Source organism: Arvicanthis niloticus, chromosome 5, assembly GCF_011762505.2.
Source record: "Arvicanthis niloticus isolate mArvNil1 chromosome 5, mArvNil1.pat.X, whole genome shotgun sequence".
Taxonomy (NCBI): Eukaryota; Metazoa; Chordata; class Mammalia; order Rodentia; family Muridae; genus Arvicanthis; species Arvicanthis niloticus.
In genome coordinates this window covers 13996644-14107781 of record NC_047662.1, presented here as the reverse complement: position 1 = coordinate 14107781, position 111138 = coordinate 13996644, and the positions used below count along the sequence as shown (strand labels likewise).

At 52.3% G+C, this 111138-nt stretch overlaps 3 protein-coding genes and 1 long non-coding RNA gene across 6 annotated transcripts; 1 reads left to right on the top strand and 3 right to left on the bottom strand.

Moving 5' to 3' along the window:
- Positions 1 to 2661: 2661 nt before the first annotated feature.
- Padi4 (peptidyl arginine deiminase 4) lies at positions 2662 to 31330 on the bottom strand. Of its 3 annotated transcripts, XM_034502977.2 has the most exons (16): positions 31227 to 31330; positions 26402 to 26582; positions 22800 to 22866; positions 20220 to 20287; positions 18615 to 18732; positions 16925 to 17050; positions 15173 to 15351; positions 14976 to 15079; positions 14658 to 14769; positions 13586 to 13693; positions 9103 to 9257; positions 7402 to 7546; positions 7177 to 7279; positions 5234 to 5301; positions 4871 to 5011; positions 2662 to 3205 (listed from the first exon to the last, which is right to left on the bottom strand). In XM_034502977.2, exons 1-16 carry the CDS (start codon positions 31316 to 31318, stop codon positions 2972 to 2974), a joined length of 2001 nt encoding a protein of 666 aa, XP_034358868.1. In that variant the 5' UTR covers positions 31319 to 31330; the 3' UTR covers positions 2662 to 2971. The 3 variants fall into 3 exon arrangements, with proteins under 3 accessions (XP_034358868.1, XP_076789969.1, XP_076789970.1); XM_076933854.1 differs by lacking the exons at positions 26402 to 26582; positions 31227 to 31330 and adding an exon at positions 25098 to 25779; XM_076933855.1 differs by lacking the exon at positions 2662 to 3205 and having other exon boundaries at positions 4872 to 5011; positions 7350 to 7546.
- A 13207-nt stretch (positions 31331 to 44537) lies between these two features.
- On the bottom strand, positions 44538 to 71614 carry Padi3 (peptidyl arginine deiminase 3). The gene is made up of 16 exons (XM_034504103.2): positions 71523 to 71614; positions 64193 to 64373; positions 62640 to 62712; positions 61164 to 61225; positions 60059 to 60176; positions 59210 to 59335; positions 57326 to 57504; positions 56776 to 56879; positions 56566 to 56677; positions 54943 to 55050; positions 53979 to 54130; positions 52202 to 52346; positions 51988 to 52090; positions 49212 to 49291; positions 48355 to 48480; positions 44538 to 46204 (listed from the first exon to the last, which is right to left on the bottom strand). The coding sequence occupies exons 1-16, from the start codon at positions 71612 to 71614 to the stop codon at positions 45971 to 45973; spliced, it is 1995 nt and encodes a 664-aa protein (XP_034359994.1). The 3' UTR covers positions 44538 to 45970.
- A 2419-nt stretch (positions 71615 to 74033) lies between these two features.
- Padi1 (peptidyl arginine deiminase 1) lies at positions 74034 to 107906 on the bottom strand. Its single transcript, XM_034504102.2, has 16 exons — positions 107675 to 107906; positions 93896 to 94076; positions 92996 to 93068; positions 92305 to 92366; positions 91020 to 91134; positions 90805 to 90930; positions 89729 to 89901; positions 89541 to 89644; positions 88551 to 88674; positions 88134 to 88241; positions 86406 to 86557; positions 81395 to 81539; positions 80500 to 80593; positions 79741 to 79820; positions 78089 to 78214; positions 74034 to 75893 (listed from the first exon to the last, which is right to left on the bottom strand). Exons 1-16 carry the CDS (start codon positions 107764 to 107766, stop codon positions 75660 to 75662), a joined length of 1989 nt encoding a protein of 662 aa, XP_034359993.1. The 5' UTR covers positions 107767 to 107906; the 3' UTR covers positions 74034 to 75659.
- Positions 96268 to 101402, top strand: LOC143442307 (uncharacterized). Its single transcript, XR_013110355.1, has 2 exons — positions 96268 to 96456; positions 97206 to 101402. It is a non-coding gene; the product is annotated as an uncharacterized LOC143442307 (long non-coding RNA).
- Positions 107907 to 111138: the final 3232 nt, after the last annotated feature.

Sequence of the window (111138 nt, the reverse complement as noted above, 5' to 3'; positions counted from 1 at the left end):
TCACTAAGAGCTGAACATGGTGGCTCGTATCTGCAATCCCAGAACTTGGTAGAGAGAAGCAGAAGACCAAGAGTAGGGAGCCAGCCTAGGTTAATTAAGGAGATTTTATATGGAAACTCCGTATTTCCCAGAAGACCTTGGCGTTGAGCACAGCTTAGAGAGAGCCATCTCCATCACTCTCTTTCTCCATTCTACCCGACTCTCAGAGAAGCGACCAGCTCCCAGCCGGTTTCGGAGGTGCACACCTGTCATCCACACACCCAGGAGGCTGAAGCAGGAAGATGCTTGCAAGTCTGAGGACATCCTTGGCTAAAAAGGAGTGGCAAGTAGGCTAGCTAGGACTACCAGGATGACCCTGTCTCCTAAAATATATAGATAAATAAATAGTAAGTAAATAAAGCAGGCAAGCAAACAAATGTGACACCAAAGGCAGACACCGGCAGCCAGCTGTCAGAAGGAGCTGGAAGAGGCAGAGTGGAATTGTCCTGGGGCACCTGGAAGGGGAAGGGGAAGGGGACAGCCACCCAGCCCAGTAAAATTGCTTTGGTACCAGTATAAGGGACTGGATCCCTTCCTGGGGTTTCGAAACACCTGGTCCGTGGTGTTTACCACATCTGTCTCAGAGTACTCTTAGGCAGTCTCTGAGGGAGGGCATGAAGGGAATTTTTGGCTTGATGGGGTTAAAGGAAAGCCAGGACTGGCCAGGTAGCTCAGTGGGTAACCAAGCCTGATGTGCAGAACACCCACGGTGGAAGGAGAAAAGTGAGCCTTGAAGTTGTCCTGTGACTTTCACATGTGCACACTGGCGTGAGAACATGCGCGCACACACACACACACACACACACACACACACACACACGCGCGCGCACGCGCAAAACAGTGGGACATGGTGGCTACACTTCTAATTCCAGTACTTGGAGTGTAAAGGCAAGTAGACCTCTGTGAGTTCAAGGCCAGCCTGGTCTACATAGTGATTTCCAGGTGAGCCAGAGCTACACAGTGAGATAGACCCTCTGTCAAAGAAAAGAGAGAGAGAGAGAGAGAGAGAGAGAGAGAGAGACCAGTGACATATCGAAGTTCATCTGAAGAAATCACTCGTCAATGATAGTAAGCAAACTGAGAGGTTTAATGACATCACATGAACAAGGTGCTAAAGAAATATTTATTGGAAAAACACAGTGAAAGACAATCAGGTAAAAGAGGGTCGTTATTCATTTGGTTTGGATGACAAAACTGCCTGTCCATGGCACATTGTGGGAAAGCCCTGGGTCACACAGTTTAGGGTGACAGCTTGGGACTGGCTGGGATCCGATGGATCTTGGTTTTATCTGCTCAAGAATCCCACAGGCCTGGTGCTCTGGTTGGAGTAAGTGTCCCCATGCCACGGTGCTCTGGAGAGGTGATGAAATCTCTTTTTTAAAAAAACCCATTTTTTTTTAAAGGTTTTCTTTCACTTGTATGCACCTGAGTGTAGCTAAATGTACCACACCTGTGCAGGAGCCCACGGAGGTCAGAAGGGGGCATCAGATGCCCTGGGTGGGTCTGCTGGCGTTACAGGTAGCTGTGAGCTATCATGTGCTCCAACCACTGAGCCAGCCAGCTCTCCATTTCCTACCGTTCCTCTTTTAAAATCACCTCAGATATCTTTCTTTGAGACCGGGTTTCATGTAGCCTAGGCTAGCCTCTGCCTCGCTATGCATGTGAACATGGGTCTATCACACTGAAGCATCCCCCACCCCCGCCCCCGGTGTCCTGGAGGAATGGGTGCACAAAGCATGTGTGAGTACTGAGACACCAATGCCTCTCAGTGCCTGCCTGTGGCAGTTGCGGGGCAGCTTTGTGGGGTCAGTTTTCTCTTCCTACTTTCTCTGGTCCACTCTGGGGACCAGACTTGGCTTGTCAAGGTTCCATGGCAACTGCCTTTACCCACTGAGCCATCTCATGTTCCCCAGGGACATGTTTCTATTTACTCATTTTTAATTAATTCATTAATTGACTCTGGATCTCGCTCTGTAGTCCCTGCTAGCCTTAACTCAATATATAGACCAGCCTGGTCTTGAATTCAGAGAGATCTACCTGCCTCTGCCTCCAGAGAGTTGGAATTAAAGGTGGCATCACCCTAGGCTCCAAGGAATGTTTTTTTGCTTGTTTGGTTTTTTTGTTTTTTTGAGACAGAACTTCTCTGTGTAGACCAGGCTGGCCTCGAACTCAGAGATCTGCCTGCCTCTGCCTCCCTAGTGCTGGGATGAAAGGCGTGTGCCACCACTGCCTGATGGATGCAAGGAGTTTATTTTTAAGGGCTGAGGATGTAGCTTGTCCAGTACCCATGAGGCCCTAGGCCCCGTCTCGAGCACTGCTTTAAAAAAAGAAGAGAGTGCCAGGCAGTGGTGGCACACACCTTTAATCCCAGCACTTGGGAGGCAGAGGCAGGCGGATTTCTGAGTTCGAGGACAGCCTGGTCTACAGAGTGAGTTCCAGGACAGCCAAGGCTAACAGAGAAACCCTGTCTCGAAAAACAAAACAAAATAAAACAAAACAAAAAAAAAAAAAAAAAAAAAGAAAGAAAGAAAGAGAGAGAGAGAGAGCTAGAGAGCAATCAGAGTAAATAAGTCAAAAGCTCTCAGCCGTAGTCGAAGCTCCTCACCCCACTGGCGCTTTGAAATAGATTCCAATGTGCTTTATTTACAGAGGATGGGACTGGGGGGCAGTAAAACAAAGATACAAACCCACATCTTCATTGCGGCATCTCTAAGCAGAACTGAGCTTGCTATGCAAGGACCATTTTAGGACACACAGAGATGGGGCAAGGAGCCAGATGTGGGTGAAGCAAGCACGTCACAGCAGGGAGGGGTGGCTGCCTCTCGGGGGTGGGGAGCCCAAACGTCCCCAGATCTCTTGCTGCACCTCACTGCAGGGAGCCAGCCACCTCTGGCCAGGACAGTCCTCGAGGGAGGCTGCCAGGGGCAGTGACTCAGGGTACCATGTGCCACCACTTGAAGGCGAAAGGCTTCCTGCGCACGTTGGTGCCACAGTGAACCTCCCCGTGGTACAGGTGGTAGGTGTAGAAGTCGTTGATGAAGGTGCAGTGCAGACCCAGCGGCTCCAGCAGGGAGCGCACCTTCTCCTCCAGGCAGCAGCGGCCGTCGATGATGGGCCCGAAGGGCTTGGGGATGCCCAGGTGCTTGCCGAGGACCAGCATGTTCACCTGCGGGAAGGTGGGGGCCCGGATCAGAGGAAACGGGCCGCTAGTGTAGGACCCACAGGTCTGATAGATTAAAGCTGTTTCTTTATTCCCTTTTCACCTCCTTCCCTCCCTCCTCCTCTCTCTCCTTCCCTCCCCCCTCTCCTTCCCTCCCCTTCCCCCTTCCTCGATCTCTTCCCCCCACTCTTTCTTCCCCTCTCCCTCGCCCCGCCCCTCCCTCCTCCCAGTGTTTGTGCCTGTCTTGTAGGGTGGGTGCATCCAGAGCCAAGGAAGGCCTCTTGTGTCCTCTGCTGCTCTCCCGTGTGTTCCTTTAAAGCCCCATCTCTCTTCCTGAGCTTGCTTTTTCTCAACTAGGCTAGAAGCCTGCAAGCCCCGGATGTTTTTTCTGTCTCCGCGTCCCGCAGAGCAGGGATTTACAGGCATGTGGGTGACACCCAGCTCGTTATGGGGGTGCTGGGATCCGAACTCTGGCCCTCAGGGTTACACAGCACAAGTGCTCTTAGCCACTGGGACACCTGGCCATACCCCACCCTTGAGTTTTATGTTGACTCTTGTCTGTGTCTGTCGGGTGCTTGCGGGTGTCTAAAGGAATCCAGGAGACGTCAATAGCTTCTCTAGACTGAGGTTGCGGGTGGTTGGAGGGCATTCAGTGTAGTGTTAGGAATCGGACTGGGGTCCTTGAGAAGAGCAGCCTGGGCTCTGACTGCTTAGCCATCCCTCCAGCCCACACATCTCGCTTTGGTGACTGGGTCTCCTGTAGCTCATACGGACTTCAAATCTACTATGTAGCCAAGGCTGACTCTAAACTCCAGACTCTCCTGCCTCCTCCTCTCACGTGTGAGCATACGCTTACAGTGTTTCTGCCCCTAACAAGCCTTCTATGGGAAGAGGGCCATGTGCTGTTTAAGCTCACTGAGAAGCCACAGCAAGTGAACTGTGATCCCTGGGCCTCGGGGGGCAATGCTTGTTCAGGAAGAGACGGAGACAGGTTTTCCTACTCAATGGAGTCTTCAAAACATAGAAGAGACACCTCGATGGGCAGATTGGAGCTGCTGCCTGGGAACCCCAGAGCTTTGGGGAGCCCAGTTTGGGAGTGACTGCGCTGAGAAACATGGCCGGCTCCTTACATCTAGGTAATTCTCCACCCAGCATTCGGGTGTTCTCTGGAGGAGGCTGGTTAAAAAAGGCAGTGGGGGGTGGGAAGACACACATGGCGGCTGTCACAGGTAAGTAACAAAAGTCAAATCTGGCCCCGCCCTGGGTCCTGTTCCACATGGGCTCCCTTCCTGGCAGTGAATGCCACCACAAAACACTTTGTCTATGGCCGGTGTCTGTCGGTCCCTGAACCCTGTATGGGAGTCAAGAAGCAGCAGGTTTTGAAACCAGACCCTGGCTTTACCATCTCTTGCCTGCTGTGTGTTTTTGTGCTAGAGACCTGACATCTCTGAGCCTGCCTCTGGAAAGCAAGGCTATGAGAAAGAACACTCCTGACGTCATGTGAGGTTCAGAAGAGGCTCTGGGTGCCGAGTGGGCTCAAAGGGTACACGAGCCTCAAAGGGTACACGGAAGAGCCACCTGGACCTTCCTTAGGCCTGGCCTGGCTGTGTGCTGTGGGTTAGGAAGTCATTTGAGTCAGAGGAAGTTGGGTGGTGGCTGTCACCTCCTTACCATGTTTGGGAAGAAGGCTTCGGCCTTCGGTTTCCCTCTGGAGTTCCCCACAAGCCTGAAGAGCTGCGGGATGTCAATGATGTCACCCTCCGCCAGGCCCAGCTCCCGCTTCAGCACCTCACGGTTCCAGTCAATACAGCTCTGGTAGGGAGCCCAAGGGGGTGCATTAGGGGAGGAGACAGTGTGGCATAGCAGCAGGGATCGGTGGTAAGAACTGGGGTTCAGGCTCCCAGGGACCTCACATGCTCCCCTCCTGTGCTCTGCCCATACCTGGGCTTTTGACCTTGGGCTGGTAGCACTGTGAGCAGGCCCGAGAGCCCCACCCCTCCACCATGCAGCTAATCAGGGACCCAGGCTGAGTACCTCCACATAGGCATTCTGGTCTCTTAGTTTCTGGCTGGATAGAATGTCATTGACTGTCTGCTTTTTCCCTGTGTGGAGAAAGAGAGAAAAAGATGGCCCCAACTCGGGAGGCAGGCTATCCTCCAGTGCCCCTGTTCCTTTAATGGATATATTCTGTTTCAAGATTCACTTGCTCTCCAAAAGGCCCCCATCTCCCAAGGGATCCCGTTGGTTTTGGAGAAGGGGTTTGAGAAATGTTGTCTTTAATGAGAATACTTAGCATCCACCAACTCCGGGACTGGCACAGAGTCAAACAGTAGGGGCGGCTGGGTGACCCCACTGAACCTCATGTGACCGGGGATGAGGAAGGCGACCACCGAACGGAGGAGGCGGCAGCTTCAAACAGGACAAAGCCCAAAGCGGCAGAGAAGACAAGCTGCTGACCGAGACAGGATCCTGGCAGAGTTAACCAACTAGGCCAACAACCCCCATTCCAATGCCAGCCCTTGATCCAGCCACACCAGCTGTGGTGGCCTCGGCACCAATCAACAAGACTGCTATGTCAATGTCCTGGGAGGTGACAATGGCCACCTGGAAAGGGGAGCTGTTTGAGGAAGGCTGGTCAGGTGGAGGAGCCTCAGGTCTGCTCGGGAGTGATGTAGCCTGATTCAACTCCTGGCTCAGGAGTGGCTTAGAACTCAGGAGCTCCCTGGTGGTCTGTGTTTTTGTTTTTTGTTTTTTCCCAATCCCAAAGCTTTAACTCTTGGTCTCAGAGCCTATTTATTAATTATTACTTTTATTTTTTTAGATTTACTTTTATTTTATGTGCATTGGTGTTTGGCTTGCATGTATAACAGTGATGGTGCCACATCCCCAGGAACTGGAGTTATAGACAGTTGTGAGCTGCCATGTGGGTGCTGGGACTCGAACCTGGGTCCTCTGGAAGAACACTGAGTGCTTTTAACTACTGAGCCATCTCTCCCGCCCCTTTTATTTTAATTTTTAATGTGTATATAAAACATTGTGTGCCACACATGTGCCTGGTGCCTGAGGAAGGTGTCAGATCCCCTGGAACTGGAGTTACAGGTGACTGAGAGCCACCATGTGAGTGTTGGGACCCGAACTCAGGCCCTCTGCAAGAAGGACAAGAGCTCTTAACGGCTGAGCCATCTCTGCAGTTCCTATATTTACTTTTAAAACAGGTTCTCATGTAACCCAGGCTAGCCTCAAATTTGTTATGTAGCCAAGGATGACCTTGAACTCCTGGTCCCCAACCTCCTGAGTGCTGGGATTAAAGGTGTGTATCACCATATCCAGTTTATGGGTGCTGAGGATAGAACCCAGGGACAATCCTGGCAAGCACGCTACCCTTTGCACTACATCCCCGAGCCCCAGATCCAGATCCTGATAGGAGAGGAGGAGGCTGGGGGGAGGGGTGACCTCAGTGACAAAGCAATTCTCTGGCATGCATGAGACCCCAAACTCAGCAATACAGAGGAAAGAAAAGAAAGCAAGCAGAGTAGGGGGTGGGAAATGGGCGCTGGTTTGCTTAAACATATTTAGAGAGACTCTTGAGCCTCTGACCCCGGCCCTTGCCTACTGAATTTACTGAAAACATCCCATCCTATGGACTTCACTCATTCAGATTGGTCACAGCTGCCTCTGGGCTTTCTTAGTTGCCTGTCTGCAATATTTTCCTTATCTGTCACCTCACCAACCCCAATCCCCTCCCCCCCAACTCCTCCAACCCCCCCCCCCCCCCCGCCGCCGCCTTTGACTCAGGTATCCTAAAGATACCTTCAGTTGTCTTGGTAGCTCTTAGGGAGCTTGGGACCCAGTGCTGAGCATGATGCCCCGCACATAGTAGGTACACAACCCCCTGTTCCCTACAATATCTCAGGGAGCAGTGGAGCCAGCAGACAGCAGAAGCTGCCCACACAGGACGCCAGCCATGGTCAACTTACTCTTGAGTCCTTCTAACAGTAGGGCCTCCCCGCGGCCCTGGCTCTGTAGCTCCTGGAACAGCTGGAAGCAAGCTCTGGGGCTGGACAGCAGCAGCCGAAAGCCCTGCTGGGAAACACTGGAGTCAGGGAACTGCTTAGCCACCCACCCGGGGTCCCTTCAATCACCTTCCTACCTCCACAGAGAGGGAGGGTTGGTTTCTGGACCCTGGCAGAAGGGTCACACACCTGCCTGTCCGGTGCTGGGACGAAGCTCAAGAACTCGTCCACGTGACCCACAAAGAGCCAATCGGAGAAGAGCCTCACGGGGGCCTGCACCTGCTGGGCACCCAGGAAATCCTGCAGGGCCTGGTGCATGTCCCGGCTCTCGCTGCTGCTCTCACAGGGATACGAAGTTATGACAGCCGTCAACATCACCGAAAGACACAATGACAGCTCCCAAGTGGCCCTGAGATCCGTTGACCTCCCGTCATAGAAGGAGGGACTGGGGAGGGTCGCTGGACCTTCTGTGGGATTCTAGCTCCTGCCTGCACCCCTTCCAGCTGTAAGTGATTCTGCCATAATGGTGTATTGTTACATGCAAATATCCCAAGAACTCGGTGCTAGAGCAGTGGTTCTCAACCTGTGGGTCGCGACCCCCTTGGAGCTGACTGACTGTCGCAGGGGTCACCTAAGACCATCAGAACACACAGGTATTTACATTTACCACTATGACCCATAAGTATAGCAAAATTATAAAGAAGCAACAAGAATAACTTTATAGTGGGGGGAGGGCTCACCACAACGTGAGGTCGTAGTATCAGGAAGATTGAGAACCACTGTGCTAGAGTGAAGCTGTGTGGGAGAAGGTTGACTGAAGGGGGGGGTCATCTATGTTGGGGTGAGACTTCATGATGCTTCACGGTCACCCACCCACCTGTCAGTAACCCTCACCCATGCACAGTGTAAGCCCCACCCACCCCTGAGCGGGACATTGAAAGAATGGTTATTTTGGTCAGTTCTCAAGATCTTATCTGGGAGAACAGAAACTTATTTCCATAGCCCCAGGAAAAGTTGCCGTAATAGGCGTGGCCGTGGGAGGTGTCTGGGGTTGGTGGCCTGGCAGAGGACTCTAGGCTCCTCCCACCTAGGGGAGGGACCATGGAGCCTGGGCTATCCATGGTACTGACATCTGAACAATTTAGGCTTTGTCACTGCAGCTTCCTTGGGTGGGGGGAAACTGAGGCACGGCCACTGAGGTACATAGGATCAGTGTCGAACTACAGAAAGTGTTGCCCGCTGACTCGGCCTAGATGCCTGTGTGATGGAGAAGCATGGGCTTCAGAGCTGGTCAGGTCTGTTATGTGGCCTCAGGAGTGTCCCTTCGCTTCCCTGAGCCTCGTCTTCTCTGTGAGGCCTTCTTACACGAGTTGGCTTTTCGTCTTCCTCTCGCTCTTCCTCCTCCTCCTCTTCTTCTCCCTCCTCCTCTTCTTCCTTTCCCCCTCCTCCTCTTTCCCCTCTTTCCTCTCTCCTTTTCCCCCTCCTCTTCCTCCTCTACTTCCTCCTCCTCCTTCCTTGATTGTCCCAGCCACCCTGGCCTCCATTCCTGCCTCAGGACATTTGTCCATGCGCTTCCCTATGCCAGGACACCTCTTCTGTGTTCTCTTTTATCTTATTCGATTGCTTTCTCTTGTCTGTCACACTCACTGCTCCATCCCCAGCTTCTGGCACATAGGGCACATAGTAGGTGCTCAGTAAATAGTCATCGACTGAAGGCATATAAGTGGGCAGAGGTAGGTTCTGGAGATCCCTTATGCTCTGTGTGGATGCCTCTCAATGTTTGCTGACCTCCTAGGTTTGGCAGACATAGCGGAGGCCTTACTGTGACCTTTGTCACTGTCCCCTACCCAAGCACATGGGTCCTGGCCACCCCCATGTTCTTCTCCTTACCTGGAGTAACCACTGCTCCCGATGAGAATCCTGCCCAGTGGGTATTCCTTCCCTCTGACAGTGACTGGGGGACTCACCTCCAGGTTCCCAAAGGCATCCAGCCCAGTGACCTCTGTTGAATAGGGCCTCCGGGTCACATACCCAAAATTTGGACCCTAAGATGGGAGGATACAATGAGAAAAATGATTGTCCCTGGGTGGAAATGGTGGCTGCACCCCTGGTGGTCACAGGAGGGAGTTCTGTGGGTACCAGAGAGGAACCTGAAGACTCTGCGGTGTGGAAGGGATGTTGGATTGAGCCAGTGGCTCTTAGACGTGATGGGGGCTTGTTGGGTCCCTAGCAGGAGCTGCCTGCTTAGAAAACTCCTGCACAGAGCAACAGACTCGTAAAGCATTCTTTCTGTTCTCTGTAGAGGTTGGGAACAGGGGATGACTAGAGACAAGGCTCCTTCAGCCAGTCTGAGGAGGGACAGGAGTCCAAGTGACCACTGTGGCCAGCACTGTGGTTCACACCATGCCCCCCTCCTGACCCTGGCCTAGAATGAGTTTTATGGCTTTACAGATGCTTTATGTCTCTCTAGTCCTCACTAGAGGATACACCAGTCACCCCCAGTGTGAGCTTTGTGGGTGCTGCTTCAAATCACTACCAGGCAGTGGCTTAACATAGCAATGGCTTGTCCTCCTGCCATTCCAGAGGCCCCCAAGTCACTTATCACAGAATGTCACTTGCCAGAGTGTGGCCTTAGGTCCATCACTGAGGCCCCAGAGGAAGTGTCTCAAGAGAATAACACCTCGTGCTGGATGGCACTGCCTGCAGTGCCTTGTGCAGCTTTCCCACTGTGGTCCTTTCCCACCTGTGCCTCCTTCATTTCCCGGTGTCAGCAGGTGGCTGGGTGGCCTTGCTATTCCATGGAATTTCACCACCCATGCCACAACTCCACCACCTCTGCTTCCCCAGACACTGGACATCAGATATCAGACAGATGTTGGTGCCCACCTGCCTTCCCACTTGTCTTGCTCCGAGAGCTATGGAGTCTTTCTCTCCTCAACCTGCAGCCTTCCCGTGGGCCTTTCTTCCCAGGGGACCAGGGGACAGCCTTAAGGCCACCTTCCCCTCATCTCCTTCATGATGGCCAGAAAATCCTGCTGGCCTGGTCTTGTAGAGCCACCCAGAGCCTGACGACAGGCGGCTACTGCTCTCTCATCTGTCCGGTTCTCTTCCCACTCTGGCTCGCCCCTGGATCTAATCTCTTTATAACGATAGATAGGACACACCCTCGATGACTTAAGACTTACTAAATCGACCATTTCTCAGATTCTAAACTGATGGTCCCACCGAGGCCAGCGTCTCAATGACTTTGCTGTCTGAAGCATTGGGATGGCTTTAATGGAAGTATTTTGTTTTAACTCTTATTTCTTTTAGAATTTTTTTATTTATGGGGTTGGAGAGATGGCTCAGCGGTTAAGAGCACTGACTGCTCTTCCAGAGGTCCTGAGTTCAATTCCCAGCAACCACACGGTGGCTCACAACCATCTGTAATGGGATCTGGTGCCCTCTTCTGGTGGGTCTGAGACAGCTACAGTGTACTCATATAAATGAAATAAATCTTTAAAAATGTTATTTATGTATCTATTATTTTACGTGTGTGCTCACATGAGTTTATATGCACCATATGTTTGTTGGAGTCCACAGGGCCCCAAAGAGGGATTCATCTCTCCTCGAGCTAGAATCACAGGGGGTTATGGGTCATTATGTGGTGCTGCGAACTGAATCTCGGTCCTCTATATGAGCAGCAAATGCTCTCTCAAGATGGAGAGAAGCCTGGGTGTGGTGGCGCACACCTTTAGTCCCAGCACTCAGAAGACAGAGACAGGTGGATTTCTATGAGTTCCAGGCCGGCCAGGGCTATACAGCAAGACACAGTCTATAAAGAAAAAGAAAGAAAGAAAAAGAAAAACAACTAAGAGAAGCTGGGGAGTTACTTCTCCTGTTTCTCTCTCTCTCTCTCTCTCTCTCTCTCTCTCTCTCTCTCTCTCTCTCTCTGTGTGTGTGTGTGTGTGTGTGTGTGTGTGTGTGTGTTTGTGTTTGTTTTTTGAGAGAGGGTTTCTCTGTGTACTCCTGGCTGTCCTGGAGCTCACTCTGTAGACCAGGCTGGCCTCGAACTCAGAAATCTGCCTGCCTCTGCCTCCCAAGTGCTGGGATTAAAGGCATGCGCCACTACTGCCAGGCTTTTCATTTTTTTCAACCTTTTCAAGGTTTTCTACACAACCCTGAATAGCCTCAGATTCTGCCTCCCTAGCTCTGGGCTTTCTGATGCACCATGCCTGTTGATGTGAAATTTCTTAACCTCTCACTGAATGAACAGTACCACGCAGGTCACAGGCTGGCTGCTCACATCCAGCAATAGCAGGACAGCGCCACATCCTGGCCACGAAGAGAAGTGAGCAAATGCGCTGGAGATAATGTAACAAAATACTCTCTGCCTTAAATGAGCAGGGACCGTCCAGCACACAAGGCTGGTTAGTTTTTGTCAGCTTGATACAAGATCATCTCAAGAGAAAGAAACCACAACTGAGAAAATACCTCCATCAGATTGGCCTGCGGGCAAGGGACCCTGGGGCATTTTCTTTTTCTTTCTTTCTTTCTTTCTTTCTTTCTTTCTTTCTTTCTTTCTTTCTTTCTTTTTTTCTTTCTTTCTTTCTTCCTTCCTTCCTTCCTTCCTTCCTTCCTTCCTTTCTTTCTTTCTTTCTTTCTTTTTTTCCGAGACCCCTGGCTATCCTGGAACTCACTCTGTAGACCAGGCTGGCCTCAAACTCAGAAATTCACCTGCCTTTGCCTCCCAAGTGCTGGGATTAAAGGCGTGCGCCACCACTGCCAGGCTCATGGGACATTTTCTTGATTAATGATTGCCACTGCAGTGCCAGCCGTGGACTGGTGGTGGTCCTGGGTCCTATTGAAGGCAGGCGGAGCAAGCCAGGGAGAGCAAGCCGGTGAGCAGCGTTTCTCCATGGCCTCTGCGTCAGCTCCTGCCTCGACTTCCCTCACTGACAGACTGTGGCGTAGAAGTATAAACCAAATAAACCCTGTCTTCCCCAACTTGCTTTTGAGCAGAATGTTTTATCAGCAACAGAGAAGCAAACTGTGACACTGACGTGAGTCTCTGACAGCATCAGGAGAAGCCAGGCTGGGTAGGATATTGGTGCTGAGACCTGAAGGCTGAAAGTCAGCTAGTGCCACTTAGGGAGGTGCATTCCTGGTAGAGGGGATGGCATATGGCACATACCAAGGTCCTAGGGTCAGGGAGTCATGGTGTTACTCTGGGGACAGTTTCCCTGTTACTCTGGTACTCTCCACAAGGAAGAGTTGAGTGAGGCATGTATCCAGCCAAGGACCTGCTGCGGCCTCCTTCCATCCAAGGTGGGATGAGGCAGAGGGGGGACTCCTGTGCTGAGGACCTGTGTTACAGAACAGAATGCTGGGAGGCTGCTTCACAGCAGGGAAGTTGGCCTTTGGAATATCTAAGTGGTAAGATGTAGCTACTGCAGGCAGGGTGGGGGAGTAGGGGCACAAAGACTTGGCAACGGTCTTGGGTGATGCCCCTACCTCCGATAGGGATAAACTTTTTCCACCATTGGCCAGCACATGGACAAAGGCACAGGGTTTGACCAGGAAGAAGTAAAAGGAGTTGTTGAGGAGACAAACATTTCTGTCCAAGCCTCTGGCATGGGGTGGACTATTGTCTCTCTCCTTGTAGTGCAAACTATGCATGGCTGTATGGCTTGTTCCTCCTTTGACTGAGGGTTCCAGGCCCCAGTGCAGGCTAGGGTCTTCCCTGTATAGCAGAGAGGCAGCATGGGAGGACTGATGATGTCCCTCTTGAGCCTCAGTTTCTCCTTCTGTGAAATGGATCCACTGAAATCATCTCTATCAAAGGTTGTTACACAGAATGAGTCAGAGCCCGTGGAAGAATCAGCCCATGGCTGAAGGCATGTGGGTTCAGTAAGTATACTATTATTTTGATTTATGATGATGACCTGGGCTGAGCTGGCATCCATCTGCCAGTCCAGTCCAGTGTGACTCACCAATATGTCACTTCAAAGTCCCTATGGAATGACTGTGACTGACAAAGTCTGGCTGATCCTGAACCCCCCACCGAAGTCCCAGTGCAGCCCCCCCCAAAGGACAAACCATGCCCAAGAGATGGAACGCCTGCCTTGTGGCAAAAGAACTCTTAGGTAGCCCAGGATGCCCTTCACAAGGTTATCTCAAAGACCAACTGAGCTCATGTGGGGCGAGGCTCTGAGAAACCAGATCTTGTCAGAGTAATAGCTGAGGTAGCCAGCACCGCCCCTTGAGTCCCGCTGGAGCAGAATCTCAGTTTTAAGGACCAGGCTGCTCAAGGGTAATGGGTGGCCTGAGGGGAGATGGCTTGAGAAAGGGGAACTAGATGGCTGGGTGTTGGCCAGGCCTACAGGGTTCCTACCATGACTCGTTTGACAGGGAAATCCTTCAGGCCTCTGTCCCTCGGGGAGTCAAAGACCACAGGCAGCGTCTTGTGTGGGGCCTGGATGTAGCCAATCTCCATTTCATCCTGGGGAATACAGAGAGGCTGCGACTGTGTCACAGTCTTGGCACCCAATGTGGGATGTGCCGTGGACCCACCCCATCAAATTCTCCTTAACACCAGCGAATGGCCCTGAGGATGCAGGCAGACCTGTGTCCTGCACGGCCTGCTGGGAAAATGAATAGGACAGAGGTCCTGACTCTGTGGGGAACCCAGAGCTGTGGCTGGGATGCACTGTTTGAGCCTTCTCCTGGAGGACAGTGAGCATCCAGTGTTGGGCTGACTAGAGGTGCTGAGGCGGGGACCCAGAGTGCTCCCAATATTATACCCGGATAGGCAGAGGCTTCCCTGGGAAGGCCGTTTACTGAGCCCAGTCGGGAGGAGCCTCCTGGATCTCACAGGAGCAGACAGCCCACCCAGCCCTGTAGGTGGGTGCACGGGTTTCAGAAATGAATCTAGTGAGGACCCTAACCCTCTGGCAGTTATGTGGGGTGGAGGTGGGGACAGACACAGTCACTATGACAAGTTGCGGGATGGAACCCCTGGGCATTTCCTGGTGAAAGATGGAAGCCTGTGTGAAGCTTCCCAGGGACCAGCCTACATCAGAGGTGGGACAACAAGGGCGGGACTTAGTGGACAGGGAGAGGGACGCGGTCCCACCAGAGGGATGGCATACATGGAGGAGCTGCCTTGATGCTGGTCGTTGATGGGCAGGACTGGTTTCTGGGTGAGGAGATGGATGACAGCTGAGGGGACATGGGTAGAGGCTCAAGATGGCAGCCAGGGATAGGCATGGAGCCGGGAGCTCACCATCTCCATCAGACGAACTCTCCGCTTGACCCTCCCCTTCCCCCTCCCTGGTGTTAGGACCTCCTGAGGCTCCTTCTTCTCAGTCCATCCCAGGAAGGATTGCCTCAAAGCTGGAGCTGTGCCCCAAGAGCCCAAGGCCTGTGTGTGTGTCCTTTGGCCTCCGGCAGATGGGACCACATACCTGCATCCACTGGTCTTCCATATTCTCCTCCTCTGGGCACACAGTCAGCTTGCACTTGGCTTTCTTGGTCAGAGTAGCCAGTGACTTTAGGAAGTCTTCATTGTCAGAAAACCTTACGAAGATTACACCTCATCATCACGGGGGTTAAAAAAAAAAACAACCCGATAACAAACAGTCTGTCCCTCAGGCGCCCTGAGCCAATCCTGGCTTCCAGGGGCTGAGGGCAGGACCTATGTTTCTCTGTTTCCAGAAAATGCAATGCCCCAGAATTCAGGGCTTTCCTTAATGTACGCAGACACCCCTCCTCCAGAGCTTCACCTGCACACGTACACCTCCTGGGGGGGTTGCGTGTTGGGGGTCATGATCCAGGGGGCCACACGAAACGTCACACTGTCTTGGAACACCAGGGCCTCGGGAAGCTCCTGGAGGGGAGAGACGGGAAAGGGTTGTCACGTCAGGCAGGGTGCAATGCCTGCCTCCCCTCCCCCACCCCCTCTCCCTAAGCCAAGGCCTACCGGGTTAGATTTGTCCAGCAGGGAGATGGTGAGTGAAATGAGCCCCTTGAAGTCGGCGTCAGCGAAAGCAAGGCCTTCCACATAGAAGTCTGTGCTGTGCTGGCCGCCCGGCAGCTCCAGGCGGTGGGTGAACTGCTGCGGTCCCAGGACTACCTTGTACTTGGACGGCAGTTTGCCCCCTAGACAGAGGCCAAGTGTGCTTAGGCCTAGTGTGCCAACGTGGCTCTGATCTCCTCTCCTCAGTACTGAGGTGCCTTCCCAGAGTCCCTGCGTGTCACCCAGGCACCCCTGGAGGTGTCTAGGGGGAGAACTTTCAAGCTCCAGTTGGGACCTTGTTTCCCTGACGAGAGGGGTCCAGGCAATGAACAGCAGGTGCCAGCACCATTCCGAACTTTGCACAGTTCTTTTATTCATTCATTGACTGGTGCATTCATTTGTCCCCGAGCACACTACACTGTCTCCTAGGCAACTAGGGAGGAGCAAAGACCATTATCTGTAAGAGACACCAGTTAAAGTAGTGACAGAGGAAAACGGGAGGGTTTCGTGTGGGTAATGAGGCCTAGACGGGGGAACAGAGTGATGACATCAGTTTATCGTGTAAATAAGTATGACACATATACTATATCATATGTGTTATTCATTATATGTGCATTATGTAATATAGATAGATATTACATATACATGTAATACATCACAAATATAAAGTATCATATGGTTACTTTAGTCTAAGGCTGCAAGGAAGGGGAAGGAGATTGAGCCTCAGAAAGCCCTCTGCGGTCCTCTGCCCCTGGGAGAGCAAAGGCATCAGTGCAGGGTGCGCGGCCCTCCCCGTGGGCATCCACGCCCCACTTGCATGCCTCACAGTGGCTTCTCTGGCCCCTCAAGCACACAGGCGCATTCCCACCCCAGGGCCTTTGCACCTTCCTCAGAGTGCAGTCTCCTCTGACCGACCTTCCCCTCTCTGCCCCCAGCTCCACACCCCACACTGCTGTCCCTAATTATTAACCTGTCACCCCTCCTATCCCACCAGGATGAAAGTGAATGGGAAAGAGACGCTGTCCACGGCCCTGTGCTCAGGACTGAGGCTGGCACTGCCTGGATAGAAGGAGCTGCATAGCTACCAGAGTCGGGATGGCAGACTTCCCAGCAAGTGGGGGCATGGCACATAGTGGGGGAGGGGAGAAAGGGAGAGAGAAGAGGGAGAGAGGGAGAGTGTGAGAAGAAAAAGAGAGGAAGGGACAGAGGGGGTGAGGGGAGAGAGAAAGGAAGGAATCAAGGGAGAGGAGATAGAGAAAAGGAGAGAGTGGGACTGGAGAGATGGCTCAGTGGTTAAGAGCACTGATTGCTCTTCCAGAGGTCCTGAGTTCAATTCCCAGCAACCACATGGTGGCTCACAACCATCTGTAATGGGATCTGAGGTGCTCTTCTGGTGTGTCTGAAGACAGCTACAGTGTACTTTAAAAAGAAAAGAAAAAGAGAGGGAGAAGGGAGTTGGGGTGGATGATGGTGGGAAGAAGTCATTCCCTTCTTCCCAACTGAGACAAGCTCAAGTCACCTCCTCTGGAGGTCAGAGGACTGAGGCACGTGCCCACCTCACAGCCCTGTGCCTGGTGCTCAGAACCAAGCACACATAGCTTTTGGGAACTCCTTGCCAAAGGGGAGCAGGACAGGGCAGTGCCCCATCTGGTGAGGGCAAGAAAGGAACATGGTGTCACAGGGCCAGAGATGCCAGGGAAGGCCAAGCGGACTCACGTGTGGCCTGGAAGACTCTCACTTTGTTCATCTTGGTCTTGGGCACCTGCAGAACCAGCTGATATTTGTCGAAGAAGTCTTTGGGAGTCTTTGTGCTTAGGGTCATTGGAGACATGTCCTGCAGGTCTGAGACAGGAAGCATGTGCCATGATGATTCCCAGGGCCCTTCTCCCTCCAGGAGCCTCTTGGTGGAGCCCAGACTCCCCCATTCCCCATCACATGGGAGCCTGGCTTTCTTTTCTCTTTTTAAAATGGCCGCTTATGGCTTATTTTTTCAAATGTTTATTACATCTACCTATTCTTGTTTGTTTTGCAGCACTGGACATTGGGTCTGGAGTCTTAGTTGCACAACTAAGGGTCTGGTGTCTTAGTTGTGCAAGGTGAGAGCGCAGACGCCCAGCCCCGCCCCGCCCCAGCCCCGCCCCAGCCCCGCCCAGCCCCACCCAGGCGCTCAAACCCCGCCCCAGCCCCGCCCCAGCCCACACTGTGTTGAACACAACGTGGTACATGTGTGGAGGTTAGAGGACAATTTGTAGCAGCCAGTAGCAGCCAGTTCTTGTCTGCTACCATGCTGGACCCAGGGATCGAACTCAGGTCGTCAGGCTTGGTAGCAAATGCCCCTATCCACTGAGCCATCTCGCCAGCCCCTGGCTCTGTTCTCTTCAGCATATCTATAACGTTTAACAAAAGGGTGAATTAAGGATCGAAACTCAGAACAACACGGCCTGTGTCTATTTGGTTTCTTGCTGTGACCCCGAAACTCAAATCCCGGAGCACAGAGAGCGCGCAGAACAGTGGTACACGGCAGTGCTCACTGCTGCTGGCTGGACCCCAGTGAAGGACACAAGGGTGTGGTCTCAACCTGGATCTGGGTGAGCACTTCCTTCAGTTCCTACTGCCTCAGTTTCTCTGTCAGTAAGCAGGGGCAGAGAGCGCCAAAGGGGAGAGATGAAATGACATATCTGCAGGTATTGTCTGGAGCCTCGGGTGTGCCCACAGGGCGTGGTCAATGAGTGTCCTTTAGGGATGTCCCTGGGGCTGGCCCCGGCCAGCTGCACACATTAGACACAGTCCTATGATTCCCGGGCAAGCTCCAGCCCTGGCCCCTCAGCTATAGTTCCTTAGCACCCCCCCCCCCAAGGGAAGGTCACCTCCTCCATCCCTAGGCTACCCCAGCAGCATCCTGGATGAGTATCCATGAGACCCACCCCCCGCCACCATCCTCGAAACTCTCAAACCCACGGAGGTGTCAGGCTCCCTGGGCCTCACCCTGCACCTGGGTAGCTGTGTAAGTCACAAGCTGTGTGCTTAACTTCTCTATGACTCAGTTTCCCCATCCTTTAGGTGCTTGGGTCTTGCATGATTATTTGGGGACCAGCACCCCTTTTTATTTGATTTGGGCCCCATATCTGAGCCAAGCACAGATGTGTGGGCTGATCAGGGGCCAGCATGGAAAGCAGAGCCTCCTGGGGCTCCAGGGGCCACACTGGTCTCTTCTGACCGAGGTGTGACTTTGGTAGGTTCTCTTGGGACACTTTTCTACTCCTTCTTCTGTAACATGGACATGTTAACACAAACATGCTTTTGTCAAACCAAATTCAGGGGCTAAGACAAGACCACACGGGCAAACGGGCCTTGTTGAAGAACTAAGCCCTTCTCCCCGGAGCTGGCCAAGGTCTTCCGTCTTTACCTTTGTTGTCTAAGACTTTGTCATCCTCAAAGTCCATTTCGGAGGCTTCAGGGTTCTCTTTGTCACAGTTCACCAACAGGATGGCACCATGGCCACCTGGGCCCCAGGTCCAGGTGCTCTGGGAACATCAAGAGGGTAAAAGGCGCTGTTGGGAACGCTCTCAGAACCCATCAGCCCTTGGGAGGCAAGCAACTGGTTTTCTCTCACACCCCACTTTGGCTTTCTCTCATCCAGCAATTCATGGCCCAAAGAGTGGATTTTTGATGGCTCCAAACATAACCAAATCTGCCCCAGATGCAGAATGTGTATATTTGTTAAAGACAGCATCTACTCTACCCAAGGCTAGTTCAACTTCTAATTCTCCTGCCCCCACCTCTGAGAGCTGAGACACAGGCCTGTCCCACCACATCCAGTCTGTGTGGTGCGGGTCACTGAACCCAGGACGTCGAACATGCTAGGCACCAGCTCCACCAACTAAGCTACATCCCAGCCTCCATCCGAGTTTTTTTGTTTGTTTGTTTGTTTTTGTTTGTTTTTTGTTTTTTTTTTAAATAAAGGAGCCCGATAGTAAGATACACTTTAAAAGCCCTTTTAAAATGTTGGCTTGGCAAAGAAAGAGACAAATATGTAAGAACGCCAAGATTCCAATCCACATGGACTCCTTCCCGATGTGAATGTGAGTCTTAGTGCCAGGCACCGCCTGTCCTATGATGGAATACGCTGGCCCACCCTTAGAGCTCTAGTATGGTAGATTATAGGATACCAGAGGAATTCAACACGAGGCCGACTCTAAGCCACACTTTCCCCTCTTCCTGCTTTTTTTTGTTGTTTTTGTTTTAGAGACAGGGTTTCTCTGTATAGCCCTACCTGTCCTGGAACTTGCTCCATAGACCAGGCTGGCCTTGAACTCAGAGATCCACTTGCCCTCCAGATGCTGGGATTAAAGCCATGTGCCACTATGTCCAGCCTGTTCTCCTACAGCTGATGTACCCCGTAAAGGAGCCAATCATTTGAATCCTGCAAACGTGTATACTAGCCTCAAACAGAAAATCATGTGGCCGGTTCTGAAGTTGCAGGGACATTCTGGAGTTCACCCACAGACCCTAGGTTGACAGTGTGATCGCTGATAGGGCCCTTTTTGCACCCTGACCAACCATGCTCCCCGCCACGCCTCTCCCTCCACCCCATCTCTCGTCCTTTCTCCATCATCCCCCACCCCTGTCCATAGCTCCATGGGGACGCATCTACCAGTCACTAAGGTCTGGGGAATATTTCTGAGCCATAGCTGAGACCCATCTATGTAATTTTTCTCTCTATTGCCTGAATGGCTCTAGAGATTCCAGCGCGAAGGCTAGCACCATTTCTGAACCTACAGTTGACTATGAATATGCTCTCATAAAAGAGATGGAGCATACACAAGCCAATAGGTCAAGCTCCCACGCCTGGGGGAGACCTGTCCATCAGGGCCAGACTGGGAAGGGTTACTTCTTACAAGTTCACATGAAACTCTGGCGAGGTGACACTGTTCAGCTCATCACCACAAGGGGGCGCCACAGGAAAGCACAGTGGTCACGAAGCGACTATTGACAGACGTTTGAGCCTCACCTGATCCTGCCTGGCCTGGGCCGGCTTTACTTTGCCAGTGCGGGTGACATCTGCACTCAGGGACAATTCTGAAATCCGAGAGAGGAGATCTAGTAAGGGTGAGGCCTGAGGCTCCCAGAGTGGCCCTGACAGGTCTCCCCTGAGAGGTCCCCATTTGTCTCCGAGAAGTCGCACCTCAATTCAGAGGGCAGAGCTAGGATTTCCAAACACTGTGCTCTTTGGGGGCCATGGCTGTGACGCCAAAGAAGTTCCAGCCACCCCAGTGGAGTCTCCACATGCCCTGCCAGCTCACTCAGTTTCGTAATCTGTGAAATGGGATCGTGGGGCCAAGCTCACTGGGTTATTGTGAGGATTAAATGTGACATCTCCATCCAGTGTGTGGCACTGGAGTGAGCTTCATTTAATTTAAAAGTATACTCATGAATGCAATCCATCAATGAAATGAAACCTGGAGGTTTCACACACTAGATACATATTTAATACACACTTAATTAAAAAGGCTGTGCTGTTCAGGTTCAGACCTCATTAACTTAAGTTTTAAAAACTTAGATAAAAGGTCTCTCTCTGTTGTCCAGGCTAGCCTCAGGCTCATAAACTCTGTGATCCTAAGAATAAATTTTTAAGTGATTTTTTTTTTTTTAAAAAGTGCATTGGTGTTTTACCTGCATGTATGTCTGTGGGAGGGTGTCAAATCCCCTGGGACCAGGTTATAGACAGTTATGAATTGTCATGTGGGTGCTAGGAATTGAACCCAGATCTTCTGGAAGAGCAACCAGTGCTCTTAACCACTGAGCAATCCATCTCTCCAGCCCCTAAGAATGGATTTTTTTTAAACAAATTTTTTTCAAGAATGGATTTTTTAAAAAATATAATTTTTGTTTTGAATTTTGTGTGTGTGGTGAGGAGTAACAGTGTGGTTGCTCGTGGAGACCAGAAGAGGCTGTCAGATCATCTGTAGCTGGGGTTAGAGGTGGCTGTGAGCCACCCGATCAATGTGGGTGCTGCCAGCCAGACCCTGTTGGAGCAGCACACGCTCTGGACCTCTGAGCCAACTCTCCAGCAACACTAATAGATTCTTTTTAAAGATGAGTAGTAAAGAAATACAAGCATAGGTGCATGTGCAGGTTATTAATGTGACAAGAGAGAATATAAATATAGGACTTGGGGAACACAGAACTATCTGCTACAAAAAGCAGCACGTGTGTTTATGTGTATGTGCATGTCTGTGTATGTGTGTGTATGTGTTTGTATATGTGTGTATGTGTGTGTGTTTGTGTGTATGTGTGTGTTTGTATGTGTGTATATGTGTGTGTGTTTGTATATGTGTGTATGTGTATATGTGTGTGTGTTTGTGTGTATGTATTTGTATGTGTCTATATGTAATTTTGTGTGTGTATGTGTGTGTATATGTGCATATGTGTATGTGTGCATATGTGTGTGCTTGTATGTATGTGTGTATGTGTGTGTATATGTGTGTATGCATATGTGTATATGAGTGTATGTGTTTGCATGTGTATATGTGTGTTTGTATGTGTGTATGTGTGTTTGTATGTGTGTATGTGTGTTTGTATGTGTGTATGTGTGTTTGTATGTATGTATGTGTGTATATGTGTGTATGTGTTTGTATGTGTATGTATGTGTATATGTGCATGTGCGTGTATGTATGTGTATATATGTGTGTATGTTTGTGTGTATGTGTGTATATGAATGTATGTGTGTTTGTATGTATATGTGTGTATGTATGTATATATGTGTATGTGTGTGTATATGTGTGTGTATGTGTGTTTGCATGTGTTTGTGTAAAACATTTATAAGTTATAGAGACCTGTGCGTAGAACCCAGGTACCCACTTCCCAACAACTGAAGAGCAGTTGTTACGCTGTGATGTGAGTCTTCACACACACTTACATTAACTGAGTGACTGTCAGAGCTCCCTGTAGCTGGGAAGTCACTGTCACTGAGGGTGACCTTGAGCCTCTGCCTTTCAAGGGCTGGGAGTACAGATGTGGGTCACCACACCTGGCTTATGCAGGACTGAGAATGAAACCCTGGGCTTCATGCCACCTAGGGAAGTTCTCTGCCCTCACCCTCGGCCTGTCATCTGTGTTTCTTTATGTAACTCTCTGGCCAGGGGTATTTATCCACGGATAGCTAGAAATGATTATTTTTTCTTTGCTTACTTGAAAGCAAGATTTAGTCACACTGTGTCACGGGGAGAAGCGTTGTTGAGGAGGGGATGGGGGTCTGTTGTGTGGAGGGAGGAGGCAGCTCTAGGTCCTCCCTCTCTTTTTTTTCTCCCCCCCACCCCCCAGTTTTTTGAGACAGAGTTTTCTCTGTGTAGACCTGGCTGTCCTGGAACTCACTCTGTAGACCACGCTGGCCCTGAACTCAGAAATGCCTCTGCCTCCCAAGTGCTGGGATCAAAGGCATGCGCCACCACTGCCCAGCTTTTTCTTCCTTTTTGAGACAGGATCTTACTATTTTGCCCCGGCTGGGGAGACCTGCCTGTCTATGCCTCCAGGTGCTGGGATTAAAGGTGTGCACCATTGGCAGCTCTTCGATCCCCTGGTCATCACTTACCCACCCCAGTGAGGTAGAGCAGGGCTTGGATTGGTGAGATCTTGGGTCCATAATATGAAATTCGTACCTATAAGACAATCGCAGACCATTTATGACTTCTTTTAGTCATTCAACAAACAAGTTTGAGCTCTGCTGTGTGCCCGCTCAATCCAGCTCAACTCAGCTAACTACAGAATTATAGAAAAGGGTCCCAAGGGAGCTCAGAAATGGAGGGACCCACCCAGGCTGAGAAAAGGGGTGAGGGAAGACTCCATGAGGGGTGTTTATTGGCTAATTTTATGTCACCTTGACACAAACCAGAGTTATCTGAAAGGCGGGAACTTCAGTTGAGGAAATGCCTCCTTAATATCCAACTTGGGCGTTTTCATAATTAGTGATTGATGAGGGATAGCCCAGACCACTGTGGGCGGAGCCATCCCTGAGCAGGTGGTCCTGGGTTCTATAAGACAGCAGGCTGAGCAAGACACATGGAGCAAGCCAGTAAGTAGCACCCTCCATGGCCTCTGCGTCAGCCCCTGCCTCGCCCTGCGTGAGTTCCCGTCCTGACTTCCCTCTATGATGAACAGCAACGTGGAAGTGTGAGCCAGATAGACCTTTCCCTCCACAACTTGCTTTTTGGTCATGGTGTTCATCACAGCAACAGTGACCCTAACAAGGTGTGTCTTGAGAAATTCTTGGAAGGGGAGTAGGGGCCCAGCGGCTGGAAATGGGGTGCAAGAGGCATTAGAGGGAAAGAAAGAACAGGTGGTGGCCATGGAGCTGGACTTCAGGTTGTCTCTCAGGCACCCGGGAGCAGGCCCTCAGCTGTAGAGCATGAGCTCGCTGTGCAGCCTCTAGACCAGGAGGCTGGGGAAGGGAGTGAGGGGTAGTGGGGTGCACCTCAGGGGTGCTCTGGGTTCATCTCAGTCCCTCAACCCAGCAAAAATTGAAATAAACAAATAACTAAAAACCCAGAGAGGGGTGTCTGATTGACTCAGCTGCTGGGGAGTGGGGCATTGGGAGTGAGAAGCTTGAACGACATGAGTGGGGATACCAAAAGCAACCAAAGAGAAAAGGAACCTGTGGTGACATGCTGAGGGGACACACTGACGAGTATCTGAGGAACGAACTGAGGATAGTCTGAGGGGACCCACTGAGGAGAGTCTGTCTGAGGGGACACACTGAGGGGACCCACTGAGGAGTGTCTTTCTAAGGGGACACACTTAGGAGAGTCTGAAGAGACACATACTGAAGAGAGTTTGAGGGACACACACTGAGAAGTGTCTTTCTGAGGAGACACACTGAGGAGAGTCTGAGGGGATACACTGAGGAGTGTCTGAGGGGACATGCTGAGGAGAGTCTGTCTGAGGGGACACACTGAAGAGTGTCCGAGGAACACACTGAGGAGAGTCTGTTTGAGGGGACATACTGAGGGGAAACACTGAGGAGTATCTGAGGGGACACACTGAGGGGACCCACTGAGGAGTGTCTTTCTGAGGGGACACACTGAGGAGAATGAAGGGACACACACTGAGACGTGTCTGTCTGAGGGGAAACACTGAGGAGTGTCTGAGGAACATACTGAAGATAGTCTGAGGGGACACACTGAGGAGAGTCTGAGGGTACTCGCTGAGGAACAAAGTACTGGGGGTTCACACTGAGAAGCTCCTGAGGGGATAGAGTGAAGGAACATACTCAGGGGTCATACTGAGAAATGCTTGAGGGAGCATGCTGAAGAGATTCACTGAGGGGACATGCTAAAGGGCCACACTAAGGCTCCACACTGAAGGACCACATGGAGGAGCCCCCGAGGGACAGACACACAGAGGAAACACTGAGGTGCTGGGTCCTGTCCTACAGACAGTAGTTATCCTGGGGGTAGGAATGGAGCAAATGACGGTATCATGGACTCTCTGGACCCTGGCCTCCACTTCTGTCTGGGCTCCCTGCCTTCATTCTGCTCCCTGGGAGCAGGCTACCTGCTTTGCACCAGCCAGTAACATCTTTGCACAGAATTTTTCTCTGGCTTCCTGTCCCCTCCAGAAAACGAGGCTTCTAGCCTTGAATGATGGCATAAGACTTATCCTAACACTAGAGAAGCCGAGGCAGGAGGATTGAGAGTTTGAGCCGAGGCTGAACTAATTAGCAAGATCCTGTCTTGAAACACAGGGAAAGTGGAGGATAAAGGAGAAGAGAAAGGAAGAGAGGGGTGGAGGGAAGACAAGGTGAGCCCCATACGCAAGCCTCTGAGCCGGCTCCCTCCTCCCTCCTCCCTCCTCCCTCTTCTCTGTCATACAGGATTCTTTCAGTGCTCTCAACCTGTGTCTTGTCACCATCATCCAGGGTGAGCCCAGGAGCCACGTGGGTCTTGCTCTCTCCCAGGCTGGCCTTTGGTTCCATCCTTCAACGTGCTTCTTCTTTCTGGAAGTATTTCCTGACTGCACCTGCCAGACACCCTAGCTACCTCTGTGTTCTCAGGGTGGGTGACAGCATTTGTCCCCCAGGAAAGAGCAAACTGGGTTTCTTCTGGCTCTTCAGGGAGCACGGTGTCTGTGGAAACCACAGAGGATCTTGTGGAGACTACCTATGAGGGTCCCAGCCTCAGTCCTGGAACTTGTCTCTTAAGGTTAAGTGAAGGGTGACCCTGGAATTCAGTCCAGTGGCGTGTGTCCATACAAGAGCAGCACACAGTGGGGGAGGAGGCCAAGTGATCAGAGTGACACCACTACAGGTCAGGGAATACTGACTGCCACACGACAGGAGTTTGGAGAGATGGAGAGTGACCTTCGAGGGTCACCAATGAGGGAGCCCACCTGCTCACACCTCTCTCTTCTAAATCTGTAAGCAGGTGTGGCAGATTTGCTGCAGTGGCCACTGGAAGCTCACACTGGGACACAGAAGGCGCTCCTGGTGGATCCCTGCCTGTGGCCTTCAGAGACTCCAGGTCCTCAGCTGCCCGTTTGTCTACCTGATGCCCCGGAGGAGTGTAGCCTCCCACCCCAGTGCCTTCCCCTGTCTGCATGAGATGGTATTTACCAAGCAGCTCTACAATGATGAAGCTGATGAAGACCCGGGCCTTCATAAGCCCTGCAAGTTTCATTGTGAAATCACCAGGGAGACCCGCCTCTGGGTGTACCTAGGAGGATGTTTTTAGAGAGGTTTCATCCCACTGTGGATGTGGGTGGCGCTCTCTGGGGGGCTAGACCAGCAGCCTTGAGTTCCTGCTGCCATGCCTTCCCACTGTGATGGACTGCTCCCTAGACCGTGAGCCAGAATAAGCCCCGCCTTCCTTAAACTGGTTTTTATTGGGTAATTAATCCCGGTGATGAGGAAAAGAATAACGGGGACAAATGTGCCATCTGAGCCGGCACAGAGGAGGAAGGAGTCACTATGAACTTGTCCAAGGAGGGGAAGGAGGCTCTCCCAGGGCAGGCCCTGCGCATGGAAACACATGGAAGCAAGTAGACTGTGCAGTGGCTGACACCTCTCACCCTCAGGCTCCAACCCTACCTCAGCTATTAGATCCCCACCCCTACCCCAGCCATTAGGCTCCACACCCACCCCACCCATGGGGCCCTATCCCATCCATCAGGCCCCACCCCCACCCCACCCATCACACTTACCTTCTGGTCACCTGTCCTGCTGCTGGCTGCTTTCACCTGTAGGATCACCTCCAGTTTGGGTTCCAGAGGCCATTTGGAGGCCCCCGTGGTGCTCTTCTTGGCTGGAGGGCCATGGATGACATCTACGACAACTCCTGAGGAGGCTGTGATGCCGAAGGACGTGCAACCCTTAGGAGCAGAGCTGTGGAGTGACAGAGATGGGCTGAGGCACCCGTGATGAGAGGGGGCACTGCCATGCTGGCCCCAGCCATCCTTCTCCCAGCAGGAGAAAACACAGGCCACCACGGGGCTTGCCCTGGCCAGAGATATGCTATGATTGCCAGGAGGGAGTGAGAACACGGAAAGGCAGTCCTTTTGACTGGAGGCCTTACACTTGGACCAGAGAGACTGCAGCCGGAGGTGAATGTCAGAGACACCTCCCACACACCCATAGAGCAGTGTGCACAGGGAGACCATCACCAGTGGGCATGCCAAGGGCTTTGTGTGTAACAAGACCCACACATGGAGCTGGAAAGATGGCAGTACTCCTCCCCTCAAAACAAAGACCCCCGCAAATATAACAACAACCAAAAGAGAATCACATAGACTTCTGGAGTTGTGGCAGAGCAAATATTCTGTGTGTGTGTGTGTGTGTGTGTGTGTGTGTGTGTGTGTGTGTGTGAGTGAGAGAGAGAGAGAGAGAGAGAGAGACAGAGACAGAGACAGACAGAGACAGAGACAGAGAGAGAGAGACAGAGACAGAGACAGAGACAGAGACAGAGTCAGTGTCAGAGTCTCTATGTAGCTAGGGCTGGCCTGGAACTCACTCAGTAGACCAGGCTGTCCTGACCTGAAATTCACAGAGATTGCCTGCCTCTGCCTCCCAAGTGCTGGGATTAAAGGCGTGCACTGCCACCATCCAGAGCAACAGCCAATCTTCTTGAGGCTCATCCTCACACAAAACAACTGGATCAGGGGTGAGATACACTTTAAAATGCAACAGGAGTTGCATTGGGCGGTGGTGGCACACACCTTTAATCCCAGCACTGGGAGGCAGAGGCAGGTGGATCTCTGAGTTTGAGGCCAGCCTGGTCTACAGAGTTCCAAGCCAGCCAGGACTACACAGAGAAACTTGTCTCGGGGTGTGGGAGGTGTGGGGAGCAACGTTCGAGGAGTAGGTGAGGGGCCAGGAGTAGAGTTGGAGGCTGGAGAGAGAGCGGAGAAATGCTGTCAGCATGGTCCTCCAGGATGAAATTCTCCAAATAAAAATTTAAAAGCTTGCTGGGAGCTAGCCTGACCCAAGGCTTTCTCAGAGGTCCTAAAGAAACAAAGGGAACTTTAGTTCTGAGTCCTTGTCCAGGGGTGGGTGTGGTAAGAAGGTCTATCTGGGGCTGGGGCCAGGGTCTCCAGGGAATTAAGATTTCAGTTTCTGGGAACCTGCCCCACCCCACTCGGAGAGACTGGAGTTATCTTCCGGAGGCTACTGTGTGCTTAATCTGCGGTGCACTCTGGGTGCCCTGTGTTCCTTTTGTACAGCATTGCTTGGTTAACTTCCTTCCTGCTGACTTGACGACGTGATAGCTTTTCGCTGACTCTGCTCTTTTACCTCGGCAAACTGGATAGAAGATGCCATACTTCTCAATAAACTCGCTCGGCCTTAGCCATCAGCTTAGGCGCGATCTTCTGGTCTCAGCTTTGCTGTCTTCTTTATTTTCTCATCTCCTGTCCTTCCCTTTGGGACCCTGTCACTGAAGAACAACCTCCTGGTCCCGGTAGGAGGGCATTGCTGAGTGAGCGAGTGAGCCTAGGAGAAGGACTATCTCCAAGGACACCTCTCCCCCCCCCGAATGAATATATATATATATATATATATATATATATATATATATTTTTTTTTTTTTTTTTTTCTTCATACATATATGTTCTCCCCAAAGACCCTGCTGTAGCCAAGGTGTGGTCCTTGATGCAGAGGCAGCAGCCTCAGCCTTCTTGGAAACTGGTTTCCAAGGCTTACTCTCCAGATCTGCTGCTGCAGACTTGAGGTTGGAGCCGAGATCTGAGCTTCCTCGTGTTTCCAGGATGCTCCGTGTACCCTCAGGCGTGAGAACCACACCCAGGAAGCTACTGATAGGGGCTGCTGAGTTACCCAACTGAGCGGAAGCTGAGGGACCAGGAACCCCGGCTCAGCAAGGCACGGATGAAGCCGGTGGCTGAGAAAACCTGTATTTTATTTTATTATAATTATGATTTTTTTTTTACGAGGCAAGTGGAATTGTTTCATTTCAAAGTCAACAGAACCTGCTGAACAGAGGGAAGAGCCAGGTTTCTTTCTTAAGAGATTCTGAGGTGAAGAAGCTGGGAGAGGGGAATAGGGAGTTGCAGGCTTGGGTCAGCCGCGGTTTGGGACACAGCTTGGGGTAATGGAAAGCCAGTGCAATGACAGCGACAGTCACAGCGAGGCCAGTGGAGGAGGACGGTTCCAGGGCAGGTGTGGAGGAGCCTGATTTCTGGAACATTTTCTGTCCTTCCTCTTTTCCTCGTGTCCATCTTTTGACTCCACACCACACTCCAGGATCAGAGCTACGTGAGCCAAGAGGGCAGAGAGAGAGACTCTCCTGGAGAACTGTGGGAAAAGGCTGGGGATGGTTTGGAACCAAGAAAACGAAAAAAGGTTTTGTTTTTGAATATATTCTCCTCTCCGCCCCCTTTCTGCAAAAAAGATTCCAATGTGACTGAGGGCCAACTTTCACTCACTGAACAAAACAGAAACATCACTTTGCACGAGGACTGGCCCTCCCCGCGCATGGGTAGCCCCCCCCATGTGCGCATGTGCAGGCAGGGAGCAATGATTTGCCTAATTCATCGCGGTCACTCACCCCCAACTTAGTTCTGGGATCCCATTGTGGACACCTTCTAGTGTCCCCCAGCTCATCTCAAACCACAGGTGGCCTCTGCTTTGTCCCCTGAACATAAGTGAGGGACTTGTCACCTGGTCCCCATGCATATGGGGTTAGGCCTGGGTCCCCCGCTTCACTGGGGCACAGAGGCCGGCAGCCCTGGAGTAAAAGGGCTTGTTCATATAGCACTGCCTGGGAGGGGCAGTTAAAATGATTTATTATCTGTCTGTCTATTTATTTACTTATTTATATCAGATCCTGGTTGCGGCCATGAGAAAGGCACGGGACTTGAGTTTGAACCCCTGAACCATGTTTTGTTTTTTTTTTTTAAAGAGATTATATTTTTATTTATTTTATGGATATGAGTACACTGTCATGGTTTTCAGACACACCAGAAGAAGGCATTGGATCCCATTACAGATGGTCATGAGCCACCATGTGGTTCCTGGGAATCAAACTCAGGACCTCTGGAAGAGCAGTCAGTGCTCTTAACCGCTGAGCCATCTCTCCAGCCCCCCTGAACCATGTTTTAAAGCGAGGCGTGGGCATGTGAGCTTGCTCGCTCGCAGTGCTGCGGAGGCAAAGACAGCTGCCCCATCCTTGAGAAGAGCAGAGGTTCTTCCAAGACCTCACCCAACCCAGCACACCCTTCCCATTCTTGTATTCTCTTCACGCGACTGGGCAGGCTCCTGTATTGGCTTTCACGGGAGGGAGGGTAGGCGGGGGGCGGGGGGGAGACGAACATCCACATTTTCATCAACACCCCTGTCTGATCAAGTGTCTGCTCGGGTCTTCCCATTTGAAAACCACCCTCAGGACTAGCAAGATGGTTCAGTGGACAAAGGTGCTTGCTGCCGAGCCTGACGACCTGAGTTCCATCCCCAGAGCTCAGGTGAGTGGAGAGTGCTGGCTCCCACAGGCTGGCCTCCGGTCTCTGTACACAGAGTTTGAGGAATGACACCTGCATTTGTCCTAGCCTCCACAGGCTCCCACACACCCCTGCATCTACAAACATGAACACATCTACAAACATACGAAAAAAAATCCTCTGTGACCTAGACCTCAGGAGAGAGCTAGCCTGGGATCCTGGCGAGGACACTGGGCTAGCTCTGGCCCCTGTCATCTCAGCACCTAACCTGGAGTAGCTTGTCCTCAGGGAGTAGGGGGGCCTCTGATGATACCAGTCTTTCTTTTCCCTGTGTCTTCCCCATGACCTGGGGACCACCCAGACCCCGGGTGCTTTCCTGCGGCTGAGGACAGACAGCCACTGACCCATTGACCCTGGGCACCTCCCAGAGGCTTTTATGGACATCACTTGGGCCACGATGCCCAGCTCTGTGGGGGAGGCTGCTGCAATTCCCACATGAAAGGCTGCATCAGACTCCACCCACGAGGCTTCCTTCACTGTCCTGTGTGACCCAAAACCTGGCAAAGGTCTCAGTGCTCACTCAGTAGGTACTCAGCATATATTTGTTGAATGAACAAGGGAATGGAAGAACAAACAAATGAACTGTTAGAGATCTTCCCAGTATTGTGCAGAGTACTTAACAAATAGCACCTCGGAGTACTTAACAAACAGCACCGTGGAGTACTTAACAAACAGCACCTCAGAGTACCTAACAAACAGCACCTCGGAGTGCTTAACAAACACATTTGGAGTTGCCACACTTAATCCTTAAAGTCATTTCATGAGGTAAGGAAACTGGGCTCAGCTTCCCAAGGCCTCCCCACATCAGCCTACAGCGGGGGACTATTTCCCTTGTTAGGTAGCCCAGCTTTGCCAGGCACTGGTATTTATACCTCACAGAGAACTAACTGGCATGATAGGCCCCACACCTCCGGCTTATCTCCCTAGCAGATCTCTTGCCCAGAACCTGAGCTGGGCCAGCAGCGCCCAGCCCCTGGCTGCCCCACCCTGGCTCCACAGGCCCAGGATTTGCCCCTCTCACCCACGGACATCCAGCGGGGTCGCCGTGCCCACCACACACACGGCGTGGGTGGGCTGCTCAGGGGCCACATGGATCACCGCGCCCTGGGCCATCCTCGGTCAGCAGGCAGCAGGAAGCCCCTGGCTGGTTCCTTTATAGTGCCAGGCGAGCCCATGAGTCAGCACCTGCCCTGCCCCGGAGGCCCAGCCCCTCTCCACTCAGGTGCCCCAGTGCCTGCAGATCCTCCTCTACCCAGGGCTATCCAGGACCCCCCACCCGTGGGTGTCCAGCAGCAGAGGGGGGCACTCAGAGGCTTTTGAGGGGAGAGCACAGGCTGTGCCCTTAGCCACCCCTGCCTGGGCTAGGGCTGCACATCTTGTCCAAGCACACTTAACAGGACATTGGAAAGAAGGGGAGAAAGGCAGGAGGAAGCTAAACAGGAGGCTATCCTGGGCATGGCTGAGAACCCCGCCCCGCCCCCCAGTCTCATCTGAACCCTCTCTCAGGCTGAAATACTCTCAGGACAGCCTGTGAAACTTTGTTGTAGTCCCTTCCCCCATCTCATCCTTGAAGCATCTCTGAGGTCAGCCCACATCATCACACCCACTTTCCAGATGAAGAAACTGAGACACAGGGAGGCTCTAAAGCCAGTCAGGATTTGAACAGAAGCGTGACTGCAGGGTAGGGCCTTTATTAGCAGTCTGTCTGGGTGACGTGGTCTTTTCAAACATTAGGACAAAGGCTTCTCACTGTAACACCAAGCATCCGAGGGCAGGCGACTGCCAGGCCATTTTATAGAAGGGAAAACTGAGGCACGGAGAGGGGAAAAGACACTTGTCCTGGGGGCCATGGATTGCCTGTGGCAGGGCTGGGAGGGGAAACCGAGTTGCCTGATCTAGAGGTGAGATGGGCGGCATACCCTGGGTGTCTGCCTGTATGGGACCTCCCCCATGAGACCAGATGGTGCAGGTGTGGGCCGTACCTGCCCCAGGGCACTCATGAGGGTGCTGCACCTGGTGCCAGGGCTGTCTGCTGATGGGGTGACCTGGGGGCGGGGATGGACAAGTCCTAACAGGGAGCTCCCAGAGAAGGTGTGTCTCAGGGGTGCTGAGAGCACTGGTGTCTGGGGGGCTGTAGATCTGGGCTTCTCACGTTCTTTGGCTTCACATCAAAGGCTGCAGCATTAGGAAGGCTCAAGCACACAGCCTCCTTACCAGCGTCCCCGGAGCTGAATCTCAGCACATGTGTGTGTAGGAGAGGAGGCCGCTGGGGCTCTGAGAGGCCCACAAAGGCTCCCGTGTCCCGTGATCCCTAAATAGGAACTAGGACTAGGGTCCCTTCCTGTCCTCAGGGGGGTTTGGTACAAAAGCCAGTCCAACCATAGTATAATGACATGGTAGGAGTCCGTTTTGTCCCTCCTGTCCCTCCACCACATGAGTCCTGGGCATCCAATCCCAGGTCACCAGGCTTTTTGGCAAACACCATCTCCCTGGCCCCCAGCTTCATTTTTGAGACAGGTTCTCTCATTGGCCACAACCCACTAAGTACACTCTGCTGGCTTCCAGTGACTCCCAGAATGTGTCTCTCTGCCTCTTCAATGCTGGGATCCAGGTGTGGGCCTCCACCCGGGCTGGGCCCTATGTGTTGTGTTACACAGCTGTGCACATCTGTGTGTGAGCAGGTAGCACCACTGCCCCAGCGTTGAGTACCTCCCTCCGCTGATGGCTACTTTAAGTTTTGAGACAGGGTCTCTCACTGAACCCAGAGCTTGCTGACTGGCTGGATTTGCTGCCAGTGTGATCTCTACAAATCCCTTGTCTCTGACTCACAGGCCCGGCTACTCCCCCTGCCTTTTTATGTGAGTGCTAGGGATCCAGGCTCAGGTCCTCGGGCTTGCAAGGCAAGCACTCCGCGGACTGAGCCTCACCCCAGATTTACCCACAGGTTGTTGAGAACTGTATGCATTTAAGATGCATAGTGTGCCGCGGGACGTTTTTCTTGTTGCTGAATAATAACAACAACTTATTATCATCATCATTAGAAATATTATTATTAATTATTGTTATTGTTGTGCCATGTGGGCATGCATGGGAGGGCAGAGGTCAAATCTGTGGATCTGATCTCCCCTGCCGCCTTTACTTAGGTTCTGGGGATCAAACTCAGGTCGTCAGGCTTGGTGGCAAGCCTCTTTACTCACTGAGCCATCTTGCTGACCCAAGGTAGCCATTGTCAAATGATGGCGGCAATCAAACTATCTCTTCACAGAGAAAACTGTGTCTCTGTCACACTCTCGTTACTTTGTCCTTTCTGATGGGCACTTCGATTTATGGCCGCTCTCCGGAAGACTGATTTATCCTTCTATGTCCCGGGAAGTGGGATCGCAGAGGCAGACGCTGCTTTCCAAATGATTTCACCAAACCACACCCACCTGAGCCCGCTGCTTGTCATCCCTGTCCATCTCTGTTTGTTTGGTTTCTGTTTCCGCGGTGTCATTTGCCACGGACATCGCTGACGAGACCGGCAGATGCTTCAGATGTCGGGTATCCAGTGTTAATCAGCGCAGGCCTAGCAGATGCTGGACTACTTCAAAGATTCACCCCTGTCTTCCGCTGTAAAGCCCTCGATCAATCGCATCTCTCCAATGGCAACCTGAGGGCTGAGCCAGCAGCCTTCAGAAGTAACACTGACATCTGAACTCGAACCTGGGGCGGGTTTAAAATAACACAGACACCTACACTTTCCTCAGGCGTGTGTGGGTGATTCTCTTCCTGAGCCTGTTTATTTGCGCAGTGGATTCACACCCAGCAGAAGGTTGCTGGGCAGGGCTGGGTGGCACAATGGCCAGGTATGGCCAGCGTGGCCCCGGGGCTCCTTGGCTCCTCGGTGCTTCTGCTCGCTGTCTTCCAGACCTCACCAATTGGGGACCATTGTTGAAGCAGGGTCACTCATCTATCACTCAAGGGTCCCGTGGTGTAGAATGAGCAAGCTTCCGGTAGTTACAGAAGCCTTAAGTAGCCACGGCACATGTGCATGCTCGCCGCCCTTGGCTGATCTGCTTTCCCAGCCGGCAGTAGCTGGCTGTTTGTCTGGCGGTTGGTGCAGTTCCTCCTGCCACTGGCAGGCACACTATCTTCTAGGTCTCAAGGATTCAGGCCTTGGCTTCTTTGGGATGTTATTGTTACCAAACTTGTGTCATAGTCTATGTGACCCAAGAAACCAGGCGTAACCCCACCAATCCCCCATCTGGAGAAGTCAATTAAAGCAACCACATAAATAGCAAAAAAGAGGAAAAGGAGATTTAATGTGGCCACATTGAGAAGAGGGACAAAGAGATCCACTGACCCTCTGAAGTCCTTCGTCAAGGTCCTGAAGTGGAACTGAAATGTAAATATTGGGCTGGAAAAAGCGGCTCAGTGAATAAGAGGGCTTGCTGCTCTTGCAGAGGACCTGAGTTCGGGTCCTGGCGCCTACATGATGGTTCACAACCATCTATAACTTCATTTGCAGGAGATCTGACGCCCTCTTCTGGCCACTGTGAGCATACACACACAGACACATAAATAAAAATAAGATTTAAAAGTTCTTTAACTTTTAAATAGAAGGGCAGGGACCTGCATACCTAAGCATGTCATGGTCAAGGTGTCCCTGCTGACTGTTGACCTGTTGTTATTTGGGCTTCAGTTTCTTCAGAAGGGGGGGGGGGTCTAGTAAGTTGTTGGCACAGTGGGAAGTCTTTCCTGGGAGACAAGTTCCCAGCCTTTCCTTTGCCTACCATGAGATACCCAGGGGGATCTCAGTGTTGGAATGGCCCACCATTTCAGTAGTCTGGTAGTCAAATTGAGGGATACAGAGTCTCTACAATATCCTTATCTCTGGCAGGCCAGTTACATTTTGATGGCTGAGATATGGCCCCCGAATGCAGAGAATATTCCAGGGCTACTGGCTGAGTCCTGAGCTCTGTGTGACTCATCTGTCGGCAAGAAAGGGTCTGTAAGAACGCACAGTGAGAATCCAGCTCCTGCTTCACTCCTGCCACTTAGATCTGACAGTGAAGACGTAACACAAAGGCCTTGTTAATTCAGGAATAAAAGATTATTCTGGGGTGGGTGGTGGTGGTGCATGCCTTTGATTCCAGCACTGGGGAGGTGTGGGGAGCCGACAGAAGGCGGCTATCATCCTTGCAGCCATCTTGAGCCATATACCCTGACAAGAGGCTTGTTTACAATAGCCTACAACAGCTGAGCACACTCTGATAACATCTTGCTTTAGATACCCAGGATTTTCCCTTGAGTGTGTGAGACTTAAAGGTGTGAGATTTAAGGGTGTGACTTAGAGATCAGATTTAGAGATAAGACCTGAAGGCGTGACTTAGAAGTGAGACATAAAAAAGGTGAGAGGCAGACAGAAGAACTTATTATTATTAGGTATTAGGTACTTGGCACTTGGAGGAAGAACTTGGATTTAGACATTAGGCACTTAGCACTTGGAAGAAGTAACTTGGAACTTGGAGGCACTAGAGACTAGGAACTAGGGACTAGGAACTCAAGACTTGGGACTTGGACTAGGAAGAGAGACTGAAGAATAAACGGGATTGAGTCACACTCTGTCTGGTCTCCAATCCTCGTGTCCATCCTCACTCTCTCTCTTGCTGAACCCCGATCCGCAGACTGGAGCAGCTTGGGGCAGTGCAGGCTCTAACAGTTTAGCCCCCAAGGCTTTTGGCAGTGTGGGTTCCAACATTGATCGAGCGGTCCCCAACATTTTTAGCCCCCAATGTAGGGTAGCTTGGGCCGCAACAGGGAGGCAAAGGCAGGTGGCTCTCTGTGAGTTCGAAGCCAGCCTGGTCTACAAAGTGAGTTCCAGGATCAGCCAGAAGAACTATGCTGACAAACTCTGTATTGAAGGGTGGGGGGAGGAAATATTCTGAAGCCAGATATGACTGGCTATGGCCTGGTAACATTCACGTCACCCTAAGTACTATGTTTTAGTGCAATAACAGTTCCATGATGTTTTTACAGTAATAAAATAAAAAAGAAATCACAAATCAGTGGTGTGTGGTGGTGCACACCTTTAATCCCAGCACTTGGGAGACAGATGTAGGCAGATCTGTAAGTTTGAGGCCAGCCTGATCTATATAACAAGTTCTAGACCAGCCAGGGCTACATAGAAACAAAACAAAACACATTTGTAAATGAAGACTTTTTTTTCCAGATATACTAGTGGGAACATCAGTTAGACGAATACAGAAACTCAGGGAGGCTCTGTCACAGGTCTCAGAGACTCTGATGACATTCTGAGTGTTGAGGTACTGGAAGCTAGTGGTTTGTAACATCACATTCCCAAAGACCTCAGTGACAGTCACTGCGGGTCACATCAGATGCTGGTGGATGAAAAGCGGCCATCACAGGCACTAAAGAGAACACAGATTAATTTTGCTGCCAAATCTGCAACTCCATGGAAACTGGTGCTCTTTGGTCTCCATGGGCACCTGCACACTTGTGGTGTGTATGAACTCATGAAGGCACACTACCCTGACTAGTCTTGTATCAAATTGACACAATATAGCGTTATCTAAAAGGAGGGGACCTCAGTTGAGAAATCTGTAAGATTCAGCTGTAGGGAATTTTTAGAATTAGTGAATGGTCGAAGGGTCCAGCACATTGTGGGCGGGGCCATCCCTGGGCTGATGGTCCTGGGTTCTATAAGAAAGCAGGTTGAGCAGGCCAGTAATTAGCTCTCGTCCATGGCCTCTCATTAGCTCCTGCCTCAGTTCCTGCCCTGCTTGATTGAGTTCCTGTCCTGACTTCTTTCAGTGATGAACAGCGAGTGTTATGGAGATGTGAGCCTAATAAACCCGTCCCTTCTCAACTTGCTTTTTGATCACAGTGTTTCATCGCGGCCCCAGAAACCCTAAGACACCCACACCCACACACATACAGACACAGATAGACACACATACACACAGACCACACACACACACACACTAGACACACACACACACACACTAGACACACACACACCCACACAGACACACACAGAAAGACACACAGACACACACAGAAAGACACACAGACACACACCACACACACACACAGACAGATACACCCACCCAGACAGACACACCCACACACCACACACACACAGACATACACCCCCACACAGATACACACATCACACACAGACATATACACCCCCATACACATCAGACACAGACACACACACCACACACACAGACACACACACTCACACACACAACTACGTGAATGCAGTGCATTTGGAGGCCAGAAGAGGTCATTGTATCCCCTAGAACTGTAGTTACAGGTTGTTGTGAGCTGCCTGATGCTGGGAACTGAACCTGGGTCCTCTGTAAGAGCAGCAAGTGCTCTTATCACAGAGCCATCTTTCCAGTCCCCAAGGAGGAGGAGGAGAGCTGGGAGCACATAGCCATGAACAGACACACAGACACCCACAACTACACACACAGAGAGAGACAGACCAACAGACAAACACACACGCACAGAGACAGAGAGAGACAGAGAGACAGACACACACAGAGACAAAGACAGAGAGAGAGACAGACAGACAGACAGACACACATGCACAGAGACAGAGAGTCAAACACACACACAGAGACAGAGAGAGACAGAGAGACAGACACACACAGAGACAGAGAGAGACAGACAGACACACATGCACAGAGACAGAGTCAGACACACACAGAGAGACAGAGAGAGACAGAGACACACACAGAGACAGAGACAGAGAGAGACAGACACATGCACAGAGACAGAGAGTCAGACACACACAGAGACAGAGAGAAAGAGAGAGAGAGGGAGGGAGGGAGGGAGGGAGGGAGGGAGAGAGAGAGAGAGAGAGAGAGAGAGAGAGAGAATGAGAGAGAGAGAGAGAGAGAGAGAGAGAGAGAGAGAGAGAGAGAGAGACACTCTGGACCCTGGAGCCCAGCTGTGGAGTCCAGGCTGTTGAGTCCAGAGGAACAACCCTGCCTAGACTTCAGTGTGACCCAACCGCCTTCTCTCTCCTCTGTAGCCTACTTGCTGTCACCAGGATAGGTGAAACTGTTGACACAGCTGTCCTTCACCCACACACTGAGGGACTCTTCTGGCCCTGGCATGGTGGAGTGATTGTATCTTGCTCTTTTGGGAGCTCCAGGCAGCTGGCCCCTTGCCAGCAGAATCACAGAACCCCTCTCTGTGTGCTGCCCAGTTTCCCAACACCCGCCACAGCTCAGCTTGATCTGCTCACGTGCACATTCCATGTTGCCCCCATCAGCCATCGTCTCTTAAAACTGCACAGTGCACCAATCATCAGAGGATGGATAAATATATGGGAACTTTAAAGACCGTTGAGCTGAAGTCTACGCTGATGCCAGGCAGTTAGGAGAAGTCTGTGCTCATCTCCCTGGCTGTACCCCTCCACCTCAAGCACAACTGTGTGAGCTTTTTCCAGCGATTATGTCTTGTTTTTCTTTATGGGTTTTACAGTAATGTTTGGGCTTGCCTTTGTGTTGATGGATGGCTACCGTATGCCTCTGTGACTTGTTTCTTTAATGCCGTGCTGTCAGGGGGATTCATCCATGTAACTGTGTGGGGTACAGATGGCCCATGGTGTGTATGACCTTTCAGCCCGTGCATATGCAGCAATTCAGTTATGCATCCTACAGGCAGCAGGAATTCAAGTGTTTGGTTAACACGACCATTGCTGACGGATTTATTCGTGTGTCCTGGGGGACAGCTTTAGAGCCTTTCCAGGTTATACATGAGCTGCATATCTGGAGCAGGCTGTGGCCACTGCCAACTTGACATGGGACAAGTCGTTTTTCATGCTTGTACAGTCTCATGTCATCAGCAGCCGTCAGACTCCAGCTGCCCCGTATTCTTGCTAACCTCTGCTGCTGCTGTGCCTGGCTGCTTGTCTTCCCTGCGCCCGGGGAGTGTCATACATAGCTTGTTTGTTTGTGTCCCTGTGTGATGTGTGGGGCAACTGGAGGATGTGAGGGTGGAGGTCAGAGGACAATTTTCAGAAGTGGATTCTCTCCTTTCACCATCGAGGTTCTCGGGATTGAACTCAGGTTTTCCTGCTTGGTGGCATGTGCCTTGATACTGTGCCAGCCCCCTTTGGGCCTATTTGGGCAGCGAGTGAATGGACTCAGGCTTGGTAGCGTGAGGTTTCTTGCAGGTCAGTGGCTCTCAAACATCAACAACACCAGAGCGGCTTTTAGAGGGCTTGTCAGAATACAAGTGGGATCTGGGACTCAGTTGTCACACCAGCCTAACATGTACAAAAGCCCTGGTCCTTGCCCAACACTGCACAAACCAGGTATGATGGTGAATGCTTGTAATCCCAGCACTTGCAAGGGGGAGGCCAGAGGGTTAGAAGTTCAAGGTTATCCTCAGCTACAGAGCAGGTTGGAGGCCAGCCTGGGCCTCCATGAGACCCTGGGTCTACGTAAATATATAAATTCCCAGGCTTTCTCACTGAGCTGAGTGGAAACTGGGTCCACAGTAGTTATGAGGGCGGGATAGCCTGCGAGGGCCTGCACCCAGCTGCACTTAGGAAATGAATATGTCAGATCTTTGGTGTCTGCCAGACTCCCACACTCCTTAAAGAACACAGACGACTTTTGTCTCTCCCTCCTTTCGGATGAAGAGGTACAGCCTCTCTCAAAGCCACAGCTGCAGGACCTGACTCCATGTGCCCTCATGGAAACCCACTCATGCTGAGACTCTCATTGTGTTCTTCCTTCCAGCTAATGAAACAAGACTGAAGCCCACGTAGGTGGACATCAGGGAACACACGCCTAATTTGCCGTCAAGGGTCTGCTGTAGTCAAACTTCTGTAGACAGACAGCTGTCACTCCAGAAGACGCTAACACCAAGAAAAAGCAGTTCAGAAAAAGCGGTTAAGAGATTCCTTGCATGGCAGTGCAGACTGTGAAGCCAAATACGTCTGATTTATTTTTTAAAACTTAATTGTTTTTCCTTTAGAATTTAAAAAATGTATGTGTGTGCTTGACAGCATATAGGTAGGCACCATGTGTGTGCAGTGCCCACAGAGGCCAGAAGAGGGCATCAGATCCCCTGGGACTGGAGTTACAGAGGGTCGTGAGTCACCGTGTGGATGCTGGGAACCAAACCCAGGTCTTCTGCCAGAATACTGGGAGCTTTTAACTGTAGAGTCATCTCCCCAGGCCTAACAAAGTGCAGTTATCATTTTGTTTGGTTTATTTTGTTGGTTGTTTGTTTGTTGCTTTTTTGACTAGTTCTCACTTTGTAGCCCTGGCTAGCCTCGAACTCACTACATAGACCAGGCTAGCTTTGGAACCATAGAGATCTGCCTGCTTCTGTCTCCTGAGTGCTGGGTTTAAAAGTCACCATGTCCTCCTCCTTCTCCTCGTCACCTTCTTCTGCTTCCTCAGTTACTTCAAATTACTTTCTTCCCTGTCATATAGCAACAGATCACTGAGTGGGTGCACAGTAACCTCTTAGCTACTCCCAGCAGCCCCCAGAGACAGATGCCAGCACCATCTCCATCTTACTAAGGAGGGTAAACTTCAGAGAGGGTAAGTAACTTGCCCCAGGTCACACAGCTAGTGAATGGCACAGCCAGGACGTGTACCTGGCACTATCTGATCTGTGTCACAGCCATGGTCACTGACTGTCTGGGACACATACAGTGTGGCCTTCCATATATAGGTAATGAACTGAGAGAGCATGGACCAGAGCCTCCTGACTCTTTCCCATCTACAGAGCTCTCGCGCCTGAGCAGAGGCTACCCAGGGTGGCAAATAAAACCTCAAGCTACTGTATTGGCACATCAGTCACTTCCTCCCTTGTAAACAGGAAGGCAGGAGAAAGAAGATGGAGACCACTTCTCTCTTCAAGCTCCACGACCCAGAGGGCAGCTCAGCTGCTGTCTTCAAACGCTGACTTTTCTTTTTTTCCATCTTTTCTTTACATTTCTTTGTTTTGCTTTGCTTTTTACATTGAAGGAACCCCTGACCCTTTCCTTCATTTTTCTTGTGTGCACGGACATGTGTGTGCATGAATGCATTTTTATTCTTCGCATGGACAGTTGCAAGTGGAGGCCCAAGGCTAACATCTGGATTCATCCTCAAACAGTTCTCACTTTACGTCTTGAGGTAATCCTGTGATTCGCCAGAAAAACCAACTCCATCACCTGGGGCCAAATTTAAAGCAAGCATTTATCAAATATTAAATATTGACCAAGAGATGAACTTTGGTCGGGACCATTCCATGGAATTTCCTGCCTAAGAATGGCCTTGAGCCACTGTTTCAGGGGCTTATAAGGTCAAACTTATAGGCCACCATACTTTCCCATGAGGCTTTGTTATTTTTACAAAACTACAATTCCCAGCATTCCAGGAAGTTACTTGATTCCTGGGCAATTGGGACTTACAGGTTAATTTTTGGGCATTATACTGGGTCTCTCAATGAAGTCCAGAACTTGCCAACATGGTTAGTCTTACCTGCAGGCGTGGGCTGGCTCTGCTCAGCCACAACTGTGACAGGAAAGGTGAGGGTAAAACCTGACATCTTACCATGAAGCAAATAAAACAAGCGCTGAAGGCTGGGACACAGCTGCCAACTTTTAAAATTTTTTATTTATTTATTTTTGAGACAAGTCTAATGAAGTCCAGTCTGAACTTGCTATCTAGTCAAGGATGACCTTGAATTTCTGATCCTCCTGTATTTGAGTGCTAGGTCTGCATTGGTGAACACATACTTGGCTTATGTGGTGTTGGGATGGAAGCCAGGGTTTCCCGAATGCTATGCAAGCACTCTGCCAGACAGCTACATCCCTGGCTTGCAAAAACTATATTTTTTCCTACCTCATTTTTTGTTTCTTTTTGTTTTTCTCCTGGGAGTGTACAAACAGTTGCCCCTTCTTTGCATAAAGTAGACTTGACTCTGGGAGGCAGTTGTCCAGCCAAAGACTACATTTCCCAGAGTCCCCTGCACCCCAATATACCAAAGAGCAACCAGCATTATATAGGAAGGAGCCTCTGCCCTTGGGCAGGAAAGTTTAAGCTTGGGGCAGGGTCGGCCAGGTAGGGACTGAAGGATGCTGGGAGAACCTGGAGGCCAGGTCTGCTTTGGTATATAAAATATGCACCTCAGGCCCTTGTCTCAGGGTCCAATAGGAACATAAAGGAACCCCCTCACCTTTCTGCCTTCCTAGATATGAAGCTACAATCTAAACCTAGGAATCTCACCAGAAACCCCATTTACAGGGAAGGCAGGTCCACTTGTGTGACCCTGGCCCCCAGCTTTAACTTACTGTATCACAGGCCCACCCAAGGCCTCTGTGTAGCCCCCCTCCCCCAACCTCACTCATTAAGAGAGAAAGAAAAGGAAAAGAACACGCATCTATAACGCGAATGTTTCCGGGACTGTCAAGAGCAACGGAACCTACTTCCTGGCTCAGGTGTGCTTAGCCCAGAGAACACGGCTCCCAGTAGCTGATGGCCACGCAGGTCACTCCAAGCCAGTGGCTCCCAGGTCACTGGATCCTGGGATGAGCAAAGACAAAAAGCAAGCAAAGCTTTGTGGAGAGGGAGAGCAGCTTCTCACAGGAGCATGGACACGACGGCCAGTGGCTGGCCTTGCCTCCTGGTTCCTTTTTATGTCCAGAACCTGGGTCTAATAAAAGGCCTGTATGCACAAGACAGACTGAGTTAAGAGGCTCCTGGGTGTCTGTAATTTGCTTAAAAGAATAGGGACAGAAGCTGAGTGGTGGTGGTGGTGGTGGTGGTGGTGGTGGTGGTGGTGGCGGTGGTGGTGGCGGCGGTGGCGGCGGTGGTGGCACACACCTTTAATCCCAGCAGGCAATCTCTGAGTTTGAGGCTAGCCTGGTCTATAGAGTGAGTTCTAGGATGGCCAGAGAAACCCTGTCTTGAAAATGCAAACAAATACACACACACAGACACACACACACACACACACACACACACACACACACACACTGATAGGTTATTTCCTCCTCCACCAGTGAAATGAGCCAATTCAAACCAGATTAGATTATATTAAAGGCAGGTTTATTGGGAAGCTGCTCTCAGGTGGGTGAGTTTACTGGCCCCTAGGACCAAGGCCAGGGAAGTCCTCATAGGAAAAGGGGGAGTAGGAGAGGGAGAGAGAAAGAAAAGGGCACGGGCACAGAGTGAGAAGAAGAAAGCAAGGCAAGAGGGGAAACCAAAATGTCTGAATTATATAGGGAGAAGCCTCTGGAGGAAGGGTAGCCCAGCCCCTGGGCTGGGAAGTTCAGGGTTGGGGGCAGGGTATGCCAGGCAAGGGACTGAGGGATGCTGGGAGAACCTGGAGGCCAGGTCTGCTCTGGTATGTAAAATATACACCTTAGTCCCTTCTCTGAAACCAAACATGTGTGTGTGTGTGTGTGTGTGTGTGCGCGTGTGCGTGTGCGTGTGTATGTGTGTGCCCACAGAGGACAGAAGGAGGCACTGGATCCCCTGGAGCTAGAGCTATGAATGGTTGCTGTTGGGAACCACACTAGCCCACGTTCGGGGGCCAAAAATGTTTCGGCCCTCTCCACTCCACACTTGTCGGCCACTGTTTCCCGGCCCAAGCTGCAGCTCCAGTCTGCGGGTCGGGGTTCAGCAAGAGAGAGAGAGTGAAGACGGACTTGAAGAATGGAGACCAGAGTGTGATTCAATCCCGTTTATTCTTCAGTCTCTCTTCCTAGTCCAAGTCTCAAGTCTTGAGTTCCTAGTTCCTAGTTGTACTCCTCTTGTTCTCTTCCGAGTGTCTAATGTCTACTCCTACTCCTAGTGTCTGAATCTCTGTTACTCCAAATTGTTCTCAACTCTCCTGTCTGCCTCTCGCCTTTTATATGTCTCACTTCTAAGCCATGCCTTTTGGTCATGCCTTTAAGTCATGCCCTTAGGTCTTGTCTCTAAAATCTGATCTCTAAGTCACACCTTTAAGTCACACACCTTTAATCTCACACACCCAAGGAAAGATCCTGGGTACCTAAACCAAGATGTTATCAGAGTGTGCTCAGCTGTTGTAGGCTATTGTAATCCAAGTCTCATGTCAGGGTATATGGCTCAAGATGGCTACAAAGCTGATAGCCGCTTTCTGCTAAAAGTCGGCTCCCAACAGGTTGTGAGCCACTAGGCCTGAGGGCTGGGACTTTAACCCTGTGGTCCTTTGGGATAGCAGAAAGCACACAACTCTGGAGCCATGTCTTCAGGTCTCAGGTGTGTTTCTGAGCACACAGCCCCTCCCCACTCCGACTGCTCAGCATGTCTTGGGGTTATCGTTAATAAAGACTCCAACTCTCCTTCCTGTTGACTACCTCAAAGCCACGAATTCTGGTTTGATCTGAGCCAAGATCCTTAAAAATCAGGGGGACTCCTCAGGCTGCTGAGGGTGACACTGTGGAGCTGCCACTTCTCTGTCCCTTTGCTACTGGCAGTTGGACACACTCAGAACTCCTGCCCCAACACTGCAGCCAGCCCCAGCCAGCCTGGTCCCTGACGGCTTGCTCAGTCCCTGAGTCCAGCATCCCAGCCGTAGGCTTGCTTCTCACTGATGTCATCTTATCTGTTCACGAATCCCGGGCTCATCCTATAGCCACACTAACGCATTCTCACACAGTACCCAAATCTGGGAATATTGACCCTCAAACTCCTGAGGAGGAAGATGAAGATTAGACCCAGGCTTTTGTCCTTCTGTTTATTTATTTTTTTGGCCAGCTGGACTGACAACACGTATTGAGTCAGCCATGCCCCTCCCTTCTCCCAGCATGTGGAGAGGTTCAACTGTCCCATTGAGTCCTGCTTTGGTGACGTCTTGGGTGGCACTTCCTGGGTCTATACTGCAGGATGGCTGTACAGGCAGAAGGCTCAAAGCTAAGGCAGCCAGTGGTCTCCTCTCCTGCACAGAGCCCCCAGGGCAGCAGAGCAACCTCCTCAAGATGGTGGGGCCTCCAGGGTCGATCCTGTCTTAGGAAAGGCACTCTTCCCTGGGAATCCAGTTTCCCTAACGGTCACCAGGCCTCCAATCACTTCACTTCAGAGAAATTCCAAGAGGATTTGGACAACCAGATTCCCAGGCATCAGATGACAGGGAGCTTGTAAGGCTGAGATATCTGCCACTCCAAAAGCACCCCAGGCTGGGTGGCAGTAAAGGCTGGTCCTGGCTGGGAGCTTACAGTGGAAATGATGGTCATACTTTGACCTGAATGAATCCTGGGGTACTTCCTGAGAGGGGTAGACTCTCTCTTGTGAAGCAGTCTACTTATAAAGGGTATGTGAAAAAGTCTGACTTTATAACCATCCCCGGCAGGGCAGGAGACAACGCCCAAAACAACTCCCCCCACCCCAGTCTTCCACCATAGGAAGCACAGGCCAAGATGCTGACAAGGTCAGTGTTCCTAGACACCCAAGTGGATTTACCCACAGATAGAAGAATTTGTGGAGATAGTATTCAAAGCTATCCCCATGGGTCATGTTGATCCACATGAGAGTCTGGTAGACACAGGGCCCTTCTTTGGGGGCACCAAGAGGATTCATGTCTGGGAACTGAATGGGCAGCAGATAAAGGCAGACATTTCAAGAGAAAAGGCTTCTGGGGAGCTTGGGTCACCCTGGGCATTCATTCTAGACACTGGGAGTCTCTAGGTGCATGTCGCTCTGGGGTCTGTCCCAGTCTCCATCAGCCGGGCGGATGCCCCATCCTGGGGACGGGCTGGGAATGGGTGGTGGCTCAGGGTACCATGTGCCACCACTTGAAGTCGAAAGGCTCCCGGCGCACGTTGGTGCCACAGTGAACCTCTCCGTGGAGCATGTGGTACGGTGTGAAGTCATCAATGAAGGTGCAGTGCAGACCCAGTGGCTCCAGCAGGGAGCGCACCTTCTCCTCCAGGCAGCATCGGCCATTGATGATGGGCCCGAAGGGCTTGGGGATGCCCAGGTGCTTGCCGAGGACCAGCATGTTCACCTGCGGGAAGGTGGGGGTCCGGATCAGAGGATGGACCTCAGCATCACCTTCCCACCCTGGAAGCCCCAGGAGAATCTGGGATTATCTCCAGGCGGCTTTGAATATGTCTGCTCTCTCATTCCTGTGTGGGGGTAGGAAACCTGGCTGGAGAGAGCCAGTGAATCAGACGCCCTGCAGAGAAATCTGCACAACCCAGGCCTGTGACTTCCCCAGCCACTAGCCCCATCACTGGTGGACTGAAGTGGCAGCCCCGTTTGTGCAACAGAACCCCCAACTCCTAGGCTATCTCTGATTGGACCAAATTAAACAGCTGACCAAAATGAACCAATCAGATTCTATCTCCCAGGAAGTTAGAGTTAACAAGGGGAGAGTCTCACTCAATCTTTGTCTTTGCAGCACCTGCATCTCATGGACATATTTGGACTTGGTCCCCAGCTGGTGGAACTGTTTGGGAAGGATTAGGAGGTGTGGCCTTGTTGGAGGAGGCGTGTCACTAGGGCTTTCAAAAAGCCCAGACCATTCCCAGCCAACTCTATCTACCTTCCAATGGTGGATCAGATGTCAACTTGCAGCGGCTGCTCCAGTACCATGCCTGCCTGCCTGGCGCCACACTCCTTGTCCTAAAGGTCATGGACTCACCCTCTAAAACTGCAAGCCCTCATTAAATGTTTTCTTCTGTACACTGTCTTAATCATGGTGCTTTGTCACAGCAGTAGAAAAGTCAGGAAGACATTTGTGTCTGTCTGCAGACCAGCAAAGGAGAGAGTGTGGCAGAGAGGCCAAACAGAGGAAGGGACATGGGCAGAAACGAGAGGCCATGCTAAAAGGTTTGCTACAGCTGTCCCCACCTTCAGATGTCACAGTGTCCTTGCTGTCAAATCTCCATATGGCTGAGCCAGCTTGGGTGGGCCTCTGACTCTAGCCAACACAAGAACCTCAACCCTTGCACAAACTTCCGGGAGTGCGTGGAGTAATTACAAGGCCGCCCTGAGCTTGCAGGAAGGAAGGGGTCAGAGAAAGGCTTTGCAAGCCGGGGCAAAAAGCCAGAGAGGGAAGGAAGGGAGGGCCAGGGGCCGGGGCCGGGGCCGGGGCTGGGGCCGGGGCCGGGTTGGTGGATACAGGCTTGGAGGATGGTGGGTAGAGAGGACAGCTGGTGACCAGGGCAGCAGAGGCACCTCTTCTGTGCAGCCCTCTGGGATCTCCACCCCTATCTCGGGTTGGCTGCACGCTGTCCTGTCTGTGAGCTGATCCCTTAACTCTTCACCATACAGAGTACTTGGTTGGGGCATGTCCTCAGAGTCACGAGAAAGGGATCCCCTCACTGGAGAACAGGGGCCATTCTTAATGATCTCTGTTCCCCACAGGATATCTGTTCTGCGCAGGGTGATGGGCAGCTGAGAACAGGGAGGGCAGAGGCAGGCTGACCTTCCTCAGCTCCTGGGTGATGCCACGTACCCTGCACACATGGTCCTGTGCAACTTCTCTTCACACCACGGATATCAAAAGTGTCCCCCTTCTTCATGGGCCACAGGAAGCTACAATGTCAGCTTGGGCAGCCTGGGGCCCTGTTCTTCTCACAGCCACCCCTGGTCACCACAATTCCACACATGATGACAGCCAAATGTCTTCCCCCCAGAAGTGAGACTCAGAGCCCAGCTGAGGGAGCCCAGGTGTTGAGGTCTGGCCCCCTGCTATGCACTGTAATGCTAAATTCTGTACCTGAAGGAATTCTCTCAGTTCCCAGCTTTTGTTGTGCAAACTTTGTTCCTTAATTTAAGACTACTGGCTAAATAAAAATGGCTAGAGACAATTACCAGAGGTAGGCAGTGGGTTTTGAGTTACCTGGGTTGGGGGTGGAGAGCAGGGGACAAGAGAAGACGCTATGGGGTAAGCGATCATGGGACCTGGCCCTGAGGGCTGGCCACTGGAGTAAGAGCGGCCCAGGCAGAACAAGGTCATATCGCGGCGTAATTGATATAATAGCTTAGAGGGCTGATATTTGCCCAGCTCCAGTGCTGTCTAAGGCTTATTATACATATCAAAGTCTTGTGTCTTTTATCTGGGAACTGAAATCTCCTAAGGTGAAACAGAAATCCCCTATTCATATTAAATATTTACCACAACACCCAGGTGCCGGGTGGGGAACTCACCAAGTCCGGGAAGAACGCCACCGCCTTCCTATTCTCCGTCTTGAAGAGCTGCGGGATGTCAATGATGTCACCCTCCGCCAGGCCCAGCTCCCGCTTCAGCACCTCACGGTTCCAGTCGATACAGCTCTGCAGGCAGGCAAGCGGCAGAACTGGAGAGACCCTGCTGCTGGTGTGGCTGAATGCCCACCATCAACTATACAGCCCCTCCTGTCTAGACCCCATCCTCCATGTCCCGCTCTTACTAGCTAACCCGGACTAACCCTAGAACAGGCCATCCTAGACCAGACTTAGGGGAGAACATTTGATACATGGTTTAAGATCCATTTGTCTAATAATGTGTGTGTGCAGTACCCATGTTGGCCAGAAGAGGGCATCAGATCCCCAAGCCAAAGGTAAAGTCAGCAGTTTGACTCCCCGTGTTCTTCAGTTCTATGGCCATCAGGGTCACAAGCCTCGCTGTTATTTCAGGATCTCCTTTCCTTTCCCTCCACACTCAACAGTGCTATCCCAGTCTGTACCCATCTGCCCCCTTCTTGCCGCCTCCCCTGCCTCCCCTTGAAGGCTGCCCTCTGGCCTGGCGGATTCAGTGCCTTTGCCCAAGTCCCAGCTGCCGGGGCACCAAGGCCATACTCTTAATCTATCCTGATGCTCACAGCCTGGGTGCTCACAACCCGGGCTGTCTCTATTCCTCAGATGCCCAGGCTGCACACACTTAATTCTCCCAGGTTAAAGGAGGGTCTGGGTCTGTTTCAATCAGACTGACCTTTTGTGAACTGCGGGTCCCAGATGTCTGCTCTAGCCCTGACTCCAGCGCCATCCAGATCGCCCTCCCACCCACAGCCCCAAGGCCTTCATACCTGTGCAAACTTATTAAAGTTGATAAGGCTCTGGTTGGAAAGAACCTGATTGATCGAGATGGTCTGGACCCGCCTGTCACCTGTGAAAGAGATAGAGAGGCCCGGGGGGCGGGGGGACTGGCACGAGGCAGAGGGAGGGCCTCTCACTCTGGGGACCAAAGGCCAAAGGCCAAGTTTACAGCTGCTGGCCTGGCTGAGTCAATGGCCAGGGCATTCTCCTGGGCAGGGGGTGGGCAGCATCTGTGAAAGCTTAGCCTGACCAATGGGCACATCTGGGGGAGCCTAGTTGCTGGTGTGCAATGAATTCCAGTGGTTTAGAGTTCACCAGAGGTGGTGATGACTTAATGGGGGTTAACAGCCATCCAGGGGGACCTGGTAAGAATTCCTCTTCCCTTAGCTCCTAGGCGTGAGGGGTGGGGGAACTGGGTCTGTTGATGGCACTCACCCCAGGGCCAGGATTTAGGGGTTCACTAGGCAGTGAACCAACCAGTCCCAGCAGGTCCTAGGAGCCCAATACCAACAGGTTTTGGCTTGCTTTTTAGGAGACTTCAGGCCTGGCCTTCCTGCCTGCCCAGTGGAGGCCATAGAGACGGGGCTGGCTAGAGAGGGGATGTAGGCTTCCAGTCCTCCCAGCAGCCGGCTAACCAAACCCTGATCATGAGGCTGAAAGAAAGTTCCATGGCTCTCCTGACTGCTGCACTCTGCAAGGGATGCCTTGTTACCACCCTCTGACTGACAAGGGGGCTGGAGCGATTAGGTGACTTACCCAAGGCCACACAGCTGTGGTTCTCAACCACCCTAATGCAGCTCCTCATGTTCTGGTGCCCCCCCCCAAACCATAAAGTTATTTCATTGCTACTTCATAACTGTAATTTCGATACATAACGAACTGTTACTTATGAATTGTAATGCAAACTTCTGATACACAGGACAGCCACCTGTGGGGGTCACGACCCACAGGTTGAGAACCATTGTCATAAGCACTAGGTTGGGGGAGGGGTTGGGCTGAGAGCTAGGTGCTGACGAAGAGCTTCTCGGCCTACCTCTAACCTGGAAAAGGCAACAGTGTGAACTTTGTGTCTGAGGGTCAGGTGGGGGGCATAAGGAAACTCCTTTGACCTGTAGACACAGCTGTAGGTCTCATGTTCCCACCTAGAGGCAGACCAGCTCCATGACATCCTTTGTGAGGCCCTGGGGCCAGCATCTTCTCCCTCCAAGCCTCAACTGACAGCAAGTCTCCCCACTTTCCTTCCCCAGGGTCTGTCAGGATCATCAGGATGAAGTCTGTGATACCCCAAACCTGGGGCCTGACACTCCTGTGCTCTTGACAGCAGCCTGGAGTGTCTGCAACTGCAGGCAGGTGACTGCTGCATGTGGCTCCTCTGTGACCTTTCCCCGCAGGGCAGGTTGGCCTAATGCTGGCCCCTATTGCTCACTGTAAAAAAAAAAAGTCCCCAGGAATGATCAGAGCCACTTCTTCCTGTCACTTCCCCCGCCCCCAAAACAGAATCTGGCCTTAAGGTTCTCTCAAGATTAAATCTGGGTTTAAAGAAATCTCACTAGGGTTCCCTTGGAACAGTGACTTAGGGGACAGCTGCCCCCCCCAACCCCGCAACCTCCATGCTGTGCTGGGATTGGGGGCAGGACAGGGCGGCATTCTCTGCCTCTAATGTGGTCAAGAAAAATCTAGGACTTCAGTGCCCAAAAGGATTTTATTTTATTTACTGAGCCAGGTTCTTACTGTGTAACAGAAGCTAGCTCATTGTGTAGTAGAGGCTAGCCTCACACCTGCATTTCGGGTCACGGGTCTGCACTGTGCCTGGCTGCAGTCCAGCCAGCCCTGCCCATCCAACCTGCCCCCACTGAATAACGAAAACATGGCTCCCCATCCAAGAACAGGGTGGGAAACCCATGTAAAGAGAAACTACGTTCCTCATAGTCTCTCGACTAACCAGTGTTTATGATTTGCTCTTTGATGGGTTATCCCTCTGAGTTCTGGGCTGTGCATGGGGGGTAGTGTGGACCTTCATAACCCTGAGGCCTGGCTTTGATGTGCCTTGGTGAGAGATTACTCTGTTGCCATGGTCTGACTCACCGAGCTAGACACCTCCCTTCCCACAGGCTCACCGCCTCAAGCAGCCACCACTAGAAGTCTCCAGAGGGCTGCAGCCTCCAGGCAAAGATATGCCCACAAGGGGCTCCTCCCACCAAGCTACCCTTCAGCTACCCCTAAACGGCAAGGGCAGTAGTTGCCAGGCCACGGGCTCCTCCCCAAGCCCAGGCCCTATCGAAGGTGAGGGCAGTAACTGCATCCCGTGATGACCAGGAACAAAAGACACTGTAGTTGGGGCTGCAGAGAGCAAGGTAGAGACCCCTCCCCTCCTCCCAGGGAGACAGAAGGCCAGTGATGGAGATTCTGGGGCTCCAACAGCTTCGTAAATCTGTCAGACCTCATTTAAAAACTCACTAAACTGCAAACTTAGCCACTAAAGGACATCAAACCTGTGCTCTGGGACCTTCTGAACAGAGAGACCTAATGGGACATCCCTGTGTACACCTGGCCCTCACCTTCTCCATACCCTACACCTGGCATTGCCTTGACCCCACCATAGCCAGGTCACCAGTGATGCAGAATGCCATGTCAGGAGGAAGCAGTCCTGAATTTTGGGGTTACCACCTAGCTTGAACACGTTCCTTCCTTTCAGATGTCACTGTGTGCTCAATTCAAGGAGAGAGATTCAGCACCATTTGGGAGGGACTTGGTACCTTTACTCACCAATGACCCCCTCAAAAAGGAGGGATCTGCCATGACCCCACTTCTGCTTTTCCTGGAATAACCTGAAGCAGGCGGCAGGGCTGGCCAGGAGGAGCCGGAAGCCCTGTGTGTGGAAAGCAGGCACAGCTGAGCTCACAGACACACAGGCCTACCAGCCCCAGCTTAGCCCCGGGCCCAAGCTCTAGAGGCCGCCACGACACCTAGAAGGCCTTACTTTCCCGTCTGGTGCAGGGACAAAGCTCAGAAACTCATCCACATGGCCCACAGCTAGCCAGTCCACAAACAGCTCCACCAGCGGTTGAACCTTCTGGGCACGGAGGAAGTCTCGCACCACCTGAGTAACTCTGCGGCCTCTCGACCTGGACCGGGGTTAGGAAAGGACACCAAAGTCAACACAGACTCCAGAAGAAAGAGAATGGCCAGAGAGAAGCTCTCCAGAGTATCTGACTCCAGAATACACTCATAGGCATAGTAGCTCAGACCTGACGTTCCAGCATTTGAGAGGCTGAGGCAAGAGGGATGCAAATTTAAGGCCAGCCCAGGATATATAGTCTGTGGCCAGCCTGAGCTACACGGTAGGACTTTAATCTCAAAACATTTTATTTTATAAACAAGAAAGATACTAAGCATATTTTAATAATCCACCCAGGGTGGGTTCTGATTATCCTACTTAGCTAGATAGGGTAAGAACTACCTCAGAACCACCCATTCTCCTGGTCACGACCACCTCTGCCTTGGGTCTCACATAGCTGTGGAGAGTTAGCTTACACCTGTCTTGCTGTAGCCTTTTTCCCAGGATGTCAGTGGAAAGGTCCACAAGATGGCCCCAGCAGGTCTTATGACCCTGGTACTTTCTGTTCATGCATTTGCAACCTAACCATCTTTTGCATCCTGGCAAAGAGTCAATAGCACGGTCCCAGAGTTCTCTCTCAAGCGCCACTCCAGATGCATCTATTAGTGGGTCTTGTCTGTCCTAGCGGTTTTCTTGAACTTGATTATAAATATTACTCTCCTTTTCCGTCATCAGCTGGTGTCACACGCAGAATACCCCACCTCTGTTTGGATGTGTGTGTATGCATGTGTGTTGGCACACGTGTAGGTGTGTACGCATGCGTGCATATGTGTGTGCACATGCACAGGCGTGTGCATGCATGTGTGTATGTGTGTATGCATGTGTGTGCACAGATGTGCAGGTGTGTGTGCATGCATATGTGCATGAATATGTATGTGTGTGTGTATATGTGCATGTGTGTGCACATGCACAGGTGTGTGCATGCATGTGTGTATATGTGTGTGTATGCATGTGTGTGCACAAATGTGCAGGTGTGTGTGCATGTGTGTGCATGCATATGTGCATGAATATGTGTGTGTAAATGTGCATGTGTATGCACATGCACAGGTGTGCATGCATGTGTGTGTACGTGTGTGTGCATGTGTGTTCACAGATGCGCAGGTGTGTGTGCATGTGTGTGTATATGTATGTGTGCGTGTATATGTGCATGTGTGCATGCACATGCACAGGTGTGCATGCATGTGTGTGCATGAGCATGTGTGTACACGTGTGTGCATGTGCATGCATGTGTGCGAGTACATGTGTGCATGTATGTACACATCAAGGCTACTGTCATCTCAACTTACAGTTTAGTCAATCCCTCGCCTGCTCTCAGAAAAAGATCCAACATTAGTCATTTCTACCACAGTGTGAAGCAGCTTTGACTTAGATGCTATTTTCCTCTCCACTCTCAGCTGATACCTTCTCTTATCTACTATGTCTGTTTCACAATCAGGACCTCAGTCTAGCCAGAATGTCCCATGTGTGACTCAGCCTCTCTGGGCTCCTTGTAAAGGAAAGGGTTGGACTTAACAACATGTTAGGTCCCCATCGGCTCTGGCCCGCTTCTGACTGCAGGGGAAGCAGAGGCCGGCTGGAGAGTTAGCCCATCCCACGCAGGACTTCCCTGCCACCACCACTAGCACCCAGAGCCTCTCACCCAGGAAGGTTGCCCCCGATGAGGATCCTCCCCAGGGGATACTCCTTCCCATTGGCCACCACGGGTGGGCTGACCTCTAGGTTCCCAAAGGAGTCCAGACCACTCACAGAACTGTCTGCAGGTTCCCGAGTCACATAGCCAAAATCTAGACCCTGGTGGGAGAAACTGAGTCAGGCAGGGACAGAGTACCAGGAAGAGTACATATCCCAGGGACCTGACCCTGACCTCATGTGATGGGCCCTATTGTCAAGCCCTGGGCAAGGGAACCAGAGTCTAGCGGGGTGCAGGGGGGCCTCAATCTTCAAAATCTGGGCAGTGATAGTCTCCCCTGGTGTCTCTCAGAAGGAATTCAGACGTCACTGAGGGCCAATGGGTACCTGATGCCGGCCATATGACCAGTTGGGGATCTGGCAGAGCCCAGCCCTTATGGAACTGAAGGGTCTCCCCTCCTAACTCAGGGGCGTCCACTGTTACTCTGTCTATTATGAAAGGCAGCATATGCTCACAGCACCACAGGCCCTTTCCCATAGGCAGCCATCGCCATGACAATGACAGGCTTTATAAAGGCCTGCCAAGCTGTTTCTGCTGTTGAGGAAATAGACGTTCTGAGAGGAATGTAAGTCTGACAATATCACACAGCATGGAAGTGACAGCCAGACGCTCTGACACCAAAGCCCCCAGGCTCTGCTGGCTCTGCTCCCACCCCCACCCCCACCCCCACCCCCTCCTCCCACTCATCAGCAAATAAAAACACACAGTATTGATGTCTATCTCATATAAAGTGTGGGATAGACCAGCAGCAAAGACCATTCCTTACCTCTATACAAACATCACTGGCCCCCTCTCATACGGTAACTGGCCAGCCTGCTGTCACCTGGACAGAACAAGTGCTCCTCTCTGTACACCTGGGTGTCCCTGGAATAGGTGCTCTCAGTCCCCAGGGATGCACCGCCCCCCAACTCACCAGGATCCTTTTGTAAGGGAAGCCCTGCAGCTCCCCATTCCTCGGAGAGTCAAAGACCACCGGCAAGGTCTTGTGTGGCGCCTGCACATACCCCAGCTCCATCTCATCCTGCCGATGGGGAGAGAGACCTTATCTGTAGACAGGCTGCAGCGCCCCAAGTGTTGGGCCCTGGGCTCTCAGGGAGGGCCGCTCCTAGTAGTGGGGCATTCTCGGCCCTTGGAGGTGGGGGAAGCCAGCAAAGAGAGGGGACTTGGGTTGCCTTTGAGTGTCATAGGAGTAGAGAACACAGGTTCAGGGTGGCTACAGAGACAGGTGTAGTACTGCCAGTGTTTGATGAGCCGCCCACCGAGCATGCACCCACTCTTATAGCCTCCAAACTTGGTCATGGAGGCAGCAGTGCTGAGGAACCTGAAGCAGAGATGTCTCCTCAGAGTTCATAAGGAAACAATGGCCCAGAGTGCATGACGTCACGGCCAGAGAGCAGCCTGCTGTGTGCCGGGCCCTGAGCTCCTTATGAACACAGACTCCATTGGTGTCCGTGACTCATCCATAGACGACACTGTTATCACTCATGTGATACACAAGACCAGAGAGGGACAGAGGAGACTGTTTCTTCAAGGACACACAACCTGTCAATGGCAAGAATCTAAACCCTAGCTGTCTCTCCAGGACACTTCCCAGAATCACCTCACGGGGGCTAAACCTACCCTCTCACAGCTAGACTCTAGCTGGACTGGAAACTCCATAGCTTGGCATTCAAGGCCTTCCCCTCAGTGCTTGTGCCTTCCCAGAACCATTGTCCTGACCCAGAGCACAGGAGGCTCTCTCTCCTGCCTCCTACCTCTGGGGCCATCGCACTTGCTTGTCCTCTGAGGACCTTCCCTGGCCCAGCCCACCTGATGCTTGGCAGTTCTGGGGCCCCAGCACTGCCTCTGTCAGCAGAGTGGCCTGGGTGTTCATTCTATGAGCTCATTAGCAAACACCCAGGGGTGACTGAGGCCAGAGAGGATGCAGTGATGCTATGCAGGGCCTAGGGGCATGGGAGGAGTCCTGGGGAAGAGCAGGGACTATTCCCAGCATTCCCTGTAGGATATAGCCCAGCTCCCACAGAGGCCCCTTCCCTATGCCCTCCGTCCTGGGCCTTTTCCTTAGAGGATCCTCCCTCCCCTGGGGCTTTTGATCAGAAACCCCAAACCTTGGAACCCACCCTCTGTCTCACCCATTTCCCTTGCAGAATCAGTAAGGCCTCCTCTGGTCCTTCTGACATCTGGCACCCCCTTACACCCTGGAATCCAGGGATTCTGAAAGTCATTCTCCATAGTGGGTCTTCATAGCCCCATGCTATGGACAGACTGGACCAGATACTCAATGGGGGGCTTACCTTGGTACTGAAGTTTTAGCAATACTATAGGACTCTGCATGCTAAAGCCCAGTCCCTCTCCCTGACTCCATGTGACAACCACAATGTCTCCAGATGCTACTTAATGTCCCCTTGTGGGACAATCTGCCTCTTAGCTCAGTTGCTGCGTGTTGCTCTATGTCTGGAGTCAGGGAGCCCTGGGGCCTCCCGGGTACTTCCTTGCAGGATGGTATCCCAGAGGGACTGCCTGTAGCGCTGGTTACCTGGATCCATCGGTCATTCCGGTTCTCGGCCTGAGGACAGATGGTGAGTTTGCAGCCCGCCTTCCTGGCCAGCTCCTCCACGGCTTCCACAAAGCAGGTGTTGTTCCTCACCCTGTGAGCAATCGGGGGGGGGGGGGGGGGGAGGAGGGACTCAGAGCCAGGGCCCAGGAGCAGAGATGACGCTGATGCTAGGGCTCCACCCAGACTCACCGGCACACGTACACCTCCAGGGGCGGCAGGGTGCTGGGTGTCATGATCCAGGGTGCCACCCGGAACACCACTGTGTCGGTGAAGATCGGGGTCTCGGAGAAGTCCTTTAGGAAGACCAAGATAAAGAGTTTTACCCAGGAGGAGTCCAGTGGCTGACGAGAGTTCTGGATCTCGGAACCCTCTCTAGGGTCCTCAAGAAACTCCCCAGTTTGGGCTGTGGATGTAGCACAGCTGGTAGAGTGCTTGCCCAGCATTCACAAAGTCCTGGGTTCTATCCCCACGACTGCATAAAATGGCAATGCGTGCCTTACAAGCATAACTCTCAAGAAGTGCAGACAGGAGGGTTAGAAGTTCAAGGTCATCCTTGGTTATGGAGTGAGATAAGACCAATCAGGGACTACAAGTGACCCTGTCTTTAAAAAAAAAAAAAAAGTCCCTAGGCTTTTCTAAAGTCTGGAGATGCCCAGTGGAGTCACAAGGGAGTGTGAGGCCATGTCCACATCTGTCAGGAACGGAGCATCTGTCTCACGCTCTGCCTGGCCAACCTTACCTCATTGGAATCATCTAGCAGGGTGACATGGAAGGAGATGAGTCCTGGGAAGCCTGCATCAGGGAAGGAGAGGCCCTCCACGAAGAAGCGCTCCTCATAGCCGTTCAGGCGGGGTACCTCATAGGACATCCTGTCCGGGCCCAGAACATACTTATAGGCCTCACAGGAATCCTCGGGGCCTATGGGAAGAGGAGTGGCCATGACTTTTGGGTTGCTCGGAGAATGCGAAGGGCTCAAGAGAGTTGAGCATCCTCACCCAGGGCCAAGGCAATCAGCCCTTCTTCTCCTACCCCCAGCCAAGAAGCAAAGAAGGCACGGGCCTGTGGGAGGTGGGGAGGGGCACAAGGTCATGTTTTCCCATATCCCAGCTTGTTGCTTCTACCCATCTCTCCTACAAGAATATGCAGACAGGCGCTGGAGAGGCAGTTTGGCAGCTAAGAGTACTTGCTGTTCTCGGCCCCTGCACTGGGGTTACAAGGCTCACAACCACATGTAATTCTAGCTCCAACGGATCTGATGCCTTCTCCTGGCCTCCCTGAATACCTGCACACACGTGCCATACCCACACCCTCATGCACATAAATAAAAACAAATCTTAAAATGAGTGCAGATTGCATTAAGAATGAAGGCAGCCCGAGTGTGGCGAGCCTGGCTCTGGCAGGTCTTGCCCTTCTCCCCCATTCCCTCTGCCTTGCTGAAAACCATTAGATTACATCCCTAAAGCTAGTCACCGAGGTCTCTTCCCTCCTCCTGAGGCTGACTACCAAGGTCCAGCTATGAAAGTACTGAAATCCAGCAATCAAAAGCCTCCTTTGGCTAATCCTAATTGATATGTCCAATTAAAATGAAACACCTCATTCTAACGTGGGATTTCCCCTGTACCGTTATAAACCGTCATTTGCCTATGGGCCGTGTCTGTCTCCTCACTATCCAGAGGCAGTCCTTTGTCCTTTGGGGACAAACACCCCTTATAACGCTCTCCCCGTTCCATTAACCTTCTCCCTTACCCTCTACATTCTAGAAGTCTTTGTCTCTTATTCACTGACCTCTGTCCCCCTGGAGCAAAGAAATCTCCTTTGTGCTGAGAACTTGGTCTCGAGCTAATACTTTTCTTCTCAAAGAAGCCCCACTCCAACCATGGGTGGTGGCACATTCCTTTAATCCCAGCACTTGGGAGGCAGAGGCAGGTGGATCTCTGAGTTCAAGGCCAGCCTGATCTACAGGTGCTGAAATTACACAGAAATACCCTGTCTGAGGGGGAGGGGCAGGGAGAAAGAAAAAAAGAAATCCCACTTTAAGGGTGGAGGTGGAGAAGCCCATTCTACCAACCTACCGGCTATAGGGATGATGGCTCAGTCAATAAAGTGCTTGATGGGCAAGCATGACAAGCTACCCAAGTTCTGTGTCCAGAAGTCTTATTTAAAAAGCTGGTGAAGGGTCTGAAGACATCTACAGTGTACTTACATATAATAAATAAATAAATAAATAAATAAGTTGGTGAAGAAATAAGTTGGTGGTACATGCCTTTAATCCCAGCACTAGAGAAGCAGAGGCCGGCAGATCTCTGCAAGTTTGAGGCCAGACTGATCTACAAAGAGAGTTCCAGGACAGCCAGGGCCACACAGAGAAACCCTGTCTTGAAAAACAGCTGGTGAAAGACTCTGTCTCAAACAAGACAACGCCTAAGGAGTGACACCGGAGACTATCCGCGGGGCCTCGCCCTACGTGCACACATACATGTGCACATGCGTGTGCACACACACACACACACACCTCCAACTGCTCTGACACCTAGGGTATCCTCAGAACCTGAGCTGAGATGAACATCTGTGCACAGCAGGAAAACAGAAGAGGCCCCTGGTTGGGTGCTCCATAAGCACTCACCACAGACGTGGAAGACCCGAGCTCGCTCTGCATCATAGCTGGAGGTGTGGAGGATAAGCCTGTGGTCGTCAAAGAGGGCGTCGGGGCCCTGAGTCCGTAGGACCATGACGGACATGTCTTCCAGATCTGCGAAAGCAGATGGAGGCTGTTGATTGACAGCTGTTTCCCATGGCACTGGGCAGGTGTCAGGGTGTCCCAGTCTCAGCTCATGGGGACACTATAATCCATTGGTGTGAACAACAGAGGTGCGTGTATACATGTGACACTACCCTGCTTGTGTCTTCTTGTGGCCCAGGTAGTCTCATCCCAGAGGAAGCCCACCTGGGCATCTCGCTGGACAAGCCACGACCCTTTCCATCTCTAGGGGATGCTCACTTTAGAAGCGGGCTTCTGTGAGCATTATGCAGGGACTCACTCAAGCACAAGTTAGAGATTCAGGGTGGAAGGGTCTGAATTTGGGGTTGGCAGCCCACAGACTTGATGTGCAATTTGGGAGACTCTTCTGACCTGTGAGCCTCCTCTTTAAACTGGGGGTAACAACACCCACCCCTGGATGATTAAAGAAAGATCTTGGGGAAGGGTCTTGCACATGGCTGGTATTCAATGCTAGCAGCCCCTTCTCTCCAGCAGGAAGAGAATGCTGGGTGACCTGGAAGGAATGCCTACCACAAGCACGGGGGACTGAGGAGAGGCAGCTGCCAGCCTGGGCTGGGTTCTGAGGAATCCCATGATAAACTCTGCCTCTCCCTTGTGTGACTTCAGAGCCCCACCTGGGGGTAGGGACTCCTGTCAGGTAACTGAGGAGGGACCCTGGGTACCCAGACCCTGGACTGTCCCCAGCTCACTCACCTCGCAGGCAGTGCACGTATTGGTCACAGTTATCTTGGACATCAGAGCTGACATTGTCCCGATCACAATTCACCAGCAAGATGGCTCCATACCCATCAGGCCCCCACACCCACTGCCTCTGTCAGGGAGAAAATACCCAGTCTCCTGAGCCTTCACCACAACCCAGGAGGAATCCACCTTCACTGAAGGAACCCCTGCTCAAATAACATTAGTGCCACCCCAAAGCTAAACCATCAAGGCCAAACCACAAGGCTGGCTGTCATGGCTGGCTGTGAGGTGCCTCTCTGGCCATGACCCTCTTTCTTTATGGTAAGTTCTTGGCTCCTTTCCCATCCCTCCCGCCCAAGCCCTTTTCCAGACAATGGGATCCCTCCAGACATTCCTTCCAGGAAGTCCTCCTTCCTTCCAGACACCTTGATGTCTTTTAAGCCCACAATGCATCAGTGCTACCAAGACCTCATGAAAGACCGTTAATAGCGTCTTGTACAGTAGGCTACTCCTTCTGCCCAGATCTGGTCCTCACAGTTACTACCTGTGAGACAAATCTGCTCACTGCCTGTGTTTTATCAATAAAGTTTTAGCAGAACACAGTCTTGTAACCGGCTGCTTCAATGCAGTATACGTCACAAGGTGTAAAACATTTACAATCTGGCATTTATTTATTTGTTTGTTTGTTTGTTTGTTTATGTTTTTCAAGACAGGGTTTCTCTATTAACTGTCCTGGAACTCCCTCTGTAGACCAGGCTGGCCTCAAATTCAGAGATCCACCTGCCTCTGCTTCCCAAGTGCTGAAATTAAAGGCACGCACCACCATGCTCCAGTAAGTCATCTGTCTGTCTGTTATCTGTCTGTCTGTCTGTCTATTTAAAGTTTCATAACCCTTGACCTAGTTTATAAACCTAGAACTTTCTCCTCATCAATCAATTATAACCCAGGGCTGGGAACCCATGTTATGATCATGTTTGCTGATGATGAGCCCCTCCCCCCAGGGACTCCTGGCCCCTGTCTGGCTACCCTGATCTCACATCAACTGGGAGGGAAGGGGACACTCATAATGGCCTGGCCCCTCTGACGGGAGCACAAGAACTCCACACCTGCTGCCTACCTTATCCACGAAGCTCCTGTCTTGTCGGTCCTCGCAGTTCAGGTCACAGTCTAGGGTGATGTCTGTTGGGGAGGCAGCAGCAGGTAAGTCCCCATGATAGACCATGTGACTGGAGACAGTCTCTATAGACAGGAAGCTCTGTCGGGATGCTCTCAGCTCCTCAGGATGAAGCAGTGAGCTTGGATTTTGGTGTCAGAAGAACACAGTGTGAAGGTTGGCTCAGCCACCTCTCTGTACAGCCTGGGAAACGCTGCCTTGGCGTTTCCCAACCCAGACCATCTGCTCAGCCTTTCTCGCTGGAAACCAGAGGGCTCTTTGAATGAACAGTGCATAAGGGGTCAGACCAAGCCTATAAAATGAGCTTGGTTTAGTTTTTAAAGGATAGACAGACAGACAGACAGACAGACCCCTCAGGTGCTTTTATTCACCTACCGTTGTGACAGGAATGGTGGAATCTCACCAACATACCACACAAAAGAACAGGTGCTGAGGGATTCCACCCACAGAAAACCCGACAGACTACCTGCTTGGCTACACGAGCTCAGTTGTAAGCCACACGGAAGACAAAGAGAACCCAGGGCAGAGTCATGTATCGTGGTGGCTCACACCCTGGACTCAGTGGTTGCTGCTTGTGTGTAATTATTCATTTAATGTACCTAGTTGGGTGCGTGTAGTGATTTTTGTTTTTGAGACAGAGTCTTCCTCTGTAGCTCTGTTTGGCATGGAACTCACAGACATCCTCCTGCATCTGCCTCCCAGTGGTGGGATGAAGGGCGTGTACCACCACACCTGGCCTCCAAGTTTTATGGCAGAGTCTCTTATTGAACCTGGCTAGCCAGCAAGACTCCAGGGTCCTCCCACTTTCTCCTCCCAGTCCTGGGATTATAAACACAGAGTACCATGCTCTGGTCTTATCTGGGAGCTGGGGATTCAAACTCAGGTCCTCTCGCTTGGTCAGCAAGCACCTTACCCACTGAGCTATCTCCCCAGGCCTTTCATTCCCTATGTTTGAATTTTCTAATGTGCATTATTTTTCAATGAAATTTTTTTTTTTAAGTTTGGAGGGGGAAGGAGGGGTGTTTGTGTGTGTGTATGTATGTATGTATGTATGTGTATGTGTGAGTACATGTGTGTGTTTGTGTGCATATCCTTGCACAAGCTAGGAGGGTAGTCTACTGTGGAGCTGCATGCCCAGCTCCCAACTGCTTCTTTTTTTTTTTTTTTTTTTTTTTTTTTTTTTTTTGGTTTTTCGAGACAGGGTTTCTCTGTGTAGTCCTGGCTGTCCTGGAACTCACTCTGTAGACCAGGCTAGCCTTGAACTCAGAAATCCGCCTGCCTCTGCCTCCCGAGTGCTGGGATTAAAGGCGTGCGCCACCACCGCCCGGCCCAACTGCTTCTTTTACACAGACTCTGGTTCAGTTCATCCCCAGCCCTTGCAGGGCTCCCGGGTCACATCCTCAGCCCTGCCCTGCTTACCCACACAGGTGAGGTAGAGTACCGAATAGGCCAGGGGCAAATGCTCGTGGCTGGAGTGGTAGGCTATCTGAACCTGCAGAGAGACATGCACAGTGTCACATGTGGACAGGCCTGTGGGACCTGGGGGGGGGGGGCAGGAACCGGACTTTCAGCAACCTTTGTGAGCTGTGTCCTTTAAGGTCCTCGGGGTCACTTACTCCCACACCTGCACACATCTGTAAGGTGGGCACCATTTGTCCTGGATCCACGGGGACCTGGATTCTAGTCCTACCAACAGCTACCCGGGCTTGAGCTCAACATCTCGTAGCCAAGGTCCTGTGCCTGCCTCAGCTGCCTCGGTTTCCCTGCCCCTTCTGATCAGAACTGGAGACCTGCACGCCCCCCATTTTGCAGGTAAGAAAACGCAAGAGTCCTGCATTTGATGGTAGCACGCTTGGCACTCAGTGGTCACAGAGGCACACTGCCTGTGAGCCCTAAGGCCAGCTGGGTCCCAGATCCCATGCCTGTGACTGCAGCTATCCTGAGACACTTTCTGACCGTCTCTGGGTCTCAGCTCCTTCAACTATAAAGTGGCGGATAATAATGGTTTCTACCCTGTAGGGTGGATTACAGCTGGAGGATTAAAGAGGCAGAGCATGTGGGGGTTCATCACAGCTGGCCCAGGCTCAGCTCACAGCCACCATTAAGGGTGAGGACGGAGGTGGTGACACTGGGAAGTGTCGGTTCCTTATTAGGACTTGTGACTTCAGATAAGCTACACCCCTTCTTGGCCTCAGTTTCTTCTTCTGAAGAATGGGCTTATTGAGCTCAGAACAGAAGGAAGATGGGAAGAATGGGCGGGGAGGGAGTCAGATCCCAATGTGTAGGAGTTTCTTCTTCTGTCCCTGAGCTGGGTGGGTTTCCTGACAGTTACTTGTGCTCCACATGGGGGGGGGTCTGCCAATGATAGATGGGCTACCCAGGGCTTAAAAGTGGTCAGTGCTTCTTAAAGGGCTAGTTCCCCTAAAACATTGCCTTTGATACTAGAATATCTCCCTCACGACAGGCCCTGGTCCACCTCATCTCTTCAAGGGAATGTTACCAGACACCAGCTCAAAGGCCACCATGTCTTGTTTTAAATCTCTCCTAGCTTTTAAATGGGGACAGGAAGAGGGTAGGAAGAAGAGAAGGGAGACCTCTCAGGGAAATGTCAGCTCCCAGATGTCAGTTTACCCCTCCGCCCCTGCCCTGTCCTCCAGTCAAAGCAGCAGGGAACTTCCTAACCAAGCCCTTCCTTGCAGATGTGGAAACTGAGGCCCAATACAGCGGGACTATGCTCACTCATGGCAGCTGGTCAAACAGAAGGCACTCGGGGTCCATCCCCACCTACCCTGGGAAAAGGACTAGAATGGCCCTATCCTTCAGAATGACACACAGCAGTCTGAGGACATACAGCCACGACCTGTAAGTTGAAGAATTGAGGTCCATACCCAGCAGTGTGGTCCTCGGGCCAAGTGCCCCCCACCCCCACGGAGCTGTGGGACTCTAGATAAAGATGGGAGGGGTGAACTCACATGGCTGTCATTGAGGTCGTTGCTAGGAGAGTTCATGACCACGATGATCTCCAGCCCCTGGTTAAAGCACCACCGCCTGGTGTCAGCTCGCTCTCGGCTCCTCTCCATGCTGGGAGACACGTAGATGTCCACTCCAGGTGTCCCATAGACCTCAAACATGTCTGTGCCCTCAGGAACCGACCTACGAAGAGCAGGGAGCATGGGCGATGTGAGGGACTTACTCAGACATGTGAGCTCAAGTCTCAAACCCTCCACCAGGAAGCCTTCCCCAGCTACCCCAGGGCTCACAGCAAGCTCTGGGAAAACGGAGATCAGATACCACACAAACCATGCACATTCTCACACCTAAGTGCTGAGATTTCCAATGGCCCATCACCATCCAGCTCAACTGGGGCTGGTGATCACACACACACACACACACACACACACACACACACACACCAGGAAGTCTCAGAGAGGTGGAGGAACATGGGCTGGGAGATGGGTGCATGCCTTTAATCCCAGCACTTGGGAGGCAGAAACAGATGGATCTCTTATGAGTTCAACACCAGCCTGGTCTACATAGAGTTTCAGGACAGCTAAAGCTACACAGTGAGACTCCATCTCAAAACACAACAAATGGCAGGCAGGCAGGCAGGCAGGCAGGCAGGCAAGCAGGGAGGGAGGGAAGAAAGAAGGGAGGGAGGGAAGGAAAGGAAGGAAGAAAAGAAAGAAGGAAGGAAAGAAAGAAGGAAAGAAGGAAGGAAGAAAAGAAGGAAGAGCCGGGCTGTGGTGGCGCACACCTTTAATCCCAGCACCTGGGAGGCAGAGGCAGGCGGATTTCTGAGTTCGAGGCCAGCCTGGTCTACAGAGTGAGTTCCAGGACAGCCAGGGCTACACAGAGAAACCCTGTCTCGGAAAAAAAAGAAAGAAAAAGAAAAGAAGGAAGGAAGGAAAGACTCGGGTACTTGGGCCAGAAAGGAAGTGCTCTCTTTTGGACCCCAAGGGAGCACCTTAGCCTAGTAACCCAAGGCAGCTGCTCAGATTTCTATAACAGGCTGCCCGCCCACCATGTTTTTCCTCTGTCCTGTGTCCACCATGAAGGGTCAAGGGGCCTTGACATTTTCCTGGTGAGAAGTCCTTTGGCTCTGAGGCCCCAGTCACTCAGCTCCCCTGTGCTCTTCCCTAGGCCACCCCGTGAGTTTGCTGGGAGTCCCTACGGTAGCTGGAGACAGCCTGGCGGGGAAGAACACACAAAGGCGGCGGCTGTCACGGCATCTACACCACAGCCTGGGCAGCGTCCAGGGTTCAGAGGTGCCAGGGCTGGGGTCAGCAGTCAGGTGGCTATCAAGCCGGGTCCCATTTCTGCCAGGTGACCTTGAGTAAATCACCTCGAGTGTGGGATAATGACACACACTTGGCCAGTCTCTTGGGAAACCAGGAGGCTCAAGTGTATTTATAGCCATGAGAAACTTGGAAGACTCCTGACTAGGGTAAAGAAGGTGCTATTAAGACGAATTATGGTGCAGGCTGCAGGTGGACGGAGACAGCTCTGACAGCAAGCTGGGCGGGCAGCTGAGATGCGTCTGAGGAAAAGGCCTTTCATGCTGGAACCTCAGGAGTTCAATCTTAGACGTGGATGGCTTGATTCCCTCCCGTCTTGTCCTTGTGACGTAGGAAGCCAGCAATAGTTCTTGGGTGGAAAAAGACATGGCATGGCAAGGTGATTGAACCCAGGTTTCCTGCAGTCAGGAAACCTGGGTTCACGTCCCAGTCCATCCCTCACATCTGGAGGGGATCACATGGCCTCCCCAGAATGTCAGTCTATCCAGCTGGTATGATGGAGTCGGAAGGAGAGGGTGCGTTATTTTCCTGTTAGGGAAACTGAGGCAGTCAGAAGGCAAGACTCCAGACCACCATCCAGGGCTGATGCCCCAGCATGGAAGCCGTGTGTTGACATGGCCAGGGTGGCTACTGAAAGGAGAACCTGGGTCAGGGGCAGCAGATCCCTGTTTCCTGGAATTTAGGAATTCCATATTCTCGTTTCCTGAAAGCTAGGAAGCCCCCAAACTTCCCTTGTGTAACACTCTTCCTCAGGCCAGGCCACCGTGACTGACAGCGAAGTAAACCCCACACCCTAGCTTCTAGATGGCTCTAGGTCATGATCCTAAGCTGGCTGAGGCTGTCACAGCCTCCCTATAGCTCGAGTGTACAGTGGCCAGCGAACGAAGTAAGGTGTAACCTTGCAGGAACCAGGTCATGTTTTCTGAGACATCGACTATTCAGAGCTAAAACCTAGGCAGGGGCTGGTGAGACGGCTCAGGGAGGTAAGGGCACTTACTGCCGAGATTGATCAGCTGAGACTGATCCCCAGGACTACATGGTTAAAAAAAACAAAAACAAAAACAAAAACAAAAAACAACAAACTCTTAAAAGTTGACCTCTGACCTCCGCAAGTAGCCTGTTATGCACCACCCACAAATAAATAATAATGATTAATAATAATAAACTGGACAGTCCTTGAAAATGGGGACACCTCATTTATCCTCCGGGTGGCCAGTCCCTGGAACCTTGTGGGCCAAGCTCCCAGGGCCAGTGGAGCTGCAGGGACCTGGCCATGGAGCCTCCCAACGGCTACTGATGCCTTAGCCTCATGGCAAAGGGGCTGATTAGAAATGTTGGCCCGGAGTCCCTGCTGAGAGCACAAGGATGACTTGGGGTGAGACGACCTGGTTTTGGGAACCCATCAGCCAGCTCTTCCTCTGCACCCTTGTCCCTGCCCACCGTCACCGTGAAGATGACACCGTGATTTTGGCAAATGAAGCTGTCCCCGGTGTGGTGCGCACACTATCATCTCACTTCAGGGAAACTGAGGCTCAGGGGTGACTTGTCCAAAGTCAAGCAGTAGCTAACTGATAACACCTGATCTGCGGCTCAGCTGTCCTGTCCTTATTCCGGGGCAAAGCCGACCTGGTGTAGCCTCCCTTCTCCAGCTATACAGTTCTGGACTCTAGAACAAAAACTGCCGAGAAGTTCCGGTAGTTAAAACAGACTAAAATAGCATCCAGGTCCCCTCAGCGCTGGCCTGTGGGGACAGAGACTACAGTCAGGCTTTGAGAGGCAGTTTCAATTAACAAGGACTCCAGATCCCTCAGCCTGGCTCACAGAACTAAGCCCAGGAACCTCTGGGCCCATCTGACCCCACATCCCGCCCACCCCACTCTGGTCTGGGACAGTGGTGGTACCACTGACATTTCTCCAGAGACAGTGGCTCTGAGACCCCTTACCCAGATCCCTCCATAGGGTGGTCAGAGGAGCTGGCCCTGTTAGTCTAGGTGGCTCTGCGGCCTCAGACAGTCACATTCTATGCCAGCTTCTTGTGGCATCCTCTAGGAAACTGGGGCCCAGGGAGGAGGAGCCAGAGGCTCAGGATGGCACCGCCTTGGAGACACCGAGGACTCAAACTCAAGGCTTTACCTGGCTCCATAGGGCATCTCACGGGTGCCTGGAGCTATCTGCCCCCCCATGTCCCCCAACTAACCATGTCCAAGCCCCTCAGTTAATGAGCTGGGACAGCTTTTTCGTTTGTATATTTTTGAGGAAACACAAGCTTCAATGAGCAGGTGTGTGTGTGTGTGCACATGCACACGTGCACGCTGGTTATAACATGCAGAATCTCAAACACACTTTTTTTGGGGGGATAGGATTTTTTGGGGGGACAGGGTCTTATGTAGCCCAGGCTAGCCTTGAATTTTTTTTACATAGCCAAGGATGACCTTGAACTTCCAATTCTCTTGCTTCTGTCTCCTACATGCTGGGATTACAGTTCGATGTCAGCACATCTGTCTGGTTTTTACGGTACTAGGAATCACAACACCCTCCCCACCCCTGAGCCCCCTGCCTTGCACATGCTTAGGGAGTCTTCTAGCAACTGAGCCCCAGACCCAGAGATACTTCTACATGACTCAAAGTGCAGCTGGGGTGGAGACACTGTAGAGAGGAGCGTGCCACCTCATGGCTAGGTGTGGTCCTAAGAGACACCTGCCCTAGAGAAAAGCTTCCCCGGGGAAGCCTCCACAGCCGTCCTGTTGGTGAAGACCTCCCTGGTGGGGCTCTGTCACGGCCGCCCACCTTCTAGTTTTTCCAAGTGAGGCTTCTGGGGCTTGCTCCAAGCTGACTGGGCTGGTTCGAGAAAGCTAAGAAGCATGTGAACACCCTGTGACTACTGCCCCACTGCAGCAATGCAGACCAGACCTGACTCTTCTGGGGTCTCCCAGATGTCAACCTGAACACACACAGGGCCCTGAGCTTCCACCAGCCTCACAGGACCTTGGGAACTGGGTCCCCACCACATGTCATGGCTTGTTTGGGTTTCAAGGCCTGGTTTCTGTCTTAGCTCACTTTCTGAACCTGGATAAGTCCTTTCACCCACCAGGCCCCAGTTTCCCTATTCAGAAGAAAGGATGGGTGAGCCCCAGAAGCCACCACTGACTGGGCCAGCCTAGGGACTGCTTTCTACTCTCGTACATGACACATTATAAAGATGACAGCTAGGCCAAGCAGCCCCAGGGGACAGACACCTAGAAGTGAGTCACGTGTTAAGAGAATGTCTGAAGGTTGACAACCTTCCTGTCTCATTCCAGCCTGTGACTGTGGCCCTGGGTAAGCCCACTAGCCGTTCCAGAACTTTCCTTCTTCCCAGTATGAACCAAACTTATTTTCTCTGTCTCCAAGGCTGAAATCTCAGTCCTGAGGATGGTCCTTAGGTGGACCTTTCTTTCTTTTTTTTTCACCCATTCTCTATCTTCTGGTCCTAGCCAGCTGCTACATGGCAGGTTTGGGACCACTTGAGACTTTTCCCCAGGCTCGGGGCAGAGCCATAAAATAATGGAAATGATAATGACAGTGCGGATACCATAATAGAATCTCCGTGCATGTTAGCATCCGCTCTGGACTCTGTGGTCTACATTCCATCTCTGCCCTCCTCCCAGGGTCTCTCTGAAGAAAAGACCAGACAGTTCAGTCTCATGCCTCTCTACCAACTGGCTATGTGACCTCTGACAGGTTAGTTAACCTCTCTGGGTTAACCTATGAAATGGTGAGGCCAGCCTACATCCTTCCACTATGTTAAGCTCGGGCATCTGGGTAAAATGCTTAGGACAACGCAAGCCACCAAGAGCCCGTGCCCAGTCACATCCCTGGCCATCACATTGCAGAGCTACAAGCAGAGATGAGGCAGCCAGGAAGTACCAGAGCCAGGGCTGAGCCACCACCCTGCTGCTCCTGGTTTGGAGGCCGGGGCTAGGCTCCTGGAAGAACATTCTCTAAGATGTCCAGTCCTGCTCTCCCCTTCCAAGACACAAATTGTGGGGCAGGGAGATGGCTCAGCCATTGAAGGCTAGGTTCACAACCAAGACACAAGTTGTCTCTGCAGCCCTCACTGGATGGCCGCCTGACCAACTCAAGAACTTGCTCCTCAGGTAGGAACAGTCTTCCACTTCTGAGAGTCCCCAGGGTGGCCATACACTTATGCTCAAAGAAGCCCATGACGGGTGTGTGAAAAAAACAACACTCCATTTCCCAGGGGGACTGGCCATCGGGGTGTGTGGATATCCTTCTAGAAGACTCCAAAGCCCTGCCACCACCCAAGACTGCCTCATCCTCGGTCCTCTTGGTGAATCCCCACCACGTCCTTAGTCACTCAAGTTACCCCAACCGGCTGCTTGCCTCCCACCCAGCCCATCCTCCACCTTTGAAGGCACCTCCGAGAGGAGGAGGAGGAAGAAGGGAAGGGGGAGGGGAAGGAGCTATCCCCAGCTCCCTGGACGAGTCAAACCAGAGACATATCTACCCAATGGGCACAAGGCAGCAGGGCAGTGAGTCACCCCCATGGGCACGCAGCCCTGGAGCAGGCGGTGGCGCCAGGCAGCATCCACCCCCCTTCCGGTCCTGCCTGCTTCTTTGGAAGCCACAGACTCCCCTCTGCGTATCCTACAGTCCACCTACCCTCAGCCAGTAGCTCATCTCGGACTCGGTTATCTCCTGTGACCGGCAGCTCACTCCCTACCTTCATACCTCAGACCCTAACCGATTTCACTCCGCTTGTGAAATTCTTACTTCTGGGCTTGTTCTCGAAGGGTGTGAAACTTCTGCCCTCGGGGCATATCTGACAACATCTGAGTTTTGGCTGACCCAGCAGAGGGGGGAGCACACTATTGGCCCCTGGCAAGTGGAAACCAAAGATGATTCTCCACAGCTTTACAGTGAGTGGCACAGTCCCACAGGGACTTCTGGGACCCTGGTGCTGAAGCCACATCCAAGAAGGGGACAGGGAGGTCTGAGAGGTGACACCGTGACCCCAGCATCCTTGGAATCTGTCCTCTGCTCAGTCTCAGAGCCGGGACTCAAAAGCCTAAGAAACCAGCCTCACTCTTACAAAACCCCTACCCGAATTACCCTGTGCTGAAAGGGTTTAGCCTGGCACGCAGCAGGCACAGTGACCGTGGGTGAAGCCCTGGGTCTCCAGTGGCTAAGCAGCTGGACACCAAGTCCTTAGTAAGTCTACAGTGGGCTCAAAGTTCCGCTTTGCCTCCAGATGACTGTGTGACCTGGGCTAATGGCTTACCCTCTCTGTGCCACCACTGGCACTTTGTGAACATCACTTGAGATGTTCAGGGCTCTTTTCAAGGTGGCATCTGAGAACCGGGACCAGCTCTGGGGACAGAGCCTGGCACCTTAAGTGCTATGTCCTTGAACAGATGTGGCCTTTTAAGAAATGATTTGAGCCGGGCACTGGTGGCGCACATCTTTAATCCCAGTACTTGGGAGGCAGAGGCAGGCGGATTTCTGAGTTCGAGGCCAGCCTGGTCTACAGAGTGAGTTCCAGGACAGCCAGGGCTACACAGAGAAACCCTGTCTCGGAAAACAAACAAACAAACAAAAAAAAAAAAAAAAAAAAAGAGAGAAATGACTTGATTCTCTCTGTGCTCGTAAGCCCAAGAGTTGGAGGATAAGGGGACAGATGCCTTTTCTTGCAGGCCTTAGACAGACTGACCAGCCTCTCCTGAGGACCCTCAAACCGAGAAATGAGCCCATGGCCCCAGAGCGGTTTAAACCCTTCCTATAGAGCTCAGCTCTGCCTTGGTTCCCCCGGTTCAAAAACCCTGCTGGGAACCGGGCTGACTGCAGCAAGGACACACGCTTCTCACAGTGGGCAGGGTTCCCAAGGTTAAGTCTACAGATTAGGCACCCTAGGTCCAGCCTGTGCCCTGAGGACTATCCATCCACACAGCTCCTAGCGGCCCAGGGAATCTACACTAGGAACCCCAGACTCTCCAGAACCAACTCTTACCCATAAATGTCCACGATGGTCTCAACCCCTGCCACACACACAGCGCTGGTGGGGTGTTCCAGGGATACACGCACAATCCTCTGCAGAGACATACCCGGTAGGCCTAGGATGGGGGCTTTGGCCACCAAACCCAGCACTAGCCAGAGGTCCCCCAGGATGTGCTTTAAAAGTACCCAGCTCCGCCCCTGCAGCCCAGGGCGCAAGCTCATTGGCTTCAGCTCTAGAAGCCAAGCCTCTTCTCAAAGGCCAAAGAGCCAATCCCCTCTTCAGGATTGGCCGGAAGGGTGCCGATATTTGCATATGAACCTGAGGCTCCCCCCCTCCCCGTGCCCCCAGGGCACCAAGGGAGTTAATTTCTAGCTGGAGAGAAAACAAGTCCCCACAGGTGCTTGGACAGCACATCTGGGTTGGTTAGTGGGAGGGGGAGGACACGAAGGGGAACACGGGGCTTTGTCCTGTCCCTTCTCTGTCCTCGTGCCTCTGTTTACACTACTGGAAGGGCCGCTGAGGATGCAGGATGCCAAGCCCCATTTCACCCTGGTGCAAGCAACTGAAGGTGCAGATAGCCCCTGGATTCTCCATGCAAGCCTATGAGAAATACTAGTCTTACCGTCTTTTTTCTCCTCCTCCTCCCCTCTCCCTCCTCTCCCTCTTTCCCCTCCTTTCTTCCCCCTTCTCCTGTTCCTGCCCCTTCCCTTCCTCCCACCCATCTTTCTCTCTTTTATTTCTTTTTTTTTTTTTTTTGCCTTTTATTGTTATTTTATTTATTTATTTATTTTGAGTCTCAAATACCTCAAAGTCACTATGAAGTTAAGGACAATCTTAAATCTCGGATCCTCCTGCCTCACAAGCTCTGGGATTGCAGATCTGCACCGCCCTACTCGGTTTTATCTGGTGCTGGGGATTGAACCCAGAGCTTCGTGCGTGCGTGCTAGGCTCTACCAACTGAGTCACATCCCCGCTCCCACTAGCCCCCCCCCCCCAGCCCCTGCTTTCTTTAAAAATATTCTATCTATATGTATATCTAGATCGATTTGATTTTTATATTTCTGGAGGAGGCAGTGCACATGTGTGCCATGGGACCTGTGCAGAGGCTGAAGGATTTGCTTCTCTCCTTCTACTGTGTCCTTTCCAGCTTGTCAGGCTTGGAGGTTACTGTCTCCACACACTGGGCCACCTTGTTGGTCGCCTGCATGCCTTTCTTAATTAAAAGCTTGAGATGTAAGACTAGAGTGAGGTTCCTCCTGCCTCAGGGTCTTCCTGGTGGCACTACACACACACACACACACACACACACACACACACACACACACACACACACGTAGATCTGGGCTCACTCTCCTAACTGTTGCTGATGTTGGAGGTCAGAACCTCCCAAGGGGGTAAATGATACAGCAGTGAACGATGTCATCAGGTGCCAAGGGTGCCAGCGTAGGATGCCCTCTCGTACGTGAGGAAACTGAGGCAAGAGGTGCCTGGAACTCTGGGACTCTGGGATGAGGAGTCGAGTTTGATCAGCTGCCCCACATACTGGTGAGATCCCATCTCTTCTCCTGGGGCCTATTTCCTCAGGTCTAGAAAATGTGGCCAGTCACCCACTCAGCAGAGATAATGTCTGTGGCGGCTCAGAAGTGCTGAGTAAGAGGTTCTTCCCTCCTCCTGCTTTCGCCCCTCCAGGGCAGGGCAGGGACCAGGATCCTCTTCCTAGGGTCCCATCTGCGCCCATTGGAGGCTGACATTTGGAGCCTATGACTGTCCCTCTGTGGTGGCTTGCTGTCTGGGGAGGACATTCTCCAAAGCAGTCAGGGCCCAGGACAGCTTGTTTCCAGCAAATGGCTGGGTTGTGGACTCAGCTTTGGGTAAGAACCAGAATTCTTGATAAAGTCCCAGACAACCCCCTGCCTGTGGGGGATGGGTGGAGAGAGAGTGGGTAAGCCTCCTCAGGAGGGTGCTGGCACTTTGTGCTGGGGACCTGATGAGCCTGGTGCTAAAATGTCTATCAAAGGGTATAGTCTGAGGTCACGGCAAGTGTTGTAAGATGAGAAGAATGTTTCCAAGCTCTGAAGATCGGACCACCAAGTCTGGGTAACCAGAATCAGGGCTACAGGATTGCATTGACCTATGTCCTGGACCCCAGCACGTTGGAGCATCGTCCCCCTTCTGCTAGCAGGAGCCAGCCTCCCTACCTCTTCCCATCCTCCCCAAGGGATGCAGCAGATGGAAGATAAAGCCAAGGGAAGAGGAGAGGAAGAGGCAGGTCCCTCCTAGATAGTATCTCAAGCAGGCAGCAGGGCTGGGAGTGTCCATGGACCAAGGATTCTGTTGAATCAGCTGCTGCCTGGCACTCACCTGCCTCAGCTCAGGAGGCTGCTCAGCTGACAGAGGCTGCCTGAGGCCTGCTGGCACCGAGCCTAGGGACCTGTGGTAGGGTGTGGAGATCAGGGAAACAGGGCCCCCTCATTTTCTTCTCTCTCTGTAGGCCCAGGTGCAAATGAGGCAACCATTTAAATAATGCACAACGATGTTTTTATTGATGAGAACGAGGGTGGCCAGTCAGCCTGAGCAGCAACTCTAGAGCCCCCCTCACGCGGCCTGAAGACTTGCTCCCATGCTCGATGGCCAGGACTCTGTAGTCTCCTCTCTTCAGAGGCCAGGCCCTGCTCCCAACCCTTCTCTTCCTCCTTTATCTTCTTCTTCTCCTTCTCCGTGGCTCAGCCTCAGCCGGGCCATGATCATAGAGGAGGGTGTTGGTGCAGGGAGCCTACAAATGGGGTTCCAGTTCCACAGAACCTTCTGGAAAGGGGGAAGAGCCAATGCCTACCTGGCCATGCCTAGCCTACAGTTCCACGGAAATCTTCACTAATTGAGTGTCCAGTGGTTACGAAGTGACAGGAGCTGCCTCAAGTCTGGGGTGGACCAGAAGCTACTAAAAACATAAAGACAGAATCCAGCAGCCTGTGGTGGCTCCTTGGCAGGCCTCTGCCAGTCATGCCTTGCAGCCGGGGGCTGCCTGCCTGCTTGTCTACACACGTCTCTGTGACCTCACACCGAGCTAATAGCCTCCAGGCTAGCTGTCTGTCTTACTGTGGAAGGGGGACACAAGCCTGCCGTGGAGTTTACTGGGGCAGTATAAGTGTTGTGTAGGGTGTAGGGTCCCGGGCTGCTGGGGGACTGTGGGCCCTCCCTTCCCACTGCCTGCAGCAGGTTAGGGAGTAATTAGAGACTATTAGAGGAAATTAGGCCTCAACTCCAGATGTAACTTGATGGCCTACCCCACCCTCTCCTCATACCTTGGGCCCCACCCCTTCACATCTGGACTAGCACCCTTCAAGTTCAGGGACCCCAAACACCCAGCCACGAGTCTCAGGCTTTCAGGTTTCCCCACCCCAAGATGGGCAACCTCTCTGCCTTCCTGGTCTGACCTTCCTGCCCACCCCTCCCCACTGCCACCCACGCTTGCAGACTTCCGAGGGCCTCCCTATGCCCCGCAGCGTCTTCCAACAGGAAGCACCAGGGTTCATAATTAAAGGCTGCCCCGACAGGTAACAAGCATCCTGCAGAGGTCGGGCTGGATGGAGTTGGGCATTAGAGGGGCTTTTGTGCCTGCCCGATTTTAAGGACGGACTTTCCTGCCCTTGCTTGTCTACATTGAGCTGACAGGTGCCAGAGGGCGATGGCCTGAGGTCCTTTAAGGAAAAGGACACCCCAAATCTTCCTTTTCATGACGCAATCCAAGAGTCATATGAAACCACTCTTGCCCCAGGGTCCTGGCATGGTGGGCATTTCTGAACCAGCTCCAGAATTACTTTTCTCAGGCTCCAGAGAGGTGTCCAGAGGGGGGAGGGGTGAAAATAGATCAAATGGGCGTGGCCACATAGGCCACGGCTTGAACAGGCTCCGCTTCCTACCTTGACCCTCTGGGGGGCTCTGGCTGGGAAAGGGAGAAGGAAAAGTGGCGATAGTTTCCTGGGCAGAACAGGCGACTCCAGAAACGAAGTGTGTTGTCCTCCTGGAGCCCAGCTGACCACAGTAGACAGCCCGCTTTCAGGCTCCAGGAGGGTGGAGGCTGGTTTGAGATCCTTGCCCTTGCCCTGGGACTCCCATCAGCTAGGAAGCAAGGGTGGTGGTCGGGCAGGCTCAGGGCACGGAGTTCCACCACCTAAAGGTAAAAGGTTTCCTCCGCACATTTGTGCCACAGTGGATCTCTCCGAGCAGCTGGTGGTAAAAGAGAAAATCGTCGATAAAGACGCAGCGCAGACCCAGCGGCTCCAGCAGGGAGCGCACCTTCTCCTCCAGGCAGCAGCGACCATTGATGATGGGCCCGAAAGGCTTAGGGATGCCCAGGTACTTCCCGAGGACCACCATGTTGACCTGCAAGAGAGAGGAAGAAGTGCCCCAGTGGCCGCGGATGCACCGCACCTCTGGGCTCCCTCTGGGCTCTGGCTCTGCTGATCCATCCTCGCCAGAAGCAGGGATTGGTCAGGAACTAGGGTCTAAGATGGGGGTGGGGTATGTGCCCATTATAATTTGGGAGTCATAAGCAAGAAGATGGTGAGTCTGAGGCCAGCCTGAGCTACATAAATAAAACGTATCTTAAAAAAAAATGTAAGAGGTGGGGAGGGCTTGCTGGGTGTGTAGCTCAGTGGTAGAGCCGTTCCTGACTTACCACCCAGGGCTTGGTCAGACTCCTTCCTGTACTTTCTTCCATCTCTTGTTACATTGTAACAAGTTTGTTACAACTAGAGATTAAGTAGGCTAAATACCCTCACTGTTAGGTCTCAAACTCGGGACAAATGGTCAACTGAGGTGCCTATTTAACCTATCAAAGCCGGTCTAGCCGCCAGGTTCTCTCAGCATCCCTTAGTCCCTACCTGTTACAGGGTCCTCCTGGCTGGCATACCCCACCCCCTACCCTGAACCCTTCAGCCCAGGGGCTAGGCTGCCCTTCCCTTAATAATCCAGCCATTTTGGTTACCCAGCCCCCTTTTTCGTCTACTCTTTATTTTTCTGCCTCTCCCCTCCCCCCTCCTCCTTCTTCTCACGTGACTCAGCTCACTCCTCTCCCAGATGTCCAAAGCAAAAAACCCCTTCTTTATCTCCACCATATCTAAGAGCAGTCATATCCTCCCCTCTGTGAGTGTGTGTGTGTGTGTGCGCGCGTTTTCTTTCACTCACAGTTTGCCTGACTGTTTGGAATGGTCCTGCTAGTCTTCAACCCTTACTGAGAATCCGTGTACTCCAGAAACATCGTCCCTAAATCTCACAGCCCACCCCCACTCTGAGGTTGTGGTTCAGACAAGTTAAAGTAACATTACCAAGGTCACATAAGTTTGCTGCCCACTCCATAGGCTGGAGTATACACTGCTGGGGAGGGGGGTGGATTTGCAGGGAGTCCAAGGGCAGGGAGAGGAATAAGAAGCCATGCTTATTGCCACAGTTAGGACTCTGCTCCCAGAGTTAAGAGTTCAAGGCCAGCCTGGTCTACAAAGTGAGTTGCTGTTACACAGAGTGACCTTGTCTGGGGGTGGGGCTGGGGGTGGGGGAGTCACAGCCCGACATCATGGGCTTTAATCTCAGCCATGCCCAAAGGTCCTTCAGTGTCCAGACGCAAGCAGCTATTAGCACATGTGGCTATGTAGGTTAAGATTACTTCCTGTTTCCAGTTGTTACCTGAAAGTCACATGTCATCCCCATGGCTTAGAGAACGTTGTGTTACACTACAGACTGCCAGAGAGCTCACCCCAGCAGGGAAAGCTAGAGCAGAGGGCACAGCTTCAAGCAGTGCTGAGCAACAAGGAAGGATTTCACCCCCCTGGCACTCTTGGTTGTGACAGGAGGCCAGAGATGCAGTTAAACACCTTGCGGTGCCCAGCCTCAAGAGGCACAGGGGAAAAACTCCTGTTTCTGAGGAACAGTGTCTTGCCAGCCTGGAGGCTGGATTTCAGGGACAGCCAAGAACCTAGGTACCCCCTCACTCCAGTCTGAACACCCCTCTCCTAACTTGGTATTACTCTGGTCTTGTCCCAAGAGAAGTGCCCAAGTAAAAGGCACAATAGAAAAGGGACGGTCACTTCCCACTCCAGAGCCCACTTTTCTTTGAGATTCTCACCACAAATCCTTTCCCAGCAGGAAATGGGGCTGGCTGCTTTGATAACATCACTCAGACCCCACCCAACTGAGGGCTCTTGGCCTCCACGGCCTGTCAGCTGCCTAATGGTTACTGTGTGTTCTGCCTGCCTGGAAGCCCTACACAGAAGCCCCTTGAGGGAGGCACAAGTGTAAGAACTAAACAAGCCAGTGAGCTTCCGGACAGAAGGCAGAAACATCCATGTCTACCTTTCCATTTAGAAAATGAAAGCTGCTTTGGGTGGGGCTGGCCTCCCCACTGTGGGGTGTCTACACCCCTCCCAGCTGCTGCCCACTGGGTGCCAAAGACACCAGCTCACTGCGGCCATCGGCCATCGGAGACGCCCAGGATACACAAACGCCCCGCTTAGGAACTGTGACCCCGCTGCCTCTGTATCTGCGGTCCTCGGTCCTCGTACCCACACGCCAGGGACCCTCACCATGTCAGGAAAGAAGGCTTCTGCGTAGGCTCCCTTCAGGAAGAAGAGCTGAGGAATGTCCACGATGTCGCTCTCGGAGAGGCCCAGCTCCCGCTTTAGCACCTCGCGGTTCCAGTCAATGCATTCCTGCGGAAGGGGGAAACCACGGGTCAATCCAGAGGCGTCTCAGTGCGCTGTGCCTGCCTGCCTGCAGCCCTGAGTCCTGTGGGCGCCTCTCAGCCTTTCAGTGGCTTTGTGCGCAGATGATGCCCGAATTGGGGAAACTGAGTCTCAAGGCAGCTCGCCTAACCGCACAGAGCTCGGAAAAGTTGAAGTGTGGTTCTGAATGACCCTGTCACTTGGTTACAATTTTTAAAAATTATTTTTTTATTTTTACATGTATGGGTGTTTTGCCTGCCTGGGTGCCTGCTTGTGTGCTGTGTGCCTGCCTGGTGCCAACGGAGGCCAAAAGAGGGCGCCAACTATCTTGGAACTGAAGTTACAGATGGCAGTGATGTCGGTGCTGGGAACTGAACCTCAGTCTTCTGGAGGAGCAGCCAGTGCTGTTAACTGCTAACTCTACTCTTTAGCCTTCGGTTACATTTTTAAATTGTGGTGTGTGCATGCAAACGTGCATGTGTCTATAGGTATATATGGATGTGTCTATAGGTATATGTGGATGTGTCTATAGGTATATATATGGATGTGTCTATAGGTATATGGGATTCCTGCATGTGTCTACAGGTATATGTGGATTCCTGGAATCAAACTTCACTCACCAGGCTTGGCAGCAGGAGCCTCTACCTGCTGAGCCACTTTGAGGAGCCCCTGTCATTTTAATTTTTTAAAAAAGATTTATTTATTTATTGTATGTATGAGTACACTGTAGTTATCTTCAGACACACCAGGAGAGGGCATCAGATCCCATTACAGATGGTTGTGAGCCACCATGTGGTTGCTGGGAATTGAACTGAGGACCTCTAGAAGACCAGCCAGTGCTCTTTGTTTTGTTGTTTTTTCGGTTTTTTTTGTTTTGTTTTGTTTTGTTTTGTTTTGTTTTGTTTTGTTTTTTCGAGACAGGGTTTCTCTGTGTAGCCCTGGCTGTCCTGGAACTCACTCTGTAGACCAGGCTGGCCTCGAACTCAGAAATCCGCCTGTCTCTGCCTCCCAAGTGCTGGGATTAAAGGCGTGCGCCACCACCACCCGGTGCAGCCAGTGCTCTTAACCACTGAGCCATCTCTCCAGTCCAGCCCCTGTCATTTTAACATACTGTCCCAACCATCTAGATAAAGTCCCTGGCTTGGTGCAAAAGGGCCAAGGGAACTCCTCCCTTCACTGGGCCCAGCATCAGACACGGCAGGCAGCATCTTTGGTCAGCCATATCCCTTCCCAGACCTGTGCCACTGGGTCTCTGCACAGGGTCCCTCAGAACCCCGTGCCACTGCCTCTCACATTTGCACTTCCGGAGTGAGGGCTTGGTCTCACTTCTGTGGAAATGACCTGCACCCACAGTGCTAGGCAACCCCAGGTACCTGCTATGGCCTGAGGGTGGTCAGCCTGTCCCCAAGTCCACCAGTCTCTGAGGACTAGGCTCATTCCCACACCCTCAGAAATCTGCAGGTCAGGCCACACAGGCTGGACATTGCCACCACCCAGCCTCTGTCCTGCCTCACCTGCACATGCGCACTGTCCCTCCTGAGGTGCCTGTCAGCTAAGATGTCATTGATGCTTCTCTTTGCCTTATGCTTGAGGCCTGTGAAGGACAGACTGGGTGAGTTCAGGGGCACAGACAGACTGTGTGTTCAGGGGCACAGACAGACTGTGTGTTCAGGGACACAGACAGACTGTGTGTTCAGGGACACAGACAGACTGTGCATGGCTCAGGGACATTTCCTGGAGACCCCCAAGCCTGAAAAAGTCACAGTGCAGGCCAGCCACTCTGACAGGAGTAGGTTGGGGAAAGAGAAAAGCCAGGCACTGAGGGGCTGCTTCCAGCTGCAGCAAAGACCTGGTGAAGACTCAGAAATGGTGGGGAAAGGCCCCAGGGCTCCTCACAGCTCCCAATCCTGACCTCCTACACCTGTGGAAAGCCAGCTTAATTCCTTGATCTTTAAAATCATCCTAGGATCCGGGGGGGGGGGTGTTTATCATTTTCAATGAAGGGGGGGAACCGAGGTCCTAAGAGGCAAGAGCACACCGTCGGTTGACCCCACCTCTAGCTAGGGTTGAGCCCACTTGAACCCAGGTGGGACCCATGCATCATTCCCAAAGTCCAGCCTAGGAACTACACTTGCATCAGAGGATCCGGGGAGACATTCTGGCTCCTTCATTCCCCTCCTTGCCCCAGGGCAGCAGTAGGAGTATGCCCAAGGATGGTGAAGGAAGGACAGGGTCCCCGTGAGGTGACAGGTGACACAACCTCAGGCACTCACCATCAAACTGCTGGGCCTCCCCATAGCCCTCCTTCTTCTTTTCCTGGAACAGCTGGAGGCAGGCACTAGGGCTGGCCAGGAGTAGCCGGAAGCCCTGCCACACAGGGGGGACAAATGGTTCAAAGCATGGATCCATTAGAAGCCAGAGACCTCCAAGGACAGTTCAGGAGCCTGATGTTCGCTGGACTCTGTTCTCCAGACCCTGTTCACCCCACCCACCACTCCCATGGTCACCACCTGCTGACCTTTCCCCACACTGGTCTCCCTACTGGGAACCCTGCTCACTTTGCCTCCCACCTAATCCAGGGGTGTCCTTGCTCCATCTAGTCACTGTTCTTCCCCTATCAGAGCTCTCACCACGCTGGGCCAGAATCACCGCCCGGTCACCATGGTTACTTATGTCCATGATGTCCGAGGGCCACTTTCTTCCTAAGCACTCTCTACAAGACGGTGGGACTCTTGGTCAGTGTAGAAACCAGAGCTCATATCTGTTTACAATCCTCCCCAGCCAGCCTAAAATTTTATGAACCTGAGTGAGGGCAGAACCCTTCTGAGCCTCAGTTTTCTTACCTGTAAAATGGAGTCAATAAAAAGGCCTGTTAGAGGGTTACATGGCTAAATGTGTGTGAGAGTCTGGCAGATAGTGCTTGAGTCATTTTTCCAACTCTTGCCTGACTCCTGGAGTGGTCTGGGTCTGAAAAGACCAGCAGGAAGCACACAGGCATTTGACTCCTCCAGGAAGCACTCCCTGATTAACAGGACCTAAGCCCCACACATGCTAGCCCCATAAGACTGAGCTGGTGGCAGTCTCCTGTCCTGAGCCACCCCATTAGGCCAGATGGGGCACAGGTGACTCAATTGGAAGTCTGTGGGGGTAGTGAAGCAGGAGTCATACCTTTTGGTCAGAGGTGGGCACGAAGCTCAGAAACTCATCCACGTGGCCCACAGAAAGCCAATCGGAGTAGAGTTCCACAGGAGCCTGCACCTGCTGGGCCTGCAGGAAGTCACGTACCACCTTGGCCATCCGCCGCCCGCTGGACCTGGTGGGAAGAGACACTCAGTCAGATTCCTTGTGTTCTCAACACCTTCTGAGTGGGTCCTCTTTACCAGAGGGGAAACTGAGGCTTAGAGAGCTAAGATGACGGCAGTCTTGGCCACACTGAGCCAAGGTGACACCATCTTGGCCACAGTGCTGAGAAAGGTCAGGGCCACAGACCACCATCCTAGGCCCGGAGATTTGAAGCCAAAGCTGAGGAACAGAGAGTGAGAGGACATCCCAAGAGAAGAGAGGTGGGCACCACAAATCAGGGGACAGGTGGGGCATGGCAAATGCAAGCCTGGCCAGGGTCAGGGGTCAGGTTTGGCAACAGGGTGGACTTGTTTGAGTAAGGCCTTCTGAGCCCAGCCAACCATAGCTGTAGGAGTAAAAGACCAATCTTAATCATTTCAGAATGTTAGAGTCACACACTGCCTGGGACATTTGGGGTTCCCCACTGCCCAACCCCTAGAAGCTCCTGAGAGGAGATCTAGCATTTCCTAACCCCCTTTTACCCAGGAGGACACAGTAGGAACCCCTGATTGGACCTCCCCATGTAGCTGAGGGTGGCTTTGAACACTTGCTTCTAGCTCCCAAGTGCTGGGATTAAAACTGGTTAACACAGTGCTGGGGGTTCAGGCATGTTACTAACTGAGCTATATCCCCAGACTTGGACTTCAAATCGCTGGCCTTGAAACCCTTAAGCCTCGACCCTAACCTTTCTCAGCTGTGTGGCCCAGGCTGTCTTCTTGGCTCTCTCAGCCTTGGTTTCCCCTTTGGAAAGTGGACCCACTCGAAGGGTTATTTTATATAAATAAAAAGATCCTGCTCCCAACAGACTGTCCCCCTGATGGCCACACCACCCACAAGCTCTCAGACCTGCTTCCTGTGGGGAGGCTCTGCCTGGCAGCCAATGGGAGCCTTCCTCTCTGGGTGGCCAGTGGCCTGTCCCTCACCTTGATGCCCACTGAAAGCTTCATTCCTTATGATCCACCCAGAGGGAAGGGAGGCTTCCAAACCTCCCTTTTCCAGATGGCCTCACTCACTTCCAGAAACTGCCTGGCCTCTGCCTAGCTCCTCCTGACTTCCCCATGGCCAGCGCACTGTCTACCTGACCCCACTCTGGCCTGACCCTCTCCGCTCTACTCATTCTGGTCTCCTGCTGTTTCTTGAACTTACTAGACACATTCCTGCCCCGGGACCTTGGCACCTACTCTGCCCTCCAATTAGAGTCACAAACCTCTCCCCATGGTTTTCCTCTTGCCTCTCCTGGGGGTAACTCAAATCTTGTCATCTTTCTCTGAGGTTTGGACAAATGGAAGCTGTGTCCCAACTTCCTTTATAGCTTCATTTTTCTCTGTGGCACTGGTTACCACCTGGGATAGTTTTTGCCTGGGTCTCACCCTCTATTGAGGTGCACATCCTCCCAGGGCCAGGGCCTAGGGGTCTAAGCTGTTGTCTACTGAAGTCCTTACCCCCTCATATAATATCTGCCTCAGAAACACTGGTGAATGATGCAAACCCAAAAGAATGGTGGAGCGACCATGTTACAGATAGTTCCCCGTCTAGAGGCTTCAGAGGCATCTCAGCTAGTGCGGTGCTTGCCAATCATGCATGAGGTCCTGGGTTCGATCCCTGGTACTGCATAGACAGGGTGTGGTGGCAAACAACTGTCATTGTAGCATCTGAGAGGCAGAGGCCACGGTAGAGGCAGGGGGATCCTTGGCTGTATTTTGAGTTTGACATCAGCTAGGGCTACATGAGACTCTGCCTCAAAATACTAAAAAACAAAACAAAACAAAACAAAACAAAAAAACAAAAAAACACCAAAAAAAACAACCCCCCCAAAAAAACCCAAAAAACCCCAAAAACCCAAAAGTCCATAGTTTAAAGTGACTGGAGCTTGGCACACACAAGCTGGGGGGTGGGGGGGGGGAGTGCAAATGAAGAGTCCGCTTGGAATTGTGGGTAGAAGGCAGGAGCCACGTTCTTGTGTCCGCTGATTTAATATAGCGTGAGCTGGTTTGAAGGCTGTCTTTCAAAACAGTGAGAAACAATTCAGCATGTGCAGAGCCACGCTCCTCCTTGGAACCCTCTCCCACCCTCCTTTCTGGAGGCTGAGGCAAAGAGGAGATGGATGGTCCAGGTCCCAGGAGACAGCAGATTCATCTGGGCATCATAACCAAAGACACCACCAGGGGGCAGGATTGTTCAGTGGTCTGAGCTCCTGAGTGGAGAACCCAAGGCAGCCAAGACAGGCTCTAGTTTGCTGGGTACCTACTGTGAGCTTGGCTTGGGCTCTTACACTTAATACCGCTTTTAGTCCTTGAGATTATCCTAAATCGTGGTGCACGCCTTTAATCCCAGCACTGGGGAGGAGAAGGCAGGCCGATTTCTGAGTTTGAGGCCAGCCTGGTCTACAGAGTGAGTTCCAGGACAGCCAGGGCTACACAGAGAAACCCTGTCTCAAAAAAACCAAACAACCAAAAAAGACTGTCTTGGGATCCACACATAGTATAAAAGTTACCATCTGAGGGTCACCCTGTCCCCTCCCTCACCTTGTGCCTGTGGGTCCCTCCTTTCTTTCTCCCTCAGCTTCAGCCCCTGCCCACTGGCCTCCTCCCATCACTCTAAACCCTCTGGCAAGCTCCTACCTCAGGGCAGCAAGCCAACTACCAACTTCTACACTGGGGCCCACAGAGGACACCTGGATTCTGACTGTATCACTAATCCTGTGTGGCTCTAAACAGGTAGCTGTCCCTCTCTGAGCACCAGGGTCTCATCTGTCCACTAAGGGTCTTATTCCTGCTTCTTAACAGTCCAGAGGCTGATGTACCGCTCCTCGGTGGGCCACAACCAAAAGGCTCCTGGAGACTCTGCCTCCCTTGGAGTCTTTCACATAAACCCAAAGGGTCCAGTACGAGTCTCTGCAGCTTGAGGGGGGAGGGGAAAGCTCCTGACTGGGACAGGTATGCCCACTCCATCCCCACCCCAACTGTGTGCTCCTGACTGGGAAATGTATGCCCACTCCACCCTCCACCCCAACAAACACACACAGAAGCCAGAAGCCAACATCAGGTGTTCATCTCCCCACCTTATTTTGGGGGACAGGGTCTCTCACTGAACTTGGGCTTACTGTTCCAGCTAGGTTGGCTGCCCTGTGAGCCCCAGGGATCCTCTTGTCTCTGCCCCTCCCACCAGTGCAGGGATTACAGATACAGGCTGTTATGCTGAGGACCCAAACCCAGACCTTCACACTTGCAAAGCAGGGATCTTGCCCACTAGGCCATCCGGCCAGCCCCAAGTGAGAGGGCCCATTTTACAGCTGGAGAAAATGAGGCATGGGATAGAAAAGAGATAGTTGATTGCAGGAACTTCCTCTTCTGGATGCTGCTTGTTTGTTTTTGTTTGTTTTGCTCAGTTCTTTCCCTTTTCAGTTTGCAATTTTCACTTAGGTTTTGTTTGGGTTTTTGGTTTTGGAGACACGCGCCTCATTGCAGCCAAGCCTAGCCTTGAACTCGTGACCTTCCTGTTTCAACCTCTTGAGTACTGGGGTTATAGGCTTGTACCAACATGCTCCACAGCCACAACACTCTCACCCGTGCCTGGCGTGTGACCTTAATGTGAATGAACAAACTGACCACTGACCATTTGTTGGACACCACGGTGAGGACTGGCTGAGTGGTACAGCCCACATTCACGGGCATCAGATTCCAGAGACTCACAGCTCCCTCCCTGAAGACCTCCAGGCCTGCGAGCCCAGGCTGTGGTAGGGCCAGCTCCAGCACACTATCTGAGATGGTGTCCAGCAGAGTCACCTGTCTCCAGCCACGCTCAGCCCAGTGCAGCAGGTCCCAGCACCCAGCTTCCTGCCTCCCTTGGAACCAGCAAACCCTTCCTTGTATGATTTTACAGCCCCAGGCTTTCCACCCTAGGCCATGCAACCTTCCCACTGTCAGAGGCCAGCTGGAGCTCAGAGGACACGTTGGGGCACACCCAGGCTCCATACCAAGCTCTACAGATGAAAAGGTTACCCAGGGTCTGTGGTAGAATGGTGCCCCTGTGGGTTTCAAGGCACACACTCCCCTCTGGCTACTTGGGGGCAGGAGGGACCCACTCAGTGTAGTGAGCAGGCATCAGCATCTGTCTACATGTTAACTGAGCCTTAAATAGAGCACCTTGACCTCTGCTCCATCATAACTGGCCAGACTGGGGCCCGCTAAGAGGCTCTGCCATGAGGGTACCCAGCCGGCTACTCGCTCAGTTCCAGCTGCCTATTCTGCCTCCGGACCCTTCCAAGACAGGACAACAGCAACTGGCTTCCTCATGTCTGTCCATGCTTCAGTGGCAGAGGGCATGTCACCTCCCACCTTGGCTGACCTCAGATAGGTTCTCATTACCCCAGGCTGGTGTTTGAATTCTTGAGGTAGCTGAAAATGGCCTTGAATTTCTGCTCTTCCTAGCTCCATCCACCCAAGTGCTGGGGTCACAGTCTGTGCCACCTCTCTTGGATTTCTTACTCCAAGCTGGAGATCTGATGGATTTATTGGGAACTCATGCATGCTGGGTAAACTCTATCAACGGAGCTCAACCCCAGCCTCTGACGTGCTGGTTTAACGTGGCGATTACGCTTATCAGACTCTGGGCCACTAATTTGACCCTGAGACCTTATTATCTTTGGGAGTCATTCCCATGGACTGGAGAGCATCTCCTAGTCTAGACAGTCATTCCCACGGGCTGAGGACCGTCTCTGAGTCTGGACTCTGTGACAGTCATTCCGTGGGCTCTGGAGAGCACCTCCTGGTCCAGAGAGCCACACAGCTGAGTTTACTGAATCCTCCCACACCCGGCATCTTTCCGAGACACTCACTTGGGGAAGCTGCCACCGATGAGGATTCTGCCGAGGGGGTACTCCTTGTTGCCCACCCTCACCGGCGGGCTCACATCCAGGTTGCCGAAGGAATCCAGGCCAGAGGCACCTGCGAACTCGATCTCCCGGGTCACGTATCCAAAGTCAGGACCCTAGAGAGGCACCACCAGAGCCCCCCAGACAAGAGGGTCAGGGAGGAAGGAGCCATGCCTAGCGGAGGGGAAGATACTAGATCCCTGCTCCCTGGCTCTCTGCTGAAAGCCTGTTTCTATCCAAACCTACCAAGCCCCGTTCTCCACTCTGAACAGCTCAAGATCAAGGTGCTGTCCAGAGGAGAGCAGAGTCACCCGGCCCTTCATCAAACAGTGTATGTCTAAGGAACTCATGGATGGATGGATAGTCATGGAAGACAGACCTTAGCAAGGAAAGGCAGGAAGAAGGAAGCACGTAAACGCTAGGAAGATGGCTCCGGAGGTAAAACAAGCACCTGCCACGCAAGTGTGAGGAGCTGAGTCCAATCCCCAGAACCCACAGAAAAGCCTGGGGTACTGGGAGGTGGGGTAGGCGTGTGTGGGACTCTGGGACTTACGGTCAGCTAGCCTAGCCTAAGTGGCAAGTCCCAGGCCAATAAGAGACACTGTCTCACGAATATAAAATGGATGGCTATTGAGGCGTGGCATCCAAGAATGACCTCTGGTCTTCACATGTGTGTATGCGTGTACACACACACACACACAGACACACACAGACACACACACACACACACACAGGCATGTGGGCGCGCGCACAGACACACAGACACAGACACAGACACACACACACACACACAGGCATGTGGGCACGCACAGACACACAGACACAGACACAGACACACAGACACACACACACAGACACACACACACGCAGAGAGAGAGAGAGAGAGAGAGAGAGAGAGAGAGAGAGAGAGAGAGAGAAAGAGAGAGAGAGAACTACACCACACATTAAAACCCATGAGCAGCCGCTCAGGACTCCTGACACACCCATCAGGAAAAGAAGACCTTCAGAAGCCTTCAGAGTGAGCCAAGAAGAAAGAAGCACCGTGAACTCAAAGGGAGCAGAAGCGGAGGGATCACAATGCCAAAAGCCAGGCCCTCTAGTCCCCACAGATGCTCACTCTGCCAGAGACTTGGGGCCCACAAACCAACAAAGACTAGGCCACCTCCGGAGAAAGTGCCAGGCAGGGGCCGGAAGGCACCAGTTAGGATGCGTGCACGGGTGCCCCACTGCCCTCCTGACTTGGGCAAGCTGTTTAACCTCCCCAGCCCTCGGTGTCCTTGGTCCTGAAAACTGGAGGGTAGTGTGAGCTGTACCAACTGCTGCCATCCAGAAACAGGAAGTAGCGCAGTCCCTAGCATGGCATGCTCACAAGGGTACACTGCTCCTCAAAGTCAGGGCTGACATTTCTGTTGACTCCCCACCACTGAGAATAAGCCCCTGACCAAGAACATTACTGTTCTGCCTCTCCCAGAATGCAGCTGTAGTGGGAGTGGTGTCTATTTGCATGCAATTTGCATGTGATATGCATGTGATTTGCATTCTCAGATGGCCCTTCTACCCACTCCCCTGGTTGCTGTCACCGTCCACACCAGTCTGTGGACCCTAAAGTTCCACCAGAGTTCCCAGGAGAGGAGTCACTAAAGGCCTGCCCCCCAACTCCCCCACCCCATCCCTGTGTACTTGGCCACACACCAGGATCTTCTTAAAGGCAAATTCTCTCAAGCCTCTGTTTCGGGGGGAATCAAAGACCACAGGAAAGGATTTGTGAGGGGAGTCAATGTAGCCAAACTCCAATTCATCCTGTGTGAGGAAGAAAAATCTACAGCAGGTCTCCTCAGGGGGTTTCAGGAAAGATGACCCCAGACAAGGACATTACCCATGACCTGGGGAGGACACAGGGGAAAGGGGAGGCCTCCAGGGCTCCATCCAGGAGACCCATCCCAGAGTCAGGGCATCGGGAGGAGGCAGGGGAGATTTGGCTCCAAGTTCTGTGCCAGGTTGCTCTGGCTCCAGCCAGGCAGGCCCATGTCCCCAGGCGTAACTGAGCTCCTGTACCCCAGTCCTCCCTCTCCCACTCACCGTTCTTCTCTGGGTCAGCCTTGTACCCACCTGGATCCAGCGATCATTGTGATTTTCCACCCGGGGACAGACTACAAGTTTGCAGTTGGCCTTCATGGCCAGGTGGGACATGTCCTCCAGGAACTTGTCATTGCGGCCATGAATATCTGTGACGCTGCAAGGACAGTGACCACGGCTGGTACCTGAATCCAGCTGTGCCAGGATTGTGTCCCTGAAGAGCTTCAGATCTATCTCTACCTTGGAAAGGCTGGAAGACTTGGGGGTGGGGAGGGGTCATGTCCTTAGATCACATCAGATGACCAGTGCATGAACATGGAAAAGGCAGGCTGTGGTGCCTGAACCAACCCAGGCAGTCCGGGGTGGCTATGGAGGTGACTCAGGGTTAATGTCACTGATGGAATGTCAGTAAGTGGGCTAGCCTGGTCTTCTCAGAGCAGAGTGATGGTGAAGACTCTGAGCAGACAGGAGGCTGGGATGTTCCTGCTTGGCCACACCTTGCTCAAATTTGCGTCTAGCTCAGTGGGCCTGTCTTCCTTTTCTACCTGTGATATCTCAAGGGTTGACCAGCAGAGGCCACCAGATACTAGGCTACAGTAGAAGGCCCAGGACAGCCAGAATGGGACAGACTCACAGTGGCCCTGTGGCTGGGTCCCTAAGTCCTCAGAAGATGCAGACGTGACCCAAGGATGGTGAGGTCATGTTCCTACAGTCCCTAGCACAAATGCAAGGCTCAGCCTCAACACCCAGGGTCTCAGGTAGCAGAGGCTAGACTTGAGCTCCCAATCTTCCTCCCCTATCTCTCAAATGAAGGATTGCATGCAGGCCTGCACAATCACACCTGGCCCCACTACCCAGACTGTACCAGGCAGGGAGCCGTCAGACTTGAGCTGGTGCTGGTGGCCGTGGCCTGACCTCCACTGCGGTCCTGTCGTGGCTCGGGGCTGCGTGACAGCATCCCTGAATGAGGCTGGTCAACACTGAGGCGGGATTGCTCACTTACTGCTGGGCCTTGGGGCTCACCTGCACACATACAGCTCCAGGGGCGGCTGGGTGTTGGGGGTCATGATCCAGGGTGCCACTCGGAAGGTCACGCTGTCCGTGAAGACTGACACCTCGGAGAGGGGCTGGGGCGAGGAGAGCTCAGTGGTTTTGTGGGTTCCCGGGTGCCCCTCACCTCTCCCTTGACACATCCCTCATATTGAACTTACCCGTGTGTCCACCAGGCTGACGCTGAGAGAGAGCAGCCCTGAGAAATTGGCGTCGGGGAAGGTGAGTCCTTCCACGTAGAACTGGATGTCCCTCTCGCCGGGACGCCGTTCCACCTCATAGGAGTTGTGACGGGGCCCTAGCACCTGTTTGTAGTTGGAGAGGGAGGTCCCACCTAAGGAGAACAGGGTCAGGCCAATGTAGGGACAGGGTTGGGGCTGGCAGGACAGGACAGGAGGACAGGAAACCTGTGACTGGAATCTGGGCCCAAAGCACCCCTGAGGAGCACTGCTTCAGTCAGTTCCCTTTGAACTGTACGATGATACAGAAGCTGTGTGACCTTGGCTCAATGACTCAACCTCTCTGAGCCTCAGGTAAAGTGTATAACACACAAATAGAGAAAAGCATCTGACCCAAAAGGTGATGGGGACCCAAATGTCTGTCTACAGGGCTTATAAACAAAATAGCCAAATAAGGTAATTCATAAGTGGACTATCACACACCCACAAAAAAGCAAGGACCGTGCGTGCCGCACAGTAGATGAACCTCATTGGTGGTGTCAGAAGGTAGTGGGTGTGGCTTCTGATGAGGTTGGGTTTTTATTTGAGGTGATTAAATATACCACCACTGAGCTGCACCCTAGTCCCTTAAAGCTGCAGACTCTGATTAGGAAACTCCAGCAATTCAGCCACGATTTGAAGTCAGGACCTGGATCCCAGCCTCTAAGGTTCCCGCCCCTCACTGCCCTGCTTGGGTGGGGCCACCAGACAGCAAGAGTTCAGTGCAGACTGGTTGGCTTGAGGAGCCAACAAGTCACATGGGAGTGGGGGCAGGGGCAACTTGGTACCTAAGAAACCTGGCTTGGAACTCTCCCTCTACCTCACTTGGCTGTGTGGCAGTGACTGTGTTTGGGCCTCAGTTTCTCCCTCTGTGCAATGGGAGGAACAGTTGGGGCCCCATCCTGGCTGTTCTACCGTTCCCTGATGGAGTAGCCAAGCAGGCCACAGTGAGTTGCTGAAAGGTGACAGACCCAGGGAGCACGGAAGGAGGACAGATGTGACAGGCCCCAGCCACTCACCCCGGGCACAGAAGACTTTCAGTCTTCTGGAATCGGGCAAAGACGCCTTCAAGACCAGCTTGTGGCTCTCAAAAAGCTCATCAGGGCCGCCACAGCTCAGCACCATTGGGGACATGTCCTGCAGGTCTGGGGGAGTGGTGTCTGAGTCAAAGCCCCCCACAACCCAGACCCCCTTTTCCCCTCCCTCCTCACCTCCCATGCCTGCTGTCACTCACCCTCCAGTGACCTCAAATGGCTGGCGTGCAGGTCCTCCCTGGACCCGTGGATATCTCTGTCACAGTTTACCAACAGGATGGCCCCGGAGCCCCTGGAACCCCAGCGCCAGGTTTTCTGTGGCACACAGGAAAGCTTGGGTTAATCTAGCCTGGGGAATTCTGGGAAAGGGACTAGACATGGCCTGGGTAGGCTTAGTGCTTAGCCCAGAAACTTTTATATCCTGGGTTTGCTTAAAGATTTAACGAGGGACCACGGGCACAGGGAGCAGAGCTTTCAGCAAGGCTCAGACCCGGAGACAGCCATCCTTGTGTAGTGAACACCTGCAGGACCGTAGAAGCGACTGTGTCCAGTGCTCACAGCGGGGAAGCAGGGTGATGTCACCACACACAGAAATGGCCACACTTTGGCTCTACCCAAGACCCACTCTGATCTCCATGAAGAAGGGTTCTCCATTCCAGGTTCTCCTGGGCCTAACATTCACCAGGGTCTTGCAGATCCTTCCAGGCTGAGGATCAAGACGCTCTGGGATCATCACTGTCCCCAATACCCTGTGCCTTTTCTCCATTTTGCAAGAATGCAAAGAGAAACTCTGGGAGGGAACCCTCAGGTTGCAGTTGGTGTTCAAACAGTCTCCAGGGCTGTACAGGCCCATTGTTTGCTTCCATGGTGTTCTATGGCATCCTTGCCCACCCCACTGAGCAGATGTCACCCTGTGCCAAGGTCTAAGACATGTTCCCACTGTGGCTCCCAACTACATACCCCCTCAGGCAACCTTGTGCAGTGAATGACCTGCATAGCCATCCGGGTGTCCTGACCCACCTTGTCCAAATGACCTGAGATCCAGGCTGCCTCTCTGGATCTTTCCCTACAAACTGTACCTCCTGCCCCTGTGCAACATGCTTCTTGTGGGATAACTCCATCCTCCTCTACGTTCTTTGTGGCCTAGCTGTAACTGAATGCCATAGCCCTGTCTACCACAAGGAGGCCATTCCATTATTCACCAACCTCTCATGAAGCACCTGCCATGTGGAGAGGCCCAGATCCAACCCCCTGAACAGAAACTATATCAGCAAGCAGAATATGACAGACCAGAGAGGGTGTTTCCCCAATAGTCACACAGCATGTCTGTCACATCAGCCTAAGTTACCGTTCACTTGGGCGAGCTTGGCCATCTTTCCACGGATAGAACAGAACCTGCTCTTTTAGAAGGAGGGCTGTTTGCTGCCAAGATCACCCAGGTATCTGCCTGTCAGCTTCACACTCTCGGGGTATCCAGGGTCTCACCTTGTCACCAGAGCCTCTCTTCACCTTGCCTGTGCGGCCTGTGTCGACATCGAGGGACACATCTGCAAAGGGCAGACAGGTCACCTGTCGCTGTACCTGGGATGGCCCAGCCAGCTTGGCTCCCACCCCAGCTGAGGACCCAGAAGCCCAGGTCTGGAGACTCGACATTCAGGCACCTGTGTGCTGGCCTCGGGGCTCTAGCTAGAGTGACATTGGCAGTAATGATGTTGGAGGGACACAAGTCTCTGCCTTGGCCATGTGCACTGGGTGACTATGCCTTGGGAGACCCTGGGTTTCTATGTCACACACAGGGGACCCTTAACTGTATCCCCTGGGGACCTATGATCAGGGTCCGTTGTCCTCAGAGGATGCTGCTGTAGGCTCTGGGTGAAAGAGGCACATAGCTCTCCATGGTTCTAGGTTGGGTCTTGGGGACCTAGAGATGATGGGACTCCCATGAGGAAGCCACTGTGGATTGAGCTCATAGCGTGACATTTCTAGACAATTGGCCCTGAGCACGGCTGGGTCTCCATCCCTGTGGTCCTGGAGATGTTTGATGCTCCCAAGAGGCTGAGGAGGGGTGAGGCGGGTAGCTGAGGCTTTCCCCTTGAAGGCTCCACAACCTTCAGTCCCCTTCACCACCCACATCCAATAGCTACCGCGCCCACAGCCGCGCAGGAGCAGGACTCACCAACAGCAGTGAGGTAGAGCACGCTGTGGGCCAGGGCAGCAGCCTCCTGTGACTCAAAGTACGATACCTTCACCTGGGGAAGAAAGTCAACCCTAAGAGAAGGCAAGGCAGGGGACAAGGGGGTCACGCCTACAGCCTGGTTTTTAAGCTGGAGGCTCTGGGTGGAGGGGAAGCTACTTGGCACTTGTGACCTGGGTTTGTGACCTGGGGTACAACTTGCCCCAAGCAGTTTAAGGATGAAGGAGGGCTTCAAAGTGGGGCATGGTGACTCCAAGACATTCTGAGGACAGGCAGAGATGGGCTACTGGCCTACTGGCCTAGGCAGTGTGACCTTCCTTGGCATTATTTGGCCCCTGTGAGAGGGAGTAACCAGCCTGGTCCCATAATCACAGTGAGTGCCAGGACTTTTTGCCACCCCAGAGGCTCCCACCCCTCCCCCACTTGCCCCAGGCGACAGGATTCCTTCCAGGGAAGGGTGTCTCAGCCTGCAGTCATGTGCAGAGCCACACACACAGGTCCCAGCTTGCTCCATCACGGAGAAAGTGCGGGGCCGGCGGTTGAGGACCATTCTGTTATGCGACAACGGCTGTGTGTGGGAGACATCGGGGCCAGCTGGGAGCTGACGGTCCAAGGGGACTTGCTGGGTGCATGTGGAGGCTTGGGTGGGTGTGCTGGGGCCCTGTATGAGTGCATACGAGTACGCCCATGCGTGGGGAGTGTGGGGGTCTGGGGGCAACTTCAGGGGGTAAAATAGAGATTGTGGATCTGAAGGGTGACCAGGTGGTTTTGGTGTGCTGTGTGGTGTGCTGTCGGGGGATGTTGGGGGGGGGGTGAGGTGGGTCTGAGTCTCCGTGGAGTTGTGTCAGGAGATGGCTAGGTATGGGATACAAGCTTGTTTACCTTGAGGTCATGTAAGTCCTTACTGACTCTGTCTGCCACCACCACCACGTCCACATTAGCATCCAGGGGCCAGTGGGCCCGGCCTGCGGGCTCTGCCACTGGTGAGGGATCGTAGACCACGTAGATCTTCACCTCAGAGCTCCCGGACACCCCAAAGGTCTTGGCACGTTTGGGCACATCACTGCAGAGAGGGAGCGAGGAAGAGACACTGAAGCAGAGGCTAGGTCTTGGGATGTCAGCTGTTTTGAAGGCACCCCACACCAGTGGGGCTGGAGACCCTGCCTTCAAGTCTCTTTCTGCTTTAGCTACTTGGTCCTTCCTGCTGGTTCATGAAAACGCCAAGCTATCGTATCCCAGCGCCCCCCCCCTCCTGCGGTACATTCATGAGGCTTACATCCCTAGACTTCAGGGCTCTGTTTCAATGCCCCCCTTTTAATAACCCTCCTCAGGAAGTTAGGGTTAACCGTCAACTCAAGAGCATCTAGAATGATCTGGGAGTCAGTGAGATGGCTCAGTGGGTAAAGGTGCTTGCCACCAAGCACCCTGGAGGGATCTGAGTTCAATTCCCCAGACCCAAATGGCAGAGTAAAAGAACCATTCCGGTATGTGCACGGGCACACACAAATACACCTTTTAGCAGGATACATTCATTGATGTGGGAAGACCCCGTCTTAATTGTGGGCGGGGCGGTTTCCTGGGCAGGCTATCCTGGACGGAACAGGAGAGAGGGAGGGCTGAGGAGAAGTGTGCATTCATGACTCTCTTCTGATCCTGGTTGTTTTATCAGTAACGGGAAAAGAAATTAATATCCACCCCCATGCCTCTAGCTAAGGCCGAGTCACCTTCTGCCTGTCCCAGCTTTGTCAACTGTACATGTCACATCGACAGCTGCTCTGTTAGCTCAGTTTCTGAGGGCAGCCAGTTTGCCTAGCTTGCTGCTGGATCCTCAGTGTGTGTTCAGGGCACTCAGGAGATATGTGGGAAGGAAGGAATACAGTCCCTCTTTCTGCCAACCCCCAGGGCTCCCCCGGGTACATCTGCACTGGAATGGAGCCCCACAAAGCAGCTTCTCTCTGTCCACCTGAGGAGCCCCAGACCTCTTGGCTCTGGACAGACAAGGAGTCAATCCACTGGGCCCCTCAGCTGCTGGACCACTTGCTTGGGGTCCTTCCGCAGCCGCAGCCGTAGCTTCAGAAGGAGCAGACTTGGGCTTTGGGGCATCCAGAGTGAAGCCAGCGGGTTCCTGGGGAGATGTATTGTCTATTGACTTGACAAATTCAAGCTGCCTACCCATGTCAGGCACTAGCCTGGGGTCAGATGCCACAAGGCCCTCCTGTCTGAGGAAACATCAGAAGCAGGGGCCACAGGTGTCAGTGTTCAGGGCTCTACCATAGTGTCTCAAGGATGATGAAGTCCCTGAAGGCAGGTCCACTTACAGAGGTGCCCCTGACTACACATACAAAATGAGTGGTCTTTTCTCTTATTCTCCTGGGCCCCTGAGAATCCATCCAAGCAAGCCTCTGAAGAAAATCCTCCCATAGCCCCCTACATAGTCACCCTGTCCCCACCAAGTAACTGTCTTCATTGACCATAGTGATGATGGTCACAATTCTGTCCCACGCTGTGGTTCACCACAGCCCCACTCTACTGATGAGGGGTGGGCCAGACAGAGCACCACAGGCCTCCCCTGACCGCCCTCAGAGCTTCCTCCAGCTGCATTCCTGTTACCATGGAAACTGCACACATTCCCCCCCCACACACACACACCACTTCTTCCAGATGTTCTCATCCTCTGATTTGGAGTCCCGCTGGCCACCAGGGACACACCTGCCCCTACAGTGGCCATACACCTTCTGAAGCCTTATCTCCATAGCTACTGCTGTGCTGACCACATGGCTTCGGGCCCCACGTGTTCCTTGATCCTCACTGTCCCAGACTTGAACCCATCAAATAACCAAGGATGACCTTGAATTCCTGAGTCTTCAGCCCTTGAAGTGAGTTGTCCTGATATCAGCATGCCCAATGTTCTGTCACTCTGACCTTGCCCCAGGTCCAGCTCCCTGGGGACCAGCTCCCAGCCCTGTGCAGTCTGCTGTTACCATGTTTTCTTAGTCTTTTGATGACCCCAGTACCCTTGCATCTCCTTACGCCCACCCGTGCTTCCGATGTGTCTGCCTGCACCTGGCCCCAGGCTTCTCTCTGGGGTCCCACACACTGTGACATCACTAAAGAGCCACCTGCTGTGAACAGCCCTCCCAGGACCTTCCCTGAGTCCCAGCACTCCCACACCAGGCCTCAATCCCCTGGGCCTTCTGCACTTGGCCCTCTCAGCCTTCGAAGCTTTGGTCCCAGGGCATTTGGGGCTGGGCTTACCCTCTGCCAGCTGCCTGGCAACTCTAGCAGTTGCTCCCAACTCAGTCCCTGAGCTGGGTGCAGAGATGATGATGGATTGTCTGGATCTCTGGCTGCTGATCTTGTATGTGACCATCGACACTGGCTGTTGAACACTGTCTCTCTTTGTCTCTCTGGAAACCTTTGCCACCTTCCCCTTCTCCCCAAGGGTAAGTCACCTGTATATCACCTGTACCCTATCACACCTAACCCCATCCAAGCCTGTCCCTGGCCTGGATGGGGGGTGTCATCTGTACCCCACCTTCCCTTCTCTCTCACACCCATGTGCACAGCAAACATCACCCCTTTTGATCATTTCTGCCCCCTTCACTCTCCCGCCTCTTGGGACCCTCTACAGACAGCTCCCACCCCCTACCCCCACGGCCTCTGGAACACACCTCCACCCAGGCGGCAGCCTTCCTTCCTACCCAGGCCAGGAGTTGCTCCATCCCCAGAGCCAGCACCCTTTCCCTTCTGGCTTGACGGAAAGCTGTGAACCCCCCAGGCTCTGCTCGCTTTCCCTCCACCCAGCCTCAACAATGTATCCTTTGCTGCCCCCTCCACCACCCCCAGGTTTAACAGCCTTCTGGGGACACTTATATGCATACATGCTTTTTGTAAAACGTATTAACACAAAGTATATCCTACAACGGTCACGCTGTACAGAACTCGTTGGCCAGTGCCTTGTGAAGTCTCTAGAGCCCTTTTCTCCTCACTGTAGCTGGCCGAGGCTGCAGCTCAGACAGGGCAACTGTTGGCAAGGCGACAGTAACAATATCTGTCCCAGATTGATCATTATACCACCAAGAAAGCCATTGTTATTGAATCTGATGCCTGACTTGAAAGTGGGGTGAAGCGAAGGTGTGTGTGTGTGTGTGTGTGTGTGTGTGTGTGTATCCAGTGTCTCCCTTTCCTTCAGGACCTGAACAACTTCGCAGAGTCGGTGTTGTGTTGGAAGCTGTGGCAGTTTGAACAGAGAATGCCCTCCAGAGAGTCATTTACACGGAAAGCTTGATCCCTAGTTGGTAGGAGAGAAGTCTTGGGGGCGGGGCCCAGGGAGGTGTGGCCTTGGAGGGTGTGGCCTCGGAGGGGTGTGGCCTCAGGGAGGGGTGTCACTGGGGCTGGGCTTGGAGACTTCTAAAATCTAGGCCCTTCCCAGTTCTCTCTCTCTCTCTCTCTCTCTCTCTCTCTCTCTCTCTCTCTCTCTCCCTCTTCCCTCCCTCCTTCTCTCCCTCCCTCTCTCTTTCTCTCTCTCTTCTGCTTGAGAATCAGGCTGTAAGCGCTCAGATACTGCTCCAGCACCATGCATGCCCGTCTGTACGTTTGCCATGCTCCTTCATGGTCCTGGACCCTAATGCTCTAAAACCAGGAGCCCCAAATTAAGCACTTTCTTGTATAAGTTGCTTTTGGTCACGGTGCTTTGTCACAGCACCAGAAGACAGAAAGACCCACCTTTGACTTCAAGCTAATCCTTCCATAAAGGTGCCATATGCCTGACTACCCACCCTCACAGCTATGGGTCAGTCAGTAGCTTCCCTTGAGAGACAGTTATGGGCAGAACAGACAGACCTTCAGGGCCCTTCTCTGGGGCACACAGGGGCCTATCCAGCTGTATCCCGGTGTCTTCGAGGCTCTGGCCACCCTCACCCTGTCCGTGTCAGTGGCAGACGTTCAACAAGGTCCCAGGGGACCAGGCAGTATCACCACAGCTATTTCTTGTGGTGCCCGAGAGAGGCACCAGGAGGGTGCTGTGTGTTGTATTCTCATTCTCTTGGCGTCCTGGCCCTACCCCTCCCAGAGCCTCAGGCATCGGACTGGCACTACAAGTCTGTGGGTGGGCCATAAATTAAGGGACATACCTGCGTGGGAGTAAGCCCAGGAGGTCCACAGTGGGACCTGCTTCCTGCACATACCATTACCCATACTGCCTCTTTGCCGGTTATCTTGCCGGGAAGCTCCTGGCATCGTGAGGTCCTGGCACACGTCCCCAAGCTCACAGTCAAAGGAAACTTCCTCTAAAGTACGAGGACAGGACACTCGTGGTGGTGCAGTCCCCTAGTTTAAGATCTAGAGAGGCAGGCAGACCTCTGAGTTTAAGCCAGCTTCAGGCCAGCTGCGGCTACATCGTGAAACCCCTTCTCAGATATAACGCGGAGGAGCCAAGGGGCTGTACTGGTCAGGTTTGTTTTGTTGTTGTTTGTTTGGTCTACTTGACGCAAGCTATTGAGGAAAACTCAGATTGTCCCACAGCCAAGTATGTGGGGGCATTTTCTTGATTCATGATTGATGTGGGAGGGGCTAGACTATTGTGGGCGGTGCCATCTCTGGGCTGGTGGTCCTGGGTGCTATAAGAAAGTAGTCCGGGGGCTGGAGAGATGGCTCAGGGGTTAAGAGCACTGACTGCTCTTCCAGAGGTCCTGAGTTCAATTCCCAGCAGCCACATGGTGGCTCGCAACCATCTGTAATGGGATACGATGCCCCTTTCTGGTGTGTCTGAAGACAACTACAGTGTGCACATATAAATACAATAAATAATTCTTAAAAAAAAAAAAGAAAGGAAGGAAGAAAGAAAGAAAAGGAAAAGGAAAAAAAGAAAGAAAGAAAGAAAGAAAGAAAGAAAGAAAGAAGCCTGAGGAAGCCATGGGGAGCAAGCCAGTAAGCATTCTCCTTCCTGCACCAGCTCCTGCCCCCAAGTGCCTGCCTTGAGCTCCTGCCCTGGGAGTGTAGCCCTGACAGCAGTCTACAGGCAGATCCTCACACTCTTCCCTGTAACCATTAACAAATTAGAATATCACCCCGATCGCTTTTACTATGCTCTCCAACACAAGCCTTCTTCTTCACCTTTGTGTTCATTATCAGCCTGAGACATCTCCTAAACAAACCCCCCCACGTCCCCTCCCCCTCCATCTCTTCTGGGACCGGGGCATGGCGTCTTTTGCTTCTTCAAAACCCATCTCAAATGCCACTCTTTCCCTGAGGCAGGGAATAACCTCCCCAGAGGGTGACCTCTGGTCCCTGATGGAGTCAGCCTTGATTTTCCTCCTCCACGTAGCCGCCTCTGGGGTTAGTGAGGGCGCTGGGGCTGCTGTAAAGTGTGCCCTGATTGGTTGTTACTGTTGTCAATCTTCTCAGCCTGCGCCACCTGCCCTGGTCTGGCACCATTGTCCCCCTTTGCAGCCTGCAACCCCTCCAGGTCTGCCTGTACGCTGGAAACACCTTCAGCAGCCTGACTCACCCTGTAGCTTGGAGGAGGGCCAGCTAAAGCAGTTGCGAAGGCCGCCAGAACCTAGGGAACACCGAGGGGCCATGAGGGAGGGGCTGCGAGATAGAGTCTGAGCCCCGCTCACCTCAGTCGGCCCGCTGACTCAGTCAAGGTGCCTGCTGGGGACATCTGTCTGGCTGCTGGGGGCTGAGGAGCGCTTCAAGCACCTCATTTAGCTAAGTTTGTGATACTCTTGCCCGCGTCTCTGCTTCATTCACAAAAACCCTTTCAGGCGGGCGTTCAGAGAGGTGACGCAACCTTTCTCCGATCACACAGCAGGGAGCAGCACAGTTATCTCCCATCTCTCATCCCGAGGAGTTGGGGGAGGGGGAGGAGCTGACAGTACAAGGAGCACGTGAGTGGAGCACGTCCTGCTGAAGGGAGGGAGGATGAGGAGGACTTGTGAATCGCAGAATTTCCACACAAGCTCCTAGGAGGGTTTTCTTGTGAGCAAGCCTGGGGGACCAAGCAGGAAAGCTGCCAGCCCAGTCTCTGTCCCCACCTGATCTTTCAAGGTCAGCGCAGGTCAGGACACCGTGTCCATGACTCTCTGGTTCCAAGAACAGTAAGCATACTGCGCCCCGGGTCGCAGGAGCCCAGAACTCATCATGGCCAACCCAACCCCACTCCACAGGACTCGGCCTGAGCCCTTCCCACATCAGGCACCGGTCCTGTAATTACAAAGCATTTCCTTCTGCCATACTGCAGACTTCCACTCAGAAGCTGCCACCTTTTGGGCCACCTGCTCTCAGGAGGATGACTATTGGGACCTCTGTGCTACACACACACACACACACACACACACACACACACACTTGGGCATCACCCTCAACTGGGACTAGGTGAGGCTTGTGAGAGGCCTGTGCCGGGCAGTGGCCCTGCAGGAAGGAGCAAGAGATACAGCTAGTCTCAGGGACTAAAACAGAGAAGGTCACACAGGTCCAGGTAGCTGGAGCTAATGACTGGTGGCAGGTCTGACCCGGCCTCAGCTGGCACTCTCCCAGACCGGCCTGGTCCCCAAAGCCGGAGAGAGAGAGCGAGTGCTGCATCCATTAAGACTGCTCTTGCCTCAGTCTGAACACCTTTGTACTGTGTGATGTGGGCACCACGGGACACAGTGAAGAATGGCACCTGGAAGAGACACCATGGTCCCCGCTCTGCTCTCTGACTCCATCCTCAGCATCTGCCTGCAGAACAGGGGTTTCCAGAGCAGAGAGGAAGCCCCAAGCAGTCACACAAGGGACCACAACAGCACAGTGATGAGATTCAAGTACCGAGCATGTGTGGGGATGCCCCCACCCCACCACTCACATGGACTCTGCAGCAGAGAGAATTCCTGGAGATCCGGGCTTCCCTGTGGTAGAGCTTACAGAATCTGGAATCAGGCATATGTGGGTTCAAATCCCAGCCCCGGCAGTTGCAGGCTCTCTGTCTTCAGAAATTCTCTCAATCTCTCTCTGTCTTAGTTTCATTGCAAAATGGAGACCCTAGTCCTTTCTGCCTTGTAAGCTTGCTGTGAGAGTTAAAGGCATATTATGGGGAGCAGTCAAACAGCAGCCATGGCCACTGCTGCTACAAAGGGTTCTGATGGCCTTGGAGGGATGGGCACCAGACAGGAAGGGATGGGGACCCATAAATGAGAACACTGTGTGACTTCTTTCCTCTCAGCAGACCAAGGAGCCAGACTAGGCTCACCACCTCACAAACCAGCATCTCCAGCTGTGATTGGTGTCTAAGATGGCGGCATGCAGGAGGATTAGGAATTCAGGGCCAGCCTGGCTTCTGTAGCAAGAAACATTTTAAAATAAACAAGCAAATAAAACCAGGGACTTGGGAAGTGGCCCCACTGGTAAATCCTTGCAAGTGAATTCAATGCCCAAAACTCACATTAAAAAACTTGGGGTGGGGGCTGGAGAGATGGCTCAGTGGTTAAGAGCACTGACTGCTCTTCCAGAGGTCCTGAGTTCAATTCCCAGCAACCACATGGTGGCTCACAACCATCTGTAATGGAATCCAATGCCCTCTTCTGGTGTGTCCGAAGACAGTGACATTGTATTTATATACATAAAATAAATAAATCTTGAGAGAGAGAGAGAGAGAGAGAGAGAGAGAGAGAGAGAGAGAGAGAGAGAGCTTAGTTCTGGGAAATAAAAAACAAACAAACAAACAAACAGGGCTGGGCAGTGGTGGCACACACCTTTGATCCCAGCACTTGGGAGGCAGAAGCAGGCGGATTTCTGAGTTCGAGGCCAGCCTGGTCTACAGAGTGAGTTCTAGGACAGCCAGGCTTACACAGAGAAACCCTGTCTCGAAAAACAAAAACAAAAAACAAAACAAAATAAAACAACAACAACAACAAAAAAAAAACCTCCAAAAACCGGGGGTGGGCTGGAGAGATAGCTTAGTGGTTAGACGTGCTTACTGCTCTTGCAGAGGACCCAGGTTCAATTCCCAGCCCTCACTAGGCAGCTTGAAACTGTAACTCCAGTTTCAGGAGTTTGTCTGATGTCTTCTTCTGACCTCCTTGGGCACTGCATACATATATATGTGTGTATGTGTATATGTGTGCATGAGTATATGTGTGTATGTGTATATGTGTATATGTGTGTATGTGTATATGTGTGCATGAGTGTATGTGTGTATGTGTATATGTGTGTATGTGTATATGTGTGTATGTGTATATGTGTGTATGTGTATATGTGTGCATGTGTATATGTGTGTATGTGTATATGTGTGTATGTGTATATATGTATATATGTGTATGTGTATATGTGTGCATTAGTATATGTGTGTATGTATATATGTGTGTATGTATATGTGTGTGTATATATGTGTGTATGTATATATGTGTGTATGTATATGTGTGTGTGTATATATGTGTGTATGTATATATGTATGTGTATATATGTGTATGTATATATGTGTGTATGTATATATGTGTGTTTATGTGTGTATGTGTATCTATATGTATATGTGCATATGTGCACACTGTATATATGTGTATATATGTATATGTATATATGTGTATGTACATCCAGACACATACTCATGAGAAGAAAAAGCCTAGGTGACCATATACACAGGAAGAGCCAACAGGAAGATTCCTGAATATCACTGACCAGAGAATCTGCTCTAACTGGCAAGTCCCAGGTCCCTGTCTAAAAAGATGGCTCTTGAGGAAATATACCCCAGAATATACTCTGCTGGCTCTCAGTGAGCTCCCCACAGCAGGCACAAGCCAGGTGGACTAGGGGAGCCAACCAGGTTGTGGGAGGAGTGCCGCTGACACCTCCCAGCCTTGGCTCTCTCCCTCTGGCAGGGGTCATGGAGGGTCATACGTGGCTGGTCCGGTACCACATATACTCACTTCCCTAAGGTCTGTGCCATGTGCGGTGTGGCTGTGACCTCTCCTTCTTGAGATAACGATCAAGATATCAAGAGATACTTCACGGGCACCTTGCAACACCCTGTCATTGCTCAACGCAGGCTGCCTAGCAAACCCAGGAGGATGGCTGGAGATGGCAGGCCTCCCCACAGTGGGTACAGGGTTCCATGTGGCAGCTGTCATTCCCTGTCCTTCAAAGCAGAGGAAGACTGGAGAAAGGGCCCTGATTTAAAATTGGTGCACTGAGTCATTTTCCCCTTGCCAAAGTAGATCTGACACCTATGGGTGATGAAATTCCTCATTAGTAAAATAGGGAAACTAGAGATGCCAACTGTGCAGGCACACAACAGGTGACATCACCCATACCTACCTAGGCTGAGAGAAAGCAAGCTCAGAGGAGCTAAGTGATTAGCCCAAGGTCACACAGCCTTCAAGGACCAATAAGGACACCCCCCCCCCCCAGCTATCGTGTTCTGAGACTCCACTGAATTGGCCAGCTCTAGGAGTTGTTGAGTGTTGGCTAGGGTGGGGGAGGGGAGGACCTAGCCCTCCTCCTCTCTTCACCAAGTCCAGAGGTTGGGACCACATGCACCCATGTCCACAGCCTTGGTGACCAACATGCCTGCAGCCTCTCTGCCGAGTCCCCTATGGAGTTAGTGGCCTGTCTGTCTTCCATCCAAACTAACTGATGCTATCTATCTATGGCTGATGCCTAAGCCAGGAGCAGTTTGGCCAGATGTATGGACCCCAAGGGCTCATGGGAAACAGCTGCTAGGAGTATTTCAAGGGGCCTTGAACTCAAACCCAGAATGCCTGGGGTCCTGCTCTCGGGCCCAGGGTGCATTTGGAGGCACAAACTCAGATGTGTCTCCTCTACGAGGCCAGGTTGGCTCATGTCCACAAGTTCCAATTTTCTCAGTGCCTGCCCAGACTTGCTAACAGCTTTGGAAGCCTCCTGGCTTTCCCCAGCCAGCTGAGCACAGTAGGCGATAGCTGTCCGTGGAGTGAGAGACCGGACCTCTGAGAGAGGTAACAATATCAGGTCTTCCGTTTTGACAGCACTGAAGATTGAACCCAGGGCCTCCCATATGCCAGGCAAGCATTCTACCACTGAGCTACACCCCCAGCTCTCTTTTTGATTTTTTTTTTTTTTTTTTTTTTTTTGGTTTGGTTTGGTTTTGGTTTTCCGAGACAGGGTTTCTCTGGCTGTCCTGGAACTCACTCTGTAGACCAGGCTGGCCTCGAACTCAGAAATCTGCCTGTCTCTGCCTCCCAAGTGCTGGGATTAAAGGCATGCACCACCACTGCCTGGCCTCTTTTTGCTTTTTATCTTCAGACGGAAGGTCACTCAGTTTCCCAGGCTGGCCTTTGACTTGCAATCCTCAGTCTCCTCAGTGGTGGAATGACAATTTGTCCCTGCGTCCAGCTCGATGTCCTTTATGCTGTGAGAGTGCCCACTGTCCAATTATTGTCCTACTCCTGGTAGCCCTCAGGAACAGGACTTCCTCTCGTGGCCTCGTATAATCCAGGAACTCAAAAATATAAGCGTTGGAAAGTCACCTCCAAATAAGGGCACTCTTCCTTTTGTAGGTACAAGGACAGGCTGGGATGATGGGAGCGATTGCCCAGCTGGTTCCAGCAGCACCTGCAGCTGTCTGTCCCCCAGACTGGGATGCTGTCAATCCTATTGTCCTTCCCTGTCAGCCCAGCTCTGCCTCCCCATGCTCCTGTGAGGCTGACAGCATCTACCTACCCAGCCAGGGAAACAGTCAGACAGACACACCACAGGGCACTGTTGCTTCTGGAATTCAGGAAGCCCAAGAGATGCTCAGGCTTGGTCCTTCCTGTAGCTCATCAGAGAGTTTCATGCCCCCCCCCCCAAACTCCGGTGCTCCAAATTCCTGAACATCCTATTTTGCTTTGCTGAGAGTGAGGTGAGACCGATGATGTAGCCTGCCGGCCTGAAGGGGTCAGGGTGCTGAAGCAACCTTTTGGGGATGGGAGTTGAGGTGGTGAGATAACCCACTGGGGGAGAGGCATCAGGGTGCTGAGATAGCCCATGAGGGTATTGAGCTAGCCCCATAGGGGATGGCCTACAGCACCTTTCGAGACTAGTTACCCCCTGGCACACAATTAACCCCACATACAAACATTTTTTTCAAATAGCCAGGCCATGTGGCCTCTGGGGGATTAATCACATCCTCTGATGTCACCTTATGCACTGTCACCTGGAGGTTCAAACTCTGGGCAGCTCAGATGACTGGCACACCTCATACTTGATGGAGGGGGGGGGGAGACTTCCCCAGGCTTATCAGCAAGCAAGACCAGTTCTAAGCCCCTTGGTTGGCCTCAGCTGGAGCCAGTCACCAAGCAAAGGGGTGGAGGAGCCCCAAGTTCATCATATCATCATGTGTGCCCTGGCTCTAACCCAGCCCCTGGGGGAGCCTCGGGCTCCTGGAAGTCCCACTGGCTGGCCCATTCAAGGCTCTCCTGCCCACTGCCACTACCTCTGGCCAGGAGAGCCCTCCTCAATGCCACAAAGCAAATTCCTGTGGCCCTTGTAAACTCTGGGTAGCTGTAATGCTAGTCACCACTAGCAGAGCTGACACTTTAGTCCCTCCCAGAGCCAGTCAAGGGATGCCACAGTCAAGACAGGCTCCCTCTGCCTTCATCCAAGCCAGCCACACTGATGGATGACGCTAAGGGCTTGATGTTCCCACATTATATCCTGTGCTGTCCTTCTCCCCTCCCCTCCTCTGAGGAGCAATGGGAAGAACAGATGTGGCAGTGCCCACAGCTGGCCCAGCCTATCAGTCACCAACCACAGACAGGCACATGCAGGTCTCATTCACACCCGACCCATGATGGTGGCACTGCTGAATTCACACAGAGAGGCTCACAGAAGGGCAGTAGCAAGCCCGCGATCACACAGCCAGGGACCAACAGAACAGAACCAGGATGCACCCGGGTGCATATGTAGCCTCCATTCTGACCTTCAGAGGGGGCCCAGTTCATCCAATCAGGATTCAGAGTCCTGGGCAATGAGAAGCCAGGGACTCTGGCCATAAGTGTGTGTGTGTGGGGGGGGGGACACAACACGGATGGGGGAACGGTATGGGATGGGATGGGTATGGGGACCTGATGACAGAAGGTAGACCTGGCTCCCTGTCAAGTACCTTAGAGGAGCAAGGGGCTGAGGCTTGAAAGAACTTTCTAGAAACAACCTTGTCCCTAGGCGAGAGCAGGGTCCTGGAATCAGGCAGGAGGCACCCATGGGCTCTCCTTCCCTGACATCAGTGTCAAAAGCAGGACTGTCAGATGCAATACAGGAAGGCTGGTCTCAGCCGAGCTTCAGCTAAACTGCAGGCTGCAGGATAAGGATATTTGTTCTATACCATTTCTAAAAAAAAAAAAAAATAAATTACTGGGGGGCTGGTCCCACGGTAGAACATTTGTCTGTCTGTCATGTGTAAAACCCCAGGGAGTACCAAAAATTCTGTTTCTCTCTCTCTCTCTCTCTCTCTCTCTCTCTCTCTCTCTCTCTCTCTCTCTCTCTCTCTCCTCCCTCTCCCTCTCCCTCTCCTTCTCCCCCTCCCCCTCCACTCAATGGACTCTATTCATTAAATCTAGAATGGTATGCTAAACAGGCCAGAGTGGATGTATATGATTCCATTATCCACATAGGTCTTCTGAGTTCAGCCCGACCTCTGGTCCGCAGTGGTAGGCAGTCAAGGTCTGGCCTCCAGAGCATCTGTCTGTCCTTCTCCACCCCTGTCCTGGGACCCTACACCATTACTTGAGAGGGGAACCGTAAGAGGAAGCATCGGTGAAGTTCAGACAGGCAACAGGTACAGCAGTCCCCCTGACTGGGCAAGCGTGGGTACTGAGCCCCAAGGATGAACTGAGTTCAGATGGTTCCTGGGAACCCCCAGCCCTCAGCTTCCTATGGAAGGCACCCCATCTAGAACTCCACAGGCCCCAGAGATCAACAACTTCCCCAGTGGCCAGGTAAAGAGCTGAGGTTGCCCAGGTCCCTGCATCCCTATCTAAGCAGAGCCAGGACAGGGAAGATTTAGGTCAATGGGGGAAATGAAGTCATGGCTAGCCTATTCAGATGTCACTATTGCCGATATCACCACCACCACCATCATCACCATCACTATCACCATCATCATCATCACCACCACCACCATCATCACCATCATCATCACCATCATCATCTCTTGCCAGCCCAAGTTCCAGTTCCAAGTTCCAGGCTTGCTCCAGGATCACTTCTTAGATTAAGTCATTGAGTTATGCCTTGACTACTCCCTCTTAATCCCAGTCACTCTGGTTGTCCCTGGCTGGCCTCCAAGGGTCAAGATGTCACATGCACACCCCAAACCACAGAGAGGTGGAAAACTGGCAAGACGTGGAGGGAGGAAGGGGGGGGGGCCCAACCCTCTTCCCTGGCTCAAGCCCCACTTCCTTCTGCTTCTCCATTTGAAGACTGTCATGTAGAACCCAGACAGAGCTTGGCCCCAGGGCTCAGGGTCATTTCCTGAGCCCACCCTCATCTGGGGACTGGGCCCAATGTCCTGACCCCAGTGCACTTGGGCAGACCCTATTTCCTTCTCTCGCAAGCTCTGAAGCCAGCTGCACCTTCTCTGGTGTCCAGACATCACCCTGCCAGAACCCCCCTGCATCGACTTTTGCCAGCGAATCCCCTGACCTAAGCACAGGAAAGTCTCCCGGGTCGTACCTGTAGACGTCCACTAGTGTCTCCACACCCACCACACACGTGGCATGAGTCGGCTTTCTCAGAGACAGCTGTACAGCTCGCGGGGAGGCCATCCTGTGCCCCCAGCTTCCAGTCTCCTGGTTGGGTCAGCCTGGGTGCCCAGCAGCCACAAGCCCCAGGCGCTCCCCGGCTCCCCAGCTCTTCTTGGGGACACCCGACTGCCGGGTAGGAGCGTGCTGCCAGGTAGGAAGGAGCGTGCGTTCTGATGGGCTGGAGCTCTCTCCTCCCTTTTAATTTCACCCTACAACCTGGGAAGCCTGCCTGAGCCTGGTCCCCACCTCCTGGCTCCACGCCCAGTCACCTAAGTCATGGCTATCAATCTAGGAGGCTGGGAGGGAGGTGTTTGAAACTCTCTGCGGGGTGGGAAGGGGACCCGAAAAGAGCCAGGTTCCGCTGCCAACAGGAAGCTCAGAGGGTCCCAGCCTTTCCACTCAGTCTCTTGATGCCTGAGAGCCCCACCCTGTGACTGCCTTTCTGAGGGCTCACACTAAGAAATGTGTAGATCCTACCTCCTGAGTGTGGCAATTCAGTCCTCAGGGTCAGCTCAGTGTGGATGAGCACTGTGTGGTTCGGATCCCAGGCCTGACACTCAGAGCCACTGAGGGGCTAGAGGCTCGTGAGCTCCCCAGGACTCGGTTAGCCCGTGTGTGTGACAGCTGCTGAGACAGGAGGACGTTGCCTATGGGATGGGAGTTCAGGGCAGTGGAAGAGAGTTAGCCTTGTCTAAAAGATGTGTTGGTGGCTAGTCAGGCCGCTAATCACATTACTAGTGAGTGGCAGAGCTGCCTGCACACAAATCCACCATGAGGTACCCAGAACTCAGAGGGCCAAAGTCAGTGGGCAATCACCTTTACCATGGGCTCAAAGTGTTAGGTTGAGATACCCCACCCTTCCCTCCTCTCTTACATGTCTTCCTTCTTTCTTTCTTTCTTTCTTTCTTTCTTTCTTTCTTTCTCTCTCTCTTTCTTTTGTTCTTTCTTTCATTTGTTCTTTCAGTTAGTCTTTCTTCATTCATTCATTCATTCATTCATTTAGTTGGTATTGCTGTTCCTGAAACTCACTCTGTAGATCAGGCTGGCCTTGAACTCACAGAGATCCACCTGCCTCTGCTTCTGTCTCTGTCTCCCAAGTGCTGGGATTAAAGGCATGTGCCACCACACCCAGATCACTTACATGTCGTTCATTCCCACAGTGGCCCTGTAAGGAGGGAGGGAATTGTCCTTACGTGATTCTGGAGAACAAAAGCTTTCTCAGGTGTCTCTGCCAGCCTGACCATAGGCATACAGCAAAGCTAGAACCATGGCTGATGTCACGTGACCATGGTCTACACAAACCTGATGTCATGTGACCATGGTCTACACAGACCTGGTGTCACATGACTGCAGTCTACACAAATCTAGTGTCACATGACTGTGGTCTACACAAACCTGATGTCATGTGACCATGGTCTATACAGACCTGGTGTCACATGACTGCAGTCTACACAAATCTGGTGTCACATGACTGTGGTCTACACAAACCTGATGTCATGTGACCATGGTCTACACAGAGCTGGTGTCACGTGACTGCAGTCTACACAAATCTGGTGTCATATGACTGTGGTCTACACAAATCTGGTGTCACATGACTGTGGTCTACACAAACCTGATGTCATGTGACCATGGTCTATACAGACCTGGTGTCACATGACTGTGGTCTACACAAACCTGATGTCACATGACCATGATCTATATGAACCTGTTCGTGATTGTCCCTAATATCATTTTCCTATTCTAGGAAATGTATTTCTTTAAAGTTGAAAATGACCGAAGGGGAAACATGAGAGAGTAAAAGTCACATAGCGCTCGCCCCTGTTCATTCTTCTGATCACATTTGTGTATTTGTGTGTATAAGACAGACAGACAGACACAAGCACAGGTATGGACACTTTTGAAATTCTTTTATAATTTTTCTTCCTTCCACCCTTCCTTCTTTCCTATCACATAAAATTGGGTGTCATGGCAGTGAATGCCTGAATCCGAAACAGGAGGGGTCAGGAGTTCAAGGTCATCCTGAGGGGTATAGTGAGTTTAAGTCTGGTCTTTCAACAAGAAAGGAAAGAAAGAAGGAAGGAAGGAAAGAAGGAAGGAAGGAAGGAGAAAAAACATATAGGAAAACTCCTGTCTGAGCTCAGGAGGCAGGTTCTGTGCATGTGGGGTGACGATGTCCGGGGGTGCCCTGTGCTCACACGGGTGTTGTTGGGCTCCTGTGCACTCATCCTCAGGAGAAGTGGATTAAGTCCAGGTTCCTTGCTCTGAGGACCTGATGAGCTGGGGCATAGACAAGAGAGAGCATGTGACATTAGAGGCTGCAGGCTCTCCACCCTCTGGGCAGAGGTGATGGTGCCTTGACCCCTGGGTGTCAGTAGAGTGAGGAACGGGATGGAGCAAATGTCTCGAAGACAATGCAGTTGATGACATCGGCAGATGGGTTAGAACTTCAATAGGAAGAAGAATGGAAGGGTGGCTACAGTGTTTAGGGCCCCAGTATCAAAGGGATGGTATCTTGGTTGGATGGACAAGAGGCTCGGTGTGGGTCTTGGGCTGGCTAGTCTATTGTAAACAAGAAGACACCATAGGACTGCTGATTGGAGAGGGTGAGTGACATGTCCGCTTTGTGATGAGGGTCAGAGTCTAGGGAAACACGTCTCTGGAGCCACAGGACATGCCTCCCAAGCAGCAGACACACAACCAAGAATCTCCTGTCCACAGGCAAGGGACGTCAAAGACTGGTAGGTAGAGAGATGCATTCCCTACAGGAGGCCTACCTGGCAGCCTGGTGGAGGTTCTTACCTCAGGAACCACTAGCCTGGTTGGGTAGCTAGGAAACAAACCAACAAACAAATGCCATATACTTGTATTTGGTTCCCTTTTCTAGAATGATCTTTTTTGCTGCCCGCACATCTGAGTGTAATATTCTGGCCTTAAAAGTTCATAAAAGCTTATATCTATAAGCTTCAAGACTAAGCCTCAGTTTACTCTCCAGGTATAGAAGCCAGCAAAACTTCAGGAGAAGCCTTTCCACACCCCTTCTTCAAGCCAAAAGAACCAGGACCCCAGTCATTTTGTCTAAGCTCATGTAGAGATAGAAAAATGTCCATCCACTTTCTATAAATAGTGTAAGCTCACCCAAAGACCAGAGGCTTCCACTGAGGAAGACTGGATGGGTGGATGGGTGGATGGGTGGATGGATGGATGGATGGATGGGTGGATGGGTGGATGGACGGATGGATGGAGAACGGACAAACAAGTGGATAGATGAACATATGGAAGAGTGGACAGATGGATGGAGGGATGGATAAATAAATGACTAGATGATGGACAGACAGACGGATGGATAGACGAATGGGTGGGTGGACAAACAAGTAGATATATGATGGTGGACAG

Coding starts and splice junctions, on each gene's coding strand:
- Padi3 (XM_034504103.2), bottom strand. CDS start 71,614: ATGTCTCTGCAGAGGATTGTGCGTGTATCCCTGGAACACCCCACCAGC. Junction 52,347..53,978: donor ATCGGGGGCAACCTTCCTGG/GTGAGAGGCTCT, acceptor ACCCCGGTCCAG/GTCGAGAGGCCGCAGAGTTA. Junction 52,091..52,201: donor TCCCTGCACCAGACGGGAAA/GTAAGGCCTTCT, acceptor TTCCACACACAG/GGCTTCCGGCTCCTCCTGGC.
- Padi1 (XM_034504102.2), bottom strand. CDS start 107,766: ATGGCCTCCCCGCGAGCTGTACAGCTGTCTCTGAGAAAGCCGACTCAT. Junction 88,675..89,540: donor CTGGAGCTGTATGTGTGCAG/GTGAGCCCCAAG, acceptor CTGTCCTTGCAG/CGTCACAGATATTCATGGCC. Junction 78,215..79,740: donor GGGACAGTGCGCATGTGCAG/GTGAGGCAGGAC, acceptor CCCCTTCCGCAG/GAATGCATTGACTGGAACCG.
- Padi4 (XM_034502977.2), bottom strand. CDS start 31,318: ATGGCCCAGGGCGCGGTGATCCATGTGGCCCCTGAGCAGCCCACCCAC. Junction 20,288..22,799: donor GCTCTACCTCACTGGGGTGG/GTAAGTGATGAC, acceptor CTCGGATTTCAG/AATTGTCCCTGAGTGCAGAT. Junction 15,352..16,924: donor GAGAGTCTTCCAGGCCACAC/GTGAGTCCGCTT, acceptor GCCTCTGTCTAG/GGGGCAAACTGCCGTCCAAG.